Here is a 136949-nt window from a genome sequence, read left to right as displayed (position 1 = left end):
TGATGAGACGGCATTGCACAGTGTGCCTTGGACTTGCCAAAATAAATGGCCACTCTGAAATGTTCAGTTTTGCTTAATTATTATTATTGCGGTAGAGCCGCAAATATATGTCACAAATGGGAAAAACGCCAAATCCTTGAAATGTTCACATTTATGCTTCACACTTTAATGAACTCCTCTGTGGGCAATAGCTCAATCAAGCTCATATTTTGGGAAAATAATCTACACAAGCGGAGCATCAAAAGTTATCCATATTTTTATTCCAAGTGTCACGGTCTCTGTGCGCTGGAGCTGCACATTTGACCGACATTTGTGTTCATTTGCACTGGTTAAGCACAGCATTGTACATGTCCAATGTGTCACTGTCTTAGTTCTTAGACAATTGCGTTAGCGCCATCTCTGTAAAATGCAGAGAGCAGAGTCGGAAGGCCGGCGGCCCGCGAGGGCCGTTGGATGCCGCTTGCGGCTTTAATTCTTTCTTTCTTCTTCTCGGGACCAACCCCCCTATTTTTCACCCAGTGAACATTGACGAAAAGTCACAAAAATTTGCACACCTCTAAAAATCGTGCCTCTCTACATTCTGGCTATTTCCCTTTTCTAAAATAAAAAAAATGGCGCGTCAGCGCCCCCAAATGTACCAAAAATGCATTGAGAGATGGGAAATGACCCAAAAAAAATTTGATCGTAGAATCATGAAATTTGGCGCAGAGGTAGATGGTGACAAGAGAAGTAAAAAATATTATATTGGCAACGCCGTCCGCCCAACCAAATGTCGGCCATATTGCTTCAAAAATGGCTAAACATGACTTCGGAGTTTTTCCAAACGTCGTACTTTTACGAACTCCTCCCAGGGCGTTGGCCCTAAAAAGCTGAAATTTGGTGAAAATGCTACTGAGGAGTGGGACATCAAAAGTTATCCAAATTACATTGATACCTGTCACGGTCTCTGTGCGGCAAAGCCGCAAACTGTAGCAAGAATTTCAGAAATCTCCCAAATTTAACATTTCTGCCGTTTGCGCAGATAAAGTCCGAATTGCGTCAAATTAGAATCAGTTGTTAAACTCTTTGCCCTAAACCTACTTAAAGTGAAATAAATTAATTTGGAGCCACAGCGCCCCCTACAGATTTTATATGGAGGTTAAATATTTAGTTTTGCGAAATTATATGAAATTTGACACACAACTCAATTTTGGCCCCATCAAAAAAGTCAATGAGACCCATGTCATAATTGTTATGGCGTTGCCGTAACGATGACCGAAACCTTCCATGTTATTCCAATGGGGAAATCGCCAGAACATGTTTACACTTTAGACTTTCACAAACTCCTCTTAGGGCGTTAGACATATTAACCTGTAATTTGGTGAGACTCATCTTCAGGGGTGGACCGTCAAAAGTTATCCACATTTTTATTCAAAGAGTCACGATGTCTGTGCGGCAAAGCCGCACATTTTGCCAAGAATTCAAAATAAAATAGCTTTTTGATGGTAAAACAAAGGGGAGAAGATGTGACAGCGTCACAGATTCAGCAGTAGGCGTAATAAAAGGACAATTGGGGCGCGTTAGCGCCCCCTCCTCTTGCGGCGTGGCGGCGGCGTAGCGAGGGCCGATCATTGCCGCTTGCGGCTATATTTATTATTATTATTATTATATATTAGGGGAACTGGAGGGGTCAGAAATCCAGTGTAAATCTGGTGTGACAATTAAAATGGCCACCAAAGTTGCTGGATATCGGCAGGAACTGGAACACCCTGTTGTATCCAGAGCGTCCCAAACAAGCTCACCAATGTTGTGCCATTCGTCCACATCCATCACCTCATGTTGCAAGGATCTGTACACAATTCCTGGAAGCTGAAAACAAACCAGTTCTTGCATGGCCATTGAGCCTGTTTGGGATGTTATGGAACTGCGGGATTCGAACCAACTGACCAGTGCCCCCCGCTCCGGATATCTCAAGTCCAAATTGCACAAGATAAAAAAGTTGAGATGTTGGCAGCAAATTTGTTTGTCTAATGGAGCATCCAATAATGCTTTGCGGCGTGACGTCACAATCTATTTTAAGCAACTGTATTCAATCCAAAACAACATCAAAGCGACGTAAAAGACATTAGCAGTGTTCAAAATCTACACATTAGAACATTAAATTTTAATTCAGTCACCAAAGTACGGAACTAAAATAATTATCAAAACCATACAAAAATACAATGTGATTATGTGCCTATAATAACATGTGATACAGACAAATACCTCTTTGAGTTGTGTTTCCATCTCCTTCTCACTTTGTCCTAACATGTATTGGAGGACCAGGGACCGGACCGCTGTGACCAAACCCAGCGCCGACTTGGGACTTGGGACCAAATTGAACGGCACAGGCAGAGTGCGCCCCTCCTCAAAGTACGAGAACCACAGTTTGGCTCGAGCAAACTTCCACTCCACATCAGCATCATCCTACAAGAGAAGAGAGTTAAATATGAACACCTTTTATACTGTGCATATGTTCAAGCGAGAGGAGAAAATCGTGTTATAATCAAGAGGTAAAACGCCTACAATGGTTTTGTATGGGGTATCTATCTGCTGCAGAAAGATTTACTGGATTGAGCATCAGTTTCAGGTTAAACTACAGCTCTTCTCAACCGTTTTAGCACATTTTTGGAAACTTGGTTTAGTTGGATCATTATAATTGTCATTATTATCATTGTTATTTTAATGATTATTTGTGAGTGAGAATTAGAGAATTTTGATGATGAAGCTTATTTTTTTGAATTCTGTCGATCTATACAGTTTGAATGTAAGATAAGATAAGATAAGATATTCCTTTATTGTCCCACATGGGGAAATTTCATTGGTGCAACGCAGGTAGATACAGAGGTAGATACAGAAGAAAAGAACAGATCACTTATCTTAGGAAGTTTGAAAAAACACTTTCAGTAGAAGATCTCCTATAAACAAAAACTCCCATAGACAAAACCTCCCATTACCCAACAAGGGATGGGGGGGGAAATAATAAAGATAAAAATAGATAAATAAATACATAAATACCATTGCATGTGATCACGACAGTAATTGCACATGAATATGTTTCACGACGGCACATGGATTTCAGATGAATTTCACATGTAAAACTGTTAAAAAAAAAGTTTAGTCTAAGTTTAGTTTTTTTAAGAAAACTGTAAAAGTTATGTGCAAGCTGTTTTGTAAAAAAAAAAAACCTGACATTTAATATGAGTATTTCCTGGCCACTGTTGGCTCAGAGCGTCTCATAATGCTATAAGTTTGATTAAAATTCTGTTTCATAGTTACACAACATAGTTTGCGTTAATTGTGGATGTTATCTGGTAGTAGCATATAGAACTTTAAGTAAGGTATTGGTGCTGGTGTTGTATCAGAAAGGAAAAATCTGCAACACTGATAAGAGCTGGGAGCTTTTTAAGGGATTAGGTTTAAACTTCAACTCAATATTTGTGTGTATTTTTACTGCTCTTAGGTAAATGCTTCTTGTGACTCACCTCGATCTCTTGGAAGGAGCTGTTGATCATAGCAATGAGCATGTTAAGAAGCACAATCACCATTGTGACGTTGTAGACACCGTACAGAACGTATCCAATGTTCTCAATGAATTTATGCCCATTGTTGATGACCACGGATTTGACCTCAGAAAGTCCGAAAATGGCCCAGAACAACGTCTTGAAGCTCTCCTCCAGCCTGCCCCAGAACAAAGACAACTTGTAATACATCTTAAATATTAGTGCACTGCACGCGTGCTTTTCACTGATGAGTTTTGAGTCTGTTTATGTCTTTGAAATATTTACATACCTTGTCAAAATATTTAAAGATTAAACCGCACAAGCGACTGCAGATTCCTGGCAGCGGTTTATTAGTTTGAACTAATCTTGAAATGGCACAAGGAGTCCCATTACAGAAGAGTACTAGCTCACATCAGCTTAAACGCATTATTGAGTGTTTTGTGTATGTGTTTGTACTCAATCCATTACTCATTCATCACCTACGATAGATTGTACAATAGCTGCAGGCACATTTCTACTTCATTGAACAAAATATTCACACATTTTTATGCACGAGCTACAAACTAAAGTGCTTCATGCCAATTTGGAATACTCTAACTTGTGGTCAAAATGACAAATTTTGAATCAATGTAGATAGACTATTCTACACTCACTTTGTCTCATTTTCATTCATTTACTCACTTATTGGTTTTATTTCTGTCTAAATGTTTAATATGAGAGGCACCATGGCTTTTTAGCTATGTGGTAACTCCTGATAATAATGATTGTATTAAGATGTTATAATTTTATATTTATATTAATAATGATAATAATAAATAATAATACATTTATAACTTTGCAGTTTATAACGTTTCAGAGACATGTTTCTTAAAATTGTACTTGTATGTTTTATTTTTACTTTTCAAAACCTCCAAGGCAAAAGAAAATCATTTGACATGTGGAAGTGCAGAGTAAGTACAGAGAGGGGCTCACGTGGTAAAAGCATCATTCTGTTTGGCCCCCAGATAGTACGAGTACAGGTTAAACATGCCGATCATGAAGGCCAGAAACACCAGGAGGAAGATGACCATGAACTTGAAGATGTCTTTGACTGTTCTGCCCAAAGAGATCTGCAGCGGGCCAAAACTCTCGTTGGCCGGGAGGATGTAGGCGATTCGAGAGAAACTCAGCACCACTGCCACTGCGTACAGACCCTCAGACACCAGCTGAGGGTCCGATGGCAGCCAGGAGAGGCGAGCTGGAAAAACGGAATGAAAATACTCTTCGATCAGTGATTGAGAACTACTAACTGTTAAGTTTGTTCTTAAATCATATGTTTTTATTATAAGAAAATACACACAATGATCGTCAGCTCTCGGAAGCTAAGCAGGAAAAAGCCTGGTTAGTACTTGGATGGGAGACTGCTGGAATGCCCGGTGTCACAAGGTGGTGCACACTGTCACTGTGTCCTTGGGCAAGACACTTCACCCACTTTGCCTCCAGTGAGCGTGTTTGGGAGAGTGAATGTGGAGCCCATGTGTATCAGGTATGAAAATAAACTAATAATAATAATAATAATTTGTTTATTCATTTATATATATTTATCTATCTAACAATAACCTAACCACAAAGGACACAGATATTTGAATTTAGTTGGCTTGAGAATAGATCTGAAAATCTGTGGCACCAGTGGAAAAAGTGGGGCATTATCTAAATAACGGTCTAAATGGCAGGACAACCAAAAGAGGGACAGGAGGTCATCCTAAATTGTGGAGCCTGACTTTTGTGGACTGATGTAATGAAGACTTAGTTTAGTTCAAATGACTGAAGATGTTAGGTCTGGATCTGATATAAAAGTGCAATAAAGTTAGAATGTTTGTTTGAATATAAAGTTGCGACTTACCCAGAGTGAAGTAGTGGATCTCGGGGGGCAGCGTCACATCGGTCAGACTGGTGTAGTGCTTGTAAACAAAGGCCTGGGCGGAGTCAGCGTGTCTCAAAGCAGACACACGGCAGCTGAAAGAGGCCAAAAAAATGGCCAACATCCCAAAGTCCAGGAAGTTCCAAGGTTCAACCAGATATTCCCCGGGACCCTGGCTCCAGATCTCCTTCACCTCCGCCCAGATCATACCTGCACCCACACAAAGCCAACTAAGAACCAGTGCAACAAGGAATACTTAAGTCGTAGGCCTAATAAAAAAGATGCAGGTCACGAGCGAGGCCAAATTGGATTCACAAATCATAAGCAAACATTTACGCAAAACGTATTTGTTTGGTTCAGGTGTTTTTAATATAATTTCAGTCTGAAACAGATCACCTTTAAACCCTTGTTTGAAGTAATATCTGTGAACATTCTCAGCAATTCAAAATCAATTACATTTAGTGCCAGTCGCATCAACTAAATTAATCATTTTTGGTACAATCTTTTACAACACAAACTTAAAACTCATAGGTGTTTTTATTGCTCAAAAATAACTTGAAAAACATGCACTCTTACTGTGAGCGGTGTCGCCTCTCCACAGATCTGACCTGTAACTCGGCTTGGTAGTGTCACCTGCTCAAGTTTAATGCTACACTTTGGACGCTTCCAGGCAAAGTAACTTCAGCACCTTTAAACACTTACCAATGACCCACGACAGTATGAGGGTCTCCATCCATGTGAAGGAGGTGGTCGTGGTGCGGTACAGGAGCAGGGGGTCCGACAAGGGGCCGTCCTGAATCTGGTGGTGGGTCATGTTGGCCAGCAGAGTGGTTCCTGCGAATCTATCCGCAGCGTTCATGATGAGAAGCCCTAGAAAGATCGTAAAGGAAGAAGCCTGGGCCACAAACTTCATGAAAGGACTGCGCATCACTTTCCCAACCTAAAAAACAAAGCAAGAATGATAGACAGACTTTAGTAGAGCATGGACAGCTTTATGTATGCCTAAATAATCGAAATATCTTGATTAAAGACGTTGACATAAAATATGTTTGCTACGTACTCTGCTGCAGGGGGCGACCCAGTAGGCCAGTGCTAACACAGGAAGTCCCACCGCCACAGCAAACACCACCAGGAGTTTAACTGCAGTGGTCTGTTGTCTTAGACCAGGCAAGTTATCATACCAGATACTCAAGAGCTGCTGCTGGCAGTTTGGGTGGGCCACAAACTGACACACACAAAAGCAGTGGATGCACACAAGGCTTAAATGTTTGTCTCTTAAAGTAAAAAAATCTAAAATGTATTAACAAAACTCAGAAACTCATAATACACTATTTCTCACCTTTTTCAGTTCATATTTGATAGCTAGTTTGAGTCGGGTGAGGGACGGTCGCCCCGGGAGCTCGTAACTGTCCTCAGCATCAGTTTCACCACTCATGACGGCCTCCACCTCCTCCGTGCTGCGACACAGGTCCAGCAAACCCACCACATAATCCTTGCACTGGCTCGACAGGCGACAGTAGTCATTCTGCAAATAGTAATATGGGATGGAAATTAGACTTGATTGCTGTGAGAGTAAACATTTTCATTAATGTGTTTTTCTTTCTTTCACATTCTTGGGATGCCATGGCAATCAATTTGATGTTTTATGTCAGAGATTTAAGGATGAATTCCTTATCATGCCACACCAGTATTTTCATCTGCGTTTACGACTCATAAAATGCACTTGTTTAGACATAGATTTTTACAAGCCTACAATATATGTGCACTGAAATTAACTGTGACAAAGAATGGCCAAAACAAGGTCGAAGCTTTAAACCATTAGACTGTTAATGCTTCAAAAATATGAAGAGTTTTGTTAAATTCACACATGATTATTTTACAAAAATGCTTGGTTTCAACTCTACTTGAGCAATTTAAACCAAGATGTTTATATAATTCCACGACTTGTTAGGATCATTTCAGCATTCAAATTTACCATACTACAAATCATAGATCTGTAGTTATGCTACTTTTTGCATTGTCAACATTGATCACATGCCAACATTGTTGTTTATTTTTCTGTCTATATCATATTTTTGGGCACAGGCTGGTTTATTCCAATGAACAAAGCCACATAGACAAACTATCAACCTCACAATCATCTAATAGTATTACAGAGATATCCAATCAACCCAGCAGTGGGTTTCAGACAGCTAATCTAAGAATTAGCAATAAAATTCATACGTATAAATAAATTAAAAGAACAAAATATAAAATGCAAATGTGTTCAAATGCAGCCAAAAGCTAAAAAAAAGGCACTGAACACACCTTGTTTAATCACACTTTGTAATATTACCTTAAACTCTTTCTCTATGTTAGCAAGCATAGCCAGTTCATTGCTGAGCTCCAGTGCGGCCAAAACCGGGTCTTCGTTGTAGAGCGAGAGGTGGGCCGGACTAGCCAGCCCTCTATAGGCGTTGATCCGAGACCGCGAGTGGCTGAAGGAGTCAAACTGTTGCTGGTAATTGCAGGAGTCACAGCCGCAGAAATAATCGTGCGGAGGATCGATGCGAGCGCCTTTACTGAGCAGAGTGTGCACGATCTCGTACTCCTGACAATGGGCTGCCAGGATCAGCGGAGTCACGTCGTGGGAAAACCTGGGGACAAACGAAGAAAAGTGCTTTAAATGAACAGACAAACAAATCCGGAAACACTGGTCCTATTAAACAGTGGCCAGACCTCAAAAAGACCTAATTCAGAGGTAAATGCTCCTTTCCTTGGGCATTTCCCCCTTGTTTATACAAAGGAAAAGGATCAATTAGAATTCATACTTTATTGTGAAGTGAGAATTAATGTTATATTTTTTTATTTTTTTTACAGTCAAAGTTATTGTTACTGCCTTAAAATAGAAAACAAGAATGACCAAAATGTCACTGTCAAGATTAGATGAAACTTCCAGCACTTTAGTGTGTGGTCCAAGGCCTACATAAATAGAACATCAACTGGTATAAAGCTTCCAACCTCTTGTACATTGTAATTACAAAGCAATAATCTCATCACTATTATCTTACTAAAACATTGCAGTATGTGACCTTTCTTTGTGTTCCCATGGTCCCAGTACTCAGACTATATTTTAGTTATAACAAGTCCTATACTACATAAAACTTTGAGCCATTCTTGGATCCCTCTTGTCTCTGGTATTTGTCGCCTTTGCTCTGAAGTAAAGGCAGTATCACAGCACTTACACATTTAAGAGGCCACTCAAAGCTCCTCTTACCTCGTCCCATCTTCATCATAGGCATAAAAGTCGTCCAGCATGTCTGCTTGAGCGGGACTCGCAGTCAAACGATGGGCATCTTTAAACGAGGGATGAGCCAGCAGGGCCTCGGTGATGCGCACATAGCCTTTACCTACAGCACACCCAAACACAGTGCGATGCGTGTCATGTTTAAGTGGATGTAAGTGTACATTTATTGGTGAAGCTGAAAAAAATCCAGTCTGTACAAGTTATGAGACCTGGATAAATGGACTGTGTTGGATCAACGAACTAAAAGGTGTTTTTTTATCTGTAGTCAGGCTTTTCGTCAACTTGTCAACTTTTAACCTTGTTGCAACAGTGTTTCCTCATCTTTAGTTTACTTACAGTTGCATTTTAATTGATTCATGCATGTTTGAAAAATCCTGCTTTCACCTACCCCCTATCACCGCCCACATCCCTGAACTTAGCTGTGATTATTTGACAAATTAAGACTGCGATACATGTAGGGTCTAAAATGTTGTCTAATCACTTTTCAAAAATAAAAACATGTACATGAAAATCTGCCGCTTGCTGGCACTACTTTCCTCTTTCCTTGTCAGTTCTGCAGTTTTGAACAGAAACGCATTGGGACAATTTCTATTATTAACATTTTAAGTTTTACATCAATATTGTGCTAGCTTTACAATAAAATAAATATAAAATTGGGAGCTAATTATTGTACAGTTCAATATTAAGTGCCTGCAAAAGAGTAGAAAGAGGCATTATTATCATTGAAGCCAGGTATTGATCTTACAACGCTGAGGCCAATGCAGAGCATAAAATATGTGCTACTGTCCAGACCTAGACCAATTGTGCAGCACACTTGTCACTACAGTTTAGTTCTGAGAGATGGATTTATAAATAGACACATAGTTGTCTTACTGATGGCCAAAAGAAGTGCGTCTCCCACTCGAGCCAGGTCCTCCCTCGCCAGCAGCAGCTCCGTCACCTCCAGATGCTCGTTGGCCACCGCCAGCTGCAGTGCATTCTGGCCCATGTAGTCCACAGCGTTTACGTTTAGATTGGGCATGTGAAGCAGCATGCGCCGCACCTCTGGAATGTTTCCATACTCTGCTGCCTGAAGAAATCGCTCCTCCACCTCAGACAAACTGGTGGAGGGGGCAGAAAACATGTAGGCCGGCCCGCGCAGAGCCTGCCGCCTTTTAACTGCAGTGAGACGAGCCATGAGCTGCCTCTCCGAGCTGTTTGGCCTGCAAGAAATGTCACATTAAAACATACGTCAAACATGTCTAATTATGTTACAAATCAGTGGGGTTGTAACAAATTGTTGATTTTCATTTGACAAATCTGACAATAACTTAAACCATATATTTTTTGTATATAAAAAGGGGTTTTGATGCTGAGATGGAGACAGATAACGTTCAAACATGAATGTAATACATTTGTAGTATTTACTGTTAATAATTGTGGTACATTTTTAAAAAAAAATATTAGTTTATTAAACAATAATTATATATTGTAAGATATAATAGATGTAAACATTGATAACTGCATTGACATGTTTTGATTATCAGTATTGTGCCATATTTCACATATCATTGTGATTCCCACAGCTCCAACTAAAAAGTCATCTAAATATATAATTATGAAAGTGACTTAAAAGGAATACCGTATAACGAGTAAGGGCGATTTAATTGCATTAAGTGTAATCTGGCTGTGATTTATTGGATACAGGAAAAACGTATTGAAGTATTGACAGTGACAGTAGTTATTATCCATCAATTAACAACAATTACCGGTAAGCTGTTTACAAAATGTAAGCCATATAACATGGAATATATTGCACAGAATAGATGAAGGTGCTGATCTGATTCTGGCTGTCGGGCTTCAAACATGATTTCTCTTCACGTGGCTATAACTTACAGTACATCAACATAAGTTTATAGACTGACCCCATGTAGCGTCCGAAGTAGCAGCTTTCATCTCCATAGTCGTCAAGCAGGTTGTCTCGGCTGCGGGCCCTGCGTCCGTCAGTGTAGCCCACAGGCCGGCTGTTGTGGTGAGCTGCGAGTGCCCTGTGGTTCATCCCTAAAGTGACACACACAAACCCACATCGTTTCTCAGTCATGACACAAATGAAACCCTCTCTCTCCTCCCGGCCTCCCTCCTCCCACTGTACTTGAGAAAGAATGCATCCTTCTTGGTCCAACTATACTTTTATTTACATACTTTGCTCGAACGTCACGAACATTGAGAGGGGCAGGCAATGTTATAATGCAATATGGCTTTATACAGATAGAAAGTACAACAGCGGTAATTGATGCCTACTACTACAACTACACAGTCAAATAAATCATATTCAGTACTGTAATGGTGCTGGCCCTACTTTCTTTCATACAGACTAATCAATACAAAGATGTGTCTAATCAATGGAAAGGGGACGAACTCTATGTTATTTGTATGTTGGAAGCAAAGGGACCTATATCTTTGTAATAGAATAGTAGCAGCAGTAAAATGTGTTGGAATGTACATACAAACCCCAAAAAACAAATTGTTGTTTTAAAGGTTGTCTTGTAAAGTGCTTTTCCAGGCTGCTTTGTTTACAGAGGTTGTGCTGTGTGCAGTGTACTGGTCAGAGTCGCACCAGTGATGTCTGATGAACAGCAGATGAGATTCCTCAGGGTCCAATTCCCAGTAGACTTTACTTCCTGTGTGCTCCTGCTCCGAACTGACGCTGGTCCACTGTGGGAAAACAATATTCTTCCGGCACATACTATAAACACGTACAATCAGTGTTAAGTCACTGGAGCTAACCTAAATGAGAGAGAGAGGAGGGTTTGTTGCTTCATACAGTGGGAAAGATCAGATAAATACGATGAAAAAAGCAACTTTAAAACTAGAGGCCCACTGACAGACCAGACCATCAAGCATCTTGCAAAAAAACATAAAGACACTGTGCCCAGTCTTGGATTCAAACTAGAGAGCTTGCATTGAATGAATGAATAATGTTATACTTTTTTTGCAGCAGAAGCCTCACATGGGCCCCCCTCCACATGAATAGGAAGAGGGTCTAAAATTTGGGGCCTGGGACAACAGACCCCTGAGCCCCCCCTGTCCACGCCCCTGCCCATTTCTGATTTTGAATAATGTACAGTTCATTTTTTTATGCGCTTGATTATGTTATTGTTTCTAACACATTAACAAGAACATCAATCTGCTTTATGAGATGATCGTTTAAAATGCTACAGTAATGAAGGCTGAACCTTCACTTGTGTTCAGAGTTATACCCATAACTTGAGAATCAGCTTCAGAGTCCAAACTGTTGAAGATCTGCCTCTGTCATGTAGCAACAACATCACGTTTTACGAGCAGGATGAGAGGAAGAAACGCTTTTTGTTCCTGACAGCGGATGTAAACACAGGGTTATCATCATCAGCACATGTCCTGCATTTTGAGTCACTTGAAAGCTACTTTCTCTTTCTGTCATAAAACCATACAAGTTCAGATACTTGTACACGCCTTTGCCACAAGAAAAAAAAGTTGGACTACTGTCAACATGGTTTACTTTGTAAATTGAATATATTTAATAATAAGATCAAATAGCACCACCTTGTGGCCATGATTCACCCTGCCCTGCTGAGCAAATTATTTTAGACTTTTATACTATTTAAATTAATGACGTGTGACGTACAATTCAAGTCACATTTTTTGCAAGTAAATTAACCCTGCAATGAGCTGGCCCCTGTCCAGGGTGTACCCCGCCTAAGGCCCAAAGTCACTGGGATAGGCTCTAGTCAGACCCCAAACAGGAGAACAAGCGGTAGAAAATGAATGAATGAATGTTTTGACACTGGCCTATGATTTTACATTAGTTTGTGTTAGTTAGCTCAGCCGAGAGTTACAATACCCACAGGATTCAGCCAAACTACAGTAAGTAATGTATCTATAAATATTTCTCAATAAAACTACGTGTACTTACTCACACTTGGTAGTGTTAATTATTTATTGATTCATTAATTATTTAATCAAAAACACTGCTATAACAAACATATTTTTTATCAGAAACTAGCCAAATATTTAGGCAAATTACCTATTGTTATGGCCTCTACAACTCTTGACTTTTAGCAGCGGATGAATGTTAGGTTTCTGTATTTTTATCACAGGCCACCCTCTAAAATGCTGTTGTGTATTTGCAGAAAAAAAAATATATTTCTTTAAATCAGCAAAATCGTATCAATTAATGTGTAATAAAATTGTGTTTATTTTACAATTGAAAATGATAAATGATAGTACACCAAACAGGCTTTTTTCCATGGGGAAGGCCGCTGTAATCTCAGCAGTGGCTGACAGTTTTCTTGATTGATTAGCTCAGATTTGAGTCCAGATTTGATTTAGTCCAGAATTTGACCCTCTGTGGCTATGGGTCAGTTATTGGTTGGGATCCTCCGAATCTTCATGGTGACAGCTTTAATGTCATGAGGGACTCCGCTCTGTCTCCATGTGTCCCACAGGATGCTGGTCCCCTGGTGAGACTCGGCGTCCTCTGGGGAGCCGTTCAGGTTGGCCAGGCCACACCGGTTAAACCACCATCCCGTCTGGTTGTGCAGTGCACTACAACTCTCCACTGTGCGCTTGTCCAGGGAACAGGACGGGTTACAGCCATCGTTGTCCACATCTGAGGCACTGAAGGGGGCTGTGTCCTGATTCTGGTCCTGGTCATAGCCGCGAAATGCATCCCCTGCAAACAACAATACTGATGGTAACAATATCTAACTACTTTACTAAACTGAAGAATTCATCTGAGAGAGAATGGCCATAGTCTATGTTTCTGTCCTTCTGTTTACCAAGATTGTTCAGGATGTTCCCTGCCTCACGCTCATAGTTACTAGGATAAATTCCAGCAGCCCACAATAGGAAAAAGTGTAATAAGATAAGTGTACATTTTATGAGTTGTTACCAAAATAAATGCTATTCATATAAATGGTTTCAATTTGATTCACTCGTTTTGCAAAATGAGACCATTTCATTGATGACGATACTGACTCATGATTGTTTTAAGATGTACTGTACCTGCGCTGCCTGCATAGCGTCCCAGATGTATCCCATAGAACAGAGTTTCATTGTCCAAGTGAAAGTCATCGTACGAGGCGTATGATGTGACGTCATCTTTTGAAACAAGAGCGACGTGGAGCTGGAAACGAGTGTCCTTCTGGCTCACAATCTGAAACAATTTCTTTAGACCCAACCAATGCTCTCCTGCAATAAACAAATACCAACTTATACAATATTCTAACGTCACTATTTAAGGTTAAGGTACTTGTTACCTGCAAGGTTTCCAAACCCATCGCTGTAATCTGCCCACGATCGCTTAAAATTTGTAAGTCCATCAGTTCGTCTCTGCATCACTGTCCAACCACCTCCCATGTAATCCATCTCACAGAAAACCTAAACAAAATGTGATTATGTTTAAAATAATGAGTCCAGAGTGGTTATAATAGACAGGCATGATGGCGCTCACCTCAAAGGACGAGTCCATGTTTTCTGGATTGATGATGTAAATTCCACTAGGGATTTTAGGGACCACTGCCAATAGATTATCCTTTATGTCACTACAGTCGCGCCCTGCATTGTAGAAATATACATGTAATAAGCATGTAATATGCATGTATTAAGCCCATGAAGTGTCAAGTTTGTAATTGGTATATTTTGAGATCATTTTTTCATTTTCTTCTTGGTGAAGGGAATGTATTGTATGTATGTATAAGACCAGTTCTTCATTATGCTGCTATGTGTTTAACATATTCATTTTGTTCAGATTGTGTGTAATATTGTGGAGACAATGTCACATGGAAGAATAGAAAAAAAAAATTGAATTGAACTGAACTATGTAAGGTGAATTATTGAGAGGAAATGTCCCAAGTGTAAGATGAACATAATAATAATAATACGTAGAGTAACGTCAGTGTCATTTTGGGCCACGGTGCCTAACGACACAACAGTAAGCACTAAAGCCACTGTGGTGCCAGGTATTTCCAGCAGTCTCCTGTCCAAGTGGACCAGCTTCCGAGATCAGGCATTGATAAGGCGGTGCATGGCCTTATACTGTGTCGCTAAAAAGTTATGGGCGCTAGAATCATATCCTGCTTCCGAAGAGTGCACACGCTTTTTTGCTCGCTCCGCTTGCTATCGCTGCTTTCCTTATTTATTTTGCTTTTTAATCAGTTTTTGTCTTCCAAACATTTTTGCTTTAGACTTTTTCAAGTAAACCAAGGATTTTAAGAACATTTTTCCAGTTTTAACGACATATCTGACGCCAGCGACATGTCCGGGAGAAGAAGGGAGATCTGTGAACGCTGTCGGAAATATCAACAAGAAATTAATGAGCTGAAAACACGGATATTTGTTTTGGAATCTGAAAAAGTTCTTCACGATACCATTCCTGTGTCAACTAACGGTAAGAAGAGTACACTTTTTACAAGAAAAACTGCTACTTTCAACCTAAACCGCAGTGACTCTGTGTCGTTTCCAAAACTGTCTAAAAACCAGAAAGACCAGGCTGTTTCTTGGAACAAACTTGGAGCAAAGCCTAAACGATACAAAGATAACGTGAAGTCACCTAAAATACAGCTCACCAACAGATTTTTACCACTTTCAGAGATGGAATTAAATGAAAAAATGAAAGATGACGTGGCCAAAATACAGCGAGGAGGATCTGTGCCAGGAGCCAAGGTCACGCAGATTGTTTTGGTTGGGGACGGCGCGATAAGTCACGTGACGCATGAAAAGATAAACACACATTCTTTTCCAAGCGCCACTGTTTCTGAGATAACGTCACTCCTTCCAAATATTATGGCTAAGCATGGAGGAGCTAAACAGCTGATTGTGCACGTAGGTGCAGTGGACATGCGGCGGGAACAGACTGAAGTTTTGAAAAAAGACTTCTTGAAGTTATTCGACGTGCTTGATAAAATGGAAATCAAAACATTCATAAGTGGACCTCTTCCAAACATCGACAGGAGGATAAACAAGTTTAGCCGGCTTCTTCAGCTGAACACATGGCTGTCCAAAGAGTGTTCCCCGAGAAGACTACACTACATTGAGAACTTCTATCTATTCTGGAAACGAGAGGACCTGTTTAAGAGAAATGGCCCCCACCTATGCAGAGGTGGAGTGAGGGTGCTGACAGAGAACCTGCTCCACACTCTGAGGCATTGGACTGGGCCTGGACAGGGTCCTGAGCAGATAGTTAGAGAAGAGAGGAATGAGAGAAGAATTCCTGCTCCATCAGCCAGCGACCGAGCCAATGTTTCAACATCAAAAGCACCACAACCTCAGCCTCCACCAAAGGATTCATCAGCAGCTGCTCCACCACCACCAGCAAAGGATTCAGCTCCAGCTGCTCCACATTCACCTCCACCGCCTCCAGCAAAGGAACAATCTTCAAAGGCCTTGGACCCATCTGTGACAAGCCCAACAACATCCTTGTCATTGCCCCTGCCTTCACACCAGCCCTGGGTTCCCCCTGCAACATCTACTCCCACTAAAGATTCATCATTCTCCTTCTCATCTCCACTCTCACCCATGGGCCTTCCCAGCCATTTTGAAAGTCTGATCAAATCAGGCATTAATATGGCTCCACTCACGCCCAATATAGCAAGGGCTATGCCAATACTTATCAACTCTTCACTGCACAAGCTGACTACACCAACAAAAGCCCCACCACCCATCCCCCCTCGCCTCTCACCTGGTCCCAAACTCTCCTTGGCTACAAAAGCCCCACCACCCATCCAACCTCGCCTTTCACCTGGTATCTCCCATAGCTAGGATGCACTGGGTCTCAGCGTTGCCGGGACTTATTGTCACATTAAAAATCAAACCAACCCGGGGCCCTATGTAAAAAGAGCCCCCCCTAGTGCTATTTCTGTAGTCACATCATCACACAGATGGAAAAACAAAATGCGAGTCAGGCCCAATCTGAGAAATGTGATTCATATTCCCTGTGAAAAGATAAAGCCCAGTCTCACTGAAACTAGTCTGAAACTTGCTGTGCTAAATGTCAGATCCTTATGTAACAAATCTCTCTTAATTAATAATTTTATTTCTTCTGATAATCTTGATTTTATGTTTTTAACTGAAACATGGCTTGACAAAAACACAGGAAATGTAGTTCTGATAGAATCTGCTCCACCCAACTTTAAGTTTGAATCTGAAACACGGAAAACAAAAAAGGGGGTGGAGTCTGTGCTGTCTTTAGAGATGAAATAATTACCCGCAGGTTGTCTTTTGGGGTGTTTTCATCATTTGAGTATGTATCCTTTAAAATGGAGCTAAAACGGTCTCCATCCATTCTCTTCATTGTTTTATACAAGCCTCCCCAGCACTGCCAAAGTTTTATTGATGATTTTACTGAGATGCTTTCAGTCATATGCACAGACTTTGATGGTTTGGTCATTACAGGTGATTTCAATTTGCATGTTGATAATATTTGTGACAGAAACGCTAAAGAGCTTGATGCTGTCCTTGAAACCTTCAGTCTTACTCAGCATGTGAGAGGCCCCACCCACAGCAAAGGACACACTCTAGATCTCATAATTACAAAGGGGGTAAATATTTCAAATGTTAATGTGATCGATGTTGCTCTGTCTGATCATTTCTGTGTCTTCTTTGACCTGTCTGTTTCTCCCAAACCTCCGGTTGGTCCTGCAGTTGTTCAGAGGAGACACATAAGTGATGGCACAGGTGCACTGTTTATGGAAATGATAAACTTTGAAAATGTCTCATGTTCTAATGTAAATGATTTGTTGAACTCTGTTACATCTAGTGTTTTGAATGTTCTGGACACCATCGCCCCTATAAAGGCTAAAATGGTTAAAAATAAGCAGAAGGCGCCGTGGAGAAATGATGATTCGGTCAGGGCACAGAAAAGGGAGTGCCGCAGGGCCGAACGGAAATGGCGCAAGTCAAAGCTCCAGGTTCAAAAAGAGATTTACAAAGAAAAGCTGAACATGTACAACCTAATCTTATGTAGAACTAGGGAAAGATATTTTTCTGAAATAATTGGAAGCTGCAGTAACAACTCGCGTGTCCTGTTTGCCACAGTAAACAGATTAACAAACCCTCCAGCTCAGCTGCCGTTAGAACTCATTTCCACATCCAAGTGTAATGAGTTTGCATTATTCTTTACTGACAAAGTTCAGGGCATTAAAAATGCTATAAATCCGACAATGCAAAAAATTACCCTAAAACCACCAAGACACTTAGAGCTAACTCACTTTGCACCAGTAACTGACAAAACTGTCCATGAGATCATCACCAGTCTGAGTTCATCTACATGCTGCCTTGATGTGTTACCCACCAGATTTCTAAAGTCTGTGCTGAACAGTTTGTTAGCACCATTCACTCACATAGTTAACATGTCGCTTCAATCTGGAACATTCCCAATGTCTTTGAAAACTGCGGTCATAAAGCCTCTCCTAAAGAAGAGCAGTCTTGATGCCGCAGTACTGAGTCATTACCGGCCCATCTCTAATCTGCCATTTTGGGGCAAAGTCCTTGAAAAGGTTGTTTACCAACAGCTCACAGATTTCCTCTTAATAAACAACTCATTTGATGTTTTTCAGTCAGGTTTTAGACCTCATCACAGCACTGAGACTGCTCTTGTCAAGGTGACAAATGACATCCGCCTGAACACTGACACGGGCAAAGCCTCAGTCTTAATTCTGTTAGATCTGAGTGCTGCTTTTGACACTGTCGATCATGGGATCCTCTTACAGAGACTAGAGGACTGGGTGGGCATCACTGGCACTGCCCTAAACTGGTTAAGGTCCTATCTGGAAGACAGGAAGTACTTTGTTGAAATTGGTAGCTGTGTCTCAGACCACATGACCCTGACCTGTGGAGTGCCCCAAGGGTCAGTCCTGGGTCCCCTTCTGTTCAACCTCTACATGCTGCCGTTAGGTCAGTTGATACGCAGTGAAAATGTGTCCTATCACAATTATGCAGATGACACTCAGATCTATGTTTCACTATTGGCAGGTGACTATGGACCAGTAGATTCACTCTGTCACTGCATCCAACAGATCAGTTTGTGGATGCAAAACAACTTTCTCCAGCTGAACTCAGACAAGACTGAAATAATCGTTTTTGGCCCACAGAAACAAAGAGAAAGTGTTAGCGGTCACCTCCAGAGTCTCGCTCTAAAACCTACAAACCAAATTAGAAATCTGGGGGTAATAATGGACTCAGACTTGAACTTTAATAGCCACGTCAAATCAATAACATCAGCAGCTTTTTACCATCTAAAAAACATTGCCAAAATCAAAAATATAGTGTCAAAACCAGATTTAGAGAGACTTATCCATGCGTTTGTCTCCAGTAGATTAGACTACTGTAACGGCCTGCTCACTGGCCTCTCCAAACGAGTTGTAAAACAGCTACAGTACATCCAGAACGCTGCTGCTCGGGTCCTGACTAGAACCAGGAAGTATGATCACATTAGTCCTGTTCTCAGGTCTCTGCACTGGCTCCTGTGGCTCAGAGAATAGACTTTAAAGCAGCTCTGCTTGTGTACAAGTCTCTCCATGGCCTAGCACCAAAGTACATCTTGGATATGTTAGTGCCATGTGAACCATCTCGGACTCTGAGGACCTCAGGGACCGGCCTCCTGCTGGTGCCCAGAGTCAGGACAAAACATGGGGAATCTGCGTTTCAGTTTTATGCAGCTAAAATCTGGAACAGTCTTCCTGAAGATGTGAGACAGGCTTCTACTCTGACAATGTTCAAATCTAAGCTAAAAACTGTTTTGTTTAGCTGCGCATATGACTGAAAGGATTTTTTCTTTGCACTCTTCTCTTTTGTTTGTGATTTTATTAGTTTAGAAAATCAGTTGGATTGATAATTTTTAATTTAGTTAATTTTATTGTATTTCTGTTTCTGTAATTTCTTTGTGATTTGAATGCATTTTTCCTGCTGTGTGAAGCACTTTGAATTGCCTTGTGTATGAATTGTGCTCTACAAATAAACTTGCCTTGCCTTTGCCTTGCTAATCAGATTGATAAGGATTGAAGACCAGAAAACAAACAAAACTACAAAAAAACAACAAACTGCCTATGCTTTAAGAGACTATTTGCCAAGTTTTGTTTCAATTGTAAGATATTTATTTAATTCCAAATTACTCCCTGTTTGCTAATATTTGTGTGTTTAACAGGTGGTTACCGTGTGACTGCGCTGGTTTGATGGCGAACATCTCTGTGTTGCTCCTGTGCACCTCTGAGCTCAGCGTCTGCACTTTGGTCATGAGCTCTGTCACCTGAAAAGAGGGCACCTCATTTTAGGAGATGGATATTTTACTGAACAGTAACCACTACACCATGGAACTCAGCTAATTCCTACAAACATAGCTGGTGTGTAACATTCCCAATTAATGGAGTTATTAAAATATAAACTGTTACTGTTCAAAAAAAATGCAGTTTCGTTGTTGTTCTTTCAGAATACTTAGGATTCAGTAAAATTTTATATGCCATTAAAGATTTGGATTAGGACTTCGATATGTACCTCTTATTTAGCAGTCAAGTTGCATTCCTTTTGAATCTGTTTTGTATATATATATATATATATATATATATATATATATCTATTTTCATTATCTCGTCATTACAATATACTTTTCTCGTAATGATGAACACAATGAGCTTTTGTAATATAACAAACCAATCATGACCTGATGGCTGAGGACGTCCAGGGCCCGCTGCTGCTCCTCCATCACGTCTCTCATCAGTTTCCTCGTGCTTCGTCCAAAAGCCAGAAGTGACTGCTGCAGCTGCCCTGTACATGTCTACAGTGAGTGATAATAATGCCTACACAACGTGGTAAATATTTAAAAAGTCACTCTTACCACAAATGGAGTGTTTTTCGTCCCGTAGCAGTTTGACGGTGATGTCACATGGGATGGAGCATGTGTCCCAGCCTTTGGCTCCAGTAGATTTGGGGGGTTTGAGGGGAGCTTCAGCGTTCAGTGTTTCTGAATGGTTAAAGTGGCCGCTGTTTTCTGAACACTGGCAAAACGTGAATATGTATCAGTTTATAGATGCCACTGGTTTCTAGACGCTTTTTTGTCACGTTGTTTAACAGTTGGGAAACATGTAGGGTTGGAACCAGGTAAACAATTAATCACCACATATTGATTATTGAAATAATAATTTGGTAATTGGATGATGATTTTCTGAATTATACACAAACTCCAAAACATGCCATGTGCTGAGAGAAAAGCTTTTATGACCCTAAAGAGTAAATATCTCAAAATGTGTGTTTTTTAATTTAAAAACAATTTAGTTGTAAAGATACGCTTTGAACGTGTTTCAAGTGACATCTCTTTAGTTTCATCTCGGTCAAATTGGATAAAAATCTCTAGTCCAAACAACGAATTGATTTATTGAAAGAATAATTGCTCGATAAATAAATTACCGAAACACTCGTTAGTTACAGCTCTATAGTGAGTGAATACATTTAAATTAATGTGTACAACTATTTTTATACACAGTTTATATAATTTCAAGTTGTTGAACAGAAATGTATCTTATACATATATAACAAGTTCAAAGCCTAATTTAAATTAACATAACATTGCATTAAAGGATTTCAACCATAATAACATGATATATACGTACAGCAGAAAATAGTAGAAGAGTCGAAAGCAGCAGGATGAGAGAAGTAGTCCACATTATTAGTTCACATCCACAAGAAATCCAACTTTTAAAGATCCAAAGCGGTCTGCTCACTCGACCATACCTCTTGGCTTTAATTTGCTGAGTGTTTTCCTGTTCTCACTCAGCTGTTTGCACCTCTCTCTCTCTCCACCTCCACCAGTCCCTCCTACCAGGCTCCATCCAATCTCCCATGGCAACATCTCCGGTCAGTGAGGTAAACGTGGTGTTTATTGAAGTTTCAATGATAAAAGTTAAACTGCCCTTGGTAGCTGAAAGTGCAGATCCTGTTTCTGTGGTTAAAAGTGATTACTCTTGGTCTATTATTGATGGTTTGCAGGTCAGATGGTTGGCAGTGGTGGCATGCAAACCAGATGTGGCTTGTTTTAGTGGGGAAACTTTCTCTCGTGTCTTAGCGGGGAGCCACAACAGACGGCGAAGGAAAAGCAGCAAATCTTTGTGTCTTCTGCTCATGTTACACACTGAGTCATGCTTCCTAACGGCTCAGACCAATTACTCCTGTTCACTGGGCAGCAGAGCACACAGCAAAGTGGAAAAACTAAAAAAAAGGTTTCCTGCCAGGGTCCAGCCTGTCTCCTTCTTGGTCTAGGTGCCAAAGAAAAGATGTTGTGTTGTTCTGAACCTGCATAAGTTTACAGGCCTGGTCGGTGTGGAATGTGCAGAGTATGAAGCTGCAGTCACAGGGCCCCACATCTGTACAGTGTTACACGCTCGTTACAGCTGTGTACAATATCTGCCCCGACAGAGTTACTGTGGAAATACAGTGGGATGCACAATATTTTTTTTTAAAGCCAATCCAAGTTTCAGAAAAGGAAGAGATTTTAAAGATAATGAAAATATCTGGGACATGTCAAAATTACACAAGTCAAATACATAAGCGATAATGGCCATAAGTCTCTGGTTAAATTTGACAACGAACAAACACTGTACAAGGTTAGACCAGCATATTTACTGATATTCACATAGTTAAATATGAATAAACATTACATCACAACAAAGATCACAATCTTCCAAGATCTTATCGTAGTTTCCAAATAAGCCAGGGCCTTCCAGGAATGAATTTCAGTTTTGACAATTAGAAGTGATGAAGAAAAGGCCTTATGCTCATTACTTTATATTAAAGTAGAAACAAGAACTAGAATTAAGGAGTAAAAAAGATGTTGTGACACCGCCATCTGCTGACAGTTGGTTGTAATTACATGCTTTTTTATATTCGAGAGTTAATTCTTTATTTTTGCTTCTGATATAATTGTTCAGTACATAGATAATGTTTTCTAACATTGAATACGTTATAGTAATCAATCGTTATTTATGTTCAATTTCGAATTTTTGTTGGCTAACTTTAGTAGGTCTGTACAATATTATTATAGCTATAAAAAATAGTTGAACCAATTTGTGACTCACCTTAATCCATAAGTTCAAAGCATAAATAATGATTCACCTTGTAATGGTTGTAACTGTTCTTACATCAGCTGCCAACCTTGACTGTGTGGGTGTGATGGCTCTATAGGGCAGGGCTGCTAAAATCTCTGCTGCCCTTTTCTTCACCCTCAAATTATGCAACTCCCTCACAGGCCCTCATAGGAGGCTGTAGATGTCATTTATCAAGAACACTCTGGTAAACAAGAGACGCACACATCTACTCAGCACTTTGGAATTGTGTTTGATATTTGGGTGAATACCGTAGAAGTGCATTTGGACATACATTTGATTTTAATTCTGTATAAAACAACAAGCACCTGACTCTGGAAACACACAGGAACAAAACAAATGATCAGTTTAGTTTCAGACTAGATTTTTCTTTTCTTCCAGGTTTCACTTCAGGATTCATTCATTTGTCCAGGAGTTTGATCTTAGTTTGGGGTTTCCAGGTGGCTTTCTTGACACAATTATATCCATTTGTATTTATTTTGTCTAGAGACTGGGACAAAATAGGGGAAGATAAGAGAACCTTTACTTGTCCGACAATGGGAACATTGCTATGCAAAGACCAAGAAGAGCAGGAAAATGAAAGATTGTGCAATCAAAAATAAAAGAGAAATTGTAAAATGAATAGCTTGTTGTAAAAATAAACTTAAATCTAATAATTTAACTAGGAATGGATTGAAATTAAGAATGCACTGCGGACTATCTTCGCCACCACCATCGCACTCAATTTCAGAACCATGTATCTGGGCCTCAAAACTCCTGCCATGGGCACAACAAATGGATATTTTGGAACACACTTTTGAAAAATGGATGACACAAATTGTGCTGACGATTTAAGGACTGGACAGTCACTGCAACTGACATACGGAAAATGCAGGGGGAAAAAATTATGAATGGACAAATTTGACTGACATTGGACTAAATGGGACAAAACAAACAAACAAACAAACAAAACAAACAAACAAAGGAATGCACTCCAGCTCGAGTCGCTTGTGTGTTGCCTCCTTTACAGCTGAATAACGTGTGCATGTTTTGTTTATGGTGTAGTAGATTAATCTTGCAGCTCAGGCTCAGTCCCACAGCAGCAATCACTTTTCCTTCACTGGGGTTTGAACAATGTGTTGGCCAGCTGAGCGGCGGTGCGCATGTTTTCCACCAGAGAGCAGCACTCTGCGGCCGGGGTTGGCCTCATCAGGGGCGGCTGTTTTCTCAGAGCAACTTCCAATTTCCCCACCCCCAAATCCTAAACTGCCTCACGCCAACATCAACCCCAAACTAGGCCTACTACAGCTCCTCGAGTGGGCTTCAGTACAACAACAACCCCCCGTGAAATCCAAAATCCGGTGTATTGGTCGCAATAAAAAAAAAACCAAACTGGAAACACTCCGAAGAACGTGCCATTTTTAGACACAACCCCTGAACTCCAGCTCGTGCGTGAAGTCCCGGTGCCCGTGGAGAGGTGGATAAGGACTCTCTCCGCGCGCGTCTGGGTTGAGTTTAGTTTGTCCTCGGCTGAAATATTTGCCCTGCAACTGCGGCGCAGCTTTAAAGCCCGGGCCCCGCCCCTTGGCGCTATCACATGAATCTGGACTCGCCGTAGATGAGCGCGAGAAGAAAAAGTTTGTTGGAAGTTACACTTTTTTCCCCACTTTTTCATGATCGCGCCTGCGGTTCCCCGGTTCAACGTGGAGTTTGCAGCGAGCCGCGGGCCGTGGAGCGAGCGGCCGTGATTTTCCACGTTTTTTTCCACGGTGGAACACAGACAGGAGCGCGAGGGGGGAAAGTGTCTGCTTGAAGGTATGTGGAAGTCTGAAAGCAGCTTTATTGTGTTCAGATCGGGCTCCGTGAGACGTCCACACTTAGAAGACTCACTTTTTGTCAAAGCTTGGTGTTTTTTCAACTTACTGACTTCTCAAGTGTTGTTGCTTGAAATAGAAAAACGTCTCTAAAAGTTCAGATGGGGTGGGGGCCGGCGGGGGCGGGGGACAGTGTAAACAGATTCGATCATCTTCGCCAAACCCGCATTAGTTACCCGTAATCTCACTTTCTCTCTACTGTTTTTTCTGTGATTGCACTTTTGGTCAGATTCGTCTGGACGCCACAGTTTTGTCGACATGGACGCGCACTTCGGCGCGCCTCCCGCGGGGCAGCAGATCGTGCACGTCCGCGGAGACTCGCAGACGGAGCTGGAGGCCCTTTTCAACGCCGTGATGAACCCCAGCAAAGCGCTGCGGCAGCCGGCCTCAGTCCCCATGAAGGACCGGAAACTCCCCAAATCCTTTTTCACACAGCCGGACCCGCGGGGCCACTCCAGACAAGTACGACCACTCACCGAGGCTTTTCTCTCACTTCACAAACCGATTCCAACCAAAGTTAAACATTACTGATTTAATTGTAGACAAACATCAGTTGTATCGTCTGGACTCTGTTTTTAGACAAACAAAACGCTTCGACTCTCCTCCAAGAGTCTGGGAGCTCAGGTTTTATGTCCTACTCTGTAGGAACCTGAGGTCCCAGACTCGATTCGCAGATTGAGAATCACTCTTGGAGCAGAGTCGAACCGTTTTGTTTTTATAAAAGTCCAGACGATACAACTGAATTTAGTCTACAATGGAAACACTCCTGGATGATTTGTTACTGATTTAAGATGTAAAATGTGGTGGTGATTAACTGTGGCATTATTCTGAATACATGTTTATCGTTGAACCCAGTTAGTCCTATAAGACTTGTAGCTCTAATGCTTCTTTTGTGATTTTTAATAATGCCATATGTTTCATCATCCTGCAATAATGGTCACAGTGGTCAAGCAAGACATCCATTCATATTCATCTAGACTGCATTTAGGGTTAGGGGAAGTAACTGGAGCTCCTACATACAAAATACAGAGCTTCATTCACTGAAACCTTTTACTGCCATTGCACAAACTTATAACCGTTGTTTTACAATGTACCCTGTTACTCTTTTATTCTTTTGTTCAAGACATTGATCTTGATGTGAAGTTACTTGTTGACACGGAGTGTAAATATCACTGAACTTGAAATGAAGAATAAAAAAGCCTCCTGTTGTGTATAGTTAAAGATGTAAATCAGGGTAAAGAGGGCTACATTTTGAAAAGTACAGAGCGGAGTGCCACAGACACATGGCAATGAAGTGAATCATGCTAAAAGTTGCATTTGATGTATGGCTTGATGGGCCACCGCGCCTTTAATGAGGCTTGAACCATTAATGTAGGTTTGTATCACATCAAAATGTTTTATTTTTTACAGGCTATGATAGCAGAGTTGTTTTTCAAAATGTGCAGTAAAAAGTACTACTTTTGGTAATTTGGGCAAATTCAGCAGGAAGCCTGAGGGCCATAGTTTGGCCCTGAGCCGTAGTTTGGACACCCCTGATATAGAGGGTGGTTTTATCAGTCTGTACAATAGTCATTTATCATTCCAGCAATTGTTTTCTTTAGTGCAGGTTTCATCCAAGATGTTTTCCTATTGAAAAACTGTTTCTGTGGAGCTCACGTGGGAATGTTTCAGGTCACTTTGGTCGGTATATCGCCTGAATAAAGCCGACAGATGTTTCAAATATCATATTGTAACTGCCTCCATGTCAAGGCTCGTGGAGGCTGCAGGTTGACAAATGGAACAATGTCAACAGGAATGAAATGTGGATAAAGCTTATACATATTTTAAAGGCATTATACCGTTTGAACAGTTTCCATTGGTGTGAGACAAATGAGCAAAGTATATGACATTGAAACATCAAGACGGAAATTAAATAAACCCATAATTAGTATCTATATTAGTATTAGGCTGTTATTTAATTTTAAAATAAAATCAGGTTTGAAAATACTGTATATTAAATATAATATGGTCCTGGTCCTCACTGTTTTGCACCTAATGATGGAGGCAGACATAAACTGCACTTTTAACTCTGGGTTAAATTTTTTCTATTTGAACTTTTATTGTATTTCACATGTTGCATTATGTTACTTAGTGCTCCTCATACTCTATTTACAACTTTATATTTGAAATCTATGACAAAAGTGAACGGTCGAGTTATCATGGCCTCCTCTGAAACTTCCTGCACAAGTAAACTCCTGCACTTATGACAAAGTTTTATCCGTAAGTGTTTCTGGTCCCGTTGGTGAGCGGTTGTGGGGAGGCAGTGGTAGTTTCATGTCAGTTGCTAACCCTGCTTGTTTTCTCGTCAGGCCAGTTCAGATGGAGGTGTGTCTAACACACTCCCTCCGCGTCACGTCCGCGCCCACTCCTCCCCTGCCATCCTGCCCCCGCAGGCGGATGTAACAACTGCCCCGGTCATCCCTGATGATATACCCCTGCCCCACGGCTGGGAGATGGCCAAGACTCCCACCGGACAACGATATTTTCTCAAGTACGGATTGCACTACACACGATACCAGTAATCTGAATTGTATCATTCTTTAACGGAAAGAACAAATACCATTCCTACATTAATTCACATTACAGGCTTTAGATGGAGCACATCCCTAATACGCCCCTACTTAGTTTCACCAATGACCTTACTTATATAAAATATCTGCTATAGGCATCGTTCATAACGCTGCACGTTGATCAAAGTACTGATGTTGTTGAAATTCTCTGAATTTAGGAAATTATTTTTTAAAGGTGATAATTTTTCACCATCATAAACTAATTTGGTAAATTGTTTAGCTTGTCTTAGCTTGTTTGTGCCTTTCTCAAGACATAAATGCACAATTATTCCCTAGTATGCTAAACAAAACTGTACATTTATGGGATAACCAACTATAGTGTTTTTTTAATTGTGTACCATGAAAGACCTAGAAATGCATTTCAAAATCAGTGCACTCTTCCATTCAAAAGACCTGGCTGTCAAAGTGCGTGTGCCTGGATGTACATCTGGTAATACAGGTAAAGCAGGTTGTGACAGAGCCTCTCACTCCTTACCCGTCAGGTTGCAGTGGTTTTTCACATTTGTTCAGACTTGTTGTGTGTGTGTTTGTAGTCACGTGGATAAGACTACCACCTGGCATGACCCTCGTCTGGCACAGCTTCAGTCTGCAGCTCAGCATCCCCTCTCCGGTGCTGGACCCCCGGCCCACACACACTCGCTCAGCAACCCCGCTCCGACTGTGCAGCCACAAAACATCAACCCAGAGACAGGTGCCTGCTGCAGTCTCACCTAAGCATCATCATTATTCCTGCATCTTTACACAAATCTTGATTTATGATAAAAAAATGAAGACCATGAGGTAGGATTTCCCCTTAGGATTTTGGAATCATACATATTACACTAAATTATTCAAATTTGATTGATCACATGCCTATGACCATTATAAACGTATACTTTAGAGGCTTAAAGTTGTGCACTAATAAATGGATAATGGTTCGTGTTTTATAGCCGTTATATCCACTCGGTTTCAACAGAACGGATGAGCATCATTTATTTTACCAACAAAATTGTATCTCATTGTATCACAAATAATATTTCCACAAAATTCTAAATGATTGACACATCATACTACGCATGAGTTTGTGTTTTTTCCCTATGCCTACGGTTCTCTCTGTACCTCGACTCCCCTTATACTACATTCTCATTTCTGTAGAGGACAACAGCACATGGCACAGACACACAGGAGAGCGGACGTGGGCCTGATTCAACCTTAAACTATTAACAATGCACCGCATACACAATATTCACTCACTGTGTTACTGTTCAGGTCCTCTCTCTGAAGGCTGGGAGCAGGCTGTGTCTGGAGATGGAGAAGTGTACTACATCGATCACTTAAATAAGATCACCACATGGGTCGACCCGCGTCTAGGTAGCACACGATCAAATTTATATATGAAGATTTGTTAATTATTACTATGAGAAACAGTTTATTACATTGTCACAACCACTAGTTGCCACAATAGTAAAATAACACAGCAAAGTGTGGAAACGTATTCCTTATTTCAATACATTTATATAATACTATCAACACTGGATAAATTGTTTTTGCAGCCAAGATGAACCCTGGGCTCCTGAGCTTGGCAATACAGCAAAGGCAGGAAAACGAGCGTCTCCGGTGTAAACAGCAAGTCACCTCACAGGTTAGTGTTTCTCCGTGTGATTTTGAAACCTGTTGAATTTGGAAAACTTCTCACTCTGTTTTTGCACACAGGATTCAGGGGTAAGGAACCGAATGCCTGGTGGAATGGACCGTGACAGAAACACACAGACTCTTGTACCTCCTCTGGACGTCCGAATCAGAGCCTCAAACCACGAGCCAACACTGAACGGGTAAAGATGACAACTCTGCAGTTTAGAGACTTATGATACTGTGAATTCATTGATTGTACTGTGAGTTCCAGTTAGCCAGGTGTTGCCAGATCGCGCTGGACACATGCTGGATTCTTCCGGGGGGGACATGTCTTAAAAAACACTTTACCGTACATACAGAATAAAAAACTCTCAAATACATAACCATTAAAAATCTATTCTCATATGATTACATTGCAGTGTTTTAATAAAGTTTTTCTTAAAGTTTTTTTGTAATGTTAATCAAAAGCAATTCCAAGCCTTCATACTTCTGAACATTGCATGCCGTGTGTTAAATGGAAACATTATTTGAACTTTAGAAACGGCAGACTTTTTTAACAAACCTATTCATTCTGAAAATGTCTCGCTCTTCACACTCGGTCTAACATTATCAAGTCTTTAGAAGTATTAACTTTGTCCATCTTCTACTCATACTACATGTAGTTAGTTTATGCCTTATTGCCTTTCTAATTGCTTTGAAATGTGTGCTTATTTAAGGGCTCACTCTCGAAATGAGAGCACAGACAGCGGCCTCAGCGTCAGCAGCCTCCCGCGCACTACAGACCACATGCTCAGCCCAGTGGATCACATGGACACCGGTAAAACAACAGTTACAATATAGACTCAAGGCCACAGGAGAACACATCCTGTTCTCCTGCTCGACAAGAAAGAAATTATTGTTTTGTGTGTTGGAAAGACATTATTTAAGTAGGCATTATTGTGACATGATTGATATGGTAGGTGTGTCAGAAGAGTTTTATGAAACTAGGACAAATAAATAACAATAGGGTCTAGATGCATCTGGTTTAATGACGGAGCGAGCGCAGAAATGATGGAAATTCACATATGAATTTTCTCCTCCATTAATTTATGAATAGTATGCTGGCTGGCTCACTTACAGCATAGAAGTACAGCAAAATGCATACCGGTACATAGTTTATTTGTTTGCAGAAATCTCTTATTTGTCTACAGTTTCCTCAGAGGTTATGCTTATCTCTGTGCCTTTTGTGTTTGTTTTCCAGGTGATTCTGGTGAAAGTTCTTCGCTGACCCTGCAGGAGTCGATGCCGCCGGTGCTGCCAATGTCCGAGGGCGACGAGCTGATGGGCCTGAGTTCAGACCTGTTGATGGACATGGAGACGGTCCTCTCTGGATCACACATGGACAGGGACAGCCTGCTCACCTGGCTATAGGGCATGTAGGCCATACATACCTCACCAGCCCCAAACATGGTTTAAGATTACATTTTTGCAACATGACTGAAATATTGGAAGAAATGATGGTACAGAGAAACCTTGCTTTGAGAAAGTGATGGATGTGAACGATGTAACACGAAATGGACAATGGGACAATCAAAGAAGGAGGTAAGCTGCAAGTATTCAGCCCTTTTTGAATAAGATTTTACATGAATATGAGGCATGCAAATTTATTGTGATACTCATTTTTAGCTTCAGATTGTGCTCACCAAAGCAGTGAATTTTACATATATTTTTTTACCATTTGCACCAGCAAACAAAGAGGATCTAATGACCAGGATAAGTCAAAAATATGCCTGGTGTTGTTGGCGAAGCAGCTTTACTTTTCTATTTAGTCCAGTATTTTGTCTTGTATAAAGCAAGTAACAGGAAAGTTGTTTAGTTTGGAAAAAGCTATATAATTATGAACTTCTGTAAAGACACTACATAATGTCTCACTACAAGACAATTTGTTACATGTCTGGACACTACAGTTGAAAATGCTTCCACTTTAAATGCACTAAAGTGCGCGCCCTTGTGGGGAAACGTATGAGCTTCGGGAACAAGAAGGACGACCATTCACTTGAAATATCAACATTAAAGGAAAAAGAACGTTTGGTTATAAGGCTTTACTTGTGACATCTCAGTATATTATAAGCTAACGCTAACCACATGGAGTAGTGTCCTTTACTTGTTAAATGTGCCTTTACTAAAAATCTTTCTAAGATATTTTAGCTCTTTTAATCAAAAACAGTGTTTGAATCTATACAAAAGCTAAAATATTATTACCAAGTCTTGTATTATAATAATGTTATATTGGGTTGATTATGCTCATGTAATTTGATATTTACAAAGCTCACTAAGTAGTAGTAACTTGTTTCTGTTGAAATAAGCTTACCGTGTTTTATGCTCGTGTGCTGCTTGGAATCTAATGTGTCCAACTCATCTGCAGCCCATGTTGTTTTCACATTGTCCCCACTATTAGTTTGATACATTCCTTGTTTTGATATTCAAACATTTTTTCAGAGAAAATGTATCCACATGAGGGGGATTCAATAGTCTCAGACTTTATGAGCTTAAGTGTATCAAATGCCCTGTTATCATTGTGTTCATTTGCTGTGGCCTTTGTAAAACAGGAGTGCAGCATAGTATTTTTTTGTGACAAATTATGGTAATATTGTGTATAAAAATGAAACTGGTCTACACAAAACGTGAAAATACTATAATGTTTTTAGCAATGAATTTGACAAATACTCATTTTTCATACTCATAATTTTAATGAAATTATTTAGCTCAGGTAATCAATGCTTTAACATTGCAAGAACAAAATAGCAATTAACAGAAGCCTATTGTGCCTTTTTAATAAAGATCTTTTTGTGTTGCAAATAAACAACATATGTAAAACTAAACTAATATAATCAACATTTTGTGCTGGGATGTTTTTGCTGTGTGTTTTGATGGTTTTAACGCTGTCTGGAATTGAAGTTGTGTGTTGGCCAGCTGGTGAGAGCATTTCTTTCATGAGCTTCCTTTTATATTGTGTAAAGCTATTAAGAGTGTTTTTTGTATGATTAATAATGTGGTTCTACAGCTCACTCATACGACACGTGCTTTAGACTTTATTTATCCTGTAAATGCGTGTGACACTTGTTTTGGATATTAAATGTAATGACATTTTTATTATACACAGAGTTGGGAGGCTGTCAGAACTGTTTTTTTTTTACCTTTTTATGCATGTATATGCGTGTATGTGTATATATGTATGTGTGTGTGTGTATGTGTATATATCTATCTATATATATATCTATATATATATATCTATATCTATATCTATATCTATATCTATATCTATATCTATATCTATATCTATATCTATATCTATATCTATATCTATATCTATATATATATCTATATATATATCTATATATATATATATATATATATATATATATAATCTCTATATATATATATATATATATATATATATATATATATATATATAATCTCTATATATATATATATAATCTCTATATATATATATATAATCTCTATATATATATATATAATCTCTATATATATATATAATCTCTATATCTATATATATCTATATATATATATATATATATATATATATATATAGAGATAGATATATATATAGATATAGAGATAGATATAGAGATAGATAGATAGATCTATCTATCTATCTATCTATCTAGAGATAGAGATCTCTATATCTATATATATATAGATCTATATATATATAGATCTATATATATATATATATATATATATATATATAGATCTATATATATAGATCTATATATATATATATATATATATATATAGATATAGATCTATATATATATATATAGATCTATATATATATATAGATCTATATATATATATAGATCTATATATATATATAGATCTATATATATATATAGATCTATATATATAGATCTATATATATATATATATCTATATATATATCTATATCTATATGTATATGTGTGTATATATATATGTATGTGTGTGTGCATAATAACTTTGAGTTTCTGTTTTAATAAACTTAAAAACACGTGAAATGTGGCTGCTCTGTCAATAAATTCAAATATGATTGCTCCTAATGGCCATAATGCTTGTTCCATTTGTTATTTGTCCTTGGAGAGACGTTTTCTCTGAGTTTCTGTGTTCCAGTGTCAAATCAGAAGACCAGTGAGCAGTGGATTACAAAAAAATCGAAATTAATTGCTGTGATATTTATAAGTGAATATATCTAAAATATTAAACACAGTCTACTTTGAGAACTGTAAAGTAAACTAACTTACTTGTAATTGATCAACTTGAAACCGCTGTTAAGTTTCAGTATTGGGGAACAGAGAGTGAGACATAGGGGACTTCTGGGGCGTGCAGTAAGTTACGCACACGGGAAACCCCATGTCCCTTTTAAATACCATTCAACTCTGTTCAAAAGCCTCGTCCTGACTCAGTCACTGCAGCCCTGTGAGAACAGCCTCTCTGTAAGTAGCGTTTAAACTTGTTTAATGTTCGTCAATGTATGTTGTTGAGATGATTAGGCTACTTGACTATAATACTTGAAGATAATCACGCTCCGGGAAATGTAACATCCAATTGTCTACGCTGTTGCTGGTAAAGTAAAACAAAAATCGAGTGACTTTTTTTAGTCCAGTAATCTATACGGATTTTTAGAACTATACACTTAAACTACCCCGATAATATAATAGATCCGTGGTAAAAACAGTACTTGTTCTTTAGTATTTTGGCTGTAAATACATCCATGGTAAATGCTGTTTTCATGCTCTCCTCTAGGGGGCGGAACCGGAAGTGTGATCTGGGAAGCACGGGACTTTCCGCTCCGTCCAGACATTACGCCACGGTAAGCGCCCAGAAAGCGAAATACTCATGTTTAAGGTCAACTTCGTGCTGCATTTCCACTGTATTTCAAACACACACGGCTGGAGTTTACTGCGCAACGATGGCGGAGCCCAACAATCAACGATCAAAATGTTAACAATCGTGCGCTAGCAATTGCTAACAAATACACATAACAGAGGATTGTGTTCGTCACAAATATGTACAATCTGGTTAATTGTGCTGTTTAATTTAATGGAACACATAGCTTAAGGTCAGCTGTTAGTCATGAGTGAATTACGTGTAAAGAATTCTTAAATCACGAGGAATGGTGATTCAAATTAATATATGCGAGAATCAGCTGGAAAGTACCTCCTATCGGCCGGAAGCGTAATGACGGTATTATTAACGCTGCTATCGTTTTTACGTGTTAATAACATAATATCATACATGCATTTTTAAGCCAGGGTTGTTTGTAATCAAGTTGCTGTCAGTCTTTTGTTGGTGACATTAAACATGAGTAGAACATATAAGAATTCGTCCCTCTACAGCTCAAATCGTATCGTATTAAAACAAAATAACAAAACCAGTGAAAAGGTTGATAATTGGTGAGCCCTTATTAATGAGCCATCTAACATTTTTAATCGTTATAGTGATTAACAAGACAGGCCTCACAAAACGTAATAACTGATACAAAGAAACCATGGAAAGAGACTTATTTATCTAATATTGCCTTGGACATCTTTGTGTCGCTGTTTTTGCTTCTTCAAATGTTCTCATCCAGTTTTTATTTTTTTTAGGCCCAAGTGAACCCCCCATATCTCCACTATCACCGCCAAAGGAGCTAACAATTTTCCTTTTGGTGTTTTACCGTTTAATTATGGCGGCTTAAACACATTCAAAAGGGATGTCCTGTCGGGGGGAGGGGTTTGAGAGAAGATATCCCAGCGGTTTGTGTGTGTTGTGAAGTCGGCGTGTTTTTATTTGGTCATGTTTTACTTTATTACATATATGTTTAAGTCTGTATGCATTTGCAATATGTTTCCTTTATGTTTTGATGCGGTGTACATGGATCCAGGCTGAAGTGATGGGGCGGTGTTTAACTAACAGTAAAAGAACTGATTGTTGTGTGGCGATAAGGATGTACTTTGAAGGTTGTTCAAAGCTTCTTGACTTGCTGGTGGATTTAGTCGTTGAATAAGTTGAGTTTGTGTTTTTCTTAGAGCTTAAGTTTTGTCTTTATTGTCAGTCAATTCTCGCCGGGTGCCTTTATTTACAGTTTTGTGCGTGAGTGAATCAGAGCTGATATTCTCAAACCTTTCTCCCTTTTTACGGACATCCCTTTTGCTCAATATTAATCCAGTCTTTAAATGGAAACACTTCTTCAACTCAAAAACAACCAATTTTTGATGAGCCTGTGTCGAAACGGACCACCACCTGAATTACAATACGACAACTCCTCAGGTATATTTTGACCCTTTTCCTTTGATTAAGTTGTTTTTCCCTCTAACCAATGAAAATGTCTTTCCAGAGCTCTTCCGCATTTCCAGTTTTGCTCGGTTCCCATCTTCAGGGGTGACTGAGCGGAGTTTGGCACGAGCGGGCTGGTTTTACACTGGTGTGGGGGACCGTGTGCAGTGCTTCAGGTGTAATGTGACTGCAGAGGGGTGGCAGCCAGGAGACTGTCCCACAGAGAAACACAAGCAGCTCTCTCCGTCCTGCTCCTTCATCCAGAGCATCCCTCCAACTGCCAACCTGCTTTCGTCCTCTCACTCGGCGTTTTCTCCTCTCCGCATCCCACCAAACCTTCCTGTAAGACCCCTTGGTAATCCACTCTGAACAATCCCTGCCCAAGGAATTAGTAAAAGTCAGAATATGTCTAACTGGGGTTGCCAGATTTTAAGAGTGACTTTGGAAAAAAAAGCACAGAACAAGAAACCTCAGCCCCACAAAACCGCTGAACGAGCGCTAGTTAACTATGACAACAGCTTTAAAATAATCTGTATTTCAGTAATTACTGGGTGTATTATCGTTAAACTGACCTGAAAAAACATTAAAAATCACCTTTAATGACGTGAAAGGTACAGGTCAGGTACACTGCCAAAAAACGGTCAAAATTTGGACTCTACTTTCCAAAAAAAAGTCCAAAGATTCTATAAAGAAGTGGATTTGGCTACTCGGTCTCCCAACAGGTTGAGAACAAATTTGAGGATGCTTTCATTGTAATCTTAATATGCTCACAAATATGTCAAAGATATTTTACCAGTAAACCTGCTATAGTTTGGTGATGAACTTTGTCATTCTTTGCAGCATTCTGGCCCAGCTCCAGCTGCTCCAAATGCATCAGGCAGCCATGGTGAAGAGCCGGTGGGCTACTTAAACATGGGCTTCTCCGCTCTGCCTCCCTCTAGTCCTCTCAGTTCCCGCGGTGTAGAAGACATGTCCCATCAAAGGCCCACGTGTCATAACCCCAGCATGCGCCGGGAGCAGGACCGCCTGGACTCCTTCCACTCCTGGACTATCACAGTCATCACTCCAGCTGAACTCGCCAAAGCGGGCTTCTACTACCTGGGTCAAGGCGACCGGGTGGCCTGCTTCAGCTGCGGAGGACAGGTGACAATGAGACTTATATTATGGGAACAGTTGTTGTGTGCTATATGTAGGGTAGGAGCTCACATTGATACAGTATAATAAAGAATGGTTGATGAGCACATTTTATAAGCACATCATCAGGAATGCTCTTGATTAAAAGCAGCCGTGTCTCTTGCAGTTGAGTAACTGGGAACCAGGCGACCGAGCTGTGTCCGAACACCAGAGGCATTACCCCAACTGCCGGTTTGTTCGAGGCGACAGAGCTGACAACGTGTCTTTGGCTGCTACCTCAGGAGCGGCCACCCAGCAGCTTTCGTCTGGAGCATCTACCTTGAGCAATGTGTCCAATCCTGCCATGGCCCAGAGTGAGGAAAGACTGCTCACATTTGTCAACTGGCCTTCGCGAATCCCAGTCCGGCCCGACCAGCTAGCCAATGCCGGTTTCTACTACGTAGGTAGGGAATTCAGATTATTCTACTCAGTTAAAGTATACCACGATATTGAGTAAATGAAGAATGTCTGTCAAAACTGTCTTTCTAACTGCACTTTTACTCAACCATTTCAGGTCGCAATGATGATGTGAAGTGCTTCTGCTGCGATGGAGGTCTGCGCTGTTGGGAATCAGGAGATGATCCTTGGGTGGAACATGCCAAGTGGTTTCCTCGGTAAATATGAAATGAAAATGTCTTGCTTATTCACAAAAAAGATCAAGTTGTAGCTTCAGACTCATGTTAAACAAACAATGTCTGGTTTGTCACAGGTGTGAATATTTGCTCCAGGAAAAGGGTCAGGAATTTGTTCACCAAATTCAGGCTCGTTTTCCTCGTCTGTTTGAACAGGTTGGTAAATATTACAATTATTTTTCTGTTCACATCCTCTATAATATAGTGACTTAAAATACTTGTTTTTCTTTATTCAAGCTGTTAACCAACGGAGATGGCTCCAGAGAGTTTGTGGACCCCCCTGGTAGGTTAGACTGGCCTTGTTTTGCTACCAAATTATCAATACAATATTCAACACAAATCTCTTCACACAGTGGTTCACTTAGCACCAGGAGAGGAGCGCTCCGAAGATGCAGTTATGATGAACACTCCTGTCATTAAATCTGCTCTAGAGATGGGCTTTGAGCGCAGCCTTGTCAAACAAACCGTACAAAGCAAGATTTTGACCAGTGGTGAAAACTACCGAACTGTACAGGAGCTGGTGTCTGACCTGCTGAGTGCAGAGGACCAGAAAAGAGAGGAGGAACGAGAGATGTTAGCGGAGGCTATGGCATCAGGTTGGGTCTATTTCCCAGTTGTATGCATTTTGTGATGTGATGTATAATTAACTAACTTTTGGCGTCGCTTGTCAGATGGATTCACATTTGTGAAGCGGCACCAAGCTTCACTAGTCCAGCGTCTGAAGACAGTGGAGCCAGTCCTGGAGCATTTACGAGACCAAAACGTTCTCAGTATGTTTTTTTAACAAGGCCGTGGGTACAGAACCGCGGCGCGGTTAAATAGCCCAGCAGTTTCAGGAGCCGTGGCTGAAACTGCTAGGCTATTTTTAGCCTAGCAGTTTCGGCCGCGGCTCTGTAGACACTCCCTTTTAACAATTTGGCTTTGGCTCCTGATATGTTTAACTCATTCGTAACATGTCTTTTATATTACGCAGCTGCTGAGGAATACAGCGGTCTCCAGGCCCAGACATCGGCACAACAGCAAACTGCCAGGCTGATAGAGCTCGTCCTCACTAAAGGCAATGCAGCGGCTGAGGTTTTCAGAAACTGGATCCAGAAAAACGATGTTCATCTACTAAGAGATCTAATGGGTACGTAAAGGATTGGTCTTATTTCATGGACTCACTCAGTACGGGCAGCTTGTTTCATGTTTATTTCTTTTTAGCTCAATCAAATGAAGCCGTATCACCAAGTCAAGACCTGTCGGGTAAAGCCAAATTGACCTCAGTTATATCCATGTATACAACTCGGTTGTCTAACAGTTTTCATCTGCAGACCTTCCTATGGAGGAACAGTTGCGCCGCTTGCAGGAGGAGCGCACCTGTAAAGTGTGCATGGATAAAGAGGTCAACATAGTTTTTATTCCATGTGGACACTTGGTGGTGTGCAAAGAGTGTGCCCCGTCACTGCGCAAGTGTCCAATCTGCAGAGGGTTGGTTAAAGGCACTGTCCGAACCTTCCTCTCATAAAGGATTTTAGGTTTATAGTTGATGAATGTCAAAGCAATGTCTTAAACCCACTAGTTATGAACACTTGACTGAGACCTTGGTATTATTGCATAATAAATAAAAGCACTCAAAAGCATTCAGTGTCTTTGCACCAATTCCTGATTCCAGTTGAACATTTAACTAAAAGCTGCAGATTAAATGTCAGCTTTTAGCTATTTGTCTAAGTGAAACGTTCCAATGCTGGGGATGGGCCACTATAGGGTAAAGAAATTTAAGTCTACACAGGTTGGATTACACGTTTCACTAAATTGTAGTTTTAACATTTGTGAAGAACATTCTGGTTAGATATGGGCAGCAATGACAGCAAGGATAACATTTTACCTAGCAACCATACTAGAGCTAAAAATCCATATGAATACCACAAGTGTTATTTTCCTATTCCCATTACCTGATATTTTATTAAACGATTTTTCAAACAGTCAGATTATCTCAGCAGTGGTTTCAATGGCCGTCTCACATTGACAGGAATTTGGTTTAAGAACTCGGCACCATTTACCACAGGTTCTACCCTACCAAACTGAGTGAATAGAACAGGAGAACCTGTCAGACTAATGCTACTAAATGGAAACAAATACAGGATACACTTAGTTTGTACAAATATTTATTATTCCACATCTCTTGAGCCACAGTTTAGATGATGCCAATCTGTAAAGAGAAAACAAAACATTATTACTCAATATTCAGAACAGCCTGACAAGTTGAACAGGGTCAGTATCTGGCATCAGTGGTTCCTTTGAATGACGTCACAGACAGTCTGACTTCAAAAAGTTCATCATTTGCACAATATAGAGGCAAGTTTATAGCACCCACAATATATTAAGCTAGTGAAGGTCAAAGAAAGGGGACATACCTTGTTTGCAACATCCAACGCATCATAATCTGGTGCAAGGCGGACATATGCCTTCTTTTCACCATCCGGCCTAAAGATCAGAAATGTTCAAATTGAATAATTGTTCTCAAATACATCCATATACGCAGGACAATTACTTCAATTAAGTGGTGGTGCAGTGGTGGGTTGTGTATTTTTTATGAAACTGGGTCAGATCAGTTTAATTCAAATATAGATTTAAATATATTTTCATAAATTGTATCTTGAAATCATTTTTCAACCCCCATATTAGGAACATATGCAAGAGACTCACAGACCATCCTCAAGACATAAGAGATTTAAGTATGTCTCGATTAGGATTGTTTACTATGCAATATTGGCCATCAGTCACCTAAAAGTGGGTGTGAACAAACTTAGAGCTGAACAAACTTAGAGCATCTAAATGTTTCTACCCCTAACTGCAAAGGAGCTCATGCATAAAACCACTATTTAAAAAGTACTTGTTAACAGTGTTTGTGGATGCATGTTTTCCTTTTTGATGGTGTCCCATATACATTTTAAAAATCTAAATTATCCAACAATACATTTGGCTGACTTAAAAATCTAGTTTAGTGATTGACCGATACAAATAATGTAATTGTAATTATAATGGTTAATTAGTACCAAACGTCTGAGCCCTAAAGTGACAGATTCTGTCCCTTTTACCTGATGAGTGTGTTGACTTTTGCCACATCGATATCATACAGCTTCTTAACCGCATGTTTGATCTGATGTTTGTTGGCCTTGACATCAACAATGAATACAAGTGTGTTGTTATCCTCAATCTTCTTCATTGCGGACTCTGTCGTCAAAGGGAACTTGATGATGGCATAGTGGTCCAACCTAACAACAGCAATGCCATTAGTGATCATAACAAATCAACGAGACACACACAATCAAATACTTTGCATCAGTATGTAAAAGTTGGAATCAAAACTGTTCATACTTTGATCGCATTAAAACATCATTTGCAAAAATGTAGATTATACAAATGAAAAATTGCTCACTTGTTTCTGCGAGGAGCACTTTTGCGAGGATACTTGGGCGTTCTGCGGAGACGAAGAGTTTTGGGGCGACGGAAGGTGGGAGAAGTCCGGATCTTCTTCTTCCTCTGGCTGTGAACGCCTTTGAGCACAGCTTTTTTGGCCTTCAGGGCCTTTGACTTGGCCTCAGTCTTGGCAGGGACAACTGAAAGAAACGAGCAACTCATTAAATAAGCCAAAACATGCCAGAAATAAATTATACACTTACACCAGAGGAAAATCAATGGAATAGTTGAATGGGCATATTACTTATACATTATTATTCCCAGCCCCTACGAACTACTGAACAAAATACTAGAGTATAACCACCCCAGTTAAAATACACAGGCATAAAACCCTCTCAGCGGCTTGAAAGTTTTTGACCAAATGGACTACCAGCGATGGGCTTGTTTATGTCCAGCAATAAACGAATATGTGTTAACGCGAAAGCGTATGCCTTAAAGTTGGACATAACGGTCATTCTGCAGAAACTGCAGTTTAACATGTAATAACCTACACAAACGTGTATTTAAAACAGAACCTACAGATCAAACTGGCTCCACAAGCACAAGACTTGACAACTTCTCAAGATCAGGATTTCAAAACTGACACGCGATTGTAATTTAAAGTAAAACAGCCATGAAGCCATATCTGAATGGATCGTATGACTTTAAGATATTTTCGTAGCTATCGTGCTAACTAGCTTAGCCTCACGTTTCGACATGCTGCACACGTTTAGTTTCCTCATCATTTAGACCAGTCATAGAAGCCAGAGCTACAACATGCATTCAATATCAAACTATATCGTTCTGGTAAATGTGAATCGTTCATTTCTAGTAATGTAAAATGGGTATTATCAGTAGAATATTCATTAAGTTTTGATAAATGTACAGACCTTCCTTCTTCACCTTCGGTGCCATGTTGAGAAAGGAAGAGCAACCGGGGTTTCCAGACGTATAATGCACGGGCGAGAGCTCGGTAGTATCGCGTGACTTAGAGGCTCATGGTTCTATTATTCGTCCATTATTAAATATCATGGATCTAGGGATATTTTAATGGATCCATAATCTAGATCCATCTTAAAAATAGAAATAAAGCAGACTAAATAGATAATAATATTTATAATCCATCTTTGTTATATTATCCCCAAAAATATTTCACAATCGAAAACATAATCGCGGGTATCACTAATAGCCATGTTACAAAGACGAAGATGATTAATACAATGAATTAATGCACATGTATTAACCCACTGCGCTCATCACATGGAGTTGTAGACAGAGCCTGTCATCCCGATTCTGGAGCCCAGAACTAACCCTAACCCTAACCTTAACCCTAACCCTAACCTTAATGTTTAAACCCGAAAAAATTAACTGTGCCAAAAGCGGGAGTCAAACTCAAAACTTCCCGCATGCAAGTCCTCGTCTCTAACCGCTGGACCAACTCATTTGGTAAACTATTTGCTGCGAGACTGAATATAGTGGCTAAATCGGGGTGAAAGGTTCTGTCTACAACCGCATGTCGCTCAACATGGCAGCACAGGAACAGGCCCTGAGCACAAGAGCAGTAGAGGCCCAGATCTACCACACCAGACAAGAACCAATGTGTAGGCTGTGCAAAGAGCCCCCTGAGACAATCCAGCAGATGACTGCAGGGTGTCAGATGCTGGCAGGGACAGCATACATGGAGCGCCATAACCAAGTGGCTGGCATCGTGTACAGAAACATCTGTGCGGAGTATGGATTGGAGACCCCAGGTCAAAGTGGGAAACACCCCAAGAGGTGGTAGAGGAGGATTGAGCCAAAATCCTGAGGGATTTCCAGATACAGACTGACAGAATGGTAATCGCGTAATGTTGGTGGATAAACAGCAGAGGAAAGCCGTCGGCGATACCAAGTGAGGGCAACAGGCTTCTGGTAGAGGACTTGAGCTTCATAGGATGGAACTGGAATAAAATATGTCTAAAACTTAAAGAAACAGACATAGTAAATGTATATACAAAAAGTTTATTTGTTTCCATTTCCAAAGCAAAACATATTCAGTTTATGTCAGTGAAATCGTTTTACACTACTCTATGCTTCCTGTGACTTCTTCACCTTTATCCTGTTGGGTACAATTACATTGTGATACAGATAAAAAAATAAACATTAGCAGTAAATCAGGACAAATAATATAGTGTTACAATTCCACAATTGTCTTACTTTTTTATTTTTGTCGCTGGACTTTTCTTTGAGGCCCTCTTGTTACCATTTTCAGTCGTTTTGTCTTTCTGCATATGTTGTTTTTTCTGTTTCTTTGTGTTGTTTTGTGTCATCTTGTGCTTAACAACGGTTTGAGAATCTTTTTCAACTCCTGCTCCTTTCTTTACTTTTTGGGTGGAATTTAGCTTTTTCTTCATCAAAAAGCGTGGAGTTGTAGAAATGGTAGTTCTTTTTGGAGGTTTCTTCTCAAGTTGTCTCTTCACTTTGCTAATAGACAAAATACGTGAAACAAACACAGAAGTAGTTTGCAAAATATATATATATATATTTTGGTCAGGCCACAATGGTAATTATTTTTACCTGTGCATCTTCTTAAAACCAATCATGTAGTCAGGGACAGGACAGCCGGTTTGTTTTATAACGTTGGCAATGCTTTTAAAAGAAAAAGTATACAATTATTTATTGTAGTTGAAATAAGGATCTCATATTTGTACACAAACGCATACCTGCGCAGGAGAGGTTTATCATTTTCTGTAAAAAATGTTATAGCTTTTCCACAATGTCCGGCTCTGCCCGTACGACCTGCAACAGCAAAAAGAGCAGGTGATTAGTTTAATTTAGATTAGAGTAACTTTTTTGTAAACTGCTGCTCACCTATTCTATGGATGTACTCCACAGCACTGGTGGGAAAGTCATAGTTTAGTACCAGGTTCACACCTTTGAAGTCAATTCCTCGAGCAAGCAACGCTGTACAAATCAACACCCAGATGTGACCGGAGCGAAAACTGTTCACTACATTGTCCCTCTGTCAAAAACACATGGCATTAGTTTATAATCAGACTGTCATAGCACCAGATGATGGAAAGGGGCTACACCTGCTGTTGTGTGCGGTCTGCATGAATGACATCAACATTAATGCCTTCATACACCAGCTCGTGAAAGAGTTCCCTCGCTCGATCTATAGACTGAACAAACACCAACATAGGTGGCAAGAAACCCTTAAAAAGACACAAAATATATTAGCAAAAGTGTGATGATTTTGATCAGGTAAAATGGATTGTGTAATTTCCCTGTACATATGGACAACATTAAATATTGTAGTTTGGAGGTATTGTTTTGGTAGTAAAATACAATAACACCTTATGACGTAATAAAGTATGAACAAATACTTGATTCATACTGAATAAATTTTATTTATTCAGGCTTAGTAACTAATACCTCACTCATAACCCCAGCCCATACTTGAGTAGTTACAAAGCCTGAATCATGCTTATGGTTATTAAGGTGTATTTACTATAAAGTATAAACTCCATTCATAAAAGCCGATCAAAATAAAAAAATTGAACAAAAATCTTTAAATATATTTTACATATAAATACATTTTGTGCAATCTACGATAACCTTACAAACACATTAGCATCTTTCTTTCTCACCTTCTTGATAACATCTCTCATTGCGACTAGTTTTCCATCCTCACTTCCAACAAACAGTAGCTCTTGTTCCACTGTCTCCACCGCTGTATTCCTGAAAGATTGTAATACAAGTTTAACTCTGATAAGTGAACAGTTGTGGTTCCAAGAGGGCCAGTATTTCACCTGTGTCCTATATTGACTGTGACCAAGTTGTCAAGGTTAAGGCGGCACCACTGCTCGACATCTGGAGTACAGGTGGCGCTGAAGAAGGCTCTGCGCACTTTTGGACCAGAACAGGCCAGAAAGATGGTTGCGAGCTGCTCCCTGAATCCACTCTTACCAGCCTCAAACAGTTTGTCAGACTCATCCACAACAAGCCACTCCACACTACGCGGCACAAAATATTCCTCTATAAATGTTATGGTAATGTTAACACAATCGTAATGTGAAAAAAAACACAACACTTATTATTACCCGCTGAGGTCCAAAGCTGGAGGATCCTGATTTAAAAGGTATATTAATCTATTTGGGGTACTGACGAGTATGTCTGAAATGTACAGTAAAGCTTAGTTTCAGTGGCCTGTAATATTGAATTGAAAACAGAAAATGATCATACCATATTTTTTGCTGGACTGTGGACCATATTTTTTAGCTGCCAAGGAAGCTTTATCAATAATGTGAACTCTAAATCCTAATCCATCTGACAATCGAAGTAGCTCTCTGTATGTCTGAAAAGAAAAACAACAAGTCAATCATTGGAATGGAACAATTGTGTATAATTTAAATGGAGTATTTTTGAAAGTAACAATATTAGGCTGCTGTTTTTCCTCAGTTTGACACTGCTGGTGACGTTTATAAATGTATTTCTTGGTTGGACATGAGCAGCAGATGTGACAGAAGTAGAGGTAATTCCACAACCTGTTACCTAGCAACCATACTGTAAAGGGCCGAAATCCATATACATTACACAAGAGTTATGTTAGTATTTGATAAATACTAATACCTGATAACAGCTTTAGTTAAATCAGGGAACACCAAAAGAAAGTTTGAGAAGCACTGAATTAAATGACTGATTAAACTGTCAGCAACATCTGTCAGTTGCATGTAAACTATCTCTGCATTTTGGATGTAATGTCACTTATGTATGACAAAGGAGAAAGGATTTTGTTTTAAAACCCAGCTGTACTGAATCTGTCATTGTAAACCTTTATTTTCACAAACTGTAACTTGACTGACTAAAACTATGATAAGTATTTACCACAGGGACCATTTCAGAAAAAAAAACTTGACTTACCTGACTGGCCAACTCTCTTGTCGGGGAGATGACCACAGCCCTGAAGCCCAAGTTGGCTGGTTGCTGCAAGTGAGTGAGCAGAGGCAAACAGAAAGCCAAAGTCTTTCCGGACCCTGTAGGAGCGCACGCCAAGACTTCACGACCCTGAAGACAACACATCTAGTCAGTGAAAAGTCTAATGCAAAAGGGAAACCGCTATTGCAATCATCCTTGTGTTTATATTTACATGCATCATCAGAGGTATGGCCTGCATCTGGATTGGTGTGGGAGAATCAAGGCCTGCGTCTTTCAGGGTTTTAAGAATACACGAATGAAGCCGATATTCAGAATGAAACTCCTCAAATGTACACACAGGATCAGGGACATCACAGCCATGTACATTTATGCGATGTTGGCCACGGATGCGATTCACCTGTAAATAAAGCAATAAATAAAATAGAATACATAATAAGAACGGTGGGGAAATAATTAGCGTCGTCTCTCTGAGCACCTTCTCCTGATGAAGATGCTTCAGTCTTTTGAGGGAGTTCTTTTCCTTTTCTCCACTTTGCGGGTTTTTAATCCTTTTGTCCAAATCAGATGTCCAAGAAATTCCCTCTCCGTCTGCAGCTTTGTTAGGTTCTTCAGGTAGAAACACAAACAACAAAAACAATAAACACTTTACTGAGATCTTCTTTTTTGGAACTGAAGTAAAAAAATGAGACAAAACTTAACAATACATAAGAGATCAACAAATTAAATTAAAGCACATCTTTTAATCTGCATCAATGATCAGCTGTTCTTGATTGGAGGCAACTGTGAAATTTCAGCGCTAGCTAAGCAAAAGGTGATTTAACCCGTGCTGCCGTAAGAGGATAAAACAGGGTTAAAAACACTTTCTTTTTTTATTATCATTATCATTATTTCTAAACATAAAACAACGAAAACAAACACACACGCAACACATTTTCGTGTTGTGACGGGAGGGGGAAATGTTATACAACAAACACCTGTGCATTATGCTTCTGATCACTTTTTATGTGTTATATACACATATTATTATATACACAATTTCTCATACTTTACTCATTTATAAACAAAACACTAACTTCCTCAAACTTTCAGACTTCAGTGAGAATCTCTCCTCTTTGAGCTCTGATCTCCTTCTGGTCATATTGGAAATCCCACACATGCAAAGTTTATAGATTTTTGGGACCAAAACTTTATAAATGAGACCCCAGGTCTGTTGTCACCCTGTAAGTTTCTTCTCACCTGCAACCTCCAATTTGGACATTTTCTTTGTCTTCTTATTTGTTTTGGTATCTGCTTGCTCATCTTTCCTCCTCCTTTTAACTCCAGCATCACAGTCGTCACTTTCATTCACAGCCTCATCGTCTTCCAGCTGCTGCTCTCGCACGTTGGCTGAGCCAAAGTAGTTGATGGTAGAAAGAAGATCTGAGGCACCTGCTCCTTTGGGTCTTTGTGTCTACAACAGTGCAGCAGCATCTGGTATTATTAGTGTGAAACAGGGATGTCAATCCATAATCGTGATACTTCATCAGACGTGACCATTACTTTAGCAGTCAACTAATACAATTATTTCTATTATACATTGAGATTTATAAAATACATATCTAGCAAATATTTACAAAATAAACAATAGTTATTGAATTTATCATTAATAAAACCATTGTTTTTTTAACGATTACGTTATCAAAATATGATAAGGATTATTTTAACAGTCGACTAGACAATTTAATTTAACAATCTTAAACTAACTTTAATCTATAAACCTGAATGTGAAGTACATTATTTATGCCACATTCAAAGTTAATTTAAAAAGTTTGATTTCATCAATATGGTTACATAGAAGGAATCGACTGATCTATTGAAAATAAGGGAATAATCGTGACGTTTCCTTTCATAATAATCCTAACACTCACATATACCACTATATCCCTAATCGGATAAGGTGTTATTAAATAAACTACAATGAGGCATGTCGGTGTAATCCCTCATTCTCCCAGGAGTGTTTCATTGTAGAAAAAGATTCAGTTGTAGTCCAGATGACTACAACCGAATATTATAAGGGGACATGGGCAGTAGTTTAGAGAGGGATTCAAATAATGTACAGCCATAACAACTGAAATACCTTAAATCGCGCAGCATCTTGACCAAATCTTTTTAGATCAAATTTTGCCCCAGATCCAAGCTTTCTAAATAAATCAAAAGCGTCCATCCCGCAGAATGAGAAAAGCAGCGTGGAGTCGTGAATGCCCGGTGCCAGGGCGGAAACACGGAAAGGTAAACCAACAACATCCGGTTCCACAACACTGAGCTCCAGCGCCACCTACTGTGTGGCAGTGGAACTATACTAATGCAAAGAAGATCAATTTATAAACATTCTTGTTTACTTGCATTTTCGACCAATGTACAAATTTTACAAATACATTTCATGATTTATACGGATTGGTCTTTAATAAAAAATGGTCTTGAGTTGACAAAAAAAGTTGCTTTAATTCCGCATAATTTGAAAGCAAAATAATAAAGCCATGACTTAAAACCAAAATAAAACTACATATACAATTAAAATTAAAGTTCATAATACAAATAAGTGTAAGAATAAGTATTAAAATAACTTTCTTGTAGACCTTTGTTCCACAAAACTTACCAATAAGTTAATATGTGTAAGTATTTATTTTTATTATATAGATTTTTTTTTTGCTTTTTATTACAAAGTCCCCTACTTTTTGGACAATTACATGCATTCAAAATATTTTTTTTCTGTAGAAATCTGATTTCTTTATGATCATGATCCCACCGTTAGCTCGCATTAGATTTTTTGGTTTGCACATTGTGTTAATGGTCTTAAAAAAGTCTAGAAATCAGACTTTGGTGTGCTTTAGATAAAGTGCTATTTGAAAATATCATGGCTCTTCGCAGCTCTTCAGAAAATCCTCCAGAAAGGCTAAAACAGTCTCTTTGTTCACTTCAGTCTCCAGCCCCTTCAGTCTGACCACAGTCTGCTCCAGCGCCTTGACTCTCTGCTGAGGGGTAAAACTATCTCCATGTCTCTCCTCTTCGGCGCCCTCTGTTGCGGCTTCCTCTGCCCGCAGATATTTCACCAAATGCACTCGAATGCCCCTGCCCTCCTCTCCAGAAAGGGAATTGGCAAGGGCAGACATGTCCTGAGCTTGAGACAGACTGAGCAGATGTAAAAGAGCTTGTGATAGCGTGTGTCGGAGGCTGGCACTGTATCGGTACTCTAAAAAGTCATTGGTGTCTTCGCTATTTTCGAGTGCAGTAGCCAAAGCACGCCACACGCAGATAAAACGGTCGGTATCGCCATAACAGCAGCGTTGTGTAGGGACCGACAGAGCTGCGGCAGACTTAATTCGCACCTTGAAGTTTTTACAGGACGTCACAACGTTGCAAAGGGCAGAGAATGCGTCATGAGACCAAGAGGCTGATTCTGAAAAAAAAGGAAAATCAGTAAATTATTTTTTTTATTATTAAGTTGTTCTTGACCAATGTAAGCATCTAATCTTGGGAACTGGGAACTGGGAACTTACAACATTCAAGTGCTGCGATACCCAACTTCAGCGGTAGAACAAAAAGGATAGCCTCTAATCAAATTCTACCTCACTTAACACACAACACGCCAAAACAGTTCATTCAAGAGGGTGAAAAACAGCTGATCAGAGCACCATCCATAGCCAGGGACTGGGAACTGAGAGTTGATTTAAGAAAAAAAGTCTAGTTTCCCCAACCAGCATTGACAAACCTGTGCACAGACATAGTGCTGTGGTCTCCTGCTATCGGTGGCATCGTCCCCGAGGGTCCCAAAACAAGGTTTCTACCTGTTCTACTCTGAATACCTGAGATTGAAACACCTTGACCTTTTCTGAACCACCGTATACAAACATTTTCAAAATGTAATTACAATTGTATTACCAAGTGGCAGAGCAGGGTTCCTGAAGGCATTTCCAAGGGCGTAACAGGCATTCCACCTGACCTTCATCATGGCCTCTGATTGAACAGTCTTTACCAAAGCACGAACTGCATCTTCCAGAGGTTGTTTGAACACGGAGCGTGTCAACTGACTCCGTTGCAGAAAGTGGAGAAGATTTCCTAAGGCTCGTACTGCATTGGACTTAACCTATTGGAAATAAAGTAATAGGTATATAAACGGTTACATTTTTATTTAATTTTTCCAATAATATATAAACTAACATACTCTGTCTTTGTCAGCTGATGCTCGAGTGGCAGTTTGCAACATTTTAAGCAGCAACATATCTGATAGCTCCTCTTGAAAGTCCACACCCACAGTCTCCCTAAAGAAAATAAGTGTTTAATGAAAAGTTAAATTAATTAACATGCATTTACTGTCACTTACATGTTGACAGTTAAGGTGTCAGTGAGGTTTCCCAGTGACCAGGCAGCTTTGACTCGGACATTTGGAGATCGATCTTCGAGGGCAGCAAGGATTGTGTTTGCTGTGTCAGCCACAAACATTACATCCTAAAAGGGCAAGAAAGGGACAGGAACTTGCACACTGTCAACTGCAATGTATTTTGTTGAAAATAATTTATGAATAATAATTGTGCCTTAAGAATAAAGAGTTGTAGGCGTTGTTTAAGCATGTAGGCTACTGTACCTCTCTGAGACAGGGGAAGAGAATGTAGATCCCCAGAGCTCTGACAGCGGCAGTCTTCACTAGATAGTTTTCACTGTAGGTCAGTCCCAACAGCACAGTGATACACATGAGCTGAGTCTTGTCCTGAAATATAAACATACCTGTGTTTTATTGAAGAATCCTTTCCATTAAAATCACTTTACACAAGCTCACTCACAGGAAGCTGTGCAAATGCCTGAGGAAGGATTGACGAGAGAGTATCACAGGCGCTCGTCTGCAATGTTGGATGTTGTTCATTCTGTAAAGCTGCGTTTAACGGTCCACTCAGAACTTCAGACCAAAACGTCACCACCTAAAGCACAAGGAAAGAAAACACTCATAAATACATTCACTGCAGAGTTAAAAAAAAAAAACACTGTTAAGGTCTTTAAAGTCTTACTTGGTTGATAGGAATTCTTTGACTTTCAGGAATGTTGTTTTCTGCTCTATATTGTTGAATTATCCCAGAACCTAACTCATCCAGTAACTAGGAACAAATAAAGTCATCATATATAATATTTATTTATTATAATATAATATTTACACATTTTCTACCAAGAAAAAAAAGTATTACTTTTGCTCCATGAAGTTGGATGGACGGGTCAGTCTCTCCAAGGCAGCGAGCGCTCACTTGACCAATCTCAAACAAATGGGATTGACACAAGGAGAAGTAACCACGCACCAAATGAGACATAACCTTAAGAAAAAAAGAAAAGACATATTGAGGATGTAAATGCATATCAAATGAAGGATATTCAACCCCTAATGAGTTTACCTGTAAAGCTTCAAGACGGACAGGAGAAGGCTCTAGGACAGTAGTACCGATCTCTTCATTGTCCGATTGGTTTTCTCGTGGCCGAGTTATCAGAGCGATGCACAGCTGCACCAGCCATAGAGGCGAAGTGTCCTCCTCCTTTGGTGTGTGGGAGTTGAGGGGCGAGTGTTTGACCGGAGTACAATTCGGAGAAGACATGCCATCCCTCTGCCGCCAGCTCAGACTGGTCTCTTGTGGTGTATAAGACCCAAGAATGCTGCCCTCTGGCTGTCGAAGGAGGAGCTGCACCTCAGAAAGAGGAGCCTGAGTGGTCACCAAAGCTCCATAAAGCGTCAAAACTGACACACGCACATTGACATCTAAAACATACAAGGCAAAAAGTGTTCATATTTGTTTTACTGTATGATTGGGTCACAAAGCAGTTTTAGAGAAGATGTAAGATTCAATACTAATCCTTATTGAAATACAGTAAAAGGGACGCATCAAAAATATAATTAAAAACAATTTATGAAAATGTAAAGCTTAAGAAAACCTGGGGCCTGATTTTGAGATGGCTACAATTTTGTAACGGCAAAGAATCAGAATTAAATTCAGTTATTTTTAACACACCTCTGTGACGCACATACGGACGAATCTGCTTCCAAAGAGGACTGAGTAGACCAGGTCTGAGACGATGGTATGGAGCATTGGTCACCAAATATGACAGACACTAATTCAAACAAAAACATGTTACAAACGAATAGAGGCATTACATTTAAATAAATATGAACATACCTTAATAATCTGTGTTAGAGTCTGGGGTGAGATTTCAGCCAACAAAGCCAGACTGAGAGTACGATGCAGCTCTCTGACAGCAGTGGCCAAAGAAAAAGAAAATGATGTGTATGACGGTCGAGAGGGCGTTAGATCTTCAGCCACTGCAAGGAACTGTCGAGACCCATCCAACATGGCTGACAAGACCTGGAGTGCACATGTTCGCACCTGCAGCCAAATAAGAGGGCAGTTACTTCAGTTCAGCAGAAGTGGATCAAGAATAGACAGATTAAGACACTTTCTGAAATTCAGCTTTTTTGGGGAATAAAATAAAGCAATGGTTAGCATGCGGTACCTTGGGTGACGAGTCCTTTAATATTGTTGTGAGGAGGGTGAGCTGAGGTGGTCCGCCAATAGGCGCATCAGGAATGAACGAAGACCAATAACCATACAACGTTCGCTTTTCTACACCTTTGACTACCGCCAGCAGACAGAGCAGAGCTGTCTGTCGCACACGGCCATGATATAATCTGAGAAATATAAAACAATTCATTTATAATCAACGGAGTATGATCATTAAAGCAGCTTTTGAAACGCATACTTCAGGTTGCTTTGAGAACCACCTTCTGCCTCTGAAAACTCTGAGTCTGAACTGGTCTGTTTCCAAGAAGGATAAAGACTTAGAGCTGGGGAATTGGCAACATTTTCTGCTTCACCAGCACATTGCTCCTTTAAAGATTCTTGTTTATTTGTCGTCTCTTCTCCATCAACATCCTCATCTTCATCTTTGCTCTCCGCTGTGGTGTTTTTCTTTCCTTTACCTCGGGATTTTCGCTTTTTATTCTTAGAAGAAACATTGAATCAGGTTTAGAGCATCACAATGACAACATTATAGGGCAATTATCCAACTTACTGCAGAGGGTTTACTTCGACCAGTGACATTTTTGGGTGTCTCGGGAGGTTTTCGGGTTTCTGGTTGCCTTGGAGATGATTGTCCTTCGTACTGTGGAAGAGGAGCCGGGTAAAGCACAGACGGCCATTCAACCATCACACCTGGTGATCCATGGAACATCATTTGCTGTAATATACAGTAAATGTTATTATTCATGACGCTTAACAGGAAAAATTACAAAAATATAAGAGATTAACCTTGAGAATGGCAAGAACCGAACCCAACTCCTCCCCTCCACCAAATTTCCACTTTCCACCAGACAGACAGTACTGAAGTCCTTTAAGGGCAGACTGTAAAACCTTCAAAGACCCAAGCACATCTCATTTTTACAATAAATAGTAGTAAATCCACCAAATATTCAGCCGACTTTTCCATACCATGCAGTAGAAGAGCTCCTCTACATTGGCAGGTTTAGGTGTCTGCAGTGTTTTCAGAAAAACTCTGAAACATACAGCAGCTCTGTACTGATCATCTAGAGGCGGCTGACCAGGAATCCTAGACATAAACAATTAACAGTCTATGGGAATGAAATTAATTGACAAAGCAGATGTGTTTGTGTTAGTAGTCATAGTTTTACAACTTACAAAGCAGATAGTCGCATACCTGAGGCATATGTTGGCCATGCAGTTTAGAGAAACACGTCGCAGCTCCTGATCTTGTTGAGAAGGAGAACTGTATTGCAAAAGGACACCATTCTCACCAAGTAGGTTCTCCAAGTGCTACAAAAAAAGAACATTTACATATTAAATTGGTTTCTAGAAAATAACAATATATTGCACCTCACAGACTAAAAAAATTGATGTGACAAGTACTTGGTGACACTGAGGTCCATTTCCATAAACTACTGTGGACAGCGCCAACAGGACATCAGCATGTGTCCAAGAACTGCATTTTTTAAGTGCACAGGTGACGTAGTTCATCAGTACATTCAACGTGAGCTCATCCATTATGACCTGAAAGTAAACAAACTGGAGATGTTTTCTGCACACAACCTCATTAAAGACAGATTGACTGTGTTTTTACCTTCAGATGGTTCAGTAGGTTGTGCATAAGCTGACAGAATTTGACGACTAAATGCTCCTGATTAAATGGCACAAGTGAACTGGCATGTTTCAACAGGGTACACACGTCCTGAAAATGAACAGTGATGTAAGAAATGATGCTAATGTTTCCGGGTATCTTTTATAGACACTGGGGATGTTATTATATGCAAATTTCACATTACAATATTATCATTATATTAATTTTACAGTATGCTATTTATTGAGATATTGTTGGAGAGGCAAACAAACCGTAATGAAGGCATTTTTAAGGAATTAAGATGTAATATATTGTCTGCACTGAAATGTCTATGTAGTTCCTTAAGTTGTTTAACTATTGCTGCAACAAAATAATGTATATCAGCAAAGGGGCTTACAATTTGATGTATAGTGACAGCACACAATATTATTGTGATACTTTTGGCGACAAGATATCACAATATTTTGGTTATTGTTACATCCCTTATAGACACATGGAATAAGTTCACAATTTTCTCCTCGAGTAAGAACATAAAAATGCACATGACATTAGTGTTTCCCACAGGTTTATACTAAGTATATAGTGGTACCGGCAATCTATATTTCAATCCTTTTATGTAACACAATTTTAGTATAAATATCACTTATTGCCTCCACTAATCAAAATAAAGAAAAATTCAGAATTAAAAGTGTTTTTAGTGAATATTTAACCTCTGAGTGGTCATAAAGGTAATATTGATAGAAGACTACATGAGAGCAACGGTCCTACTTACATGCATTGCACCACTACTTTGTACTTGTATGAGAGTATTTTTGAAGAGACAGTGCATTTGTAGAACATTTGTTAGGATACTCGATCCACCTCAGTTGCAGAAACAAAAGAACTAATTTTGGAGATGTAATGCTTGTCTACTCAATGAGCCTAAATTTACAAGGGTGCGCCGTTTACAACTCGGAGAAACATGTCAAATTGGACTGGATTGTGATCATCTCGTCCAGTAACACGACTCCAGTGCACTAGTTTTGAAGTTTTTGTTTATACAGTAGCTTAATTTTTGGCACCAGTTTTATTCTCAAATAAATATGGCATGAAATACGATTATATTCCTGAAAATTGGCAAAAGCAGCACAGTTGTAAGTTAACGTTAGGCGGCCCTGGGGAAGATGAAGTGTACGGTTACCTCTGGGCGGATGGCGATGTCAGGGTTGAATGTTTTGTTGTACTTTTCCGACAGGAGCTTGTCAAACAGCAGGTTGAGCTGGTCCCGGAGCTGCGCTGATTGTGGCCGCAGTCCCCGGAGCTTCGCGTAGCAATGGGAAAACTGTTTGTCGGCGTCGGATGAATCCTGGGGGCTGAAGGGAGCAGCCTCCGCAGACAGAGACACGGCAGATGAGGCAGAGGCATCCTGACAGCTCACAAAAGCCGGTGCCATGGTGTGAAATTCAGCCTGCGCCGCCATGTTTTCAACACCGGAAGAGCCGCGAGCTCTGCTGCGCTATATCAGCCTGTGAGCTCATCACTGCCCCCTACAGGTGATCTATTATTCTCTAATAAACTACTTTGTATCAGCGGTGGAAAGTAACTAAGTATAAAAGTAAAGCTACGTTTTCAGGAATCTGAACTTTGCAGAATGTAACTTTCTGGAGGTGGAAATTGACCTGTATAATTCCATGAAAATAGAAAGTTAAAATCATACTTCAGAACATTCTCCATGCATATAGATTAGACATTAAGATGGTCCCACGCACGACTACCGCCCCGCCCAAAATCCCCCGCATTTCATCTGGTCCCAAACTCTTGCCGGCTCCCGCTACACCAACAAAAGCCATACCACCTATCCCCCCTGGCCTTTCACCTGGTATCTCCCATAGATGCACTGGGTATCAGCGTTGCTGGGATTTATAGTCATAGTAAAAATCAAACCAACCCGGGCCGGGGCCTTGTGTAAAAACAGCCTAGTGCCATTTTTGTAGTCACAACACACAGATGGGAAAACAAAATGCGAGTCAGGCTGCCCAATCTGAGAAATATGATGTAACAAATAAGTCTTAATTCATACTATTATTTAACTGAACATGACTTGACAAAACACAGGAAATTTAGTTTTAATAGAATCTGCTATTGCGGTGTTTTCATCATTTGAGTATGTATCCTTTAAAATGGAACTAAAACAGTCTCCATTCATTCTCTTCATTGTTTTATACAAGCCTCTCCAGCACTGCCAACGTTTTATTGATGATTTTACTGAGATGCTTTCAGTTGTATGCACAGACTTTGATGGTTTGGTCATTACAGGTGTTTCAATGTGCATGTTGATAATATTTGTGACAGAAACGCTAAAGAGCTTGATGCTGTCCTTAAAACCTTCAGTCTTTGAGGCCCCACCCACAGCAGAGGGCACACTCTAGATCTCATAATTACAAAGGGGGTAAATATTTCAAACGTCAATGTGGTCGCTGCTGCTCTGTCTGATCATTTCTTTGACTTGTCTGTTTTTCCCAAACCACCGGCTGGTCCTGCACTTGTTTGGACGAGACACATAAATGATGGCACAGGTGCACCGTTTATGGAAATGATGAACTTTGAAAGTTCCAATGTAAATTATTGTTTTAACTTTGGTACATCTAGTGTTTTGAATGTTCTGGACACCATTGCCCATATGAAGGCTAAAACTGTAAAAGAAAAAAAAATATAGAAGGAGAAATTATGATTCGGTCAGGGCACAGAAAAGGGAATACTGCTGGGCCAAACGGAAACGGCGCAAGTCAAAGCTCCAGGTTCAAAAAACAGATTTACATAGAGTTGAACATATACAACCTAATTTCATGTAGAACTAGGGAAGATTTCTAAAGTCTGTGCTGAACAGTTTATTAGAACCACTCACTCCCATAGTTAACATGTTGCTTCATTCTGGAACATTTCACATGTCTGAAAACTGCGGTCATAAAGCCTCTCCCAAAGAAGAGCAGTCTTGATGCAGCAGTACTGAGTAATTACCGGCCCATCTCTAATCTGACATTTTGGGGCAGTCCTTTAAAAGGTTGTTTACAACAGATTTCCAACAGATTTCCTCTTAATAAACAACTCATTTGATGTTTTTCAGTCAAGTTTAAGACCTCATCACAACACTGAGACTGCTGTTGTCATGGTGACAAATGACATCCGCCTGAACACAGACACGGGCAAAGCCTCAGTCTTAATTCTGTTTGATCTGAGTGCTGCTTTTGACACTGTCAATCAGCACTCAATCAGCACAAGTCTCTTACAGAGACTAGAGGACTGGGTGGGCATCACTGGTACTACCCTCAATTGGTTAAGGTCCTATCTGGAAGACACAAATAACTGTTTGTATACTTGTTATCCATGTCTCTATGTCTGGAGCACTAGTCGTCTCTGTTATGTCACTGTCCGTTTTCTGTCAATGTCATTAATGTTGTCTATGTGTGTGTGAGCAGCCCACTCTTTTTTACCTGCAACCAAATCTACCCTCGGGTACAAATAAAGTTACCTTACCTTACCTTACCTTAGACCACATGGCCCTGACCTGCGGGGTGCCCCAAGGGTCAGTCCTGGGACCCCTTCTGTTCAACCTCTAACATCTACATGCTGCCGTTAGATCGGTTGATAATACGCAGCGAAAATGTGTCCCATCACAATTATGCAGACGACACTCAGATTTGTGTTTCACTGTCGGCAGGTGAATATGGACCAGTGGATTCACTCTTGTCACTGCATTCAACAGATCAGTTTGTGGATGCAAAACAACAACCAGACAAGACTGAAATCAATATCTTTTGCCCACAGAAACAGAGAGAAAGTGTTAGCGGTCACCTCCAGAGTCTCACTCTAAAACCTACAAACCAAGTTAGAACTCTGGGGGTAATAATGGACTCAGACTTCAATTTTGACATTCACGTCAAATCAATACCATTTAATTTCAACAGCCACGTCAAATCAATACCATCTGCGTGCATACAATCTAAAGAAAACATTGCCAAAATTAAAAGTGTAGTGTCTTATCCATGCGTTTGTCTCCAGTAGATTAGACTATTGTAACAGCCTGCTCACTGGCCTGTCCAAACAAGCTGTAAAACAGCTGCTGTACATCCAGAACACTGCTGCTCGGGGGCCTGCATTCTCCACCAAATTGTTCAAGGTCTATTTGATGGTTACAGGGAAAACGGTACAACTTGTATGGTCTTCATTTTGAGTTCATCCTCCCAGTTTAACTGCATTTTTTGTATTTGCATTTTGGTTATTTGCATCAGATATCATGCCTAAAGATTATTTGTACCAGTTTAGTGCTAATGAGAAAGTACCTACACAGTTTCGGTCATTGTGTCCCATATGATAGTGTTTAATGAGAATATCTTGGTCAAAGTTCACAAGACCATTGCTTGGATCACTTATAATTAAATGCAAGTCAATATGCAATTACATTTTAAGTAAGAATAAACCCTAATCTTGTTAAATATAGCCTTCACATTTATGGAAATAAACATACTAGTATATTTTCTTCTTCAGTAGATCCTTGCAGTCAAGGCTGGAAAATGTAGCCTTGACTGCTACACAATACAAAAAGGTGTATTTGAGAAAATGCAGGACCAATTATATTGTTTTTTAATTTGTTGCATGAAACGTTACAAAAGACAATGCAATCAAACTTATATTCCTGCAGCTACATTATTCTTTGTACAACAAAATTGAACAAATATTGTGCATGTTTACATAAACATTTTGTATGAAGCAATATTGAAAATGAGACAGTTCCAACGAATACCAATTCTGTAGCTTACGTAATCAAAATAAGTTAACAAACAAATGTATTCATCAGAGACCCTGTTTTAGAGATCTCTTGAGGAGGTAATGTAGAAATATGACAAGAGGTAGGCATGTCTGATGTAGTTGACAGGTTCAAAGCCTGGTTGCACATTCACTTGTTAGCCGGACTTAAAGAGCAGAATGGCCACTTGCCCTAGGTAGAAATAAATAAAATGCTTTGTCTCATGAGTCACATAACTTCCAAAGTTTCTTCCAACGATGCAGTGCCATGTGGGGTTGTACTTCTTATCAAACTCCTGTAGTTGAGATACAAAGAAGGAAAGATTAGGCCTAATCAAACCTTCAAATAAATATAACATCATCGAAAACCAAATCACAATGAGAGTTGCAGCAATTTAGGATTTGTAATTAATTAAGAGAATGTCCCCTGCAAAGAACAAAATAGTATGTGTTTTAGTAATACATCTGTAGATTAGACCTCTACAGATCTCCTGGTTTAGAGTCATGTACAATGTGCTCTCTGAAAAGAATCCTACTTTTTAAATATATAGTCACCGTTGCAAATTATGCATGTCCAAAAAAATAAATTAAGATTAAGTGATCGTGCAGCCCTAACAAAGAGGGAAGTTCATTCAAATGTGGGACTTGGGGGAAATTGTCATAAAAAAACCCTTTTTATATGAAGGAGGCAGATCATAAATTAGGAGGTATGCAAGAAAAAGTGAAATGTTGTACCTTTTTCACATACGCAGCAATGTCCTTCTCGATATTGTATTTTTCCATGGCTTGCATGGCACAGTCCACTGCATCCTGCTGCATCTCGTCGGACATGTCTGCATTCTTTATGACTGCTTTCTTCTCCGACATAGTGACTTTTCACTTAGCTGAAACACAATTCCTCAGGTCATATTGACATAATTCAAATTCCTGACAACAAATACATATTCCACGAGCAAACACACAAAGTCGGGTAACATTGTCTCAGAGCCCATGTGTACTCAGTGTACTACACAACGTCATTTACCCACGCATTAACCAAGTATGATGTGTTTAGGGACAATACAGTCAAAGGTGCACATCACGCCCATATGTGAGGGGAGCAAGGAGGAGCACATGGTTTTCCTCAATGAATACACCCAAAAGCTGCTCATGGCGTGAACGCTACTTACACGTGAACTGTTCTCTTACCTCGTCTTTCACACGCTTTAATACTTTAACAATCACTTTCCCCCAAGGATGTGCAGGATAGAAGACGTCCTGTTCCTCCAAAAATGAAAGACGCTGGCTTGTTTTAGACCCGCCCTCCACAGCATAAGACGGCTCTCATTGGCTGCGGTGAAGTCTACGCAGGAGCAAAGGCATTTTTTACTTGCGGACCTTCCCAGCAACTTATTTCACCCCACAATGCACCGCCATCCTATCCTCTGGACATGGCATGAAAAAAAGGTCCAAAAAGTCACGTGATCCAGCCAGGTATACAATTTTAGTGGAGATCAGCAAGTACAAGTAATGTTCCCCAAATCTACTCTCTACTGTGCATATTTATGTGGTCTATATTACTCTTGCCTCATTAGGGCAGTGCTAAGCTTGTCATTGGCCGACAAAACACGTCTACATCATATCCTTGTTCTGACATACAAAACACTTCCTTTGTGGAGAAGAGTTAAAAAAAATAAAATCATACTCAGGACACATTAGCTTTAGTCCTTGATTAAAACCATCATACTTTGTACATGGCAAAATCTGAAGTTGACAAGGTCTGAAAGACTTAAATGAATGAGCAGCTCTCAGGACAAATGAAACGGACAAGCATGACTTTTATTACAATTTTTTTATTTTATTTAAAAAGAGAATAAAGCTATGGCATACACAAATAAACTAAAACTTCAGAAAAAGACTGGCCTAAGAAAGCGACAGAACCATCCGGAGGTCCCACTCCACCCTCCCCTTTCACTATTGTAAATGACCCACAAATTACCACTCCTCATGCGAGTCGATCCATCCTGCACTTCCCAGCCCTCCTGGTTTGATCCAAGCTTTCCTCTTCTTTTAATGAAGAACAAAAATTTTGAAAAAATAAATCCTCACCATTGCACGTGACCATGTCTCTGGTTCCAATTGAAAATAGCAGTGCGATAAAAGGCCAATTGACGTTTTTTTCTATTTTATCTCCGGTTTGAAGCGGATATGCGGACAGGGCCAGGGGTCGGGATCCCTTCCCGGGTAAACTGTTCCCGTGCTCCTGCTCCATGCATCCATCCTGAATCCTAATCCTAATCCAGCTCCGAAATGGTCAGACAAAGAGCCCAGTCCAAACCTTCAGATACCAGTAAAATCAAAGAGAAGGATGCAAGTTAGAATCACACCTTCAAAAACCATTCAAAAAAAATCTTATGTAATAAAAGTTTCTAGAAACTGATTATTATTTAAGTGTAAGGTCTGCTTAGTTAACTTTAAAAAAACAACTTTTGATAACAAGTATTGGTAAAGAGAAAATAACTCAAAAGCCCTATAATGCAGTGTTCACAGTTGACAAGGCAGCCATCATACCATTGGTGCCATTTTTGTCTCCTCCTCCTCCTGTTAATCCTAATTTGAACTGTATCCTCTCCCATCCTATCCTGTTCCTCTGGACTGTACAGAGAGACACACAAGAAGGTCAAAGTACAATAGTATGCACGGTATAAAACTAGCCATACAACAAAGCAATGTAGAAATGTAGGAAAAGATTAGAAAAGGGATTGAATAGATGGGCAAGCAGAATTAGAATAGGAGTTTAAAAAAAAACAAAAACAAAAAAAAAACACTAAAAATGTAAGATGCAACAAAATTTGACAAAAAGGGACAAAGAAGAGTGTTAGATACACAATCACATGGTCCGTGAGTACTGCCAAATTTGTTTTTGTATGAAGCCGCCTTCTTGAGCTCAAGCCACTGGTTGGTTCAGGTCATGGTTCAGGTGCGAGAGCGTGAACGGGAGCGACGGGGGGAGTAATTAGGAGACCCTCTGCCACGCCGAGGGGAGTAACTTCGGGAGGCACTCCTGCTCCTGCTGCGACTGCGGCTCCTGCTGCGACTACGCGAAGGGGAGCGGCCATAACTAGGACTGCCAGGACCATCGCTCTTCACACGAATATATGTGGTCTCGCCCTGGACACAAAAAACAATATGGAATTATTTAAGATACTGACTAAAACCCCCCACAAAAAACAGGTTTTGCTTGCCACTTACCAATAATCAACAGCCATTATAATATTCTATGGAGGGGTGGTCATGTTTTAATGCTTACCTTGTTCTGTTTAGAGCAAGTTTTAACATATACGTACCTCATGAGAGCGAAATTTGGTGTTATCCAGCTTGCGGACAGCATAGGTCATGTCTTCTTTGCGTACAAACTCCACCACTCCAGTGCCATCACGATAAACATCAGCATAACATACATCACCTGCCTCCCTCATGTGATCCTTCAGGTCCTGCCAGCTTCCACTTGGAGGAAGACCTAAAAGACAAAAAGGTTTATACAGATACACATTTAACAAAAGGATTAAATCACAAATGTTTTTCACTTACCTGACACCACAACTCTGTACTCAGAGCGGCGGGACGGGGGCCCAAACCTGCCCCTAGGGGGGCCTGATGAGGGTCCACCACCTCGCCCACTTCGAGGAAACTCCACACGCAGCCGGTACCCATCATAGTCGTACCCATCACGTGCATAAACCGCATCATCTGCGTCTCTGCAAAGAAAGGGTGCAAAAATCCATAACAGGTGTGTTCAAACACGCATGTCCAAAAAGGTGTAAATAATTTTCAAAATAAGATAATATTGTCCACATTTAGGGCTCGAGGCTATCATGACACATTGAAATAATCTCATCTACAGTAGGCTGCGTCACATTATTAAGATTGTAAAGTATGAAAATAGCCCTTATAGTAAAATGAGTCAACTGAATGAAAGAGTTCAGTCGTGTTGATACAATAGTTAGCATGTCTCACCTCGGATCCTCGAACTGAACGAAGGCAAATGGTGGTCCTCCTCTTCGGTTTTTTAAGTCAATATCGCGAATCACTCCGTATTTGTAAAACAGATCCTCCACATCCTTGGAACGTATGTCTGGAGGCAAATTTCCCACGTAAATCCGACAGTCGTTGCTGCCTTGAGGTCCTCGGACAATGCCAGACATGGCTAACGCGGACAAGAGTTAGCACGAAGCGGGAGCTATGCTAATTTAGCGCCAAAGCTCCAGGTGCCACAAAACACGCCTGTTTTTGTTAAGATTGTAATGTTGCTATAAGGTGGATATCCAACCTTCTCTGGAAAACGCGTTAGGAGAGTTTCAGTTTGATAGAGCGTTAGAAAAGGTTTTGTGCGTTGGCTGAGAAGTACACATGGGGCAGCGCGAGGCCTTTTCCTCGCAGCTCGGGTCTTCCTCGTCTCTTCTTCAGCTCAATGAGTAGCAATATCGCCACCTGCTGCTGCTGCGAGGGTGGACTGTATTTAACAAACGTGTGATGTAATTTGTGAAACAGAATTACTTTAGGACTGTGTGAATTAAATCTGTTATGACGAACTGGAGGGAGTGTTTAGAGATATATTGCATCTTATATTGTTTATTAGTTTTCTGTGTAATGTTTAAAGCCCCATTCACGATTCAGCATTACCTCATTACTTTATGTATGAATAAAGTCAGAGCTGATTTCCCTGGGACAGACCTTGTAAAATTACCAGGACTAAAGCAATGTGTGAATAAAGCCACAGTACCACGCAGTGCATTGGTTAGGAGCTTTGTTTCCATGGTTACACACTGCAGTTAAGTTCCATCTTCATTCAATTTAAATATGTCGGTGTAATCCCCCATTCGTCCAGGCGTGTTCCATAGTAGAAAAAGCTTCAGTTGTAGTCATCTGGACTCAGTTTGAAAAAATAGACGTTTCGACTCTCATCCAAGAGTCATTGTCAATAACAGAATTTAGGTCGAGAACTCCGATATTAATACTGTTCTGTGGTAAGACCCGCCCATTGGGAGGAGCCTTCCTGAAGTAGAAAGAGTTGTTTGTTTCAACAGAAACTCCCCCTTGTATCTACCGAGCTAGCCTATTCAGAATCTTAATGGGCTATTAGAATCCTCTTTGTCTTTGTGAGACCCTGGCTCAACCACCCTGAGTATCTGATTAGCATCTGAATGTCCTTTACCTTTCCAGGGGTTCAGAATCCCATTATAAATAACAGGAAGATGAAACCTAAGCCCTCCATTTCTGTTTAAAGAAGGTCTTTCTTTTTTAACAAAAATAGCTTCCTTGACTCCTCTTTCAAACCATCTTTTCTCCCTGCTTAAAACCTTCACATCACCGTCTTCAAACGAGTGATTAGAGGCTTCAAGATGGAGATGCACGGCACTCTGAGGTCCTGAACTAGTATTTCTTCTGTGCTGATAAAGCCTCTTGTGTAGAGGCTGTTTCGTCTCACCTATGTAACGTTCTTTACAACTTTCTTCACTGCATTGGATCGAATAAACTACATTGCTCTGTTTTTGAGTCGGCAACTTGTCCTTTGGGTGAACCAGTTTTTGTCTTAAAGTGTTTCCTGGTTTAAAATAAACAGGGACTTCGTGTTGTCTAAAAATTCTCTGCAGTTTTTCCGACAGGCCAGACACATAAGGGATAGAAACACAGGGGAAACAACAGGGATTGAAGAGAGAAGTGTGAACAAAGCAAACATTCTGGGACTAAGGAGCAGCAGACCCCCATTCACACTGGGGATCTGCTGAATTTCCTGGCAATCAGCACATGGCAATTTACTGGGAATTATGTGTGAATGGGGCTTAATTTTCATATAGACCCCTTGAGTCTAAAACAAAGCTCTATTGATATTCCTTCTCTACTCAATTCATTTTTCAGGTGTACTCTCCGTCACATTTCCTGCAAACAAATAAAACATCAGAAACTGTTTCCTCATCATGACTACTCACATAATCCAGATTGATGTTTCTCACCTGTTAAGATTGGTGTGGTCTAATACATTAGTACCACCGTCTGGATATCAATCATGATACATTTTACAAAAAAAAAATACTTTATTCAATAAATTAACATTAACTGGTAGCCAAATAATAAAAACACAAACAATTTCATGTGACAAAAAAGTACCATCACCATTTAAATTCAAAATTTGAGGCCACTTATTAAATGTCTCATGAGTTAGTCCCTTTTGGCTTGCTTCTGCTTGCGTCTTTGTCTAACCTCTGATAATATTTTAAGCAGTGATAGAAAGATTGGTACACACATAGGCAAAAACAAAGGGATGTAAATTGCAAACTTCTGATCATCAGGAAAGTAGAGGAGGTGGAGTAAAGACTGATCAAAGAACGCTTTTTCGGAAGCTAAGATGGCCTCTTTGCTGTATTGCAGTGCAAAGCCGAGGTTCCCTGCTTCCAACTCTGCTACAGCCAATTGCAGAGCTGTAACGGCACTAGACACCTTAGAAAAGACAAAAACAAGCGCAGTACAATAAAAACTGAGAACACAATCACATACTAGAGGTCATGTCTGTGTATAATGATGATAAAATTGGTGAAATGGAGTTAATCTTACCTCTTGGGCAATATTGTCATTGATAACAATGTTGCCAATCTGATCCAGCAATTGTGCCAAAGATGTGATTGTGGTAGTGGCTGTTGCAACATTTTCCACAGTTCTGCTCCACATGAGGCGGTCTAGCTCCCAATCAGCCAATCCAAAACTATTGCAAGGCGCCACCATAAAACCTGAGGGAGCGGGAGAAGACTGCACTCCCAACAAGAGTCTGGAGGTGTACAGAAACTTTGTCAGATCAGCAATAACGAAAAGTTACAAGAATAAATATACACATATTATATACACATATTACCGGAGTTGTGCAAGGAATACTCCCATGACTTTCGCCATGTTGATGTCAACGTCAACAGGGAAAGTAGCATCTGGACTGTAAAAACCATTAACATTATAAACCTAAGACGAATACACAGAATAAGGTTAAACAAAAGGGATAATCACACATAACCATCTAATGGTCTGTTGTTACCATAATACCACCCCAGCGTGGTGAATGAAATGCATTTGAAGGTACTTCTTGTTTTTTGTTATTGTGAATGAAGAGAGGTGAATGATTGGCGTCAGGAACATATAGCAAAAAATTCAGCACTGGGTTGGAGGATGCAGCATTGGAACCTGAAATCAAAGTAATCTAAATTCAGGAAAAGGCCAAATGGTTTTACTTAAGTAACATATGCATCAGTTTTTGCCTCACCAAGTCTAGCTTCAACAGGGTTTATGACATGAGCAAGACTGTCAGCACTGAGTGTGTAGGCATTTTGGCTGCTGCCAAAACGAGGGTTGACACCAAGCATGGCATAGTGCAAGGTCTGTAAACGCAAGGATTAAGAGATCCACAGAAGAGGTTATGTTTCCGCGTCAAAAGGTTGTAATTGATCAGTAAATACAAAACCGTACCTGAGAGTCAATACTAAAGTTGGCTACTGGAGCAAGTTTTGAAAGTAAAGGTTGAATGTAGCTTTCCACAGCACCTTCGATGTCCCAATGAAGCCTGTGTGATTTGGGGTCAGGGTTTAACAAACTGAATGTGATCTCATACCCTGTTAGGGACAACAGAATTACATTAGAAGAACAGAGTCGGAGTAGTTAGACTTGAGCATAAAAGTAAACCAACCTGGGCTGGATTTGAATGTTCTCATACTGTCTGCAATGCTCTCTTTGCTGCCCGGACTGAGTCGGACTCGGTCGCTGAGGGCAGCGGTGACATCAGCATGACTGAAGGACATCACCTGCAATACCTGCTTGATCCGAGGTTCCAGGTGAATCAGCAACTGCTCCAGTGTCTTTCCAACTTTCACCTGAGCACCAACACGCAGCACGGCTGTTCGATGCTGGCCAATATATACATCTATTTTCTGAGAGGAAAACATTTTATCAGATAAATTGTTTAATCCCAACATGCATTTCATTTGATAGCAAAAAAGAAAATCTGTGCAACCTCTGGGAGCAGCAGAGATGAATCTGGGATGATGTAAATCACTAAAGAGCCACAAGGACTTTCACTGAGCGTGTGCAGAGAGAGATCTGCTTCTAAATACATAAAAGCACAAAATATTACAGAATCTACACATGGACTTGGCACTATTGCTTTTGATTTTCTTACCAGCAGCTGTAGGCTGGTTAAAAGCATCTTCTTCCATGATGGTGGCAGTGCGGTATCGAGTCTCATACCTGTACCTCAGAGATGTGTTTTCTAGAAGGAACAGGAAAAAAGTTGTTGGACTAATTACTAATAACTTCTAGTCCAGGAGTTAACCACTGTGACACTTTACAGTCTACTTGGACAAATAATGTCACATTAAATATATTTTAAAATCTAGAGCAGAGAACTAACCATCGATTACATGCTCGTCATCCTTTGTCTGCGTCAATGGGATCTTTTTCTGTTGCTCTGGGGTGACAGTTCCTCGTGCAAACACAACCTCCACATCAGCACTTAACTGAAGCTGCACACAAAATAGATTTTGACACTTTAATACATAAAATCGTCCTTTTTTTTTTTTTTTGTAACTACACTCAGTAATGCAAACCTGTAGATCAGAAAGCTCCTGGATTTGGCTGACCGGTAACCAGGCACGGTAGGTTTCAGTTGTTTTCCACCACAAAGGGACTCCTACAATGATGACCACTGCTGCTATGGACAGAGCCGCGAGCTGGCCCCGCCTTCGCTCTGAAATACAAAGAAAATGGCCATCAAAATATGGTCTGTTTTTTTAACCTTTACTTAATATTTTAATTGGCAAAACGAGCAGGTTTGAGACAGGTTCTGCTAGCTGTGTCATGTGTGTTGTTAGCTTATAAGGCTCTTCACTGTGGGAATTGGTCTTTAATGCATCTGTAAGCTGACATTATAACTAGATAGACTTTGCTAGTTTTAACACGTGACGGACATTGTATTATACGTTTGTGTTCGGTCGGTTCATAAGAAATATATCAGCTAATATCAGATCTACTCACCCACTTCCGTAGTGGCCATCGCAGATTGAATGAAGGCGTGCGCTCGCGATAGATCCATGAGCTCAACCCGGAGTCACGTGGTCAAGCTGTCATAAAACCAAGCGCTCCTCCTCTTCGTCATTGTCATCACTGCTCTGCTTCTTTCTTTCAGCACCTTGTGTTGTGTTATTCCTGAACTTGAACGTGTGGAGCCAGAGTAGCAAAGGAGGGTAACAGCTTAGTTTCCAGAGTTACAAAATGAGGCTACTGTTCTTTAAGTAGGAGCTGATAGGGTGGCCATCTCAGACTGTATATAAAGAGGGACAAGTTGTTAAATGTGGTGGGACATAGATGGATAGTACAGTCCCATTAAAAATAACAGCAAAAAAACATTGTCCACCTCAAAGCCCGAAGACTTCAATAGGTGCCTGTTACACACAAAAGGTCTTGAATACTTTGAGAAAACGTTTATGTAAATGTCATTTTTTCAGATTCTAGAATGTGCCTTAAGATGTCCTAATGTAAAAGTTGCACCTGAATCAGTGACATTTGACCCTAGAAATCAATATATTACAGCAATATGAATATTAAGCTACAGAATGCTGTGTCCTGTGAAACCTACATAAAAAAATAGTGTAGGAGGGACAGGGGCCAAAATGGCTGTGCAGAACCAAGAGGTGCAGATGCAGGGTACTTTTAAGTTGATTCAAAACAGTTTCAGGTTTTATAAGTTTATTTCATTTGTTTACTACAGACACACCAATTGTTTTGACAGTATTAACATCACAAATCACATAAGTCCAACACAGCAGTGACTGTTCCCTGTAGACTATCCCTTGATTTGGTCTATCTCATTGGTACAGAAACCTGTCTTTACGAGGACTTGGCTGAGAAGCATTATGGGGGCAACACAGCATCAGAATATATCAACACGGTCACACAACTCAACACCAACTGTAATTTAAAAGCAAATGGAATTGAAGGGACATTTCTCTAACTACTGAAGTTCAAAAGCGTGTTAACACAAAAAATGTGAAGGGCATTTTAATCCTCCCATAAAACTCAGCAGGGCTACCGCTGTCTGACAGTACAATGAGAACTGCAGTTACTCTAAAATTTCAGTCCTCCCAATGTCATGCTGACCTTTTATGAATGTAAAGGTAATGTTGTCACTTATGATTATTGGTCCCATGTCAGGGATGTATTAGTTTAGAACAATCAAAGATGAGCAAACACTGTATTCTTACCAAAGCGACACACAAACACAATAAGCAAACTCCAGCCTTTTGGAATGACCCAATACTGGGAGGCAGGAGAAGGGTAAAGGTTCTGAGCCAGAGAACGGGCATAAAACAATCAGACTAGGATGATTTACCGTTTAAGTTTATCTGCCTCTACATTCTCATCAATTAAACATACCTGTCAAAGACAGAAATACACTGTCCCACTTCTTTCATGAATTGTTCTATAAGTTCACTGATTTGATTGGTCAAGCAAACAATAAATTAAGTCCACATTTTTAGTACAGCAATCTTATATTATGTTAAATACATCTAATAATTTTAATCTTACAACTCTAAAGTACAGTAGACAGCGCAGGCCTGTAATTGATGTTGGAGTGAGAGGAAAAGCTGAGTGAATACAGTATAAGACTATTGGTATGCCACAATGAATGTGGTAGTTTGTTTAATAGGCATGGTTTGCTACGTAGAGAGACTTTCCCGCTGAACCACAAGTTCCAGAAGAAGCATACTTTCCAAGGGCTGCCAAACCATTGGCCTAAACACACAAAAAAAACAAGGTGTTAGATTTAATACCACACTGAATGTAGAATGAGTGACGCGAGCGTTTCTAACCTCAGCACGTTTGAGAAACTCTTCAGTGGCGGCCTTCTCTTGGCTCAGCTCGCCTCTCCACGCGTTCAGGGCGGAGGCCTGGAGGGCACGGCCGTAGGAGAAGGTCAAAGCCCATGGTTTATTCAGGGGGCAGGTGTTAATGGCATTTAGGTTCACACTAGCCTCCTCCTCAGACTGCCCACCAGACAAGAAAGTCACTCCTGAGAGTAAAAGAGAAACAAATCATTAATCAAAGTAATGCTACATTAGACTATCCCTGGAGGCTGCTCTATACCTGTAACGGCAGGAGGGACAGTGCGACGAAGGGCAGTAACTGTTGCCATGGCAATTTCCTCACTGGAGTATTTGGTGGGGCAGGAGTGTCCAGCAGTCACCATGTTGGGCTTCAGAAGGGTTCCCTCCAGGTACACATGGTGGTCAGACAGAGCTTTGTAACAGGCAGCTAAAACCTACAGACAAAGAGCCGGAGGTCAAACTCTGCAGTAGATTCCCTCTAAAGAACAAATGTGTTAATGGTGTCGTACCTTCTCAGTGATGTACTGGCAACGCTTCAGGTCATGTTCCCCATCAGGAAGGATCTCTGGCTCCACAATGGGAACAATACCATTCTACGCCATAACAGATACATATGTTGTAGATTAACAATTAAAAACAGTCTTGCACAGTTATAAAGTAAACAAACCTGCTGGCAGATGCTGGCATATCTCGCCAGCACATTGGCGTTCTCATAGATGGCCAGTTCAGATGGCGTGGTCTCGGAGATCTTCAACACACTGCGCCACTTGGCAAAGTCTGCTCCATCCTTCTTGTACTGGGCACAGCGCTCAGACAGTCCATCCAGACCTACACAAAATACAATTTAGCCCCTAAAAAATATAATGAATGTTCTTGATGGGATGCCATTGACAGACCTTGAGTGGTTGTCTCTCCATTTGTTCCAGCCAAGGGCACTACACCTTTGTCAACCTAAAAACATAGAAACATTCACCCTCATCATCATTAGTTTTCAGCCACTGGTTTCACATCTCAAATGACCTCGTAGTCTACCCTTATGGTTTGTGTATGGCTAAACATGACAACAGATTGCGTTGTTACATGCTACACATTAAATACAACAAGGAGTTCAGCAATTCTGTTTTAAGAGAACCAAAGACCGTTTTAATGGAAAACTTTTGAGTAAACGTGGTTTACCTTGATGCCAACTACAATTCCACGGTCTTTGATCAGCTGGGCAAATTGCACGCCATCATCGCTGTTCTGGTACAGGGTCTCGTGGAAAAAGATGACTCCTCCAATGCAATTGTCCATGCGCTGGTCAGCAGTGAAGAGAAGCTGGCGGTAGCGGCGCCTGTTCTCCTCAGTGTTCTCAACGCCAATGGGGTTCAGACGCTTCGCCATGCTGCCTATAGAGACAAAATATTTTTGACAATGTAAAAGAATGGTAATCTACATTTACCAGAACATATTAAAAAAAAATCCTTTCAGTGCACACACATACCGGTGGATTCATCAGCTGCGAGGATGCCCTTCCCAGGGGCCACTATCCTCTGGGCAATTTCCTGCAGCTCCTTCTTCTGTTCGGTAGTCAGTGCGGGATATTGGTGAGTCATGATGGCTGTTGGAAAAACATGAGAGCCATGAAGAGGAGGCCACATTTCTTTGCAGAGCAAAGCCTGGATGAGTGCCAATCCATGGCCTCAAATTCAAGTCTACATTCAGGTCTCACTCAGCAACACGGTTTTGTGTAACAGTGCTTTACATTTCAATGCAATGGACAAGACAATGAAAGAATGTCCAATAAATGCCAGTAAACAAACAAATTAACACATTTAATATTCATTCTATAAGCTAATCCGTTTGGCTCTGGTGTGTGCAGACATACACCCTCAACTCGGATTATTTGGTTGGCTGTCCCATCCTTAGTCTGCCGTAAATAAGCACTTACATAACCTCATCCCTCCATCCGCTGCACAGAGAGGGAGAGCGCGCTTACGCAACAGCTACACAGCTCTGTCGCAGCTACAGTGTCCGGGCTGCTGAAATGGATGCATGCACGACTCGTACCGCTCTCCTCAGCAACGTTCGGCCTCCTCAAAAAGGTTTCATTATCCCATCTCCAGAGGAACTGTGCACGTCTCCTTCGATGCCAATGGCCACATAAATGCTCAAGTTTTACATACAACCGTGTATTTCACGGTCTACTGGAAACTCATTCAAATCTTCTGCCCAAGATATAGATTCACAGTACTCTTGCAGGAAAAGAACAACCAAAGACTATTTATTCACACAAGTCCCAACACATTCCCAGAAACGCCCACTATAGAGGACCATGCCAAAGAACAAGCTGCAACTTTTTATTTAGTCACATCAAGAGGAATTTTTTTTTATGGAAATGCTCCACTTATTCACAAACATTTGTTCATTATGATGGGACAAGTTTGTGTGTTAATCCGAGCTTAGAACGAGGAGCTAAGGTGCTTTGTATTGATGCACACACGGTATGCAGTTACAACAAACATTTTATCAGTACACCTTGTTTGCGCGGTCAATCGGCATAGGGGCCTGCTGCTGATTTGTCACCTCATGTGACACAATAATAATGTAACTTGGGCCCCACAGGCCAAATACCCCTCGCTCATCAAATACCCGCCATCTTTTGTGAAGCCCTGTAACAATACACGGGTGTTATCCTTGTGTTTGTAGAAGTTCAGACCAGGATTTCACCAGACCAAACCGCACCAGATACCATGAATTATTGAGAGATAAAAAGGACAAAGATACGGTTAACTTGAAATTTGACCACGCACCTTTAGAATATCCAATACAAAACAGTACTACAGTTTTAAAAATGATTGCAAACGGAAAATCTAACAAACAGAAAGGAGAAGCAAGGTTATCTCTGGATTAGACATCATTCAGGTCATTTCCAAAGTCATTGGGAAAATCCAGGAGACATTATTAATGGAGCTTTAAACCTTTAGTTGATTTTAATTTGTCAACTAATTTGATTTTATAGGGATTTTGAAGGATTTATAGGGACAACAGAAATGAATGAAAAGGCATGAAATGAGTTTGTTGGAGATTTGGGAAAGAATTGTGAATATTTTATGCCCTTTTCCAACATAGCAAAGACATTACTTGTTCATAACGAATCGATTGTACCAATATAAGTAAGCATCTCTATAAAAAGGAAAGGCAGCCTGAAGTAGGAATGCCAGTGACTCCTATCAACAGTGTGATATCGCAAAAGTCCACAGTTGGTCACGTTTATTCACAGACTGCACTGTGACGTCTAGATTTAACTACTGTTTAAAAGGTCTTCATCCCATTTTAAATGCTAAAGGAGATTAATACAACAGCCGGCCTGTTGTTCACAGATTGCAAGCAGTCCCATCTCCTGTCTTTGATCCAGCAAGAGTAGGAAAACTACCATTTGCTATATTTAAGTTGTTTGGCTGCAAGTGACACCTTTAAAATGCGCTTTTTATCTTTGGAACACAACGTACATTTGTGGAAATTTAGGGGGTTTCAGTGTACATTAATGGTAATTGTGTGTTTTTAATTAAGTGCAAAATTACATATATAAATGTTTATGGTGATTTTGGCATATTAGTAGCCAATTATCTTGATAATTAACGAGTTTGGTGCTTTTGTCCAACTCTCCAATGATTTTCGCGTCTTCACTTAACATGAAAATGAGGATAGGCCAAGCCAAAAATCTAAGCTAAACTACAATCCTTTTAGATGAAAACGAGTCATTGATTTTCCTCGTGGCAGACGCTCCGCCTCCATCAGATGTGTACGTGCTCGGGCACAGATACACAGCAGACACGACACCACCCCTCCTCCTCCTCCTTCATCCAAAACCACCGTCCAAACTAAACCATTATTACATTAACACCACATCATCTGGGTGGACGGTCCTATTAAACCCAGATCATGTAAACCAGGCGAAACAGGCCCGCATCCTCCGCCTCTCGCCTCTGAAGGTCATGCACGCATTTCCTCATTGACGCACATTACGACGACGGCGCCAACCCTACGATAAAATACGTCAAATTTACCAAAAAAACCGTGCTGTATTAAACAGACTTTTGATAAAATAACGTCAGCCGTGTCCTGAAACGGAGCTGTAGTCTGCTAGCGTGCAAGGAAGTCAAAAGTATGCAGGCTAAATGAAGGATGTGGCGCAGCATCACATCCTGTTCCACGCCTTTTCCTTCATTTCTCACACTAAAACTCTGTATATCTTGGTTGATTGGGTCGAAAGATGTCGTCTTTATGTCTTACCTGCGGAATGGTCACGGAGCAGAGATGTGCAGGTGTGTGCGCGGTGCGATAGAGATGCAGAAGTCCCCCGTTTCCTTGCTGCAGAGCAACGTGATCCTTTACAAAACCCTGGGGGCGGGGCTTAACCTTGCGTCACGGAGCCACTGCGCATGCGTTGAGCAGCATCAGTTAGGTGCAGCATGAGTGTGCATCTTTCGGGTAACATGTCCACAAATCTAAAGTCCTCCAAAGAGAACCTTTGTTTTCCATTCTCCGCAATCAAGAACAAGTACACTTACTATTCCAATTAAAGCTATAAAAAACTAAGAGTTATGTGAATCACCTTAAGTAACTGATCTTCCTGGGACTTATCATTTTTAGGGATGTAGGGCCTATTGATCCTGCAACATTGCAAGACTCATGAACACTGCCTAAGCACCTTATACTCATTGCGATGTACACTTTGTGTTGCACCGAACCACCAGGATAAGTTCCTATGTTTGTGAATTTTTGTTCATCGACAAATGGCAATAAACCCTTTTCTGATTCTGATTCCAAATTGCCAAAAATGTCAATACGACTTGTGCCATATTTCATACTTTTACAAACTCCTCCTAAGGCATTCACCAACCAAACATTTGGTGGGAATCATCTTCAGGCCATCAAAAGTTGATATATTTTACTGTGAATCTTTCCTAGAATTGGAATTATGTTGTCGCTACAGTGGCCTATAAACTTCCAAAATCAGGAAATTTTGCACAAAATTTTATTTTTGAGTCCCGAAAAAATTCATGGGCCGGTCATATTTTGTACTGCGCAGCGACAGAAACATCCCATGTTATCTCAAAGGGAAAATGTCCCATGCCCTTTGCAAATGAATGAAATTATGGCCTTCCAATCAAAAAAGCATTTTTTAAATGGAGAACTGACACTAACCTCCCAGGTTAGACCAATGGGAAAATAGCCACATCTTGGAAATTTGCTCATTTTCACACTTTATAATTTTACAATGCACAGAATCATGCTATTCAATGAGACTGATAGCGCATTAGCCCCCCTGAACGTGCTCAAAACTCAACATTTTCCCCAAAATTCAGAAGCAGTGAAACATTTTGTGTTTTAATGCCAATTTTTTGTGCATTAAAAAAGGCCGTGACAGCTCCAACTGCAAAAGTCAAAATACATTGAATCCCTGTGAGACATCCTTACGTCAAGTTTGTCATTGGGAAAAATATATATGAATGTGGCCATAACCCCTGACTAACCGTATGGCTACCATCTACCCGAAACACTAACTCTTTTCTTATTGTTATTGTTGTTACTTTTAATGTCGGTTGGCAGCCAACTGAAAAGGTGCATTAAAACACCTGACTGCCGTAATGACCAGAAAGGTCGATAAACCTTGTCACTGTCCAAAGAAAAGTGTTTCTTACCCTGATCGGTTGGTGAAGACTCTTTATTTGTGAGACACACGGCTCTGCTCACAAAAGCAGAAAAGATGATTGAAGCCGACTTTTCACGACTGAACACGACTTCTTCTTCTTTGGTGTTTTATGGCGGTTGGTATCCAAGTGTTACATTAACGCCAGACTTTATTCTTCAGACTTTATTCTTTAGACTTTATTCTTCAGTTCAAAGCCCACGAGTTCCAAGCCCACGACTTCCAAGCCCCTTCTTCTTCTTCTTCTTCTTCTTCTTCTTCTTCTTCTTCTTCTTCTTCTTCTTCTTCTTCTTCTTCTTCTTCTTCTTCTTCTTCTTCTTCTTCTTCTTCTTCTTCTTCTTCTTCTTCTTCTTCTTCTTCTTCTTCTTCTTCTTCTTCTCCTTCTTCTTCTTCTTCTTCTTCTTCTTCTTACTCTTACTCTTACTCTTACTCTTACTCTTACTCTTCTTACTCTTACTCTTACTCTTACTCCTTCCAAGTGCATCCACCCAATGTAATTGTGATTTCTGGAGTTACTTCCATTGTTGTCGTTGTGCATCTACTGTGGACAGGAGACCAGCGACGCCCCTACCTCCATTTCTTTACTTTGATTACCCTGATTCTCCAAAAGTAGACTTCCTTCACTCTGACTCCCATTTAGCGCATTTATGTTTTCTATTTCTGCCCAATCAAGCTCTTTTGTCCCAAGGAATCTTCCTGCAGCTTTAGCAATGATCCTGATCCTTTCAGATATCCAACCAAGATCATCTTCCCAAAACACTAACTCTTTTAAAACTATGATATGACCAGAAAGGTCAATAAACCTAGTCACTGTCCAAAGAAAAGAGTTTCTTACCCTGATCAGTTGGTGAAGACTCTTTATTTGTGAGACACACGCCGCTGTTCACAAAAGCAGAAGACAATTGAAGCCGATTTTTCACGACTGAACTCTTCTTTTTATTCTTTGGTGTTTTATGGCGGTTGGTATCCAAGTGTTACATTACCGCCACCTACTATAATTGTACATCTTAGACTTTATTCTAGATTTTATTCTTTTGACGTTATTCTTTATCTCAACTTGTTGTTGTTGTTGTTGTTGTTGTTGTTTTATGGCGGTTGGCATCCAAGTGTTGCATTACCGCCAGACTTTATTCCTCAGACTTTTGGCAGCCAACTGAGAAGGTGCATTTACCACCACCTACTGCAGTTGTACGTCTTCAAAGTATGTGTTTTATGCTTAAAACCGTAAAAAAAAATGTTTAAAAGAGAGAGAAAGAGAGAGAGCACTTAATGTAAAGGAGAGTCTTTGAAGTGACTTTCTAGAAGCTTTGCTTTCATGACACTGAATCCTGGCTTCACAACTGTTGTTACGGCCTATCCGACAACAACATTTAAGGGGGATGGGGTACAGCGTAAAACACATACTTTGAAGACGTACAACTACAGAACCTTTTCAGTTGACTGCCAAACGCCATTGTAAGCAATACAACAACAATAACGAACAACAACAACAACAACAACAACAACAACAACGATATAAGATTAAATGTCTTTGTCCTAATAGAGCTAGGGATTGCTATGGCAACAGTACAAATCTTTTATATTTTTTATGTTCATAAACAACATGTTTCACGGCCTGCACTGAGGTGCATCAGCGCTAGTTGCACAGGATTGCAAGAGTTTGAAGCCCGGCTGCCGGGCCGTTGGATGCCGCTTGTTTTTTAAATGTTATTTTCTAAAATCTAATGGCTGGTGTGATAAAGTTTATAACTTTATGTACTGTTTTTCTTTTTTTTTTCTTATTTTTTTGCAAAGCAGTTTTTGATAATCAAAAAATTATATGTTAAAGAAATATTGGAAGAAAAATATGTTAATTTATACATGAACTGATGAAATATTGCTTGGGACAAAAAGAAAACCAACAAAACACTAATAACTATAAAGAACGGTTTAATTGAACTATAAATATCCATTCATTTATTTTCTACTGCTTGTTCCTGTTAGAGTGACAGGAGCATATCCCAGTGACTTTGGGCCTTGGGCGGGGCCAGCTCGTCACAGGGTTCACAAAGAGACATAGACACATATTCACTCTCACATTCATTCACTAGGCCAATTTAGAGTTGCCAATTTTGCCTGCATGCATATCTTTGGACGGTGGAAGGAAACCAGAGAACCTGGAGAGAACCCACGGTTATCTGTATGAATGCGACATTGGAAACTAGAACACCCCTTTTTTGTTTTTGTTTGGTGTAATATCATTTATTTATGTACTTTATACGTGTCTGGATGTTTTTTTTTCTTCAGTTTGGATCAGTCTTGACATTATTCACAATATATGCATTAATTTGTCATTGTACATTTTTATTATGGGCCCCAAAAAGGTCAATGTAAATTAATACAACTTTTTTTTAAACTAACAACAGAAAATACAATACACAAAGTATACATATATCATGAATCAAATGAATCTGGTAAAAATTAAAACAACATAGTTGTTTAATGAAGTACAAACATACATACAGATGAAGATCAATAGATTTATTCTCCATTTACAAAAATACATGTAACATTTTGAAGAGAACATGATTACATTTTGTCACACAAATACTCAAGATTTGCATTGTGGACATATTTTAGAATAATATTAAGTAGTGCAAAATAGTGTATTCATGGGAACAAGTCATGTGAGTTACAACAGCGAAATAGAAAAGGCCCTGGAACTATCAAAGAGACAAATTGAGGTATATATTTAGAGCCTTGGGTGTACAGCCATGAGCCACGTAAAAATATACGAAACAAGTCCTGCAGGGGAAATCTATGGAGTGAATATGACTAACAAAAAGCCAAAAAAATGTATTATTTGATACTGTGATCAAATAAAAAGAAAGATCGAGTAGATTTCTGCTGCGTCATTCTCCAAACAGCATGTGACGTTTAAGGTATCACAAAAAATGAAGATACAGAAATAGACAAAAGGTAGTCTTTAAGGACCCAACACATTTTCATATTACATAGACAGTAAATATGAGGATATGTTAAGAAATGTACCCTGGCGAGAGCTATAGTAGATTTCAGTGCAAACAAAGAAATTCCAATGTCTGATAGTGTTTTGTTAAAGGGAAACATGACCAATCACCAGGAAAGAGATGAACAATGGTGCAATATTCCTTGCACAATGTTGTGTCAATAGAAGAGATGTGAAAAGTGCCCCAAGAGAAAGGCATAAAATAAACACTCTAAACTACCAATCAATCCAATGTATTTATCCTGAAGGGATCTTCTCAGGAAGTTTGTAGTCAGTGGACTGCAGCTTTGAGTAACAGTGAGGATGTGCAGTTACACATAGTGCATTATTTTTCATAGTAAACACAAAGTGCTTCATACAAAGACTTCGCTGCGAGGACCCTTTTCCTGAGCAGGCTGCTGTGACAGTGCTGGTCCCGGCAGAGCTACTGTCACGTGGGTCTGGGTGTTGTCCTGAGAGTCTGGAGTGTCTGGGCTGAGCAGAGAGTCGTAGTCAAAGCCCTTCAGCGGCTGCAAAGACAGAGTGAGGCCTCTGCGAGCTTTAGACGCTCGGTCCGGCCTCTCCCTCAGCCTCAGAATCACCTGCACTCAAGTTACACAACGTATTTATACAAACACATCTTCACTCGTGCCTTACAAACATCACCATCATTAGTAAACCAGTCTGTACCTGCACAGGCTCCCGCTGCATGAGGACAAGGTCAAAACTCATCCCACGGAAAAAGGCTTGTCGTTTAAATCGATCAAGAGTTCTTAGTCTACGAATAGGAGTCTTGCAGAGAAGCTACAGAGAGACATTTTCATGGCTTATTACATTAAGATTTAAATGTATATAATAGTTAATCAAATACCTCTGAGATGAGCAATACCAGTGGAGGGCTGAAGGTGAGGGGCATTTCATATGGAAAATGTCTAACTTTTCGTAACATGCTGCAGTGGTCAGGTTCCGGTGGCACAGGAAACTAGGCGAAATGAAACAATACTGAGACGAATAGAACTGTAATCATGCAATGAATGTGACTAGAGGAAACATCCCCTTTAAGTCACTTTAAGTCACTTGCCCACTGCTTGCCATCTCTTACCTTCCCACTAACCAGTGAGAAAATCAGGATTCCCAGGGACCACCAATCGGCCGCATGGTTATAGGGCCCACCACTCAAAACCTCTGGAGCTGCAAATAACAAATGATTTCCAGATTGTAATTATACTTTATAACAATTTTTTTCTGCCATATTTTGCATGTGAGATTTTAGTGGCAGCTCTCACCCATGTATTGTATCGTTCCACAAATGGTAAAGGCTCGTCCTCCTCTCTCCAGGCGACGGGACAAACCAAAGTCTGCTAAACGGAGGTGTCCTGGCACAAACCAATATAAACATTTTATGATACAATATACGCCTTTTTATTCAATGGGTCCAAGTATAAGGTTTTGAAAAGGGAAATAATTGTTTAAAAATATGTACTATACAAACTATTTGCTTTTATATTAGATGCACTTTGTTTGTACCGGTAACAGAAACATTTTGTTTAATGATTGGCAACTTTGTCCAGGTTGTTGTTTGCTGCCCTCTGTTGATAACATTTTGCTACTCACCATTGTCACTCAGCAAGATATTCTCCATCTATAACATAAAAAGGAGTATGGCACAACATATGTATAACGTGTTTTACATATTTATTTATTGTATAGTATAGTAATTTAATTTTAATTAATTAATTCAACAAGACAATATATAAAGAGCAAAGACATTTGTACCAAATTCTATCTTTGTAATTTCCATCTGCATCTCCATCTAATACAGTTAGCTGCTGAATATATAATTTGGTTACCTTTAAATCCCGATGGATGACCCCAATGTCATGCAGGAAGCCTAAAACAATAACACAACACTTTAATTATTATCTTCTGTTGGTGGTACAGCTGACAATTGGGCTATGAATGAGGAGGCAGGGGTTGAGGTTGGGAACCACTACTCACCCAGAGCAGAGCCCAGCTCTGCAGCAAACATTCTGACGATTTCCTCTGAAAACTCTCCATTCATTTGCCAGTAAGTGTAAAGGTCCCCAGTGCTGCAGTAGTCGCACACTGTGGAGGCACAGAGTGAGGTGTGTAAATACAATGCTATGTAATCCGTCAAAAAAATAAATTTACAAAAGTGTGGCGCATGGGAAGGTAAAAGCAGGCGAGTGCGGCTAAATTGCACAAGTGCATCTGTGACAACCACCAAGAAAAGCTAAAATAAATGATCAAATATTGAAAATAATAATAACAATAACAATAACATTGATGATCTGACAATAAGAAGTCCTCTTTAATATTTGCCTTGTAGTTTATAATTATAAGCTCCTGTAGCTCCAACCTCTGTATTATGGGGGCTGGGGATACACAAAGGGGGCACTTTCTGTGTCAGTGGCTGAAAAACAGGGAAAGGGTTTGGGAAAACCAGGAGGGGGCAAAGCAACTATTTGTAGAACAACTACAGCAGGGAAATGCTAGCAAATGCTCTACTGCAAGATATGATCAAAGTTTAGTAATGACTCAACATTAAAGGAGAGAAGGTGAGGGGATTTTGTAAAGTGAATTAAAGTTAGGGACAGCACTGGCCACTAGTCTCTGCTGACTCACTAATGTAGAGGTGACGTTGAGTCTGCCAACAGTCCTGGAGGTCATGGACAAATGGATGATGAATCTGACGCTAAAGGCAAAGGTCAGAGATCAGCTTGAACAGTTTTATCACTGGTCATTGGGAAAGCACTTTAAATTAGTATTTCTCAATCAAACAACAAATGACAAATGACAAATGACTTGTCAGCTACAGGTACTATAGTTGCTATTGTGCCCACCTGAACAATAACTTCTTCCTTCGACTGCTCAAACACACCAAGTCTAAGGATTTCGGATTTAGGTATAACCTGTAAAACACAGAAGAGATGAAAATGTCAGTATCTTAACTCCTTTTTGTGAATTCAAAATTGAAGAGGGCAATACAAACAAAACACATTTCCAAAGATTTTACCTTCACAGCATAAGTTTTCTGTTTGGCTTTGTCCTTCACTTTCAGAATGGGTCCAAATGAGCCTTTAGCGATGTAGCTCATGACCTGAAGCAGAGACGCAGTGAGACTGGTGGACACTACTCTAGAGAAGTAAGAGTGGTATGTACCTGGAAATCCTCCTGTCCAGGCACAGTCCTGTGTGGAAACTCTGGCAGGAACATGGAGATGAAGCCTGGTAAACTCCACTCAGCCCTCAGTTTGTCAGGGCCAACCCCTGCCAGTCTCAGCACATGGTCAGGGATGTCCGGGGTTTTTCCCTGGAGCATTCTACGGTGCCTAAGCCGCAGAGAAGGTGCTGCCAGACGACACACAGAGGCAGGGAGCGACAGGCCCACACTAGAGAGGAATCCTCTCCATCCAGACGAGAACAGTTCATCCTCCTGGTCTCCTGCTGGCCTCTGAAACCGCAAATAAGCCATCAGAGAAGTCGCAAAGAAGAATACAGTGTGCATAAAACGTTTGGCATTGGGGAAAATAATTGTTTAGTGCACATCATAAGCATTATCTTCCAGTGTTTCCCCAGTAAAGCCTCTAGTGTGTTATTGTATAATTCATTTTGCCATAAGATTATTATTCCCCAGAAAACCCCAAGTTTAAAAAAATAAAAATAATTATTTAAAAGCCTAAGTAGGGCAATTGCATTAATATATTTTTAGTTTTAGTGGGGGGGAGATTAGTCCACAGTTCAGCCTCATACAACACCCCAGGCCCTCTCCTCCTGAGCGGATGCAGATCTGTGCTTTGAATTGCACAAATGTAATCAGCCATGCAAGATGTCATTATCATAGTCTAATTCAGGAACACATATGTGTCATTCAGTCTGAAACGCACTGCCTCCTTATTGCTTTAAACAGCTGATTTCTCCCCCTGTAGATGCCAATTTTGATAAGATACTTTAAGGCTTTTTCGATTTCAAACAAGACGCTTCACTACAAGTTTAATTACCAGTGTGATACATTGACGGAATAGCAAGCCGGTTCTGTGGGTTCCGTAACCCCTCGTCACGGAAACTGGGACCCCCCTCCCCTCGTGCGTCACTCCTGGGATTTCTCTAGACTCACCTTCGTGTGTTTACTGGCGTCGGCCCCCATCTGTGTGACAGGACATCAGCACTGTTCCCTCGCTGTGCAATAGGAGCTCACCTCATCCATACAAGTCACATTGTGCAGTAACAACAACCCTGCAGCGCACACAGAACATCACCAGCAAAAACAAACATAAAGCCAATGGATTCCTAAAAAATCTAGCTGGAATCGGCATTGATTACGCGCTAAATGTCAGATAAATGACAGATATGGCGACAAAAAACAAGTTAATCCCAGTATGGACAACGTCAGAGCAAATCCGCCCACATTTTAAACGTCCAATGGGGAAACGTGCTGTCTTACCGCCCCCTGCTGGTCACTCTTGTACAAGGCATCATTTAACACAGTATTCTCTGATTTTTACAAATAAATCCCACAACATGAGTTATGCTCAATTTGGGTGAATTGAGCATATTTGTGCAGAAAAAAAAAGAAGAAAAAAAAAGTCCTTTGCTTCCAGGTGCGGGGTAAGTTGAGCCTGGCAGTTGGAACATAATTAAAAAAAAAAACTTACCTACAGAATACCTACCTAAAAATACCTACAACATTTCAAAGTATTCTATGGGGGATTTTAAACTGCAAAAAATCCCAAAGATTATTTTTTAATTGGCACCAAAAAATGCTTTCCAGTTGTTTCTTTTTAACCTAATACACAAACTGTCTGAAAATGTATTTACAGTGTGCAGACTTGTGTAAGAAAAATGAAAAAGGACACATGAACACTTGAACGCCTTTTATTTGGGTTGAAGAACATAAAAAGCCATCAGTACACTTGTTTTGACAAACGTCTTAATCAATCAACATGTCGCTACAAAATAACCCAAACAGAGCTTTAAATAAACGTAGAAAAGGGTTGTGTGGGCATGGTGAGGAGCATCATCACATTCAATCATCCTCGTCAAAGTTCGGCTTGTTCTGGGGTGGTTTGGGACCGCCTGCTGGTTTGGCCATGATGATCTGGGGAAAAGGACAGCATTTTGTATTAAGTGAAAGTGTTTTTGTATCATTTTCAATGAGTTTGTGGCCAAGAATAATAGTCAAAACAGATCAAAGGCATCATCGACTCCGAGGATACTGGGAAGGAAGTTGTGTTTGGACGGCTTAATAATGCAACAAACACAATGTGCCACCGTCTTATGTCTGATTTAGGGATGGACAATATTGACAAAAAAATACTCTTTTTCGAGAGATCGTTTTAATTATTGACAACATACCCAATATTCTAATTAGGCATATCTCCAAAAGCACAATTGTAATAACATACAATTGTCGATATGTCTCATTTCTAGTCTGATTTAATCAAACTTTAATAAAATAAAGCCGCCTTCACAACACAAAAGGTTGAGACATTTTCCTCCACAGGTCTATTGTACCAGGCAGATTCATTCGATTCATCTTCTTGCTGGAAGGAAAACGAGCTTATATTGCAGGTCCATGCACCATGCCATCACACCATATCAGAGCTCATTGAACAGTGGTTTAGTATTTTTTTAAAGAGTTAACTGAAACATCTGTGCCATTGATGTTTTAAATTCATCTCACATGTTCAAACATTTTCACACCAGTGTTAGTTGTGACAAACTCCATATGCAGTGAGTTAGACGAGCCGGTGATGAGTATTGGTTCAAACCACGTCTTTTTAATGGACCTACTGAAAGAAGGCATTGGTGCGCCCTCTAATGGTGAGATTCAAATGTATCAGGCGCTTCATCCCAGTCGTCTTTGTCCCAGTGGCCTCTTTGTTTGGGAGTTCTGGGTCCCCCTGCTGCTTTAGCCATGATGATCTGACATTATACAGTATAAGCTGAAGTTACCCAACTGAAGGCAACAATAACCATTTAGAGACAGGTAAAATGGGTCATCATTTTCACACCGAGGGCATATTCTGAGAACACCTAAAGAAATGATCATCATCAAAGTAAACAATTTAATAAGAAAAAAAAAGACAAACCTGGTCCACTCGGAGTACTGTAATTGCAGCATTTGTGGCCATTTTGATGCCCCAATGTTTTACCAGATACGGCTCTACGATTCCCGCTTCAAGCATGTCTTTCACGCAGGGACCATCCCCCTGAAAATCACAGCAAAGCCACATTCAGACTAAACGTTTGATTCTAGAATTGTAAAACACCACATTCTCATACACACCTCTATGTCAAAGCCCATGTTTTTGTTCCCCTCGTGATGTGCAGCGTACATTTTGGAGATCAGCTCACTCGCTTTCACTCCAGAGTTCTCTGCCAGAGCACGTGGGAACACTTCAAAAGCTTCAGCAAACTTTTTAATGGCGTACTGCTCTAAACCTGGGCAAGACTGGAGAAAATTATAAATAGCAAAAATTCACATTTCACAAGAAAATAAAAAAGCACAGCACAAAAAAAAAAGTTCACTACCTCTCCATACATGGCCAATTGCTTGGCCAGTTCAATTTCCGTGGCTCCGGCACCAGGGAGCAGCCGCTTGTCCTGCAAAAACAAAAAAGGTCTCAAGACTGCTGCTTGTATACGACCAACAAGAATGTTCAACCTCAAGTGCATGGACTTTTGGGGGTTTTCAGTTAATTTGTCGATGTGTGTACAATGAACGTCAAAGTATTTTCAGTAACCTACCCGGACCAAAACCTTGAAGGTATTGACTCCATCATCAACAGCCCTCTCAATGTCATCCATCAGGTTGTCCGTGGAGCCTCTGATCACAACTGTTGAAATGCTGCCATCTTCTTTTTCTGTGGCACAAAAGGTTTTAGATATGTTCACTATAAAATATACTTGATAACTTGCGATTTAAAAAGGATGCTCATTGACTTACCATGTTTAAAGACTACCACCTGCGTGTCTCCCACCTCTGAAATGCACACATTGTCACAGTGGCCCATCTCATCCGGAGTTGGTGCAGTCTATGAAACCAAACATGCTTTTAGAAGTCTGTATATGCATATAATTGACAGTGTATTGAGATTTTTATTTTTTAAATGCACATACAATTTTTGGCAGAGCCACTGCTCCCACGGTCTTGCATAATCTCCTCAGGTCCCATTTGGAGTTCAGCCTAAACAATATTTCACAGACATGAGTACATTTTGATATTTCTAATATTATTCCACTGCATTGCTCTCACCTCACAACCATGAGTTTGTACTTGTTGGCATAATGCAGTGCCATATCAGCCACTTTTCCTCCAGTTACCACCACATTTGCACCAGCTTCTTTGATGGCCTTCACTTGAGCCTCCATCATGTCCTCCTCTCCCCTACTAAAGTCCATGAGCTCTTTAGCATTATTGATCAGGACTGTTCCCTGTTTGGAAACAGAAGCTATCAATTTGCTGAAAGGATTAAAGACTTGCACAATATTCATTAAACAACCTAATTACAAGCAAGCTACAATCTCCTTTACCTTGGTTTCTGTGACGGTGCAGTCAAATGGACAAGAGAAGACTGCAATCTTGGCATCCTTAACTGATGTGACGTCTCCTTCAGCTTCTTTCTTGAAAACCATGCCGTGCAGCACAGAAGATGCAGTCACCCCACATCCCTGACATAATCACAGTTAGCATTTCCACAGATTAACAAAAATGCAATAGATATGAAAACTCCTGCATTACTTACCAAGATTTTACAAACTCTGACATTATCAACATTAAAATTGCCAGATTCAGGGAAGATAGAAACTGTATAATGAAGAAAAATGAAGTAATTTCCATTCGACCAAACTGCTGTGGATATTATTAAGTCTTTGATATAGCTGATAACTCACCACAAGCCTGAGCGATGAGGTTGGCCAGAAAGTCTTCATTACCATACTGTTTGCTCATGACGGCAGGACGAATAAGTGAAGTGGTCTCTTTAATGTCATGGAGGTTTGTAGCGGAAGAACAACTGCAGTCAGGCAGGATATCCAGAGCCTTCTTACACGCCTTTTCATAACCCTCAATCACCTAGAAGAAACCAGACAAAAATATTGCAATCACATGTGTAATTTGAATTAAACTGTTTTCAAAATTAATACTCCACCTCAGACACGGACAGTCCCATTCTGAGCAGCTCTTCTGCCAATTCTAGTAGAGCTCCAGCAAAAACCAAGACAAAGTTGGTCCCATCGCCCACCTCTTGCTCTTGCATGTGAGAGGCCATTACAACCATCTTTGCTGCTGGGTGTTGCACCTGTACAAGAAGAATGGACAGTAAAAATAGCAAACATAATGTATAATATTGACACTTAAAGCTATGACTTACTTCAAGCTCTCTGAGGATTGTTGCGGCGTCATTGGTGACAAACAGCTTCTCCAAGTGATTAATGACCATTTTGTTCATACCTAAAAATATTCATATATTGAATAAACTTCAGAATTTTACAAAAGGAAAACGTTAATTTAGCTATTAAAGAAAAAGATTACCATTTGGCCCATAGGCAGACCGTGTGGTCTGGGACAGCTCTTTACAGGCTCTGATATTTCGAAAAACAGCTTCTTCCATTCCAGAGTAGTGCTACAAAATATTTAAAAAAATGTGTACATTAAAATGCATATGGAAAATATTACTCCTGATTAATGGAGATCCAAGCTTTCAAATAAGACACAATGTGATATATTTAAAGAGGATAATGTTTACAATTGAACAGATTATGGCTGTGGTTACATGCACACTCAAAACCCGATAAAAAAAAAAATGTATATATATAAATTTAAACTTATACAATTATTAAAGATATAAACACCAAAAACAGCAAGAGATACCAAATAATGAGCTTTTGGCGTGCATAGCCAGTCAGAAGTGCATTGAACGCGATTCTTCGATACATCTCCAAACAAAACAAGGAATATTGACATAATGTTAAGTAAGTTTCTCGAATGAGAGGTTTTATTGAAAAAGGTACAACATCGCGGAATTGCAATTAACTAGTCATAAAAGGGAAGCATCATCTCCTCAGCCAAGCTTCGTCAGTAAAGGGTGTGCCTTCCTCGTGCAAACATTTCACATATATTGCGATGACCATTGTTGATTTATGATAAATACATATATGTATGTTTAAAATGTCATTTGCGTGTAAGTTTCAGTCTCTGTCTCGCTGAAGGCCTTGCTTTCTTCTAGAACTCTCCCACATGACAGCGGATGGCGCAGCTAGCATGCTAACACACGCACACTTTTCCTAGTCACGCTAAACACAACAAACACGGCACCCTTCGCTCACCTTAGCGCCATCTTTCAACATTTGGGCAAAACCCGGCGCTTTCGGTACGTGAAGAGCCATTTTGAGATGTTTGTTGGCCCCGTTATCCTGGAGAAGAGCCGCGTGGTTCAGCTCTGGTACAAAGCCGGAGAGAGAGAAGCGCTACGGGTGTCGACAGTGGACAAAAAGAGTAGTGTACATATAGGGCTAAGAAATGCCACCAGGGGGCGTCTCTGGCCCACACGTCCATGGGCCCACAAAGTATTTCTTCATCTTCTACGGTGTTTTATGGCGGTTGGTATCCAAGTGTTATATTACCGCAAGACTTTATTCTTTAGACTGCACCATGTTGTTGTTGTTGTTGTTTTATGGCGGTTGGCATCCAATTGTTGCATTACCGCCAGACTTTATTCCTCAGACTTTTCGTAGTCCTCAGACTGTCGTAGTCCGTAAAAGTACTCCTTCCATTGCTTTGGTGTTACAAAGCCCATGAGGTCATGATATGTCTTTGTGACTAGAATAGTCACAAAGACATATTCTGTTGTTGTTGTTGTTGTTGTTTTATGGCGGTTGGCATCCAATTGTTGCATTACCGCCAGACTTTATTCCTCAGACTTTTCGTAGTCCTCAGACTGTCGTAGTCCGTAAAAGTACTCCTTCCATTGCTTTGGTGTTACAAAGCCCATGAGGTCATGATATGTCTTTGTGACTAGAATAGTTGTTGTTGTTTCAGAGACCAACCGGCTTTACAACAACAACAACACTCTGACGGGAGATGGCGGAGGAGAGTGGATCGGTGGTCGAAGACGTTCTGGACGGCGTGGAGGAGCAGCCTTTTCTGGCTGCACGTGCCCGGAAACGTAAAAAGTCCCTTAGCTCGTCCGAGGGTTCTGGGAATGAGCAGCAGGATGAGGCTGAAGCTATTGATATCCGGGGTGAGAGCAGAGACTGTAAGGTGATCATAAAGCTTGCACAGGATAGTGCATCCTTTAAGGAGTGGAATTCAGTGGCATTGTCAAAGAGCCTAACTGTAGCTGTGGGAGTGATCAAGAGTGCGAGTGTCCTTAGAGATGGCTCGCTGCTGGTCGTGTGCAAGGACGCGGCTCAGCAACGGAAGGCGATTGGAACTAAACGTCTGGGTGGAAAGGACATTCTTGTGTCTGATGCTGAAAGAAACACGGTCAGAGGAGTTATCGTAGGTGTCCCTACGGCGACGTCTGTGGATGAAGTTAAGGAGAATTTGACTGGAGCTAAGGTGCTGGACGCTAGGCGGTTGAAGGTGACCCGGTCTGGGGTAAGATGTGACAGCTTGTCGGTAATGGTAACACTTGAAGGGAGGTGCCTGCCTAGTAAGGTGTTCATTGGGTTCATGTGCCATGACGTTAGGCCATATGTTCCACCGCCCCTGCGTTGCTTTAAGTGCCAGCGCTTTGGGCATATTGCAGCGGTCTGTAGAGGGAGGCAAAGATGTGGTAAATGTGCAGGAGATCACGAGTATGGGAAGTGTGACGTGGGAGCAAAACTGAAGTGCTGTAACTGTGGGGAAGAACATAGCTCTGCCTACGGGGGATGCAGGTTTAGCAAAAGAGCTGCTGAGGTGCATAAAATAAAGGTCTCTCAAGGTATATCCTATGCAGATGCAGTCAAGAAAGTTTCAAGTAACGAGTTTAGAGTAAATACAGAGAGAGGAGCCAGCGCTGCTCCCAGCCAGGGCGAAATGAGAAAGGCCAGCGTGGCTCCCAAGAAGTGTGAAGGTTTCAAGAGTGGAGGTCCCAAGTGTGCAGGTTCCAGAATTAATGAGAATACCCTGGTTGTGGATAGAGAGGATTTTGTACTCTTTATGGTGGATGTTGTAAACTGTGCTGCTCAGACTCAAAGCAGAACTGAAAGGATCAGGATCATTGCTAAAGCTGCAGGGAGATTCCTTGGAACAAAGGAGCTTGATTGTGCAGATATAGAAAACAGGCTAAAGGCGCTAAATGGGAGTCGGAGTGATGGGGGTCTGCTTTTGGGGAGTCAGAGTGATCAGAGTGACGAGATGGGGGTGGGGGTGGTCTCCTGTCCTCGTCCAGTCTCGTAGACGCACGGCTACCAAGCAGCGACATCAGTGGACATATTAAAGCCTATAGAATGAAGCCTAAAGAATAAAGCTGTACGGTGGAAGCACCGAACGTCAAAGAAGGAGAGGAAGATGAAGAAGAGTCTCCCTGGAATAAAGCCGGTTGTTGTTGTTGTTGTTGTTGTTTTATGGCGGTTGGCATCCAAGTGTTGCATTACCGCATAAAGCCGGTTGGTCTCTGAAACAACAACAACTATTCTAGTCACAAAGACAAATAATGACCCCATGGGCTTTGTAACACCAAAGCAATGGAAGGAGTACTTTTACGGACTACGACAGAGTCTGAGGACAAAGCACTGGAAGTCAAGGCACTGGAAGAAGAACTTTTAGGACTACGACAAAGTCTAAGGAATAAAGTCTGGCGGTAATGCAACACTCGGATGTCAACCGCCATAAAACAACAACAACAACAACAACAACCGGCTTTATTCCAGGGAGACTCTTCTTCATCTTCCTCTCCTTCTTTGACGTTCGGTGCTTCCACCGTACAGCTTTATTCTTTAGGCTTCATTCCATAGGCTTTAATATTTCCACTGATGTCGCTGCTTGGTAGCCGTGCGTCTACGAGACTGGACGAGGACAGGAGACCACCCCCACCCCCACCTCGTCACTCTGATCACCCTGACTCCCCAAAAGCAGACCCCCATCACTCCGACTCCCATTTAGCGCCTTTAGCCTGTTTTCTATATCTGCCCAATCAAGCTCCTTTGTTCCAAGGAATCTCCCTGCAGCTTTAGCAATGATCCTGATCCTTTCAGTTCTGCTTTGAGTCTGAGCAGCACAGTTTACAACATCCACCATAAAGAGTACAAAATCCTCTCTATCCACAACCAGGGTATTCTCATTAATTCTGGAACCTGCACACTTGGGACCTCCACTCTTGAAACCTTCACACTTCTTGGGAGCCACGCTGGCCTTTCTCATTTCGCCCTGGCTGGGAGCAGCGCTGGCTCCTCTCTCTGTATTTACTCTAAACTCGTTACTTGAAACTTTCTTGACTGCATCTGCATAGGATACACCTTGAGAGACCTTTATTTTATGCACCTCAGCAGCTCTTTTGCTAAACCTGCATCCCCCGTAGGCAGAGCTATGTTCTTCCCCACAGTTACAGCACTTCAGTTTTGCTCCCACGTCACACTTCCCATACTCGTGATCTCCTGCACATTTACCACATCTTTGCCTCCCTCTACAGACTGCACCATGGATCTATTATATTGGACTCCACTCTTCAGTTCTTCCTCTTCTTTGGTGTTTCAAAGCCCACGAGTTCCAAGCACATTAGACCTTCTTCCTCCTCCTCCTCCTCGGCATCCACACCACCGCCACCCACCACAACTCAACGTCTATACTTATATAAGTAATCAACTTATATAAAATCAGATAAATAGCATCGGACCGGTTCAGTGTATTTCTGGGTATTTGGTATTTCAGAATTGAATTCTGAAAATTAAATAAAGCACAGATAGTGATCAATTATAGGTTTTGTGTATCCCCAATTCTACCTCAGACCAAAAAGTAACTCGATTTTTTGAATATATACTAAACTTTATTGTATTGTATATTTTTTCACATTATCATTTCATAACACACATATTCTAATACAAATATCTGGTACCAATATAACAAAAGTGTTTGTAACACAAATTGTACATCAAACAATTCATCCTCTTTTATATGACAATTTGTGTACAAACAGCTTCAATAAGAAACAAAGCAATAAAGAATGAAAATTAAATCCCTGTTGCATAAAATCCCCCTTCACACAAAATAGAAACTATTTTGGCATATCCAACTATATTTAAAGGGATATGACATTTATTAGTAACATTATTGCATACAGATGAAGTATTAGTGTGTGTATTTTGGTCTTGTGTAGTGTTATGTAGAATAGTGAAAGACTATAAAAGGTGTTAGTAATTTTAAATGTAACTAGGACATTTGGTTGTAGCAGCTACAAGTTTAGACACCACAAGAAATATCTCTATTTGGTAGCAATTTTTACAGTATTTAGCTAACCTGAGATATGTAAACATAAAATATATAGACTATACTGAATAAAGCTAAGGCACATCAAACAAAAGGCCCTATCTCCACCTTCTAGGCACTATATAGTAACACAAACTCCACAGTAACAGATACAAAGGTCCTGTTGACACAAACATGCACGTTCATTAATTGGGTTTGCATATTGTGTTCACAGTGGTCTGTGCCCAGACTCCCAATGTGTTTGAGACGTTGGCTGCTCGACGTGTGAGATTTGTGCGACAAAGTTTACCGCTGGGGTCTAATTTTCTCATCATGGCTCCTCCACATTGCTTCCTTGAACCAGTTCTGATGAGAAAAGAAAACATTTAACTAGTCATTTAAAATGGCATCAAAATTATTGAAGGGATAGAAGGGCATGTAACAGTGGGCACAATGATCAAAGCCCGAGACACTGACAGAAAGAGGAAGCTGAAAAGTGCAAGTTATTAATTGGTCACAACGGGCCAGTGGTTCATTCATTAGTCCATGCATCATTGTGCATTACAGGAAAATGTGTCATGCAATATTATGTTTGTTTGGAATAGCATTGCTCATAAATTACCTCTTCCTACTCGTTAATCCATTATAGAATAGCGGAACCGCCTGTTTTAAGGAAACACATTCTTGGGGTTAAAATTGTGAGGCAATCTGTGTTGCTTTTGTGATGCCGTCTGGGAAGTCACAAGGTCATTTTGAACATGTTTTAAAATTTCAAATCTAAACAGGAAATGATGACACCCTTTTCTCCTCAATGGCATATTTTTCATATTATGAGGCCCATTTCCAAGCTGTACACCCACTGGCCTCTCTCCCCCTTCACTGAATACCAGAAACAGACCCAGTTTCAAACTAAGGCGGGAAGAATGTGGGGGAGGGGTCCATGGGTCCAAAGCCCACTCAACAGAACTGGGACTGTTTGAGTGGCCCACAACTTCCACAAGGGACCACAGTCAAGTACTTGTCTCTTGAAAATAACATACTCGACATGTTTCAACAGACAGGCCAATAATACTTTCACAAATGCAAAGAAAAGTATGCTTCCATAAACAGTAAATGTGGAGGTTCTTACCGGTCATCTCTGCCAATAAACTCATCAAAGGCCCGGGAGAGATGTTTGAGTCTGCTTAGTCCACTAGAGACTGACTCAAGATCTTTGTCAAACTTACTGTAGAAACAGAAACAGTTTGGCGATGCTAACTGTTATCAACTGTGTTATGTCCATTTCATAAATCCACAGTTAAAATAAGTCTTACATCCTCTGATTCTGTGTGTTTGGAGATGCAAATGGGCTCCGCAGGGCAGCCATACGGACCAGCTGCCTCCTGCCGCCGCTGGTTTTCACGCCACGAACACTCGCTTCTGGGGTCTTTCGTGCTCTGGACCCAGGAGTGCGTCCCGGTGTAGTGGCTCTCGGGGTGCGTCTGGGGGTCGTGGCTCTGCGCGGGGTGCGTTTTGGGGTGCGAGAGGTTGAAGTGCTTGGTTCGTCGTCTTCACAGATACGCCCTGGAGTTGCAACCAAACAGTTCTCACGAGAAAACTCCCTTGTTCTCTGAAATTTCTGTGATTTGCACAACATTATTTACAGTAAGGCTCGCAGCTTCTTATCAAGTATACATACATGGCTAGCAAAACTCAAAAATCTAGAATAATCAGATAACCAAATAACAACATATGATCGGACAAAAGAAATATAATCATCCAAAATACCACATGTCAGTTATTCAAGCGAGTTTTAGTGAAACTGCTGTATTTGAAAAGACAAATACAGTGCGTTTTAAGATAACTCCATCAAAAACATTTACTGTCTTTGCCAGATTAATTCTCCCTTTTGTGAGTACTTTTCCTTCAGAGATAAAATCAGATACAACTATTTTCGTGGGAGTTTAATAATCTGATAACACCAGTAATCAGATAATTATAAGATTTTTGGTGTGCAAACAAAGCCAGTGTCTCATATCTCTACAATTTCAACATTATAAAGGGAAATTGTCATGTACGTCTTAGCATAAAATAAATTTAAAATATAATAGTTATTTGGGATTAGCAAATAAAAGTATAGTGTTGTATGTATTGTGTGTATTACATGTCCCCTCAAGCTGCAATTTTTTTTCTTCAGTTCTTTGGTTTTGAACTTACAAAGTGAGTCATAGCATTGTGATAGAAAATAAACTCTTCATACCTGATAGACATCTGTCATTGAGTTCCGTGCACTCCTCGTAAGCCTTTGGACCTTGCTGGGTTTTGGTTCCTGTTGTAAGTTTTCCCAGGTGGGATTCTCAGGGAGGGAAGTGGCCTGGACGGTCCGCAGAGGGAGACGCTTCCTCAGAGACATCCTCAGACTGTTGAGAGAAGAAGAGGAGTGCTGCTTCCGGAAACGGTCCGGTACTTCAGGAGAACTATCTGGCTCAGATTCATCCAGGGTTGTGTGAGCTCGCCACACTCCCACCATTGCTTTTGCCACACCATCCATGTCAGAGGAAGCCTTCTGAAACACAGGGGCACAACAGAGCATCAGTATCTGCACATAACAACAGTCTCTACAGCGGAGTCATCTACTCAGACAATAAATGTATGAGATGTGAATGAAGAAGAGACAAAGGGCCCAGCTGGAGCCTGACATCAGCCTCAGTGATCTATTGTCCAGCTTTGACTTCCACCAACCCCCAGTAACAACGAAGAGACATAAAGCTACATGCACATCGTTTTTATAAGCTTCATTTCAATCTGTTTTTGATAGTGGGTTCATTCATACAGCGTAAACTCAAACATAAAAAGAAAAGGGTGCCTTAATAACAACATAAAAGTAGCAGACACAATCTTGTAAAAATGTACGAATTGATGCATTTCACGATCACGATGCATTTGATTAGACTTCGCAAGTTTACAAATGTAACATGTCAGTATTAGTAGTAGCTACTTAGTAATTGCCATTGTCATTTCTGTCATTTACATTCGTTTACTAACTTGCGGTGGTCAGGTTTAGCATCCAGAGGGACAAAACGTTTGAATAACCACGTGAGTCACGAATTGAATAAATGCGATTACATTCAAAGGGAATTACCTCAAATGAAATCTTCACGAAACCGCAGCCTCTGGTCGTTTTCTTCTCGGTTTGAATTTGGCGGTGGAGTCTGCACACAGTGGACAAGGGACAACACCACACCCCGCACGCGCCTCCCGCAACATGATGTCACCACGTAACAGCACGCACTGAGCATGCGCATAAGCCTAAAACAAAACAATGTCTTTCTTTCTCTTTCTACTTTTTTACGGTATAGCGTAAAACACACATTGTGAAGACGTATGACACGGGATCTATTGTATTATCGGCCGTGCTCTGGACTCGGTGGAGGAGGTGGGGACAGAAGGCTAAACTCATGTCTACGCAGGACCATGAGTGTCGCCCCCTGCAGGACTCTCTGTCAGTGTATAAAATGTCTTAAAATTCAGCATATAAAAATCCAACGTTTTTATATTGAGTTTGTTAAAACACAGTATTTAAATTGCAATAGTTAAATGTGCTTTTGTTGCTACAGTTGCCGTTTTTTAATTCACTGCAAAAAGATTCAGTGTAAAAATGTTAATTGTCAACTTTCGGTTGATTCCAGACTGAAGCAGTCGAGCTCCTGTTCCCCATGAGCAGATAACTGATACTTCATACCTTCTGCTTTGCTTTTAAAATTAAGAAAAATATACATTTAAATAATTATATTAGAGCGCCTTCTTGTGGCTTTATTGAGTTGTCGTCAGGCTGCCATTGGAAAGAGGTCTAAATGTGGTGCTGTGTAATCCCTGTGTAATCTCCACGAGATGGCTGCAGACCTTGATCCAGATCCGAGTGAAATATTGGCATCTTTAAAGAAATATTGACAATACTGGACTGAACATGGACTTGGGGAGCAGGTGAACTCTCCAAGTCCATGTTCCAATGAGCTGTTTTACAGTTTGAGCAATTGTCTTGAACACTTTCTTAAAATCAGACTTTTCAAATGATGACCAATTGCCCCTCTCGTCCACTAGGTAGCATATGGACCACACACATTCAATCATCCAGTTCTTCAAGAAGAGAGATTTTCTGTTACAAGCACAAATCTGTTGTTGCATATTGGTGTTTAATGTGGAGTAAAAGTATGCTTGTACATGCGTACAACAGAATCTGCTTATGAAAGCATGACAACTTGACTGGTAATTTTTCTATATTAAAATCACAACTTAAATGTCTATAGCAATTTGCTTTGAGACCATCAGGACCTGGGGACTTGTCAAGTTCGGTCAAGTCTATGTTTTTTCACATCTATCTTTGAATTCACTGTAAAATAATTGGTATTATTTGTTGAATTTGTTTCAGAAAGCTATCTACCCTTTGAGCGGAATTGGAGGAAGTATATATGTTTTGATAGAACATAGTAATTTAATTTACAATAAGTGTTTAATCTGAGCATTCCCTGCCGTTACATTACCTTTCTTTATTGTCTTGTTTTTTCTTCTTCTATCCACTCGCTTGTGGTCTAATGTTTGCTCCTCAAGCTTTCCTTTCATATATTTTATCTGATATTCCTTATTATTGTAAACATCTTATTTGATTGTCTTCTGATATTGAGGGTCATATGGTAATTGAAAGTATATCTTTTGTAATGCTTTGTTCTTCCATAGTGTTTTTCCTTTTGTCATAAATGAGATTGAGTATTGATGGATTTTGTATTATTTTGTACATCATATATGCAAAAAATCTAAATTTTGCATGTATGATATTAAGGATTCGTCCTGTAGAACGTTCTGTATGGGAGTTTCTGCTCCTTCACAAAAATCATAATAAAATAATTGCACCCCTTTCTCTTGGAGGCTTGTGGGAGTGTTACGGTTAGCTCCACACAGCAATGGTCAGTGAGGTGACAAACCAATAATGAAGTATGGATTTAGCTGATCCATCTGGTTTAAACCAAGAGTATTGTTTTGTATTAGTTTTTTCTCCATGGCCTGTCAGGTTTAAAAAAAAAGTATGTGGTCTACATGAGATTTGGATGCAGAGTCTAATATTTACTGGGGAGTCTGTTGAGTCCAATCCAGTCTTCCTTTATATTTTCAGCTACATATTTCATTTTAAATTGAAGTAAGATTTATTTTATCTCTGCAAAGAGATCACTATTTTGTGCTGTGCTACAGTGTCCATGAACATCAGGATAGAATCCTCCACTTATATTATATATATATTAGCCATTGCTTCTAGTTTTAGTAGTACCGTAATATTTTTTCCCTTGACAGTAACACTTGCTGATCTTTGTTGTTTTAAAATGTGCAACATTTTCTGGAGGAAGCTTCATCTCTTCCTCAACTGTTGACCATCAGGTGTTCTTGACTCTTGTGTCCATTTTCTATTGCCTTCACTGATTATAGAACCAGTTTTAAAACATTTTACTGTAGGGCTGGACATGTTCTTATGCCGTTTGGTTTCAGAGAAGCCTTTTAAGTTTTATGAGTTGGTACATCTTGTCAACACCTTGACCTTTGTGATGGCAATGAAAGGGGCACGTCTACATTAAAAGTAAATGTATAACACAATTTTAACAAGCTTTTTATTGTTTTCTCAGATGTTAAAGTCCATTTATGGGGAATTTAATGACATTATTTTGACTTGTTATAAATGTTTTTAACAGTAAAGCATTTTTATTCTCTGAGGTTCAAAAACATTCTTGCGGAAAACACACAAAGGATTATAGCCTAACATTTAACAGTAGGCACAACAGAAAACACTCACCTTGGCTAATATATATATTGGTAGCATTAAACAAAGACATTTTGTATTAATGTCATGTTTAATGTCTCCAGAATTTCAGAATGCATTAACAACAAGCAAACAATCACCCAAAATGTACAAATCCATCCTTTCAGTCTTGGGAAAGTTACTTGACGCACTGACAAAAGAGACACAAATATTAGTCAGGTATGTAGAAATAATTAAATCTTAACTGTTTTTACCTACCTTGACAATTTTCCTCCATCTTGCAGCAACAGCAAGTAGTGCCGTGAGAGACACCACGACAATCCCAGCAATCATGGGATACAGAGGGAACTTCAGGGTCTTATCTAAAATGGGAATGATGGTGTTAGACAATATTCTGAAGCAATCTGCGCCTCTTAATAGCAAAATAATTCATCTTCAAAGCCTTTATGTAACTCACATACCGGTACTATTTGCAGTTAATAGTTTAAACATTTTTCTTATTTTCTACCTCTTTTAAAGGCCAGGATATGCATTGAAAATAACTAAGATCAAGTTGTTCCTGTCGTCAGTAATTTGTTTCATACAGAGTGTGCACAAGGGCTGTTACACTGTAGAGAGAAGCAGTGTAAATAAGGCTAAAAAGTGGATTATTTCATTGATCTTTTAGCTGTGTAGTGCAGGCTCTTCCTGATCACGTCATGTATTTGGACCAAACATTAAACTCTAGTAGGCTCAATTACTCAAACATGAACAAAAGAAAACACAAGGTAAGTCATAGAATGTCAATATAAAAAGGATCTTTGAAGGAAAAGATGATTTTGTTTGAAGTTCACTACGTAATGTGTCTGGTGGAGGGTCCATCACCCTCTTGTACCCACGCAATGGTATTTATTTATTTTTAGGCCCGAGCGCCACAAGCTGGCGAGAGGCCTAATAATCTCGTAAGGCCGTGCGAAGCACGGCTGCGAAAGTGCGCACGTAGTGCGCACGAAATCGAGCGCGAAGCGCTCGCCCACTTCCAAACACTCACTAACGCACTCCTTCACTCATGCACGCCCCGTGCATACTAATTAGTAGTAGGAAAATGGAACATTACCGTTGTAAACGGGCGAAGCCCGTGCAAGAGTGCGCACTAAACGAGCACTTTACATTGAGATGACGACCGTTCGCGGTCGTCATCCCCATATAAAGCACTCATTTGCGCTAAGTAGCTCACGAATACGTTCCCCATCTCTTGCATGTTCCGTACATATAAGCATGTAATGCAAAAATTGAACATTATTACTGTATAGAGGGCCAAAAACACAAAGTGGGCGGAGCCCACTCAAAATTAACGAAAGTACCCGTCAGTGACCAGGGACCCACACCATGAGGTAGGAAAGCGCGAGCGCTTTCCGAAAATGTATAGTTTATGATATTTGAAAAATGGGAAACATTGTTTTCGCATGGGAATATTATTAGGCCCGAGCCCCAGCAGGGCGGAGGGCCTATTGCTCCCGCAACGCTGCCGAAGGCAGCGTTGCAACTGTCTGACCAAACATGCGGGCACAGCCCGCATGTTTGGTACCCCGTCGCCCCTGGCAAGTACAGTGAACTAGCCCATGCCGAAGGCATGGATCATGCATACTTACTCCTGCTATGACAGAAATAGTCAACAATTAGTTGACAACTAATTGTTGACAACAGCAGCGCGAAGCGCTGCATTCCTCCAAAAACCCTCCTGGCATCGTCCCGTACGCGAGAATCCATGCCGCAGGCATGGGCCATGCTTGTATCTGCTCAAATCAATGGAAGTCTATGGGGAGTGGGCGGGGCATCCCGACGGAATAGGGAGTGACGAGCGCGTAAGCGCTCGTAATGATGATTCCACCCCATGGCGGCATCGGGAAGGCTTAGAGCTTTCAAACGATGTATAATTTGTTGTTATAGTGGAAACGGCTATATTGTTTTTGCTAAAAATATTATTAGGCCCGAGCGCCACAAGCTGGCGAGAGGCCTATTAATCTCGTAAGGCCGTGCGAAGCACGGCTGCGAAAGTGCGCACGTAGTGCGCACAAAATCGAGCGCGAAGCGCTCGCCCACTTCCAAACACTCACTAACGCACTCCTCCACTCATGCACGCCCCGTGCATACTAATTAGTTGTAGGAAAATGGAACATTACCGTTGTAAACGGGCGAAGCCCGTGCAAAAGTTCGCACTAAACGAGCACTTTACATGGGGATGACGACCGCGAAGCGGTCGTCATCCCCATATAAAGCACTCATTTGCGCTAAGTAGCTCACGAATACGTTCCCCATCTCTTGCATGTTCCGTGCATATAAGCATGTAAGGCAAAAATTGAACATTATTACTGTATAGAGGGCCAAAAACACAAAGTGGGCGGAGCCCACTCAAAATTATCGAAAGTACCCGTCAGTGACCAGGGACCCACACCATGAGGTAGGAAAGCGCGAGCGCTTTCCGAAAATGTATAGTTTATGATATTTGAAAAATGGGAAACATTGTTTTCGCATCGGAATATTATTCTTTCTTTCTTTCTTCTTCTTCTTCTTCTTCTCGGGACCAACCCCCCTATTTTTCACCCAGTGAACATTGACGAAAAGTCACAAAAATTTGCACGCCTCTAAAAATCGTGCCTCTCTACATTCTGGCTATTTCCCTTTTCTAAAACAAAAAAAATTGGCGCGTCAGCGCCCCCAAATGTACCAAAAATGCATTGAGAGATGGGAAATGACCCAAAAAAAATCTGATCGTAGAATCATGAAATTTGGCGCAGAGGTAGATGGTGACAAGAGAAGTAAAAAATATTATTACGGCAACGCCGTCCGCCCAACCAAATGTCGGCCATATTGCTTCAAAAATGGCTAAACATGACTTCGGAGTTTTTCCAAACGTCGTACTTTTACGAACTCCTCCCAGGGCGTTGGCCCTAAAAAGCTGAAATTTGGTGAAAATGCTACTGAGGAGTGGGACATCAAAAGTTATCCAAATTACATTGATACCTCTCACGGTCTCTGTGCGGCGAAGCCGCAAACTGTAGCTAGAATTTCAGAAATCTCCCATATTTAAAATTTCTGCCGTTTGCGCAGATAAAGTCCGAATTGCGTCAAATTAGAATCAGTTGTTAAACTCTTTGCCCTAAACCTACTTGAAGTGAAATAAATTCATTTGGCGCCACAGCGCCCCCTACAGATTTTATATGGAGGTTAAATGTTTAGTTTTGCGAAATTATATGAAATTTGACACACAACTCAATTTTAGCATCCCCATCAAAAAAGTCAATGACTCATGTCATAATTGTTATGGCGTTGCCGTAACGATGACCGAAACCTTTCATGTTTACACTTTAGACTTTCACAAACTCCTCCCAGGGCGTCAGCCCTATTAACCTGAAATTTGGTGAGACTCATCTTCAAGACCATCAAAAGTTATCCACATTTTCATTCAAAGAGTCACGGTGTCTGTGCGGCAAAGCCGCACATTTTGCCAAGAATTCAAAATAAAATAGCTTTTTGATGGTAAAACAAAGGGGAGAAGATTCAGCAGTAGGCGTAATAAAAGGACAATTGGGGCGTGTTAGCGCCCCCTCCTCTTGCGGCGTGGCGGCGGCGTAGCGAGGGCCGATCATTGCCGCTTGCGGCTATATTTATTTTTATTTTTATTATTTTTCTTGTTCTTCTGCTTTTTGAGATCTAATTTGACCCCCTGAACATGCTCAAAAACTCACCAAACTTTGCCCAAAATTCAGAATCGGCGAAAAATTAGATTTTTTCAGGGCCATTTTTTTTTTCGTCAAAAAATGGCGCGACAGCGCCACCGACAAAAGTCAAAATACATTGCGCCTATGGGAGACGCCCCGAGGTCAACTTTGTCGTAAAGCTACGAAATTCGGGACACGCATTCCTCTCGTGAGGACAAAAAAAAAAAAATCATTGTGACCACGCCCCCAGACTTACCCTATGGCCGCCATCTTCCTTTGAAAATGAAAACACGCTGTGTTAGCCATTTTGTTCACGTCAAACTTTGACGAACTCCTCCTAGGGCGTTTTGCCCACCGACTTCAAAATCGGCGGACGTCCTCTGGACAAGTGGGGCATCTAAAGTTATCCAATTTTTTGAGATACCTTTTACGGTCTGTGTGCGGCGCAGCCGCAAAGTTGGACAACTTATTTTGGAATATTGCAGATCTAAAAATTGCTCCCATTTGATCAAAACGAGTCCGATTAGGACCAAATTTGAAACAGTTGTTAAACTTTCCGGTTTGGACCAGTTTATGATGACAAAATTGAAATGGGCGCGATAGCGCCCCCTACAGAATGACCTTGAAATTAACATTGAAGGTCAAAAATTAGTTTTACCAAAATGTTCTAAACTTTACCCAAAATTCTATTTTGGCGTCCCGATCAAAAAAGCCAATCAGACAAATGCCTTATTTTTTACGGCGTAGTCGTAGTGATGACAGAAACCTCCCATGTTATCCCTATGGGAAAACCGCAAAATCTCTCAAATATCCACATTTTTATGTTTCACACTTTAACGAACTCTTCCTAGTGCGTTTTGCCCACGAACCTCAAAATCGGTGTACGTCCTCTAGACAAGTGGGGCATCTAAATTTATCCAAATTTTAAGGATAACTTTTACGGTCTCTGTGCGACGGAGCCGGCAACGTTTCCCAGAATTCTGACTATTTGGCCTTCAGAGTGGCCTATAAACAATAGAGTTTTTCCAAATGACATGATATTTTGAACAAAATTCTAATTTGCCATCCTGATCATAAAAGTATGAGAGCCAAAGTCATATTTTGTACGGCGTAACCGAAGCGTTGACAGAAACATCCCATGTTATCCTTATGGGAAAATTGTAGAATCGCTCAAATCACCACATTTTTACGCTTCACACTTTAACAAACTCCTCCTAGGGCGATTGCCCGATCAAGCTCATATTTGGGGAAAATCATATACACAAACGGGGCATCAAAAGTTAGTCATATTTTGATTTTAAGTGGTACGGTCTCTGTGCCGTGGAGCTGCAAATATACTGTCACAAATGGGAAAACGCCAAATCTTTGAAATGTTCACATTTACGCTTCACACTTTAACGAACTCCTCCTAGTGCGTTTGGCCCACTGATCTCAAAATCAGTGTACCTGCTCTAGACAAGTGGGGCATCTAAAGTTATTCAAATTTTATCGATAACATTTACGGTCTCTGTGCAGCTGAGCCGCAAACTTTTCGCAGAATTTGGACTATTTGGCCTTCAGAGTGGCCTATAAACAAGAGTTTTTCCAAATGACATGACATTTTGCACACAATTCTCATTTGCCATCCCCAAAATAAAAAGTATGGGAGCCAAAATCATATTTGGTAAAGTGTAGCCGTAGCGATGACAGAAACATCCCATGTTATCCCTATGGGGAAACCGCAAAATCTCTAAAATGACCACATTTTTACACTTCACACTTTAACAAACTCCTCCTAGGGCGAATACCCGATCAAGTTCATATTTGGGGAGAATCATCTACACAAGCGGGGCATCAAAAGTTATCCATATTTTGATTTTAAGTACTAGGGTCTCTGTGCGGTAGAGCCGCAAATATATGTCACAAATGGGAAAAACGCCAAATCCTTGAAATGTTCACATTTATGCTTCACACTTTAATGAACTCCTCTGTGGGCAATAGCTCGATCAAGCTCATATTTTGGGAAAATAATCTACACAAGCGGAGCATCAAAAGTTATCCATATTTTTATTCCAAGTGTCACGGTCTCTGTGCGCTGGAGCTGCACATTTGACCGACATTTGTGTTCATTTGCACTGGTTAAGCACAGGATTGTACATGTCCAATGTGTCACTGTCTTAGTTCTTAGACAATTGCGTTAGCGCCATCTCTGTAAAATGCAGAGAGCAGAGTCGGAAGGCCGGCGGCCCGCGAGGGCCGTTGGATGCCGCTTGCGGCTTTAATTCTTTCTTCTTCTTCTTCTTCTCGGGACCAACCCCCCTATTTGTCACCCAGTGAACATTGACGAAAAGTCACAAAAATGTTCACACCTGTAAAAATCGTGCCTCTCTACATTCTGGCTATTTCCCTTTTCTAAAATAAAAAAATTGGCGCGTCAGCGCCCCCAAATGTACCAAAAATGCATTGAGAGATGGGAAATGACCCAAAAAAAATCTGATTGTAGAATCATGAAATTTGGCGCAGAGGTAGATGGTGACAAGAGAAGTAAAAAATATTATTACGGCAACGCCGTCCGCCCAACCAAATGTCGGCCATATTGCTTCAAAAATGGCTAAACATGACTTCGGAGTTTTTCCAAACGTCGTACTTTTACGAACTCCTCCCAGGGCGTTGGCCCTAAAAAGCTGAAATTTGGTGAAAATGCTACTGAGGAGTGGGACATCAAAAGTTATCCAAATTACATTGATACCTCTCACGGTCTCTGTGCGGCGAAGCCGCAAACTGTAGCTAGAATTTCAGAAATCTCCCATATTTAAAATTTCTGCCGTTTGCGCAGATAAAGTCCGAATTGCGTCAAATTAGAATCAGTTGTTAAACTCTTTGCCCTAAACCTACTTGAAGTGAAATAAATTCATTTGGCGCCACAGCGCCCCCTACAGATTTTATATGGAGGTTAAATGTTTAGTTTTGCGAAATTATATGAAATTTGACACACAACTCAATTTTAGCATCCCCATCAAAAAAGTCAATGACTCATGTCATAATTGTTATGGCGTTGCCGTAACGATGACCGAAACCTTCCATGTTATTCCAATGGGGAAATCGCCAGAACATGTTTACACTTTAGACTTTCACAAACTCCTCCCAGGGCGTCAGCCCTATTAACCTGAAATTTGGTGAGACTCATCTTCAGGTGTGGACCATCAAAAGTTATCCACATTTTCATTCAAAGAGTCACGGTGTCTGTGCGGCAAAGCCGCACATTTTGCCAAGAATTCAAAATAAAATAGCTTTTTGATGGTAAAACAAAGGGGAGAAGATGTGACAGCGTCACAGATTCAGCAGTAGGCGTAATAAAAGGACAATTGGGGCGCGTTAGCGCCCCCTCCTCTTGCGGCGTGGCAGCGGTGGCATGGCGAGGGCCGATCATTGCCGCTTGCGGCTATATTTATCTTTATTATTTTTCCCCTCCATCCCTTGTTGGGTAATGGGAGGTTTTGTCTATAGGAGTTTTTGTTTATAAGAGATTCTTCTAGTGAGAGTGTTTTTCAAACTTTCTATAAGTGATCTGTATCTACCTCTGTATCTACCTGCGTTGCAACAATGAAATTTCCCCATGTGGGACAATAAAGGATTATCTTATCTTATCTTATTTGAGTTGATATTTCTTTGCCAGGAATGTTCCACAGTATGGCATTAAATTTTTAATCTATTCACATAAAGAGAAGCATGTGACATTACCGGGCCAAGTTACAGTTTAGATCTGTGAAGAGGAGACCCTGCTCACAGTAAGAATTTAATGATCTTATCTTTTTAGGAAATAAAAACATCAGTAATTGATTACAGCAATAAAATCTCCGTGGAGACAAGCGGACCATCCACCAGAAAAGTGACATAGTGAATCTTTAAATATATAAACTAACCTGTGACATGGACTGTGAAGACTTTTGTTTGGGGCCCATATAACGGTGACTCTGTTTCACAGTGGTACGTGGCCTCATGCAGGCTCCGCTGGACTTTCTCAGTGGTCAGTGTGCTGAAGAGTCCATCGTTGGTCAGAGTTAATTGACTTGCTTTCAGATCAACATTGGTCCCGTTGAGCTTCCAAACCACTGAAGACACAGGAGGATAAGCCTCTATGTTGCACTTTAAAATCAGAGACGCTTCCTCCTCCACAGTGACCACCTCTGGGTCCGTCAAAGGTGGAGCGTCTAGAAAAACAGAAATCCATGAATCATCTCACCTGGAACTTCAGCCGGGCGAAGTGACATCATATATCATATTTATCACCATTTGTTTTCCTCACATTGATTTCAGATTTTATTTTTGTTCAATTAAAAACAAATAAAAATTGCTTTCAATATTAATTTCATGAAGTTAAACTATACTTTTAATCATTGCTATTTAACACAGAATGTTGAAAATGAACACTGCTCTACACCACATGTTTTTATTGACAGAAGACCCAAGCTGACACCAATCTTGATTAAAAAGGTATTATTTGCACAGCTCAACCTGAAACACTCAAAACCGGGATTGAAAATATATAATAAATAAATAGAATAATGATATTAAGTCAACCTCAATATGTACTGTCCACTAGTTAACATACGCAATTGTAATACAGTTCAAATGGAATGGTTCTGCCTTAAAAGAGTGAGTTACAGTAAGTTTTCAGTAAAATTGAGTCAGTCTTGAACAATATTACTGATGGAGACATTTTGTATTTATTTTGGATAAATAGACATTCTTGCTACACATAGAAAAAAGTATATTAGGTTCAGTTTTAGGATGAGAATTAGACTGGAATAATTCAGAGGTAAAGCGTATATTAGATGTTTTGGAATAGACGGATAGATATAGTGAGATAGGTCAAACAGCAAAGTATATTGACAGAAAATCAATGTATGTTTTATGTACAATACTCACGTGTGACATTGAGGACAACCGAGTGTCTATCCGAGGCGTTATTGCGCAGGTGGCAGGTGAACGTGGTCTCTCTGTCCTCCAAGATCACAGGAGAAATGCACACTCTGCTTTGGCCCTTTTTATTCCCTTCATTCAGAGAAACTTGGACATCGTTCCTGAGCCAAACCAACTCATTATCGTCTTCAGAGGTCGTGTTGTGTTTGCAGGTCAGAGAGACTATTTCTTCAAGTGCTGTGTGAATATATCCATCTGAATTGGCCACCGGAGTGGACTCAATCGTTACTCCTGTTTGGAAACGAAATATAGTGAAATAAGAGGTAATCATTTATAATTATGGCAGGCTAATTGTACCATCACATACATATAGTGAATATACAATGATGATATATATATTTTAAATAGTTGAGCATACCTGATGTCTGTGGCGCAGAAAAGAAAAGACAACAAAAAAGTGCAAGTGTCAACTTCATTTTACAGCAATATGTCAAGTGTCGCTGTATAAAACTGAGAAAAATAAACGTAGAAAATAAAGATTTGACTATAACGTTTACTAGAATTTAAAAGACTGGAATACTTTTGAGTGGCTCGGTTGTCCTTCAGCTGCGAGAATAAGGAAGACAAAACTCCAATCCTGGTTTTATGTTGTTGTAAATCATTTGTGTCATTTGTCACTGTTTCTCTCATCTCTGGACAGGTGTGGTCCCAGATTTGATTTGATTGGCTTGTGACTTTATGTTGTGATAAAATGTAGTTCCGTCGGCCAATCACTGACGGTAACATGGTATCATTTTACTTTTATTTCTTTACACATTTGAGTTCAGTCAAATACTTATGATAATTGGAATAATTTGAAGCATAAACCAAAAGAAAAGGTGATGATTTGTCATTGACTTACTTAGCAATGACCACCTACAAAATGTATTAGATTAGAATACACTGCGGTTTTTGATCTGAAGAATGTCATTGCAGATAATATCTTATATGATATGTCCTTCTCTGTTAAGAACTATGCTCCATGGCAGGTCGTTCTGATATTGGAAAAACAGAATCATGCTTCTGCATTTATACAGTTATATGTTTTGTGTTTGTTTTTTCCCCCACATGTTGGTTTGTTCTTGTTTTTAAGATGAAATGTCCCTCTATTGTATCAATAGAAATACAAATGGCAGTTTACATTTTTGTAATTAATCATAGATGGTAAAATCCAGACAGAAGCCACACTCAGAGAAAACAAAGACATGCAAACTCCCCTCAAAGAGATGTGTGACTTAATTTACTGGATTTCTTTTTAAATTTTGTGGTAACATTGACTATACATAAAATCCTGAGCTTTACAAAACATGTAAAAGTGGAACATTATTAAATACAGTAAACCTAGTGAGTGCAGCAATTACGTAAAATACTGCTATGATCTGAGAGCAGCACATAGATTAGTTCAAAGGTTGATTTGTTGCGACACACTTGTGCAAGAAGAAATGTTCATGTGCACAACAGAGAACTTGGTCACCCATTTATTGTGCTAAGTAGACAGACGAGACAACTATGGCTTTATCCATTTGAACAAAGTAAATTGGAGTACTAACTCCAATACTTATGCCTTGGATTTATTTCTGTAATGCCCAAAATCACAACCGCGGTTGGCTCGAAGGACGACAGTGAAAAACAGATTAAACAAATGCCCCAACATCCCCTGTCCTTAGACCCTCCTTCTCATCAAGGAAATACAACAAAACCCTTTGGGAAAAAGACAGAAGAAACCTTGGGAAGAACCACAGTGAAAGAGAGATCCTACTCCCACAGACGGAGAGGCTAACGCTCTTCCATTTGCAGATAAACGGTGGAGCCAGAACCAGAGGCTGTTGGATGACTTTGTGGTAAATGGCAGTGATTGGATCAAAGCTAGGTAAGTGATTAACACAGAGGTGGCTTTAAAGGGCAGGTGAATACATTATTGAGCAGTATGAGTAAAAATAAATGGTTATTAATTTGGTGTAAGGTCTTTATAAAGAAGACAACTTCAGAGAGCAAAGTACGAAGAAAACCGATAAGATCAAGCCAATGTCCAAGTGCCCAAACATTCAAATCCTTCTGTCTGGAAACATACTTAAGCAGTATGCATAGTGTTGGGCAAAACTGGTGAGGATTACTTTGAGATACAGAGGCAAATATACTAACTTTGCTCACCAAAAGATTATTAGGTTGGGTGTATTCGACCTAATAATTGTATGCAATTAACATTTTAGCTCTTGATTTGAATTCCATAACATTATGTTTTTTTTTTTTTTTTTTTACATATTACTATTTAGTTAAATCTTTTCATATAGTGCAGTAATCGGCTTAGTGTACGATTTACAAAGATACATTCCGCTTCAGATTAGCCTCGTAAAACAAGACTTACACCTTCAGCACTGCCCTTTGTGTAAACATGTACTCCACAAACATGTCTACACCGCTTTTTGGACAGGAGTGACTCATTTTAATATATACAATCAATCAAACTGAGCGTTTGTCCATAGCAGTGCAGTGATAAAGGTAGAAAACCAAAAGCATTCTTTAACTCTTTTTTTGGTTAAAGCAAACATATTTACCAAGTGCACGTGCAAACAGTGCATCGTGCAAAAATGAGGTCAGGAGGCAATTTTTTCTCCAGCAGCAGAATACAGACAGATTGAATGAGGCATCTTTTATCTGGTTTGTCTAATTGGGTAAAACTGGGTCGGCTAAACAGGTACGAGACAATTATCCTTTACGTTCTCCTAAACCCACTATAAATATTGCACAAACACAATTGACAGTGTCTTTCTCTTCCGTCCAGCAAGACCAGCAGCTTCCAATTTAGTGAACCTGTGTCTTGAAGTTAAAAATGGTAGAGGGTTCAAAAGTGCTACTTTAAAGTGGTCAAATTAAGATGCTTGATTTGAACTGGTAACAAATGCTTATGGTTTATGGTTTGTTACATACATACACTAGTTTTCTTTTCCAGCTCACTATCAGGCCCTTTCTCACACCACTCCTCCCTGCCTCCCTCCTTACTTGGTCTTTTGGCTTTTCTCTCTCGCTCTTTGTCCTCTTGTGATTTGAATGGAGAAGTTGGACTGTGTGGTTCTTGCAGGGCCCACACAGGGGGCTAGACCTGTTGCTGGGGTTCCTGCTGCACCAGGAGCTGAAAGAGAAGAGGAAGAAGGTCTAAACACAGTGAGCAATAAACTGTTTCGGTGTGCAAAGGTCCGGCACTGGCTTCCACTGGCATACAGAGAGGAGCTGTACCAAGTCTTGAGGCTCACAGGTCCACTGGTGAGTAGGGGAAAGTTGAAATATTGTTGACTGTAGATTACACAGTGCATTGCAGACTGCACTTTATTGTTGAGACATTGAAACATGTAGTAGAGTTTTTTCCAAATAGTGTGAGTGAGTCTGTCTGTAATCTTAGTGCAGCCTCTCGAAGTTAGCACACGATGACAGTTGCTAAACATCTGATGGCAACAAACATTATAGCACGAGTAGCAAAGCACATGTTTCAAGAGCATGAAAGGGTCCACATTCAAGCACTGCTCTTATGGAAAAGGATGAATTTAAAAAAGGAGGAAAGTGTCAAATACAATCAACAAACTGCATGCTTGTAAATTGGTCATATATTCAAATTGGAGCAAAAACGGACTACAACTCATCCAATGGAAGTAATCTTATGTTAACTAAAAAGTAAATTTTTGTCCTGCAGGTGCTGTCTCGAATCCTCAACTTCCTTCTGCCATTTGTCAACACTATTTTCTGTGGTCATATTGGCAATGCAGAGCTGGCTGGATATGCACTGGCCTCAGCAGTATGTACTTTCAGAATGAACTACAACATAATGTGTCTCATGGCGCCACCATGCTGATATTATGACTTCCCAAATCTGTTATCGGTAAATGGTGAACTATAAGTAATGTTAGTAATAATGTGATGTAAGTAAATGTAGTAATGGTGGTGAATTGTGATGTTTCTTTTTACAAGAATTATTACATTAGGAACAAAGTTTTCTTTATTTAGTCAGGGTGCGAGAGTTCAGTTATTCCCTGATAGTCTAATCTTTAGCATTGATTTAGAATGAATGTGTTCACTTCCATTTCAGATCATTAATGTCACCACAAGTGCGACGGGCTGGGGTCTGGGTTTGGCCTGTGATACACTTATATCTCAGGTGAGTTAAACAGAGATACACTCAGGACTGCTCATCTTACTCCAGTTTGTGTTGTGCAGACGTTTGGCAGTAAAAACATGAAACGAGTCGGGATCATCCTTCAGAAGGGTTCAGTGATTTTGATGCTGTTCTGTCTGCCCTGTTGGAGCATTCTTATAAACTCGTACAGCTTACTCATCGCCATGCGCCAAGAGGAGGAGGTGGCCAGGTAAATCTGTAGTGTACACCAATAGCAAGAGTAGAGTTTAAATAACATCATCTTTTTGTTGCATTGGCACTGCGATAACTTTTGTTCAGAGGTGAATGTGCTAAAATGTGAAAAACATGTTCAAATCTATGGCTTATACATATGGATTGGTCCCAGCCAGCACAGTTAATTCCGGCATATAAATCAGTTTCCTTTTTTCAAGATATATCTGTTCCTTTTTTATCTTTATTTTTATCTTTTACAGAATAGCACAGCTCTATGTGATGATCTTTTTACCAGCTGTTCCTGTAAGTTACAATTTCATAAAAACATATTCCCACAACAGTCAGTAATATTAGTAAGTAATATTCTTTCTTAACAGTAGGTGACACTATAGCAATATACGTTTGATCATGCAGTACATGTTTTTAATCATTAAATACATACAATTAAAAAATAATCCTTTCATGATGATGAATACATTAAAATGAATTCAACAAAGTTAGACCCATTCAAAATATTGTCCCCAAAATAAAAAAGTTGACCAGAGTAGTATAATGAATGAGTTATTAATCATTAATATAATGCTATTTCCTGCTACAGGCCATGTTTATACATCAGCTGCAAGTGGCCTACCTACAGAATCAGGTAAATACAATTTGGAAAATATACATGACAAACGAGATACACTTTGAATCATTATTTTCTCTGTTTCCATCAGGAGATCATTATGCCTCAGATGTACACGGCTGCTGTTGCAAACATCTTTAACTTGGGCTTTAACTATGTGCTAATCATCAGCCTTGACTTGGGAGTCATGTAAGTCTTTAAAACATTTGGGGGATTTATGAAAAAACACCAACAAATATCATGAGAAATAAAAGATCACTTGCATGCATGTCTGAGTTGATTCTCTCACCAGTAATTTTCCTCAGGATATTCAAACTAGCAACGAATCGCACTGAACATTAGAATACTAATAAACATGATAGTAGTCTTTGACCCTCACGCAGCTGGACAAACTTCTTATTCTTTCATGTTGAGGCCTGTCCTGACCCTCCTTTACCATCTGCCATATGTCAATGTAATATTAGGCAAACATCACCTCTGTAGACAGCTGTTTTGTGAACTTTAAATTCAATCAACATATGTGTCGTAATCAAATACAATGCTAAGTGAAGCTGCTTGTTATAGCCATTTAAAGCATCAGCATTTGCATGGCTTAGTTAGGTTAGCACACAGACTTCAATGTCTTTTTCTGTTTACAAAAGGATGTTTTCTTTTTTCTTCTTTTTCTTTTTTCTTTGTATATATGTATTTGTTCTTATTGTTTTATGCAAAAAGAAGAAAGAAAGAACAAATATTTCCTCCGTATTGTTAGATCTAATATACCGGTAACGGCATTGGGCACAGAATACACCAGTTAGATTTCTTGTTGTCAAACTCTTGAAACGTTCAGTAAAAGTTGTGTTTTTTCCAGGGGATCAGCTATTGCCAGTGCTCTCTCTCATATCACCATTTGCCTGCTGTTATTTGGCTACATCAGGTGGAGAAGGTTGCACGAGAATACTTGGGGAGGTGAGGCTGGACTTGTTCAAAGGCCCTCTCATGGTCTTCAGTGCAGCTCACAGTGGTGTGTCGTTTCAGGCTGGTCCACTGACTGTCTGCAGGATTGGGGCTCGTACATGAAACTAGCCATTCCAAGTGTATTTATGATCTGCTTTGAATGGTGGGTTTGGGAGATTGGTAGTTTCCTGGCCGGTAAGTGATAAACTATGTACCGATTCTGTGAAAGAGAGAAGGGTTTTCTTTGCACTCAATTAAAATGGAAGGGATGGCAAAAATATACAAAAGTCATCATAACTAATACACTAGTAAAAAAACACTTTATTTTTTGTCACATAAATTACCCTATGTTTATCAGGTCAAACTGCACGACGGTCAAGCATGTCTCATCCTTATGATTTCCAAAAGAGTTTTCTTAAACTTATTAAAGGCGTAATGGACGATTTTTCGTCGAGTTGAGAATTCAAGCGGAACTCACCCCCGTGCGGACGCACACAAAAGCCTTGATGCTACATGTGCGTTTGTTTATTAGCGCGACGGATCACATCGCATCTCTCGTCTCCATAGATTTCCGTCTCTTCTGAGTCAGCTCGAACTGTCTTTCTCTGTCTTAATTTTGTCCTGTACACTGAGGGAACTATATTATAATAGATCAATGCGCTTAGACATGGGGAAACGTGCTGCTCTCCTGGGGACGAGCCAGAACGAGGCTGCAGGTGAGCGGTAGGTGCGTTCTATGATTGATACGTGGCAGGACTAATCGGCAGTCCACGCCACGAGGAAATGAGACTCAGATTTGGCGCCAAAAAATCGTTCATTCCACCTTTAATGTGGAAGCATTGCCATGCTTGAAAGGTCATTGCCAATACATAGTGTTGACAAGCGTCTCCTGGCCTGTATGATTTATAATAAACTTCTTCTGTTTAAGACATCCCGACTGTCTCCTGCCTTATTCTGTGGATTACCTGTAAAACAGCTGCAACTATTTTCAGGTGTGCTTGGTGAGGTAGATCTCGCTGCACAACATATCCTGACGGAGATTGCGACCATAATATACATGGTAAGAATTTTAAATAAAAATACACTAATACTTAAAGAAAAAGAAAATTAAAGACTGATGGAACTGACAATGACATCTGGGACACTACAGTTCCCTTTCGGTGTCCATGCTGCAGTCAGTGTGCGAGTTGGAAACGCTCTTGGGGCGGGAGATACAACCCGGGCCTTGGTGACCAGCAAAGTGGCTCTGGTCCTGTCAGGTATTTGCATGTCTCTAAGATTTTACTTGATATAATTAGTAAACATAAAATACTGATCAGGTATATTGTAAGACGACAGCAGAGATGTAAAGCTGTTTTAACTCAAGACAATCAAATACCGTGATATCACTGCCGCTCCACTCTCTCCCTCTCTCTTTCTCTTCCCCTCTCTTTCCCCCATCTCGCCCACTCTCAGCTCGCTGCCTCGCTCATGTTCGTCCGCCTGTTACAGCTTCCAAAGTCCACATCCCTCCAGTCAGTCAGCGCAGACAAATACTGCTTGTCCCCAGAGCTCTGCAGTGGCCCCAGACCAGCAGCAGTAGCAGGCCATAGGTAAAGTGCTGAGGGCCACAAGAACAGGAGACCCCCCAGGCCTGGTCCCCGTTTGGAGCAGAATCACAGACTGCAGGAACAATTTGGAAGTCATTTGGAGCTTTTAGCCAGTTATTGATTCACTGATTTTGAGCAAAACAGCTAATAAAATAGGCTAAAACGTCTGTAAAGTCAATAACATGAATTAACGCCGAGATGAATTCTCTTGAAAAAAAAACACAACACATAAATTCTGTCAAGTCTTCACAAAAGTTTAAGGGACTGGACGGTCGTCTGATGCGTCAGTGCACATTCCTGTGTGAGGCTGCAGCCATGGCTTCACTGGGAAAAGAAATAGGCCCTGGACTTTTTGGTCTGGACCGGCTCCCTATCCAATCACGCCTATCAGGCAGTTTAGAAACCAAAACAACTTTTTAAAAATTCTTATTTCTTCAACTGATCTTTTCAATAGGATAAGCGTACTATCTTAATATGTGGGTAGATTAATTGAAATGTAACTACGAGGATTTGGTGCTTTTTGGTTTTAGTGCATTTTAATTTATCTTAAAGGTCCCATAACATGCAAAATCGACTTTTCAGAGCTTTTAACCTTCTTACATTGCTATTTGTGCTTCATAAATGTACCCAGAGTATTTTTTTGATTGATTCCCGCAGTGTTTTGCTATATTACAGACTAGCTCCTTTCCTCAAATCTCCAAACTGACGGGGGGTGTTCACAGGACCGCGTCATAACCACAGGCACGCGTCATCATCCCCCCTCACCCTCCCCCCCCTCTCCACCCGCCTCCCCCTCCCGCCTGCCGCCTACCGCCTCCCGCCCCCTTCCCCCCCTGCTCCGCGCTGCTCGTGTCTCCCTACAAGCCCAGAGTTTTTCTGCTTCGATTTACGAGGAAACACGGTTCAAAGAGGCCCAAAACTTCATTAATGATATCACACTCTTTACTATTATCACAATGGTGAAGGTTGATGTGGCAGTTGATGCAGCAACCGGGACAATAAACGGAGAGAAGTTCTATCCGATACCAAAAAAACAGGAAATAAGAGCGCGATGGACATAAGACTTTTATATATATATATATATATAGATCTATAGATATATCTGTTCTGCGCACGCTGTAGAATAAACACCAGATTTATTTAGTCTCAAAGTAGTGTTGATCTGAAGTTCTATCGTTTCTCACTCACTCGCGCGGCAGGAGCGGCGCAGCGCGGAGCAGACAGCTGTGGGGCTACGTCACGGGTGGGCGGGGCACACACGCTCTCTGAGACTACGTCACGGGTTGGGCGGGGGAGCCAGATCTCTCTTCACAAGGGTGGGGGCGAATATCAAACCAAGCCGTTTGCATTTCCGGGTTGGTGAGGGGGTCCAAGGTCTGGGTCATATTTCTTAACTATTATGTTAAGGGTGTTGCACAACCCTTATTATTATCAATTATGTACTTAGGATAGACTATGAAACGTGAAAAAAAGCATGTTATGGCACCTTTAATAATGCTTGGCATGGCCGAAAATTTTGCCCTATTTATTGTTACTCACACCCAAATGCTTTAAGGCTGCATTAAAAAAAAATACATAGTATAAGCCAAAGCTATTAGAATAAAACAATGCTAGAACAGTTGATTTGTAATAGGTGTATAAATCCAAATGTAATTATTTAAATGTAATTATTTAAAAGTAATTACAACATGAAATAAAAAGTTTCCATCAGTTCCCTTTATTCGTGCCCCCAAACTGAGCTTGCACCTGGACCTGGTGCGCAGCAGTGAACAGGGGTCGTCCAAAGTGGTCCCTAAATACTCCAGGCTTCACTCAGACTTGCATCAGTACATCATGTTTTGTGTAACTTTTGAGGGTAGGTTTTGGCTCATTGGCAGAGATCATGTCAGCACGATGCGCATGCCTACGGAAACGGCTTTAATTGTGCTGGACAAAAATACATAAAATTTTTTTTTTTTTTCAATTGGCTGAACATGAGAAAACAGGAGAATATAAGGGGGGGTTGACATGGGTGACAACGGGCTGGGATATGTCTGTGGGCCTGCGATGAACTAGAGCAGAGCGAAGACTCTGCGTTGTCTTGAAGTCTGACTGTGACCGGTCCAGAAGTGCACCGGCCCACTGGGAGTGATGGCCAGTCGCCTAGCCATGTTTGATTGGCTGGCAACTAAAAATGCATTTTGCTTAGCGCTCTCACACCTGGTGCCACCTGGTGGCTAAACAATCAAATTAATGTCATTATAATTTAGAATGAAGGGTTAACTTTTAAAATTTCATTGTTCCGGTTTGTCCCCCTGCATTTGACCCATCCTCTATTGCCGTTGGGTCATCTTCTCAGGAAACGTGATCACCCAGGGACCCATCTCCAGATCTTTCTGTTAGGCTTGGTCAGGACTACCTTCATTGGAGGATTTTTTTTAACCTATGGGGTATGTTTTGGGGTTATATCCTACCTGTCCTGATTTAGAGGAGCCTACTTTAATTTGCTTAAAATGGATAGATAAGTAACCAAAAGGTGTGAATGGAGCAGTTTTTGCTTAACAATGTTCTGATCAATGTCAATCATTCTTGATCATTTACCATGCGTTTGTGCATATCACAGTAAAAACAATGCACTCTTAACAAGTGCAATTTATTATAATCCAAGCTTGTTCACAAAAATCAAATTTAGATTACTGTGAGTATTTTAAATAAATCATGACTAATGGCCAACATTACCCTAAAAGAGTACAATTTACTGGAAATGTGTCCAGTAGGAGCCACTGGGCTGCAGACCTCCCTGACTATAAGTTCCATATCAGACTGCTAAAAATACTTTATATTACCCTGCTTTTTACAGTAGGCAAAACTCATGCACATATTTATTACATTTTAAAAGCTTTGCATGAATTAATTGAAGTGACATGGAAAAGTGCCCTTTGATGGTAGAGCACCTACCCCTCATAATGTCATAATGTGCATTGATCCAGGAATACATTGTGTGCGTACGTGCGTGTGTGTTGGCACTGACTATGTTCATGAATCTTAATATAAAACCAAAAGATACTCAGGAGATGTTTTGAATATTTACTATTAAGACTTTGTTAAACAACTCAATTCTTATGCTCAAGGTTATATACAATTGGCCACTAACATGTACCATGAGATAATAGGTTCACATTACTCAGTTGTCATGATATGCCTGATCAGTGCACTTTAACATGATCTTTAAGTCTTTATTTTGTCTTTTACTCTTGCACTGTAGGGCTTCTTGCTGTGCTGCAGGGCATTGTTCTGGCAGGTTCCAAGTCTACCATTGGTTTCATATTCACCTCAGACCAGTGAGTTTTCCACCAACACACAAATGTAGATGTCTTTAAACTCTCTCTTTACACTATCATTTTAACTGCCAACAGGACCATTGTGGACATTGTCTCAAAGGGCTTCACAGTCTACATTTTTGTACAGTTCTTTGATGCACTTCTGGTCTGTTACAACACTATAAATGCATGCTTTTGTCTTGACTTTCACTTAACATTGCTGCAAGCACTGCAGTGGCTAGTTTGTTTCCTTTTTTCTTTTTACATTTTCTGTGTTTTTAGTGTGTTTGCTCAGGTATCTTTATTGGAGCTGGGGTGCAGAAAATTGCAGCCATGTCGAACTTGGTGGGCTACTATTTCATAGGTCTGCCAGTAGGAGTAGCACTCATGTTTTTTGCAGACCTAAGGATATTAGGTAATTTTAAAATCTTTTACAGTGACTTTTTACACTAGAGTGGGTATGGTATCATGCAAAGAAAAAAATTAAGGGGGACTTAATACCGGCGCCAGCCCTAGGCGGAAGCAAGGACGAAGGAGAACTGTTAGCCCTAACCCAGCTTATCTCATACACTCAATGAAATTATAAAAGTACAATAAAACAAACACTTTTGGTAAATGATAAAATAATATCCAAATTGACTCAACATAACAGATCATAAATAAACTATAATATGCAAATAAAAATACAGGTAACTAAATCTCTCCTACACGTACACACGCAGGTCGATAACATAAAATAATAAGTGCCTCCATACAGAAACAGTCTGCAACACTTGCAATCAAAATAGTATAATTTTGCATGCTACCTGCATTTTACCAAGCACCGGAACAGTTTAATTTGTCTAAATAAAGCTTTAAATACAACACGTGGCAGACTCATGGCGAAAATAAGACCACGTGAATGGTGCAAACAGAAATATTGTGCACTTTCACAAAACACTAAAAGATACCGTTTGTTCTGTCTCCGCATTTACACATGGATTTACTCAACAATACTTCAAGTCAACAATAGAACTTTTATGGTTATACCTGGGAAAGACGGAGGAGACGTGTCTGTCCTAACCATAATAGAGCCATGGTCCTAATAGATCCATGGTTCTAATAGATCCATGGTTCTAATAGATCCATGGTCCTAATAGATCCATGGTCCTAATACAGCTTGTTTAATTCTGAGCTGCGCCTGCGCCTCGTCTCTCTCTTGGAGAGCTTAGAGCACAGCACACTCTGCTGGTTGAATGTTCCCCAAAATAAAAGACACATTAGAAAAATTACAAAAATAGAGGGGGTGTCTTTTTTGCATAAAACTTCAAAATATTGCGTTTTTCAACCGATTACACTTACAGGCTGGTGGGTAAAGGGTACTTAGAGTGTGTTCACACTTATGTTATTGGGTCATAAATAAAGCCCATTTTAGTCCTGATATGGCCTTGGTTTGGTCATGTTTTAATCTAGTCCAGGTTTAGTTTTGGGTTCAGCCCCAAATTGTATGTAGTGAATGTGCAAATGTGAACACACCATAATCAACTAAACTGAGTACATGTTGTTTTAATAGCTTTGTCTTCTGTTCCTAGTTAATGTTTTTCCATTTTATTGAAAATGCTTTGTGGTCTGGAGTGTGTGCAGCTGCCAATGGCCACTACATTTGAAGAGGCCAGTGACATCACACTGCTCTGATTAGAGACCATTAGAGACACCTGCCTCAAGGGCGGAGTTCAAAGTGTTTATGGCTATCAGACCAATCACGCTCACGCTCCCCTTTAGTCCTCCAGTTTAACAGCTCATTTGGACTGTGGCTGCCGGCAGATTGAGGTGTTTAGTTTGGGCTGCTCGAATATGGCAAAAACCACAATCACGATTATTTGGCTCATAACTGCAGTCAACCTTATTTCAAATGATTACTTCCATGCCGTTGAGAAAGTATAGACCTGATATCATTTGTTAGTAATATCTATTTTGTGACACTTCTGTTTTCAAAGCCACTGTAGATTAGACGAGTTGCTGTGCCCAAAGTTTTGCGGGGTCAGAACGTTCATACATATCATTGACTACATTTTAAATAGAATAATAATTTAAGGCATGATTATACGTTTGATTGATTGTACAGCCCTGTGTCCTTCCCGTCACCCACTTATTTCCATTAAAATCAACCATTCTGAGAAGCATAAAAAATAACCCTTAAATAAAATTTGATATGAAAAGGATGTTATGGATTTATATCATTTTAGTTCCTTAAAAACTAAAATGTCCCTAATACTAATTGTTAGTGAATTTACTTTCAGCTTTTAAAATAATTGCCAAGACCCAACAAACGCTCAGTCAATCAGATGATCCCTCCAGAAACCAGCTTTTCTCATTCATATTCAACAAAGAAAATCTACACAGAATTTTAAATCTGAATTCCTCTGTGCAGAGCTTGTTTCTACTTATAATTGAAGTAAACCAGACATCAGAGTCCAAAATTACAGAGTCTCAGCTTCACAAAGGCTCCAGCCAATTGTGTGTACTCCAAAAGGTTCAGTAACAGCATCAGTTTTAAATGGGGCTCCTTTTTTCAAGCGTTTTAGGAAAAAATATGACATGCTTTTTTTCTCCCTTTTTTGGAATCCACTTATCTTTTTTGAAAACATTTTAAATTTAGGTCAGACAGTGAGAAGCTTTTGAAATCTGTAGTCATTTAGCTCTCAAACTATTGTGACCTGCATGCTAACATGGATTAATATAGCTCCCCGCAGTCAGCCATTTACCCCCACCAGAGAAAAGCACTTTGCTGTCCACTGCTGAGAATTGAGTGAGCCACAAATGTTTGTTATGAATGGGGGACACATTTCTAGATCTGACCTTGCCAAAGTCTATCCGTTTGGATTTAAGAGATCAGGGGAAATGTTGAACAAGTACTAGTTGCATTTACCCTGTGTCCAATAAACTTTTACAGTTTTATGGTGCCTTTTGTAAGCTTTCTTGGCTGGTTTACTAATTAGTTGTACGGACCTATTAATCACTTTCCTCCCATTCGTGATCACTTCTAGGTCTATGGTTGGGCCTATTGATCTGCGTCCTGCTTGAAGTGGGATTTTTCCTTTTTCTGATTTTCAAACTCAACTGGAAGAAGGTGACACAGAAGGTAAATTGCTTATCCTCTCTCATTCATCATAGGAACATTTTGAAGAGAGCACTAGACGCTTCGTGCAATGAATCGACAGTCTGGAATTCGATTTTACTACAATTCTTTGTTTATCTTGGGCAGTCAACTATATACATGGAATAGTAATAGACACAGTAGCCCACTTATTTTAAAATTAGAAAAGTCTCTGTAACAAATAGGAAATTGTTACAGCATATGGGTATCGGCTTTGTAGTAATTGTGGCTTCAGTAGTTGCACAGAAAGTAATAACGGCAGTAGTGGCATGGAGAGTATGTACCTTAAACTTAATCCCTAAGTAACACAATTTATTACTTTTATCCTTTTCCCACTAAAGTTGAATGGATAGAGTTTTTACTTTCACTTAAGGTTTGTGCTTTGGAAGTGTAATAGAGCATATATGGTATCTTCTAATCTCTAAATAACTCTGCAGGCCCGTTGTCGTGCTGGACAGAAAATACTTGTGACATGTAATCGGCCGGCGAGCGCAGTGCTGACAGAGGGAAACGTTTTTGATTCGAGCGATGAACCAATGGTAAGAGACCAATCGTTATGTGGACAAATACTAAGGCTTATAGATTGTCATTTGACGTCACGATCACTTGCAATTCCTTAGTTGGCCATTAGATGTCAGTAAAGTGATAGTGCAGCTACAAATGAGGAGCGAGTCTTTGTTGGGGTTGACGAGGCAGTCTGTCTATCCCACCTAAATATGAAGCCCCTAGGTATAAAATGGGCTTTAATACAGTAGAAGTAGTTGTACGAGTAATTGTAGAAATGATTAGCGTTGGGAATTATTAATAATAGTAGTGGTAGTAAACGCACATTAACAAAGCAAACATTAATAGGTGTAATTCAAATATAGTTAAAGAATATCATTGTTCAGCTTAAGCACAGCTTGGTTGCAGCCCAAATGTGGAGTTTACATGCCTCATCACCAGTTAAATGAGTGCTTTGATGATGACGTACCAGCATGGTGTCCTACTGATGCCTATATCCCTGTAAACTGAGATTTATATTTAGCAGCTCATGCAGATCCAGGTGGACTCTGAATGCAGGAGCCAGCTGGGTAGAGCAAATTAAACACTGAAGTGCACAGAATGGGAGCTTGAGCAATTTCTTTAACTATATATTTTCTGACTCATGAACAGATTTATTTTATTTAGGAAAACATTTATCGCGTTGTGAAAATAAATAATAATAATAATAATAATAATAATAATAATAGTTGAATTATGTATAATTGATCATGCTCTTATATGTTCAACTATACCATAGGACAGTGGTTATACAAGAAATATGCAATTGTATGGTCCACAAATATTGAGCTATCATTATTTGTTGGGGATTGGCTTCACATATATATGTAAATTTTAGGCTTAAAGTCCCCTCAACACTCAACAATCCAGTTTTCTGGGTTGAATAATCGCACCACCTTCTGAGGTTAATGTGAAAAAAATAACTGATGTATAATAAAACATATTTAATCGTGCAGAGAATATGTTAAACTTTGTGCTGTTTTTTGTTTCAAGAGGATAAAACCAGAATAATTCCCATGAACATTTACCAAAATTCCGGAAATGCTATTATCCTAAAAGTACTGCCTGCTGGAAAGAAATGATTTAATTGAGTGAGCCTGTATGAAACAAAAGCTGATCGGTGCTGAACTTGTGATCTTTGGCTAATGATTGCTTTTTTTTTTTTTTTAAACGCAGGTTGAGAGTGAGGATGCATCTAAAACTGATGGCTACTGTCTGACCAAAACTCAGAGTCAAGAGGCAAAACCTGTTTATGACATCAACAGTTCAACAAACAACAAAAACTCTAAAACGGAGGCTGCTCTGTCAGTTTCTCAGCTCATACTGCGGCGGGGATTCACGTTGCTGATTTCAGTCCTTGTGTTGTTGATAGGCATCGCTTTCTACATATCATTCCCACCTCCAGAGCTTCTTAAGCACTCACGGGCCAACAGTACACTAAACTGGGCCAACGGGACAACTCCTGCCCCTGTGGTTGTCATAACTCACTCTTAGCTTTGCTGTTGGGATATTCATTTCTAGGACCTCTACTGTGGCAGCTGTAGTGTGCATGGCTGAACAAGTCCGACATAAAGCAGCATCAAAATGGGTTCCTGAGGAGAGGAGCGAGACCGCGAGAATCAAAGTGTTTTCTACAAAGATGATCTACAACGATGATATATAAGAATATAAGAAACATTTACACATCCCTCGCCACAGGAACATGTGGGCAACAGACAGCAGATGTCTCCACACAGGTAGCTTTGAAACCTGAATCATGTTACAATGTGAAATATCATTGCTGACCCTAAATCTCTTTTCTTATGTTGGATTTAAATACTGTAATATATGTGAGAAAAAGAGAAATATACTGTTTATTATTTCCACTGGTTTTATTTGGTTATTGGTGCTAATGTGAGTGAATTACTATACTTGTGGGGACTTATTTTCATTGTCTTTAATAGACTGACACATGGTTGAGATCTTACATGGGTGATTTAAAGTGACTGGTCAAGGTAGGGCAAGGTAGGGTAAGAATTTTAAAAAGAAATGTTTTCTGACCAAATTAATTGAACATAATTTGAAGTACTGAATCCAACATCTCCGGCAACAGAAGTGTGGTAATGCAGTCATTTAACCACTGATGGACATTTTAATAAAGAGAGCACAGCCAGGACCATGGGGTGAGTGTGAATGAGCCAGGCAAGCAGCATGCCAGTGATCACAGGGGCACAGAGGGAAAACCAGCCAAACATTACAGTCTGAAGGTAAAACTATGCACCAGTACTGCTTCAGGGTGAAAATAAGTGATATTTTGAAGTAAGATTTGGAACATTCAGTCCTGAAGAGCCAAGTGAAAGACCAAGAAGAGGCTTTACTGCAACAAACAAATCTGAAAAATGACCCGCGATTAATGAATAAATGGTCAATTAAATCTGATAACATTAAAGGACACCAAGTTTCAGCCAGTATAGCTTTAACATCGATAGTTGGAACTTGCAAAATCCCCAGCACAAATGTTAATGGAAATCTGAATGGAGACAAATGTGATAATTGTCCATTTTGATGAATAAAGTTCAACAAATACACTTGTAAGATTACTAGCTACAGTATAACAAGTAATTGCCTAACAATAGTGACTTGCCCTTGTAACGTCACAGCGTGTCTCTGATTGTCTGTGGAGGTAAGATTACAGACTCTGCAAGGAGTCCGGATGACTGTCACTGATGAACTCGGGTGATGATGTAATCACAAGTGAATCAGGCCTGATTTAAATGAAAGTAAATAATGCATCAAATTATAGAACACCAATCTGTCCGCACTTATGTCATCTTGAAGAGCAGTGCTACATTTGTGTGTTATGAATTTCCCATGTTTTAGCAGAAGCCTACTTGAAAAACAAAACATGTACAACCTTTCAATATCTTAAATTTCACAAGAGTACAATGAACATATCAAGTGGTAAGATAAAAGTAAATAAGTAATGTTATTTTCACAGAGGGAGAGAGAGAGAGAAGCAGGTGGTGGTTGATTTGCTCAGTTGGACATGATCTCATGCATCCAGCTTTTGCACTGTGAGCATAGACCTTTCATTATCACCAAATTTGGCAACACAGATCAAAGCAGAGCAAATAAAAAAGAGGAAAAAAGCTTTTTCAGTCTTTGATGATGAAAGCACACATCAGCGGATGAACTGGGGACTATTTTTAGCATTTAATCATTCTATTTGTATCCGTGGCATCCACTGAATCAAAATGTTGCTGAAGACAAATTTAGTTCTTGCCTATCATTTAATGTTAATATTCAAAGCAATAAAGTTAGCACACATTATATATTAGATTATTATTCTTTAATACACAATGTAAGCTCTATTTACTAAAAATATCATGTAAACGCCCAGAGGCTTTATTTGGGTCGAGGCGTACAGTTGTTGACATGTGGCGTGAGAGTGGTCAGTTTTTGACAAGCATCTCACTGATGAAGACTCCTACGGCGAGAATCACAATCATGAACAGTACAGTGAAGCTGCGTCGCACCACCAGCTGTTTGACCGACAGAGATGAGACCGGTGACGTCTGACCAGCCTCCTCCAACACCACCTGAGCACCGACGTCCTCTAAGAGTACAAACAGAAATAAATAACATTGTTAATCCAAGACTTTTGCATTGTTTTCATAAACAAAATTAAGTAAAAGGACCTCAACAATCAAATAAATACATAATCAAATATATACAGTATATGTAAGAGTCCGTATTAATTTTTGATTTTGACACAGACACTAAATAATTTAACTGCCACGGAGCAAGTAGTAAAAACAGACTAGTTGTCCAAACATATATGACGAATAGTAATGTTCTTCTAATCATTACTTAGTTTGCTGGGCTAAGACTTGTAATAAATATTTATCATATAGTTTAAGTCAACGGTAAAGTGTCAAGAAAACTTGAACTATAAAAGTTGAAAATTACAGGAAGTCAAGCTGAGTTCTAAAACTTAATCCATCCATTAAACCATCTACTCTTATCAATAAGCGACATTCCATCGAAAATACATGGTCACATTTGTCTGTTTTAACAATAATTTAACAAAATAAGGGTGTGATCATATATTATTAATGGTCAAATAATAAATACTGTAATTTATATGGATTCTGGCCCGTGTTTACAATATGGTTACTAGGTAACAGTTGTTGAATTACCACTATACAAAATACAGAATCTTGTTATTTGTCCCACAATGGTAAAATTACAATGTCAATTGTAAAAAAGGACAGCACAAAAAATACAGATGATACTTTTTACCGTATTATTGTTCATTACCGTTGTTTTCCTTCACAACAATGGCCTCTTTAGTGATGACTCCTGCTCTTTTCTGTGCCTGTTCCAAGAGATCCAGTATAAGGTATAACTCATTTTATACCATGGTCAGTGAGAAATGCCGACTGCTGTGCACTATTTTTGAATAACCGCACAGGTAGTTCCGACAAAAGTGAATCATTAAACAGGTAAACAAATTACATTGAAGCTAGGTTTGTGGGACCATGGTATACATGGATTAAACAACTCAGAGCAGTTCGTTACACAGGCCGCTGCACGTCGTGGTGTTCTAGACTTCGCATTGTGCGTTGAAACAGTGTAACGCACGGCTCCTTGTGGGTTACTTTACTTTACATATCTGTAATGTACAATGGCTTGAATCTAAATCACTTACCTCGTCCGTAGCGATTTTCCAGTCAAGCTGATAAAAATAAATGACTAAAAATATAGATTGCCCTACAGCACTAATTAAAAAGCCAGTCCACAGACCTGCACACAAGGAGTGTTAATAATGGATATTATGGATCATATATGGATATAGGATTAGTGGGTAATATTTTCATTCTCACCTACAATTCCTAATTTAAGGGGAAACATCAGGCACACACCCACCGGGAACCCAACAAAGTAGTATGATATAAAAATTCCAACAGCTCCGACTTTTTGCTTTCCTGATCCTCTGACAATACCAGACATACAACACTATGGAAAAATTACGATTAAAAGACATGAAAAAGTATCCCAACATTTTGTGATAGAGGTTACTCACAGAAAAGGCCTCAGTTACATGGACTAAACCATAGAATTTCATCACCACTGCAACCCTTGCTATAATATCTCTGCAAATAGATATCCATTGTTACAGTGTACAGTATAGTAATGTCTGAAGCTATTAAGGGCTTTAAGACATAAATTAAATTGCATATAATCCAATTTAATAAAAATTTGAATTGTCCCCTTTAGCAAATTACACGTACGCCAGTTAGTTCAGTTTCATAATTTACTGTGCAGTCAATAAAATACCCTGTCTTCTTATGAATAAAACCTGCTAATAATGGTAGACAAACATGTTCTAAAATGCATGTGATTCTTATTATTAGATTAGCAGTTTATATTTCACTTTTTCCAAACAGAATCCTACAATTTCCAAAACCAACTAGCAAAGCATGTCATAAACATTGCAGTTAGATATTTAGCCCTAATAGTATGAATAATTATAGATCAAAATCTTATGTACAAACACTTACTTTTCTGTTGTGAAAATGTATCCAATCCAATTCCCAGTTAATGTAAGAACAACACCAGTGATACAAGAACAAACAACTAGACAGAAAAACAAGAATCAAGCAAAGTCAAGAAACATAGTACAATCTAATATGATTAACTATTGGACACAGAACTAATTATTCTGTGGTAGGAGCAACGTATGATCACGTAAAATAATAAAATGTGATATTAAATTCATACATGCACAGCCAAGTGACACTTTGGTGGAAATTTTGGCTTGTTCTATGTCTCCAGCACCAAGAGCGCATCCAACTCGAACACTGGCAGCTATTGAAAACCCTATTGGCATCTGAAAGAGTGACAAAGATAAACTACAATTTGAACGGGTTAGGGTTAGAACAATTGAACAACCTTTACATAACATAAAACACACATTTTCAATTGCTATTTTTCTTGCTAAATTGGACATTTACTTTCCGAAAAATGTACTCAATATGGTTAATGGTTGAAAATGGACATAGTACCATAAAAGCGATAATAGCCAGTTCGTGGACCACAGACTGGGCACCCTGCTCAACGTCACTGATGATGCCGGCCAAGAAAATCCCGATTTCATAGAGCCACCACTCTGAGCACATCATCACCATACTAGGCAGGGCCAGGCTGAGGAACAACCCCCAATCTCTGAGGCAGTCCATTGACCAGCCTGACAGGGACAAGAAGGAAAGAAATGCATCTTAATAACAAGTATTTCAATTCATCAGCATATTTAGAGTAGCAGTTTACCATCCCATGTGGCTTTGTGAAGTTTCTTGATGTAAATGTAAAGAAACAAAATCACAGCTAAGCAGTATTGTGAAATGGCATTGGCTGCAGCTGAACCACTAAATTAACAAACAAAATATGAATTTAGTGTAGTGATATTAATAAATGCAGATCTACATTTATTACTACAAATTATTTTGTAGTTCTGGATAATTTAATGTGCAATCTGGGCTTTTAGTTCAAAGCTATTTTATCATATCCTTAACTTCATTGATGCTTAAACATATTGTTTCTCAAATAGTTTCTTCAGAACTATTTGAAAAATCCTTTTTACTCACTTAACTCCCAGGTCCAAAAGATGAAGGAAAATGTAGTTGGTAATTGCATTGAAAACATTTCCGATGGCCCCGGACATCACCTGTGGCCAGATGATGCCCTGAAAGAGTGAAGAATAAAGTCTAAAGGATAAAGTAGATGGTGGTAAATGCACCATTGCAGTTTGCTGCCAGCCGCCATTAAAAGCAACAACAACAATAACAAGAGTGAAGAAACAATCCACTTGTTATAGCGCTGACTATGTGATATCATTACTCCAGTATTGAACTGAATTTAATAAAAAGCACCTGATTTTGAAGATACCTCCCCTGCAGCTGGTACATGAAGGCCGCCTGCAAAGCCACAATGTGATGAATAGCGTTAAATTGGATCAACAGTGCGTCACTGCAAAACGATTGGAGGGTAATATATAGAAACAAAAAAAACAGATTGTCTGTAAAGAATCAAAGAATCAAAAAGGAAGTTGAACTTACAGGCAGAGCAGGCATGAAGATCTTCACATACAGCTGAGCAAGTCTTTTGTGGGATACACAGAAAGACTGATATCACAAACACACTTACGTAAACTTTATTACGTAAGTAAATAAAGTTTATTACGTAAGTAAATAAAGTTTACTTACGTAAACTTTATTTAAATATGTAATAGGTTAATAGTTATAAATATTTTGCTAATAATATATTAAATTCCACCTTATCAGTTGTTATATTGTTGTTATTGTTCATGTATCATTGTTATATCAGTGTTGCTCGGGGTGGCATCACCTAACAATGTGTAATTATAGATATGCACTTAAAGTAGAGTTGGACCTCACATGCTCACAGCAGTTTCTGCTTTCTTAATCTGTTACGCAGATGAATCCTTTGAATCTTGCCTGTCCTTCTGTTATCTGTACAAACCAACACTAACACCCAACACACAACACAGAGTTACATCTTAAGCGGTGGACCGGTTGCAATGGTGCTATGACTGCTTGGACCCCAGAAGCCATCAGGGCCATCTCGATTGCCCAGGAAACTCAGCTAACCTCAAAGTCTCATCGAAGTAGACAAAGAGTCTTATAGTCACAGTGCTTCAATTTGTAATTTTATTTGAGTTCAGCAGCCAGCAAGTTACATTTTCCCGCACTTTTTCCTACTGCAAGCGTACTGTATATTGTGTATTCACCTTGTTCAATAATCAAAACATTTCTGATAATGTTAATGTGAGAAACTCTAATGTAGGTTTTGGTAGAGGATGGTTTAATAATGTAACTCTGAGTCCTCAAGTGGGCATGCTAGTGACGTTTGGTTAAAGTAACCCTACATAAGCTACTCCTGACTGACCACTCCCAGACGCCCTATGCTGAATACGACATCCTAAAGCAACAGTTCGGAGAACTCACTTATTCTTCCATGCCCATGGCTGACTTCTATGACACCAAGCCAGTCCCCAATAAAGGTCTTATAGAGTACTGGATCAGACTCAACAAGGCAATGGATCATGCCAATAAGAGGCTGTGGAGACAAGGTTTGTGGAAGATCCAAGCCGTGACGTCTCAATTATGTTTTTTTAAATATAGTCCAAACCCAGTCCTTGCAAACCGGCTAGGTTTTAAAGCTGCAGAGGAGTGGACAACTAGTGAGGTCGAGGAGAGGATATTTTTTATTCAAAGAGAAGCAGGGCCAACAGTCACAATTGTTCCACTTCAGCAAGTCATGTGCCCAGCTATGTTCAGCTGCCCTGCAAGTGGCAATCACCAAAGCAAGTTCTTAGCCTGTGAGTTTTGTTCACTGACAATAGCAATAAACCTTTTCTGATTCTGATATGTTCAGTCTGCCGTGGTGCATGAACACCCAAAAGTACATCCAGAACTTTTGAATACACAGGTTCAGTACTGCCCCACCTCAGTTACTTTCCATTTCCACACATGTTCAGGCTTCTGCCACTCAAGCTCCAGTGGTGCCAGTCTCCCATCAGAAGTCCCGTATTGTTCCTTGTCTGCACAGCCAGGGGAAAGCATGCAAGGCTCACAATAGCAACAGTTTGCAATCAACGCTGTTAACACTCTGTTCCCTGTTTAAGCTCAGTCAATGGACCTGACAAGTGTGAAAACCCTGATGCAAGTATTGGACTGTTTGGTCATACAATAAATGGCTAATCTTTCCAGCTCAATCCAACAAATAGCTGCCATAGATCATCCAACGTGATCTGGCAAAGTTTGTGTCTGTCATACTGTAGAGGAAACAACCTCCGTTTCATATACTTCACTCCTAGAGACTTTAAAAAGAACTGCCCAAGATGTGATTAACAGCCAACCTGGAACCACAATAGATCGAGTTTATGGCTTTGGAGTGGAGCATTACGGAGAAGTTCAGCCATTGGCTTAAAGGACACAAGTTCACGGTCAGGACAGAACCATCCGAGTCATGTGCTGACCAAACCCAAGCTGGATGCATATGAGCGGAAATGGGTGACCAAGCTCTCAGTCACTGACCTCGATTTCAGGTACATCCCTGATCCAAGAATTTTTGGAAGAAGCTGATGGAACTGAAATCAATCCAGTATCTCCATTCCTCCAGTATGGCCCCAAGCACTGTCAGTTCTCCAGCAGTCAAAGCAGTCCTCCAACACCATGAATGGCAAAGTGTCATTGAAGCCCAAGCTGTTAAACTCATCCAGCAAGTGTGGTCGCTGCAGTCTGCCTGCCAGTCTTGTGTACATATAGCACATTTGAATTAAGGCTGAGCGATAAAAATACAAATCAAATGTTATTTGATCCTGTTACATTTTGATTCAATGCGTTTCTGTATAAGGAAAGGACTAACATCATAACCGTCATACGCATATTGGGGGGAAAAAAACAACTTCTGGACTCAACCTGAAAATATACAAATTTAACAGACTATTGACAAAAACTTTTATATGCTCTAATGCTTCTTTTCTTTGGATGCCATTCCCGTATTTTCTCATATTATTCTTCATGTATCTTATGTTCTCTTGCCTGTTTGTTTCTGTTAAAAAAATATTTTGTTTCTGAAACTATTTACTTATTGTACCGAGAGTGTTAGTTCAGTATGCAGTTCTTGGTCTACTATATCAAGTCAATACTTGGCCCAAGCTGTAATAGATTTGTTGTATTTTGGGAAGACCAGAAAGGAGCCTAAAGTAGTAATGATAGAGGAAGAGAAAGGGATTGACCTCGCGACTTCCGTGTTTTGCCGAACAGCCAACAAAATGGCTTCAGTGTTAATAAGGAGAGCCCAACAGGGGAAGCAGGCCAGGAGCAAGATCAAAATACCCCTTTGCAGTATCACTCCGACAAGCTTCAGGTTTCCACTCCCATATGTCTGCAGAAAAGTACGGTAGATAAAATAAGATATATAACATAAAAGCAAGCACTTTAACATTTAGGTACATATCGGAAACAAACCTGTGAGATGAGAGTGTCACATGCTGAAGCTAGACCGGAGCCGATGGAAATACCTGTTACATGTATTACCTTAAAACAGATGAAAGCAATGAGTTGAGAAATAATCTGAATTTTTGGATCGAGCACATTTAAAAGTAACCTTTTTGTTTTTTGCTTTGCCTGGAATGTTCCACAGTATGCCATTACATTTATCTGCAGTATCTCCTTTGAGACAAGCAAGCAAAGCTACAGGTCAGATGTATGGACACACACACAGTAAGAATGTGTATTTTTCAGCAATAATGATCATTTTTGAGCACTACAATAATTGTATAATATAATAAATAATGCAAGATATACAAGTTTAATGCCATTACGTGGAACATTGCAAGCAAGGAACATCTAAATGGAGACGAACAGGTGGCTGACTCCTGTTGTAGAAAGATTTAATGCAGTTTTGTATATTCTAAATAGTAGAAAAAGATTCAGTAGTCATCTGTAGTCATGAGGGATTACACAAACATATATTCTAAATACCACGACAAAAACATACTGATTTGATCTTTTATTAACTGGAAAAAAGTTAAATTAGGAATAGAAATTAGTTGTATCCCGGCAGTCCCGGAGGCAGTTGTATATAGTAATCAGCTCACAAGATGTGTTTGTGTAACTTCTTGTGCGTTTTACTTGAACATTTTAAACTCCCAAATATTCACAAATTAACCTAGCATTGGAGATACCTCTTCAAAAGTCTGCCCAGAACAGGCGGAGTCTGCTCCTAGTTAAAAGATGTGACATGCCAAAGCAAAAACAATCAAAAGTCCAGTTCTCTCACCGCTATGGCCAACGCCACCCCTGCCAGCTCAGTTTTCCCCAGGTGACCGCAAAACACCATGCTGATGAAGCCGATCATAAAGCTCATCAACTGTGAAATGAACTGAAAAGAAAAATACCCCAGATCATGAAAGTGTATAGAAGAGAGAAAAATATACTGCAGCACTAAATCACATTCATATCAAGAGGACCTGCAACACCTTCTCAAATGAGCTGGCAGCTGACTTTTGTTATGCTTGACTTTTCCTGTTGCTCTTTTCTTCTTAAGAAAATAGTTGAAGAAAGTGAGAGGTGTAAGATATGACAGCCTCTGGCATAAAAAGATTTGCACAAAAGGAACTAAATGTCCTCATTCACCACATTCTTTGACTCATTGAAGGGACAGACCTAAGTTGATTTTCAGATACGCACAAAAAAGTACATATTCAAAAAATATTTTAAAACCCAATAATTGTTATATATATTATAATAATTATATATATTAATATGAATTATTTTGTTTTCATTGTTCAATGCAGTAATATATTAATTTGACATTTTCAAAAATGTATTTGAGTAAAAATGTAACATATTGCAGTTATTCTTTATCACAATCATTTTGTGACATAGTTTAAATTTGTCAGACAGATGCTTTTTCCATTTCTTTTTCATTAATTAATTATTTGAAAATAAATACACCTCCTATTAATTTAATGTATCTTTTAAATTATTACATACATACAGCTTCATTACTTTTTGGAAGAAAGAAATTTAAAAATCAACTTAATTATTATTTTTTTCAATTTCTTTTAATTTTTTAAACGTTTTTACAGAGTATGTTGTAAATGTATACCATGGTGAACTTACCACGGGTCCTGCCAGTTTGAAAATCTGCAGAACTTCATTCTTGTAAACAGCAGGAATCCAGTGCTTGATGTTTTTTAAGCAGGAGCCGCAGCATGACTCAACATCGTGAGCTGAGGAAAAAGAATCTTTCTCTGCTTTACTCTTTATATTTTTTCCATCACTGTCCATGGTGCCCTCAGGTGCGTACAAAAACTGAACATGTGCCTGTCAGAATAGTGAAACTTTAACTGGGCGGACAGGAAAGACACAGAGTAATCAACAACTACTTGCTTAGCCATTTATCCATTATAGAAACATTATCTTACAGTATGTGGCATGTACTCTTGCCATGTGTCTGAAACATATACTATGACATAACTGCAGTTTGAAATGGCTTCCAATCACAGCCTTTCAAAGAAAAGCCATTTCAGAGCTTTTTTGAGAGAAAAAGTTGTGTTCGTCATGTATGTATCACCGTTACCAAGTTTTTACATAGTTTGAAAACGATGAAGAAATACAACATATATTTTAGTCTGTATGACAGGTTCACATGTTTTTCTAATTATGACGTTGTTTGGTGGGATAGTCTCTGTGGTGAATAATTATCAGTCAAGCTCTAGTTTGTAAAGAAAATTTGACAAATAAAAGTTGAAAATTACAGGCCGTAGTGCTGAGTTCTAAAATGTCAAATCATAACTGTTGTAGGATTTACATGGATGTTTGCCCTTGTTTTCAGTATGGTTGCTAGGTAACAGTTGTGGAAATACTTCCATTTGCTGGCTATGTCAAACCAGGAAGTCACATTATAAAGATCACCAAAATGGTCAAATTAATTGGAGAAAAAAAGGCAACATGTTTTGTAAAATATTAAATATCAACATATTCTCTTTGTTTTACTGAAAAATGTAGTCAAATGTGTCATATGGACTTCAAACAACAAATTTTCAGGAGTCCGTGATCAAAATGACCATTAATTATCATGTTAAGGTGTTTGATCTTTTAAACAAAAAGGGTGAGAGTTAACAACAATAGTTGGTTGATGCCAGCTCGCTTTTTACTTTATTTTATGTTATTTAAAAGCACAAATCAACTCACCTGTTGGAACTATATTAGTTTTGTGGTCAGATTGTGTCAAAACAAAGCTTAGAATAAAGTCTAACTTGAGTAAAAAACAGAGCAGTGCCTCCAATTAGCTTAATCACTAAGGAATGTTGATGACGGCTTATTTAAGCAGGGCAATGCGTGAAGGCTGAAGGCTGCAGACACCTTTGCGCCTGCCCTACAATATCGTGAGATCAAGATGAGATCAAACCCGTTTAAGGCGCTTTGCAAGGCGGTGCAGGCGGTTGAAAGCAGCTGCAGCGCCTTGATGGACTACAGTCCAATGCATGATGGGAAATGCAGTGCTGAGTAACACGTGAGCGCACTGACAGCTGATTAGTCCAGATCTGTTTTGTTCGGCGACATGACGCTCCGCTGTTCTGCACCGTTCCTCCTCCTCTTCTCATCTAGGCTGCGTTTATATAATCACAGCTGTCCATAACGACAGTAAAGGCCCAACATTTTGTACAATATAGACAGCTTAAATAATATACGACCTTGGTGTGCTAAAAATCATTTTTATCATAGATGAAGGACAAACTTTATTGTTAGCTCGTTGTTTTTTGCTCTGGTTATGTGCGTGTCAGTTACGTGGTGTTTGAGGAAGACAGGAGCTTTTACAAAGATGTATTTAGTTTTATTCTGCTAGCACCGGGCTCCTCCTTGGCTTCGGCCGCCTGCTCTCACCGACCCTCCAGGCTGAGATGTCTACTGCTTAAACAAGCCTGATGGGATTGTTGAGTGTTACATCATTCTAGACGTAAGTTTCCAAACATGCTGCATCTACACAGAGTTCTGCGACCATAATTGTCCATGTCCACCTTTCTTGAACGTTTGTAAAGTAAATAATAAACAGACTTGGTAGATCAAACACAGGTCAAACATTTGTCCAATCCAATTATCTAACATGTTAAATATTGCAAAAAAATCACCCTTAACTTGAACGGGTAACGAGGAGATCCACCAGGTGGTGCTGTTTCTGGCACCCTGAACTTGTTCAATAAACTTTGGATTTTTAACAATGTGATCAACAAATTTCAACAATTTTTGCTTTCTTGTCTGATTTAAGTCATTAACTAATAAGTCAGCACATAATTATCAATCTTGTTTAAAATTATGCATTTGCCATAATTGAAATAATGAAATAGCTAGGGGGAGGAAATGTTGGGGCTCAGTGTACAAAAACTGTGAAGACAGAAGCATGACTGACTGGAAAGGGATGGGGTGACACCTTGTGTAGGCGCTCATTCATTTTCCTCTCTCTGTGATGCAGTGAGGCCCATTGGGTCCACCCACCTCCAAATTGTACTCCCCCGGCTCCCCCAGTCCCCGCCACATGCCCAGAATCACACACACGTAGATGAGCTCCTCCAACCAGAAGCGTCTTGTCCAACGTGACGTCACACTGCAGTTCTTCTCGGGCTCCACTGGATGACAGTGGAAGTCGCCCCCTTACACACGACAAGCCGTCATTCTTATGGCGACGCGTGTGAGTGCATTTGTATATGTGTTTGTGCTTGTGTGCATGTGAGCTTGGGTGGGGTTTGCATCGGATGGGTAGTAATGGGGTATTGAGGAGGTTGAGAGAGTTTACTTGCGGGGGTAGGTGGGTTGACAGAGGTGTACGAGAAGGGGGGCGGGCAGTAAAATCGCAAATGAGAGGAAATTGTTTTGAGTCACAGCAGAATTGGTGGAGTGAGATAAGGGCTGATGACGGTAGTGGGCTGATGGGGATTAGGGTGGGGGAGGTTGGGGTTTTGGAGAGGAGCGATTATTTACACATCGAGTATGCATTTATCTGAACATGTATGCTGGGATTTTTCCTGGACTGTCAGAAATGGGAATCAAGGAAAGGTGAGCATAGATAATGGCGGCTGCGAGAGAGGGCTGAAAGATGGAGCTTGATTGAACATGAAGGACCAAAGGGATATGACAGAGAGGTTCACCCATAGTCCCCTGGCTCCTTTTCTCTGTGGTTTGGAAACCATAATGCACAGGGAACCGTCTGCTCCAGCTGATAATGCTGATGGCTAACACAATACCAAAATTAAATCAGTTTTGGTGGCTCTCTAAAAATGCAGGCTTGTATACGGCACACATTATCACGCAACACATCCGGTGATGTTGGCATGACCATCTCTTTTGGATGTGAGAGGTGGCAAGCGAGACACAAAGAGGTGGTGAACGAAGCATAAGAAGTAACCTGTCCTAGCGCATTCAAACATATCATTAAGATATCCATTCTCCAAGGAATAAATTAAATGTAATAGTGTGCTTTTTATCGAAATATACAAAAAAGGAGTCAGCCTATAAAAGTCTTTGGGTGTATCTGTAAAAAAGTGAAGAGGAATCACATAATTCTGACCACATTTGCACGCGTAGTGATCAAATATAGAGCACTTCATTTAAATTTAGACATCACTGGACCTCAATCAGTTTCATGGGAAACTAGACTCATCTCTCCAAAAAAAGTGGTGCAGAGTAAAAGTAAGTCAGTCGTGATGTATGAGCCATTCAATGGTGACTCATATACTATTTACTTGAAATTGTCACTGCAGTCACTCATGTTGTCTACTTGGAGCTAAAAGTTTGGTTTGATCTTTTTACACAATATCATTTTGAAAATGTATTCGTGACTGAGGCTCATGAAGAAAGAGTACCATAGCTGAAAAAGCTCAAAAACAAATTACAGTAATAAATGTGTCAGAATGTCACGTCCCTCAGGTTATCAGGTTGGATTAAGTGTAAATGAATCCTACTCTGGTCAGCTACTACAGGCATCATGGGAATATATTATCCCCAGAGTTGAATTAGTAGATCTAATGCCACAGAGGAGCTTTCTCCTCAAATGCTCTTCATGACTCATCTGGCTGTGAAACAATGTAGCGCTGTGTCCCTTTATAGAGCTGCAAGGGTAAATACAAACAGCCAGCACCGAAGGGTGTCATGACCACTCGTCTTCTGGTGTGGTCAAAGCCAATTGCTGGAATTATACATGCATTGAGCAACAGCATTTCCCAGTGAGCTCATGAGATGATTGTGGCTTTTGAGTGCTTTTGTCAGTGGGCTGTATGTATGACTGAGCCGAGCTGAACGCGGTTGTGGCCTTTGTTGACTTTGAGTGAAGAGCCTCATTGACTGTGGCAGCTGGTTGACCTTGAAGCGAAGGCAACCTGTTTCTCTCACTCTCAGCGTCTGCCTCCGGGGCTTTGTTCTACCCTTGTCTGAGCCACTGAAGCGGGAGATGTATCATCTGACAGTGCCCTGTGCACGGAGGGCCTGGACCTGCCTAACCTACATCCATCCCAAGCCTCAATTACCAGCACCCTCAATTATTCCTTCTGCCACAAAATGTGAGAAACACCATTTGGCAATGGTACACTCTGCGAAAGAAAAATAAATAAATACAATAACAATACAGATTTGGGTCCTGGGGAACATAGATAAAAACTATTAAAAGCACTGTAGGAATCTGAAGACGACACAAAATGTTCAGGCTGGAAGAACAAATTAATTTTACACAAAGATGATTTCTATATTAGAGCTGCATTGATAAAGCTTTTTCTTAATTTATCATTATTTTTATTTTTTTTGACCGTGATTGATACACTTTAGTATCTGCTTATCCAAAACAACAGATACCTGCGTGGAAACTTTCCTCAAAAAAAAACATTGTAGATTTCATCAAATTAACTTCAACATCTTCTTGTTTTTTTCTTGTTATTTATTTGAAGGATTTTTTTGGTTCATAGATTTCATTAGACAGGACAGCTGAGCGTGAAATGGGGATGAGAGAGAAGATAGGACGTGCAGTAAACTGTCACAACACTGCGCCCGGCTGCACATGGAGCCTGGCATGTGTGCTGCCATCTTAACCACTCGACCACCGAGCTGCAACTTCGTACCAATTTAACACAAATCCTAGGAAATGTTGTTTACCAAAATACTTGACGAATAGAATCCTTAACTAATATCCAGAAGAGATGCTCAGAATAGTAAATGAAGAAAAGAAAAGATACACGGACCTTCA

General features: G+C 40.0%; 17 protein-coding genes across 23 annotated transcripts in view; 3 read left to right on the top strand and 14 right to left on the bottom strand.

Annotated features, from left to right (window-relative positions):
- Positions 1-10799, bottom strand: part of trpc6a (transient receptor potential cation channel, subfamily C, member 6a) — a 13194-nt gene extending 2395 nt beyond the window's left edge. The window contains exons 1-11 of the mRNA XM_072446139.1: positions 10612-10799; positions 9581-9909; positions 8678-8810; positions 7757-8057; positions 6761-6946; positions 6482-6646; positions 6124-6361; positions 5404-5631; positions 4494-4758; positions 3504-3699; positions 2245-2445 (exon numbers count right to left, since the gene is read on the bottom strand). Of these exons, the coding sequence (XP_072302240.1) occupies positions 2245-2445; positions 3504-3699; positions 4494-4758; positions 5404-5631; positions 6124-6361; positions 6482-6646; positions 6761-6946; positions 7757-8057; positions 8678-8810; positions 9581-9909; positions 10612-10787 (2418 nt within the window). The 5' untranslated portion in view covers positions 10788-10799. The remainder of the gene's footprint in view (positions 1-2244; positions 2446-3503; positions 3700-4493; positions 4759-5403; positions 5632-6123; positions 6362-6481; positions 6647-6760; positions 6947-7756; positions 8058-8677; positions 8811-9580; positions 9910-10611) is intronic.
- Positions 10800-12896: 2097 nt separating this feature from the next.
- Positions 12897-21465, bottom strand: angptl5 (angiopoietin-like 5). The gene is made up of 8 exons (XM_072446133.1): positions 21325-21465; positions 20553-20712; positions 20379-20482; positions 19874-19967; positions 14178-14281; positions 13984-14104; positions 13730-13915; positions 12897-13397 (listed from the first exon to the last, which is right to left on the bottom strand). Exons 1-8 carry the CDS (start codon positions 21376-21378, stop codon positions 13084-13086), a joined length of 1137 nt encoding a protein of 378 aa, XP_072302234.1. The 5' UTR covers positions 21379-21465; the 3' UTR covers positions 12897-13083.
- Positions 21466-24342: 2877 nt separating this feature from the next.
- LOC140360769 (transcriptional coactivator YAP1-like) lies at positions 24343-32028 on the top strand. 3 transcript variants are annotated; one of them, XM_072446134.1, is made up of 9 exons: positions 24343-24606; positions 24895-25127; positions 27014-27195; positions 27808-27965; positions 28523-28624; positions 28807-28895; positions 28967-29085; positions 29602-29702; positions 30126-32028. In XM_072446134.1, exons 2-9 carry the CDS (start codon positions 24924-24926, stop codon positions 30293-30295), a joined length of 1125 nt encoding a protein of 374 aa, XP_072302235.1. In that variant the 5' UTR covers positions 24343-24606; positions 24895-24923; the 3' UTR covers positions 30296-32028. The 3 variants fall into 3 exon arrangements, with proteins under 3 accessions (XP_072302235.1, XP_072302238.1, XP_072302237.1); XM_072446137.1 differs by lacking the exon at positions 28523-28624 and having other exon boundaries at positions 24421-24606; XM_072446136.1 differs by lacking the exon at positions 24343-24606 and having other exon boundaries at positions 24848-25127.
- Positions 32029-33661: 1633 nt separating this feature from the next.
- Positions 33662-38606, top strand: birc2 (baculoviral IAP repeat containing 2). Its single transcript, XM_072446132.1, has 13 exons — positions 33662-33734; positions 34510-35173; positions 35241-35521; positions 36020-36322; positions 36480-36756; positions 36867-36966; positions 37062-37140; positions 37222-37267; positions 37338-37580; positions 37656-37754; positions 37958-38113; positions 38188-38229; positions 38298-38606. The coding sequence occupies exons 2-13, from the start codon at positions 35080-35082 to the stop codon at positions 38489-38491; spliced, it is 1914 nt and encodes a 637-aa protein (XP_072302233.1). The 5' UTR covers positions 33662-33734; positions 34510-35079; the 3' UTR covers positions 38492-38606.
- A 508-nt stretch (positions 38607-39114) lies between these two features.
- rpl23a (ribosomal protein L23a) lies at positions 39115-41430 on the bottom strand. Its single transcript, XM_072446131.1, has 5 exons — positions 41316-41430; positions 40406-40586; positions 40065-40241; positions 39381-39450; positions 39115-39175 (listed from the first exon to the last, which is right to left on the bottom strand). The coding sequence occupies exons 1-5, from the start codon at positions 41338-41340 to the stop codon at positions 39161-39163; spliced, it is 468 nt and encodes a 155-aa protein (XP_072302232.1). The 5' UTR covers positions 41341-41430; the 3' UTR covers positions 39115-39160.
- A 1018-nt stretch (positions 41431-42448) lies between these two features.
- On the bottom strand, positions 42449-47623 carry ddx52 (DEAD (Asp-Glu-Ala-Asp) box polypeptide 52). Its single transcript, XM_072446129.1, has 15 exons — positions 47459-47623; positions 46579-46792; positions 45818-45948; positions 45554-45739; positions 45328-45471; positions 44650-44761; positions 44508-44580; positions 44217-44420; positions 44055-44145; positions 43497-43619; positions 43276-43426; positions 43128-43203; positions 42982-43053; positions 42622-42888; positions 42449-42523 (listed from the first exon to the last, which is right to left on the bottom strand). The coding sequence occupies exons 1-15, from the start codon at positions 47543-47545 to the stop codon at positions 42493-42495; spliced, it is 1962 nt and encodes a 653-aa protein (XP_072302230.1). The 5' UTR covers positions 47546-47623; the 3' UTR covers positions 42449-42492.
- A 463-nt stretch (positions 47624-48086) lies between these two features.
- Positions 48087-54973, bottom strand: heatr6 (HEAT repeat containing 6). The gene is made up of 20 exons (XM_072446130.1): positions 54662-54973; positions 53485-53592; positions 53274-53414; positions 53065-53180; positions 52839-52956; positions 52659-52760; positions 52423-52587; positions 52111-52352; positions 51865-52039; positions 51531-51737; positions 51366-51465; positions 50757-51115; positions 50556-50678; positions 50382-50468; positions 50160-50294; positions 49964-50086; positions 49703-49827; positions 49544-49640; positions 49261-49465; positions 48087-48778 (listed from the first exon to the last, which is right to left on the bottom strand). The coding sequence occupies exons 1-20, from the start codon at positions 54938-54940 to the stop codon at positions 48234-48236; spliced, it is 3552 nt and encodes a 1183-aa protein (XP_072302231.1). The 5' UTR covers positions 54941-54973; the 3' UTR covers positions 48087-48233.
- Positions 54974-58088: 3115 nt separating this feature from the next.
- dynll2b (dynein, light chain, LC8-type 2b) lies at positions 58089-59589 on the bottom strand. 2 transcript variants are annotated; one of them, XM_072446126.1, is made up of 3 exons: positions 59452-59589; positions 58999-59147; positions 58089-58559 (listed from the first exon to the last, which is right to left on the bottom strand). In XM_072446126.1, exons 2-3 carry the CDS (start codon positions 59128-59130, stop codon positions 58422-58424), a joined length of 270 nt encoding a protein of 89 aa, XP_072302227.1. In that variant the 5' UTR covers positions 59131-59147; positions 59452-59589; the 3' UTR covers positions 58089-58421. The 2 variants fall into 2 exon arrangements, with proteins under 2 accessions (XP_072302227.1, XP_072302229.1); XM_072446128.1 differs by having other exon boundaries at positions 58999-59135; positions 59441-59493.
- Positions 59590-60433: 844 nt separating this feature from the next.
- On the bottom strand, positions 60434-62691 carry srsf1b (serine and arginine rich splicing factor 1b). Of its 2 annotated transcripts, XR_011926939.1 has the most exons (5): positions 62260-62691; positions 61834-62000; positions 61590-61762; positions 60814-61413; positions 60434-60580 (listed from the first exon to the last, which is right to left on the bottom strand). XR_011926939.1 is itself a non-coding variant. In XM_072446125.1 (4 exons), the coding sequence occupies exons 1-4, from the start codon at positions 62445-62447 to the stop codon at positions 61219-61221; spliced, it is 723 nt and encodes a 240-aa protein (XP_072302226.1). In that variant the 5' UTR covers positions 62448-62691; the 3' UTR covers positions 60434-61218. The 2 variants fall into 2 exon arrangements, 1 of the variants encoding a protein (XP_072302226.1); XM_072446125.1 differs by having other exon boundaries at positions 60434-61413.
- Positions 62692-64395: 1704 nt separating this feature from the next.
- Positions 64396-67421, bottom strand: pigs (phosphatidylinositol glycan anchor biosynthesis, class S). The gene is made up of 12 exons (XM_072446124.1): positions 67312-67421; positions 66885-67024; positions 66689-66800; positions 66458-66547; positions 66293-66384; positions 65969-66209; positions 65752-65894; positions 65549-65663; positions 65324-65469; positions 65150-65250; positions 64855-65065; positions 64396-64740 (listed from the first exon to the last, which is right to left on the bottom strand). The coding sequence occupies exons 1-12, from the start codon at positions 67367-67369 to the stop codon at positions 64462-64464; spliced, it is 1728 nt and encodes a 575-aa protein (XP_072302225.1). The 5' UTR covers positions 67370-67421; the 3' UTR covers positions 64396-64461.
- Positions 67422-68005: 584 nt separating this feature from the next.
- aldocb (aldolase C, fructose-bisphosphate, b) lies at positions 68006-73578 on the bottom strand. The gene is made up of 9 exons (XM_072446123.1): positions 73437-73578; positions 70645-70761; positions 70338-70549; positions 70058-70112; positions 69829-69989; positions 69671-69754; positions 69421-69595; positions 69147-69346; positions 68006-69069 (listed from the first exon to the last, which is right to left on the bottom strand). The coding sequence occupies exons 2-9, from the start codon at positions 70754-70756 to the stop codon at positions 68977-68979; spliced, it is 1092 nt and encodes a 363-aa protein (XP_072302224.1). The 5' UTR covers positions 70757-70761; positions 73437-73578; the 3' UTR covers positions 68006-68976.
- Positions 73579-77959: 4381 nt separating this feature from the next.
- On the bottom strand, positions 77960-82240 carry rskrb (ribosomal protein S6 kinase related b). Its single transcript, XM_072446122.1, has 13 exons — positions 81980-82240; positions 81026-81316; positions 80880-80963; positions 80707-80775; positions 80489-80558; positions 79841-79948; positions 79693-79733; positions 79457-79484; positions 79129-79218; positions 78945-79033; positions 78714-78824; positions 78533-78646; positions 77960-78444 (listed from the first exon to the last, which is right to left on the bottom strand). The coding sequence occupies exons 1-13, from the start codon at positions 82007-82009 to the stop codon at positions 78217-78219; spliced, it is 1353 nt and encodes a 450-aa protein (XP_072302223.1). The 5' UTR covers positions 82010-82240; the 3' UTR covers positions 77960-78216.
- A 481-nt stretch (positions 82241-82721) lies between these two features.
- Positions 82722-87366, bottom strand: cct8 (chaperonin containing TCP1, subunit 8 (theta)). 2 transcript variants are annotated; one of them, XM_072446120.1, is made up of 16 exons: positions 87193-87366; positions 86399-86489; positions 86238-86317; positions 86016-86165; positions 85759-85939; positions 85611-85672; positions 85399-85536; positions 85121-85299; positions 84985-85051; positions 84812-84899; positions 84613-84728; positions 84397-84468; positions 84152-84316; positions 83955-84074; positions 83656-83787; positions 82722-82960 (listed from the first exon to the last, which is right to left on the bottom strand). In XM_072446120.1, exons 1-15 carry the CDS (start codon positions 87250-87252, stop codon positions 83680-83682), a joined length of 1677 nt encoding a protein of 558 aa, XP_072302221.1. In that variant the 5' UTR covers positions 87253-87366; the 3' UTR covers positions 82722-82960; positions 83656-83679. The 2 variants fall into 2 exon arrangements, with proteins under 2 accessions (XP_072302221.1, XP_072302222.1); XM_072446121.1 differs by lacking the exon at positions 83656-83787.
- Positions 87367-91027: 3661 nt separating this feature from the next.
- On the bottom strand, positions 91028-94502 carry LOC140360770 (uncharacterized). The gene is made up of 5 exons (XM_072446138.1): positions 94377-94502; positions 93495-93800; positions 92569-92873; positions 92385-92480; positions 91028-91621 (listed from the first exon to the last, which is right to left on the bottom strand). The coding sequence occupies exons 2-5, from the start codon at positions 93783-93785 to the stop codon at positions 91462-91464; spliced, it is 852 nt and encodes a 283-aa protein (XP_072302239.1). The 5' UTR covers positions 93786-93800; positions 94377-94502; the 3' UTR covers positions 91028-91461.
- A 2562-nt stretch (positions 94503-97064) lies between these two features.
- On the bottom strand, positions 97065-105986 carry tmigd1 (transmembrane and immunoglobulin domain containing 1). Of its 2 annotated transcripts, XM_072446117.1 has the most exons (4): positions 105647-105986; positions 104641-104928; positions 97296-97399; positions 97065-97227 (listed from the first exon to the last, which is right to left on the bottom strand). In XM_072446117.1, the coding sequence occupies exons 1-4, from the start codon at positions 105969-105971 to the stop codon at positions 97216-97218; spliced, it is 729 nt and encodes a 242-aa protein (XP_072302218.1). In that variant the 5' UTR covers positions 105972-105986; the 3' UTR covers positions 97065-97215. The 2 variants fall into 2 exon arrangements, with proteins under 2 accessions (XP_072302218.1, XP_072302217.1); XM_072446116.1 differs by lacking the exon at positions 97065-97227 and having other exon boundaries at positions 97278-97399.
- Positions 105987-108630: 2644 nt separating this feature from the next.
- Positions 108631-122007, top strand: slc47a1 (solute carrier family 47 member 1). Its single transcript, XM_072446114.1, has 17 exons — positions 108631-108940; positions 109365-109466; positions 109758-109826; positions 109886-110034; positions 110279-110321; positions 110617-110661; positions 110735-110832; positions 111494-111591; positions 111661-111774; positions 112572-112639; positions 112730-112838; positions 116413-116488; positions 116564-116633; positions 116750-116882; positions 119494-119588; positions 120041-120142; positions 121323-122007. The coding sequence occupies exons 1-17, from the start codon at positions 108728-108730 to the stop codon at positions 121638-121640; spliced, it is 1902 nt and encodes a 633-aa protein (XP_072302215.1). The 5' UTR covers positions 108631-108727; the 3' UTR covers positions 121641-122007.
- A 1434-nt stretch (positions 122008-123441) lies between these two features.
- Positions 123442-132041, bottom strand: LOC140360754 (multidrug and toxin extrusion protein 1-like). The gene is made up of 16 exons (XM_072446115.1): positions 131840-132041; positions 130995-131096; positions 130181-130249; positions 129949-130097; positions 127244-127286; positions 127058-127102; positions 126773-126870; positions 126456-126553; positions 126194-126375; positions 125910-126018; positions 125690-125765; positions 125212-125281; positions 125012-125144; positions 124837-124931; positions 124446-124503; positions 123442-123741 (listed from the first exon to the last, which is right to left on the bottom strand). Exons 1-16 carry the CDS (start codon positions 132005-132007, stop codon positions 123578-123580), a joined length of 1659 nt encoding a protein of 552 aa, XP_072302216.1. The 5' UTR covers positions 132008-132041; the 3' UTR covers positions 123442-123577.
- Between the last annotated feature and the right edge of the window lie 4908 nt (positions 132042-136949).

Source organism: Eucyclogobius newberryi, unplaced genomic scaffold (assembly GCF_026437365.1).
Source record: "Eucyclogobius newberryi isolate DKJ021-1_F unplaced genomic scaffold, fEucNew1.0.hap1 SCAF_15, whole genome shotgun sequence".
Lineage (NCBI taxonomy): Eukaryota > Metazoa > Chordata > Actinopteri > Gobiiformes > Gobiidae > Eucyclogobius > Eucyclogobius newberryi.
This window is presented reverse-complemented; position numbering and strand designations above follow the sequence as displayed.

Excerpts from the sequence above, each read along its gene's own strand:
- LOC140360770 (XM_072446138.1), bottom strand. The coding sequence starts at position 93,785 with ATGGATGGTGTGGCAAAAGCAATGGTGGGAGTGTGGCGAGCTCACACA. Across the intron at positions 92,874-93,494 it reads CAATGACAGATGTCTATCAG|AAATTTCAGAGAACAAGGGA; the intron begins GTATGAAGAGTT and ends TGCAAATCACAG. Across the intron at positions 92,481-92,568 it reads AACACACAGAATCAGAGGAT|TAAGTTTGACAAAGATCTTG; the intron begins GTAAGACTTATT and ends CTGTTTCTACAG.
- birc2 (XM_072446132.1), top strand. The coding sequence starts at position 35,080 with ATGGAAACACTTCTTCAACTCAAAAACAACCAATTTTTGATGAGCCTG. Across the intron at positions 36,323-36,479 it reads GCTTCAGCTGCGGAGGACAG|TTGAGTAACTGGGAACCAGG; the intron begins GTGACAATGAGA and ends TGTCTCTTGCAG. Across the intron at positions 36,757-36,866 it reads TGCCGGTTTCTACTACGTAG|GTCGCAATGATGATGTGAAG; the intron begins GTAGGGAATTCA and ends CAACCATTTCAG.
- dynll2b (XM_072446126.1), bottom strand. The coding sequence starts at position 59,130 with ATGTCGGAGAAGAAAGCAGTCATAAAGAATGCAGACATGTCCGACGAG. Across the intron at positions 58,560-58,998 it reads TTGCTGCGTATGTGAAAAAG|GAGTTTGATAAGAAGTACAA; the intron begins GTACAACATTTC and ends TCTCAACTACAG.
- rskrb (XM_072446122.1), bottom strand. The coding sequence starts at position 82,009 with ATGGGGGCCGACGCCAGTAAACACACGAAG. Across the intron at positions 81,317-81,979 it reads ACGCCAGTAAACACACGAAG|AGGCCAGCAGGAGACCAGGA; the intron begins GTGAGTCTAGAG and ends TTGCGGTTTCAG. Across the intron at positions 78,445-78,532 it reads TGCAGCGGGAGCCTGTGCAG|GTGATTCTGAGGCTGAGGGA; the intron begins GTACAGACTGGT and ends ACTTGAGTGCAG.
- angptl5 (XM_072446133.1), bottom strand. The coding sequence starts at position 21,378 with ATGTGGACTACTTCTCTCATCCTGCTGCTTTCGACTCTTCTACTATTT. Across the intron at positions 20,483-20,552 it reads CGAAAAACACTCCATTTGTG|GGCAGCTGCAGCAGTCACTT; the intron begins GTAAGAGTGACT and ends AGACATGTACAG. Across the intron at positions 14,105-14,177 it reads ACATGGACTCGTCCTTTGAG|GTTTTCTGTGAGATGGATTA; the intron begins GTGAGCGCCATC and ends CATTTTGTTTAG.
- ddx52 (XM_072446129.1), bottom strand. The coding sequence starts at position 47,545 with ATGGACGCTTTTGATTTATTTAGAAAGCTTGGATCTGGGGCAAAATTT. Across the intron at positions 44,762-45,327 it reads CAAGAGAGTTGGCCAGTCAG|ACATACAGAGAGCTACTTCG; the intron begins GTAAGTCAAGTT and ends TTTTCTTTTCAG. Across the intron at positions 42,524-42,621 it reads CCAGCGACAAAAATAAAAAA|GATAAAGGTGAAGAAGTCAC; the intron begins GTAAGACAATTG and ends TGTACCCAACAG.
- pigs (XM_072446124.1), bottom strand. The coding sequence starts at position 67,369 with ATGGATCTATCGCGAGCGCACGCCTTCATTCAATCTGCGATGGCCACT. Across the intron at positions 65,664-65,751 it reads ACTTTAGTATTGACTCTCAG|ACCTTGCACTATGCCATGCT; the intron begins GTACGGTTTTGT and ends TTGCGTTTACAG. Across the intron at positions 65,066-65,149 it reads GTATTCCTTGCACAACTCCG|ACTCTTGTTGGGAGTGCAGT; the intron begins GTAATATGTGTA and ends GTACACCTCCAG.
- slc47a1 (XM_072446114.1), top strand. The coding sequence starts at position 108,728 with ATGGAGAAGTTGGACTGTGTGGTTCTTGCAGGGCCCACACAGGGGGCT. Across the intron at positions 110,833-111,493 it reads AGCCTTGACTTGGGAGTCAT|GGGATCAGCTATTGCCAGTG; the intron begins GTAAGTCTTTAA and ends TGTTTTTTCCAG. Across the intron at positions 116,634-116,749 it reads AGTTCTTTGATGCACTTCTG|TGTGTTTGCTCAGGTATCTT; the intron begins GTCTGTTACAAC and ends CTGTGTTTTTAG.
- LOC140360769 (XM_072446134.1), top strand. The coding sequence starts at position 24,924 with ATGGACGCGCACTTCGGCGCGCCTCCCGCGGGGCAGCAGATCGTGCAC. Across the intron at positions 25,128-27,013 it reads CGCGGGGCCACTCCAGACAA|GCCAGTTCAGATGGAGGTGT; the intron begins GTACGACCACTC and ends TTTTCTCGTCAG. Across the intron at positions 29,703-30,125 it reads AGTGGATCACATGGACACCG|GTGATTCTGGTGAAAGTTCT; the intron begins GTAAAACAACAG and ends TTTGTTTTCCAG.
- rpl23a (XM_072446131.1), bottom strand. The coding sequence starts at position 41,340 with ATGGCACCGAAGGTGAAGAAGGAAG. Across the intron at positions 40,587-41,315 it reads ACCGAAGGTGAAGAAGGAAG|TTGTCCCTGCCAAGACTGAG; the intron begins GTCTGTACATTT and ends CGTTTCTTTCAG. Across the intron at positions 40,242-40,405 it reads AGTGCTCCTCGCAGAAACAA|GTTGGACCACTATGCCATCA; the intron begins GTGAGCAATTTT and ends TGCTGTTGTTAG.
- srsf1b (XM_072446125.1), bottom strand. The coding sequence starts at position 62,447 with ATGTCTGGCATTGTCCGAGGACCTCAAGGCAGCAACGACTGTCGGATT. Across the intron at positions 62,001-62,259 it reads GTTCAGTTCGAGGATCCGAG|AGACGCAGATGATGCGGTTT; the intron begins GTGAGACATGCT and ends CTTTCTTTGCAG. Across the intron at positions 61,414-61,589 it reads CCAAATTTCGCTCTCATGAG|GGCGAGACCACATATATTCG; the intron begins GTACGTATATGT and ends TTTTGTGTCCAG.
- tmigd1 (XM_072446116.1), bottom strand. The coding sequence starts at position 105,971 with ATGATTACCTCTTATTTCACTATATTTCGTTTCCAAACAGGAGTAACG. Across the intron at positions 104,929-105,646 it reads GGTTGTCCTCAATGTCACAC|ACGCTCCACCTTTGACGGAC; the intron begins GTGAGTATTGTA and ends CTGTTTTTCTAG. Across the intron at positions 97,400-104,640 it reads CTTCACAGTCCATGTCACAG|ATAAGACCCTGAAGTTCCCT; the intron begins GTTAGTTTATAT and ends TTCCCATTTTAG.
- cct8 (XM_072446120.1), bottom strand. The coding sequence starts at position 87,252 with ATGGCTCTTCACGTACCGAAAGCGCCGGGTTTTGCCCAAATGTTGAAA. Across the intron at positions 84,900-84,984 it reads CAGTGGCTCTGCCAAAAATT|ACTGCACCAACTCCGGATGA; the intron begins GTATGTGCATTT and ends TTGGTTTCATAG. Across the intron at positions 84,729-84,811 it reads GGTGGTAGTCTTTAAACATG|AAAAAGAAGATGGCAGCATT; the intron begins GTAAGTCAATGA and ends TTTGTGCCACAG.
- heatr6 (XM_072446130.1), bottom strand. The coding sequence starts at position 54,940 with ATGGCGGCGCAGGCTGAATTTCACACCATGGCACCGGCTTTTGTGAGC. Across the intron at positions 52,761-52,838 it reads AGGAGCTCTTCTACTGCATG|GTTTTACAGTCTGCCCTTAA; the intron begins GTATGGAAAAGT and ends GGGTCTTTGAAG. Across the intron at positions 50,295-50,381 it reads AAAGAATTCCTATCAACCAA|GTGGTGACGTTTTGGTCTGA; the intron begins GTAAGACTTTAA and ends CTTGTGCTTTAG.
- LOC140360754 (XM_072446115.1), bottom strand. The coding sequence starts at position 132,007 with ATGGACAGTGATGGAAAAAATATAAAGAGTAAAGCAGAGAAAGATTCT. Across the intron at positions 127,287-129,948 it reads CAAAACACGGAAGTCGCGAG|ACTTGCTCAGCTGTATGTGA; the intron begins GTCAATCCCTTT and ends ATCCCACAAAAG. Across the intron at positions 126,019-126,193 it reads TGGCTATTATCGCTTTTATG|ATGCCAATAGGGTTTTCAAT; the intron begins GTACTATGTCCA and ends TCACTCTTTCAG.
- aldocb (XM_072446123.1), bottom strand. The coding sequence starts at position 70,756 with ATGACTCACCAATATCCCGCACTGACTACCGAACAGAAGAAGGAGCTG. Across the intron at positions 70,550-70,644 it reads CGCAGCTGATGAATCCACCG|GCAGCATGGCGAAGCGTCTG; the intron begins GTATGTGTGTGC and ends TTGTCTCTATAG. Across the intron at positions 69,347-69,420 it reads TGTCCCTCCTGCCGTTACAG|GAGTGACTTTCTTGTCTGGT; the intron begins GTATAGAGCAGC and ends TTTTACTCTCAG.